Source organism: Numenius arquata, chromosome 24 (assembly GCF_964106895.1).
Source record: "Numenius arquata chromosome 24, bNumArq3.hap1.1, whole genome shotgun sequence".
NCBI classification, from domain to species: domain Eukaryota; kingdom Metazoa; phylum Chordata; class Aves; order Charadriiformes; family Scolopacidae; genus Numenius; species Numenius arquata.
The window spans coordinates 978,021-1,096,697 of record NC_133599.1 but is presented as its reverse complement, the minus strand read 5'-3'; the positions used below and the strand labels follow the sequence as shown (position 1 = coordinate 1,096,697).

Below are 118,677 nucleotides of genomic sequence, written 5' to 3'. Positions count from 1 at the left end.
TAACCCTGCGCTGTCCCTGGCAGCACTTCCGACCTTGTTGTGGAGTGGTGGGTTTTAACTCTCCACGGTGCGGTTCAGACCCTTCACTGGGCCGGGGAACCGAGGGGCTGATTCCGCTCCTGAGGGCAGAGGTTGAGGAAGCCGGGTCTGTGTTTCCCTGCGGCTGGGACAATGGGGGCCTCTAGTGGGTGTCAGCCCTTACTGCGAGAGAGATGAGTGTCCTGTGAGTGCTTCTCTTCAGCAGTTACTTGGTGGTGTCAGAGGTCACCTCATAAGTAATTTTAATTTCTGCTTAAAGAATTTTGAGGATTTTAAATACTGCTGCTAAGTGGCACTTTGGGATATGGTTAAAAAGCGATCAGCTCTACTTGTTTGGTGGCTGAAACAAGCTGACCCTGTCTGCAATACAGAACACAAGACTTCAGCCTAAATGGAATTGCTAAGATGAGATTGCCTTTTAAAAGAAAGGCATAAGATGTGCTCTTCAATATAATAAATACCTCTTAGAAGTGTTTTTCTTCCTGTACTTTTTTTTTCCCTGCCTTGTTCCCTTTGTGTCACAACAAGTCGCCCCAGGGAGGGGCCTCTCCTAGATTTTCTCTGCATGGTTTGAAAAGGCCAAGATGATATGATTTTGTTTCCAAGATGAATTTTATTGCAACTCGTAATGTTCACAAGGAGAGTACCCCAAGAGATATGCTTGGGTATCTGCGCTATTGCTCTCCTGTAACACCTCAGTCATCTTGCTGCTCTCGTTAATGGTTGCTTAAGTAAGAGTTACTAGTATTTAAATGCAACTCGAGTGGCTTAAGCAAACACCCAAAGTTCTCCAAAAGAACCTCCCAGAATTTTTTTAGAAGAAATCTACAGCATCATCTTGGTATTTGTGGCACATACTCTGTTTAATCCAGATTGGATACATCAGGTACAGCAGTGGCACAAGACTCAATACTGTAAATGATATACAAGTTTCAACATATGCACTACAATTCCAAAAGAAGACAACAGGAAACTTGGTTCTTCTAGAAAGTTCTCAAATGAAGCTACCTGCAGTTGTATACAGTACAGTTTGTATCTGTCCTCTGATGTTCATAAGCAAAGCCCATTTATAGTACGAAAATAGAAAATAATAAGGTTGAGAGCTTCTTATAACATAAAACTTCTAAAGAAAACACCATTGCATCGGAATGCCTTACTGATTTATCAAAAATATACCATCACACGCGTTTCCTAAGATGCTTCATTGGTCCGAGGAGCCCGCGGGAGCTCCCAGTCGTGGTTGCAACAGAACGGAGAAGAGCATTCCACGGGGTTGGTAACGTCTCGCCCAGCCAGCTGTGGGACTGCTGGGACTAGCGCTACTGAAATCAAAGTGAAAAGGAACACGTGCACACGAATACACACAAACTAACAGATCATCAACTGAGAACAAAACTCAGGAAGGAGTTTTCACAAGCTCTTTGTCACCTGGTCTATTTGACTGTTCCACCTGAATTTTTTGCGTTCGGAGCATAAGTAGCAGTTCTCCCATACGCTTTTCTCAAGAGTTCTCTGGGGTGTTTTGTAGGTGTTCACGAATTGAGCTTCACTGATTGAAAGAGGAGGTATTAAACCCTACACAGCTCGTCTAATTGGCAAAGAGAGGTGAAATGACTTCTTCGAGGTCACTTAGTGATTCATCAAGACAATCAGGAGTAGAACACAGGTTCCTGACGCTAAGCCTCCCGGCTCTAACGGTGTGCGCCCTGCCCTGCCTTCTCTCTGCTCTTCGAGTTTTAGAGAGATAAAACCGTTATGAAGAGTGTTTGTGGCGTTGTTAGATGTGAAGCCTAAAAACTTGAGCTCTGAAATCACGTATCTAGTGCAGTGGCTTAAAGTGTTGGAGAAAAATAAGTGATATTTTAAAAAGAAAATATCCAGATATATTTGATTGGTAAATTATGTGGAAAAGGTATGTTATTCACCTAATTTAAAAAGCAGAATAAAGTTTTCAGTCAAAAGCTGCTGATGTTCACAAGCCGTCCGTGAATGCTGACTTTGTAACTGCCACAGTCCGACATAGGGAAACTATTACAGGATCCAAGGGACCCGTAAATTAAATGTGGTTTTTAGTTTACTGAATTTGCTTTATAATACATGTAAGATACAACATGTTTGCAACCTCTTTACTTAAAAAAGCAAAATGTTTGAAGAAAGATTGCTTTCTTTAGCTGCTACTAATCTGATTTTCACGTGCACGCCTTACACTGTCTAACTTGGAATGATAATGCTCATTTGCAGTAGAAGTATATTATTAACGTTCAGTTAAACAAGTAGCATTGACTCAAATTTAGTATTTCTGGCCCACTGTGGAGAAGGATGTATTTTGAATTACCTATTAACTTTATTCAACACTAAAGCCGTGTATGCTACTTAGTTTACTTTTTCCTCAGTTCGCCTTTAACAATGATAATTATTTGACAGACAAAAGTAGTCACTGGGGTAAGAATTTGCTGTAGAAAGTTTTATATTCCTCTGATGCTGGAAGGCAGCGAACTTACTACGTGGAAAGGAGAATAATTTAACATGGTGCGAAGGAGAATAATGGCAGCAAGAGAGGAAAAAAATAAGGAAAGAATTATGGCTGAACAGCAGGGGAAAAATCCCTGATGTTGAGATCTGTTAGTCTGGAAGGAGCTCTCCAGGGAAGCGGTGGGAGCCCTTCCCTTGGAGAATTCTAATTCTAATCCAGAGAAAGCAACGCAGTGAAGGAACTTGTGCTAGCCAAGGATGGATTACATTTTTTAATTCTTTAATTTTTATGTGCCAAGATGTGTTATCTGTGGCCTCTTTATGGGTGCCCTTAAGATTTTTAAGGAAAAGGAAAGGAAAAGGTGGATTTTAGGAAGAGTAGATAGAAGTCAAAGCCTAGATGTGAAAGGTATTTCTCATCAGTCTTTGCCAATTAGGGGTGATTCCTTCTATTAGCAGCCCAATGCCAGGTGAGAAGAGAGCAAATCTATTAATAGAATATGCTGAAAATCTGTGAAAATATTTTTCCCTCAGAAAAGGCTTTGGAAAGGAAACAAAAAGCTCAGAAAAAAGCGTTGCTCCTTTGATATTTTTAATATTGCTTTATGAAAGGCTGAAAAAATAATCCCCTTCCACTTGCTTTTTGTGCAAACAATCTGTTTTCATCTCTTTTTAGTGAACTTATCTAAAACTATAAAAAGTCGCAAGGAATTAGGGGGAAGGGGAAGGCTTTTGAGATGAACTGCCCACATGCTGCTGACCTTTTGCTGAGCAGTTTTGCTAATCAGGCTGTTTTGTCCCACCTGCCTTTCAGAGAGGTGTCAGGACTAGAACCTGCCTATGGTTCTGGATGCTTCTCCTCCCAGAGGGACCCCCCACCCAAGGAAGCCCCTTCCACGTGCACCAGGAATGACCAGGATTGCAGGGGTATGTGCTGGTTTCTGTGTCCGTGTTGATGGATGCGTGTGGCCCTGGGGAGAGGGATGCTGGTAAGACAGGGCGGTACTGGGGACCGCTGGGGAGAATAGTCCGAATCCTTCAGTTAAAGCCCAGGAATTTTCAGGAGTGACTTGGCCTTATCTCAGCAATGGTTTAGAAGTTGCTATTTAAAGATTAGAAAGAGCCTTGCAGTTTAGTGAAGCTAATTGCCTCCCTTTATTGTAGGAAGAAGTGGCTGTAGTGCAGTTCCCGTGCTTTTCTGTGCAAATGCTTTCCCTTCTCCCCCGTGTTTTGTTTGAAGGATTACGTTGTGCCCCACCAGCCACCGATAGGATGGCGATAGATTCTGTTTCGGGGACTGCGCAGTGCACTCATGAGGAGGATGTAGCTGTGTTGGGCAATCCAGGGAGGTTTTGTACAAGCGTATTTTCAAGTGCTTTAGGAAGCATTACTCGGTCTGCTTCAAATCGGTGTATAAAGGGAGCTAATGCCTCCATTAAAAATATTTTTAGCCCTGTTCCTCTAGGCTCAGACTTCCTCAGTTTTGTCTGTCTTTATCCTCTGGAAGCCTGAGCTGATGTACTGACTGCATGGGGCAGCACCTGCTACGTTAATGGTAGCAGAGACAAGCCTCCTGTTTGTGAGCAGGGATAACAATGATTATTCCTCATGCGTGGAAGAGAACAAAGGCCGTGGCTGTCTTGAGGATCTGAGCCCGAGCAGCCAGCCAGAAACCCCAGGGACTGGCTTTCCTCCTTACTTTTTTTTTCTCTTAAAAATATTAATTTTTTTTTTTCCAAAAAGCATTTTGATTGATAGCAATTAAATGCCCCAATAGTGCTTCAGAAAAGGGGTGCCATGATTGCTATTTACAGATAAAGAAATGGGCGCAGAGAGATGAAGTGGCTTGTTTACCACTCCACGGTAAATCAGGAATAAGAAAGGCAGCACCGAGAATCCGTGCAGAGTCCCTGACTCTAATCGTTTCCTCCTGCGCGTGGGAAGGAACACTGTACCCTGTCAGCATTTAACCCTCGTTCTGTGCCGGGGTAAATGAGGGTGCAGGGTGGTAAGTGGTGGAGAACAAGGCCTCTGATCTACAAGGGTGATGGGGAGCAGATGATGACAAATAATGAAATTAAAGTGAAGGAAAGATTAAATTAAAACATCAAGAAAAACTCAATAATGGTAAGATTAACTGCAGTATAACCTCCTACCGGAAGCAGCAAAGGCAGAGCGTTTTAATCATTTAAAACAGGACTAAACATAGTTCTGAGTAACGTATCATAGCGCTGGAATAAATGACTAGAAGCTGGTGCAGCTACTGAAGGCTTAGCCATAGCCCTAATTTTCCTAGAATGTTGTAGGTTCCTAAGGAGTTATATGCATCAGCCTCTGAGTCCACTTACAGACTAACAGGAGCGCTAACACAGCGGGTTGCTAGCTCGTATGTTTAAGTCAGCATGTAGGTCTATTTCTCTATCTATACATGTATATGTCTGTATTTATTTATATGTGTATGTGTATATGTGTATATAAATATTACATCAGGAAAGATTATGACAGATGTAAAAAAAAAGTCATCCCTTTGTGGAATCAGCCTCAAACATGCTCTTGTAACTCTAATGTTGGTAAAATCACTGTTCAGAAACAGGATGTTGAAATGTTTCCTTATTTTCTACAAGCCGTTGGGAGCTGGGCGCATCGCCACCCCTGGGTGTCTACAGGGCCTTGGAGGGGCGTTTCTGCATGACCACAATAATTAGCCAAACGGTGTATGAAAGTGAAAAGGTGGGTGATGTTCCTCACTCTGCCCTTCATGGATCACGCCTATTATGAAAAGGGGACTTGAGAAAGGCAGAACAGAAGAAAAAAGTTATTCTGCTTAGGGGGGGAAATGGGTTATGTTTCGGGACCGTGTATTTCCTTAGAATAAATCATTCCTAGAAAGATCTCAGGAAGAGGTGCTAGGACTGACCACAGCTTAGTTAGAAGTCTGAGCTTCCTGGCAGTACCACACAGTGTTATTTCAGTTTTTGGTTGACTAGAATTGTGTGACTTTTCCCAAATTAAGTGTAGAACTGCAAAAAGAAAATGCTATCCGTACCACACTTTATCTAATGTTTTCCACGCTCCAGTACTGCTCCCCCTTCTCAACTGGATTCCTGCTGTAGATCCTGTGCTGGGGCTGGAGAACTAAAATTGCTAACCCAGTCTACCCCCAAAATCAGCACGCCCCAGCAGCAGTTGGTGAGACAACTGGAGCCCTAAGACTGTGAAAAAGCCAAATACCTCTCTGTCCATGCAAGGTATTTGGCTCTGGGGTTAGTTATTGTCAAGTATAGATCCAGACGTTATTTGGCTACTATTTACAATGGGTTGTACGTCCAGTGCTAGCAAAGAAATTTATATAGAAAACAAAAATAAAAAAGCATGGGCATACATTACAAGAAACCTCTGTTAGACTTATGAATGCTTGATGCAGTTGAGTTCAGTGCTTTCTCATTCTTTGCCATTTGTGTGTACAGTATTAAAAAAAGAATCCTATCTTTTTTTTTTTTCTTTTTAAAAATACAGAACTGGTAGTCTAGTCACACTCTTACAAGTAAGTGATAACAAAAATAGAAAGCAGATACCCATGTGGGACTAAAACTCTACTAAAGCCTGTCTTTTTTTTTTTTGTTTTTGTCCACAAATATGTTTTCACAGACAATAATTAGCAGACAAACACACCGTTTGCAATTGCACTGTATTGACTTAAAAGGCGGATACAAAATTGTCTAAATCAAGAATGCCATCCAGGGTGAAACAGCTGTGTGTGTGTGCGCACGTGTGCACATGTGTGTGCTGCCACATGCTTGGGTTTCCCTAGTGTGCACCCAATCACGGACACGTGCTCTGCTCTTTGCAATTCAGTGTTGCTCGGATGGGGTTCTGCCGCACACTCGCACGCACACACACAGGGGAATGGAAAGAGATTTCTGTGACAGGTGGCTTCTTTGTCTAAATCTTTTCCTATAAAAGAAAAAAAAATGTGAAATTTTGGTTGGTTTAAAGGTTCTACTCCATGAAGAAAAAAAATTCACAAAATCCATTGTTTTTCACCTTTTCAGTCATTTCCTCATGAATAAATATTATCCATTAAAAACCTTTAAAAAGGTGCTGCGATACACAGTGTTATATTTCCATTTTCTGTATTGACTCTCCTGTTGCCATGATGATTCTTTCCCTCCAGCCTCCGCGGGTGATTTTTGCCCTGTACCATGGCACAACGCGCTCTCCAAGCAGGTTTTCCCTTCAACCAGCCTCTTCCTCCATCTCCTAATCCTTCCTCAGGCCACAGCACGAACGCCAGTCTGAAGAAAGCTGCCTCGTTAGGTCTCCATTGCTAATTCGGTGACAAAATGTCAGGTTGGTCCATCCAGGCACAATTTGCAGCAAGAAAGGAAGATGGAGGTGTGGAGGGAGAGGGGCACTGGTCTTCCAGCCTCCTTCTGTGCATGAGACGTCTTACAAGGCAGAGACCTTGACGATGTTGGTGGTGGCGGTGGTGGGAATGTTCGTGGAGTGGCTGGGGCTGCTGGGTGGAGGCCGACTCTCGCCCTCGGGTGTGAGCGCGGGCGGCGTGGGGATGCTGATGATGGCTGTCGTGATCTGGGCAGTTTTGCAGTTCGGTCTCAGCCCATCATCTGATTTCATGTTGAGACTGGAACGACTAGAAAACAAATTTAGTGTTTGGCTTTTTGGCTTTTTTTTATTTTTTATTTTTAAAAATCAGACAGCAGGACTGGGGATGGTAGTTGTTCTTAATCACTATCTTACTCCTCTGAACTAAGGGCATCGAAATATTCAGAAGACTCCTTTATATGTTCCCCCCAGTTCCTGCAAGGCATCATTAATTTCTACCCAGGTTACACTAAGCTTTTTTATTATCCCCCCTGGTTTAGGATACAGCTTTTCACAGGGCAAATCATTCTATGTTTCCCTATGTTTCCATTTCATTCTTGCATAATTCTAGTTTAATTAAGAGGACATCTAAATACACTGTCCTGTGTGCTGTATCTTTTCAGAGCACAGGTAGTTCTTTCTAAGAAAGAGACATTGTCTTCCTTGCATTTCAAAATGCCTCTTCAAATCCACTGTCCCTCGATCTTTTCTGTTTTTTCATCTCTCTGCAGCAGTTTCAAGGATCTGGCAGCTGGGAGCATTCTTATTAGATCTGCATCAATTGCATCCTATAATTAATTACAGAGGGAAAATGATAGGTTGATCTCTGTGCATCTGCACAGCTGCCGGAGTCTGCTATTACCAGCCCAACACCGTCATTTCAAACACAAGGCCTGTCCTCCTCAAACGTACGGCTCCCCGTGGGAAAGCTGTCGCTGCTGTTATCTCGGGGTGACTCACCAGGAGGATGGTTCCCGATCGCTCGAGCATCCCGAGAACACGCCAGAGCCCTTTCTGCTCCCCGGCTGCCTCAGTCACAAGCTGAGAGTGGGGCAGTCATAGGGACTGCGTGGTTCTGCCAGTGGTAACCAGTACGCCCAGTTAGTTGCATTCCACATGAAAAACAACTTAAAGGCTTTTTTTCTCTCTCCGTTCTTACAAAGTTTGGTAAGCAAGTGAAACAACAGACAGTGTTGACATTTAAAATATCACTGGCACCTGATTCAGCACCCACTGAAATAGGCAGAGGAGTTGACGTTCCCCTGACTTACTGGTTTAGGTGCTGGTTTAAGCTGTTGTCATCTTGAAACTGCAGGAGCCAGAGACTTGTTTTGTGCTTATTCATTCATAATTCGCTCTCTGAAATGCCCTCTGACTTCACCCTGGCACAGAGCAATCGCTGGCTGCCCCAGAGGCAGCTTTGTTTCAGTTTCTCTGTCCCTTTGATAGGAGTGGGGAGGAGGAGGATGGTAAGTTCACAAACAGCCTGGTGCACAAGCAGCTTAACGGGCTGAGGGAGATTTCAAGAGTAATTTAATATTTGCAAGAAAGATAAGGTGAAGAAATTATATTTTCAGCGAGTTATGTATAAAATGACAGTTTCTGTCGAAGCATTTCTTCACCTGTGTCACTAATGGCTTTTTAGGTGAGAGCTACTGAGACACCGTCGGGTGTCTGTTTCCCAGAGATGCTTACGGCTGTGGTTTAGACTTTTGGACAATGGAAATCAGCAAAGCGGGTGTCCCTGGTGGACCATGTCGGTGTGTACAGCTCTCTAACAGCTCCTGCTGACAGACACCGGTTTGCTGTGGTCTTTGCCTGCTCCCAGTAAAGGCTTGGAAGTACTGGGCTGTCTGGGAGGTGGGCTGTGAAGTGGTCCCGGGCCAGCTTTGGTGAGTGGCTCACAGCTGGGAACTGCTGGCTCCTGCCCGTGTGATTAGCACTCCATTGGCAGGTTCCAGCTGGAATTCATTCTCCTGTGTCCCGTCTGGCCAGAGAAGAGCTGCACTAGAGTCCAGCTTTGACCCGGTTCTTCCTGGCACAGCCAGGAGCTGCTGCCCTTGGGCTGTGACTAGAAGGAGGGAAACACAGATGCTCCCAGCACTGGTCCCCTCTCCCTGGCCGGAGAAGAGCCCTGCGAGAACGTTCCATTGGATAACGCACTTCAGAGACTTGCATGCAGGATTTAGCGGCAGGAGCCTACTTACTGTACCTTGTAGTGAGCGAGGGCTGCTCGCTGCACTGGATGTGGATGGTGCTGAGCTCCTGCATGCTCCGGAGGCGAGTGGCCGGCACGCTGGAGTTGGGAAGGTGAGTGGTCTTCTTGTTACGGCGAGAACAGCAGGAGGTGGTCAGTCCATGGTGGCTTGACAAGGAGGGGCTCCGAGAAGAAGGATAGTTTTGCATCGAGCTCTCCATGCAGTTCTGCTCGAACAGCTGCTCGTCTATGAACTCGTGGTTCTGGCGGGGAGAAGAATAGTGTCGTTACTCTCTGGTGACACCACCAGCTTTGGCCCAACAGCGGTTTGTTTTCAAGGGCACCTCTGGCTATGCTGGTGGGACGGGTCAGCCCTGTCTGTGTAGGATGCTCTCTGCCTCTGTGCCTGAAAATACTTGCACTGGGCAGATCTTTAAAAGAGATGACTCTGCCCTTCCACTCACTGCAGCCAAGAGAAGGTTTTGCTCCGCTGCAGCAGTAGGGGAATAAGGGAAGCTGCTGCAGTGACCAAAGCGTGATAGTCCCTCCCGCTGTCTTGCTTAGGTGGCCTGAGATGGTTCATATGTTTTGAATTTCCTTTTGGTTTTGTATCTGTTTTCCAGAAGTGGCTTCATAAAGTCTGCAATGCCACATGGTTATGAAACCCAAGAGGAGATATAGGCTCCTTTTTCTTTGTCCCTGGGGACAGGATTGTATTGTATTTGGGTGACCATCTTGACATACAGCTTAATTGCAGGATGTTGCTTGTTTTGGCTGTTGGGCGCAAAGCAGACCTGCAGCTCACTGGGCGCTATTAGCTGCAGGGAAATGAATGTGGCAGGTGAGTGGGAAGTGTATAGGGGAAGGAAATTCAGAAAACTGAATCTGTAAAGAGTTTTTGTGCTAAGGAACAAGAAATCCTGAAAGAAAGAATTCTAATGTGCGCATATCAACAGCCAAGTGGTTCTAGTAAACATACTTTATCCAGTCCCTGTCAGCACCAGAAAGGATGGGAAACAAAAACAACCATGGAGAAGGCAGCCATCGGTTTTCATCAGAACAATTAACAACTCTGACAGGAGACAAGAGCACTGATTGCCAAAAGGAGCCACGTGCACAAACTCCCAAAGACAAGACCGGGAACAAGAAAGGAACCAAACACTCTCCAGACACATCACAGAGACCATAGAGAAAACAGATTGAATTTAAAAGGAAATACCTTGATGGTGGAAGTTCGTACAGATAACAGGGGATCATCCACAAGATAGGACAATCCCTATGGGACAACATGCCAACAAAAGATAAAAACACAATTGATTGTCCATTCTGGCACTCAGCAGTTTAGTCCCAGCATTGCGTCTATCGCTTCAGCATTCCAGGCGGCTTGCTCAAGTTTGAATGGGCAACCAGACCTTCTCTGCACCAAACCTTGCCTGAATCAGACCCCTTTGTTCCTTCCTTCTCACGCTTGAGCTTTTCAATGTGACATTCTTGGAAACAGAACAAAACTGGTAACAACTTTGTTAGTTTGAACTTTTGAGAGCCAAAGGCAAAGGAAAGCAAAATTCCAGCTGCTGATTCACGAGGAAGGGATTGGAATTGCATTGCCATTGGGCCACCAATGGATGTGGGGTTTGATCATGGTCTGGAAACACACGGAAAGGTTTGGGTTGAAGGATCGGATTCGATACACTCAGCATTTGGAGAAAACATTGCATGTGAATGTCCATCCTCAATCTGGGAGTTGGGAAGGAGTCGAAAACCACTCCTTTTGTTTGAACAAACTCCATTTGTCGTGTTAATATGACAAAGTAACCTGTGTTATGGCAGCCAGAAGTACTTTATGGTCACTTTGTCATCTGACATGCCACATTTGTGAGCCATTCGCAGCCAGTGGGTTGTAAGGCTCTGTGCTAGCGACACCACAGATAGCAGGACAATAAATAATGTACTTATAGAATCCTTCTGCCTAGTTTAAGGAAAGGTGAGTTGCCCATTGAAACAAGTTTGCAACCATGGTACATTCCTCATTCCATTCCTGCAACTTGGTCGCAAAATGACTCTTCAGTGTTTAAAAATTATTTTACTACAATTTAAATTTCTGCGAGGAGAACTGTTGCATAGTATTCCAATGGATTATGTGAACTAAAGAATTTCCACACAAGGTGATTGGACTATTTTGATTGATAATTCCAGACCAGAATCCAAACTTGCTACATGATTTGCTGCAACATCATGGTAATAACTGCCTGAAAAACATGGGGGGGGAAACACATTAAATATTGTGCAGATTCTCCCTCTCGGTTTTAATAAAAGTTCAAAGTATCACTGTTATTGCCATTTTTTGCTAAGCAACATTTGGAACGTTTTCAGCCCCTGAGACTCACTGTGTGGTAGGGTTGTGTGCTGGAGCAGTCGTCCTGCTTTGCCCGGGGACTGATATCCCCAATGCGCTTTGGCTGGTCACTGGACCCGCTCGTTAGTCGGGGGGGGGCAACTCAGGCAGCCCCTGGGATGTCCCCCCGCCCTCCACAGGGGTGAGAATCTCCAGAAGCCTTTACAAAGTCAGGGCCTTACGAGGGCAGACCCTGGAGGGAGGGCTGTTGGCTTTTGTTTGCTTCAGCCAATTTGTTAAATGTTTCCAAATGAAAGTTTTTTTGAGAAATATGGGTCATAGCAGTGAAGCTTTTAAGCATAAAGTAATAAACTGAAGAGTCAGATTGTGAAATACCTGCTTGTTATGTAACATCTAAAATTGCTAAAAGTAAAGGCCAGATGAGTCTGATAAAATGAACTCCATAGTCATTGATACAGGAAGAATGGGTTCACTGTCCCTGGAGCGGTGACCTTTGGAGCTCATTGGGAGGAACCGGCCGTACTCAGCAGGTCCCTGTAATTCCCAGTCATCTTCTTCCAGTGTATCGCTGAAGCCTAAATGATGTTATTCCAGCATAAGCCAAACTATGGAAGTGAAGGTGATTTATCTAAAAGAAAGCTCTTGCAAGTCAGAAATCAAAAGTATATTTGATGATGGATGCGGATAGAGAAAGGCATGAATATTTCAAGTGTTAACCTCTCTTCATTCTTTCTAGAATGAATCATGGTATAGATAATGTGTTCCTTTACTGCAGAACCTTTTATATATACCTGGAAGTAAAACATATGTATCAAATAAATATCTGAAATGTTCCAAGAGCCTTCTGCATACGGAATCACTTCATAATGAAAACTAAAATTCTCACCCCAACACCTTGCATGAGGCGAACAGAAAAGTCATTGTTACAGAATCTGCCTGAGTGGCTCTGAGATAAATTACTGCTCTTGTAACCAGAACTGAAGTGAGAAAAATACGTGCAGCCTTTAAACCCATTAAGAGAGTTCATCTGCTCTCTGCCATATAAAGGGCTAAAAATTCTGTTTTTCCAGCCTGTTGGCACTGGAGACCAGGCTATGGTTAGCAGAACTGTCCTTTCTTAATAATTAGCACAAGTGACAAGTATATATGATGTGTGACTGACAGCGTAAGACGAATGCCGTTCAGGTCTCTTTCAGAAGCACTGAAGAAATTAAACTTAATGTACATCTAACCCCACGCTGAAAAGTTCTCTGGGTTCAGGTAAACTTCACCTGAGCAACCTGCTCCTGACTTTGTGCTGGTGTAGATGACTCTGGAGTAGCAGACAATCACATCTTTATCCCTTTGCACAGCAATTACTTTCATGTAATGAAGACCATGAAATAAAGTGCATTTATCCCATTGCAGACTATTCTTGGGAGCTCGAGTGCCAGCCCCCTCTGGCAGAGTTTCCAGGTCTAACTGAGACCCAGTTCAGAGCACACTTTCCATGGGCAGCCTGGGCCAGGCAAAGCCCTGGGAGGGTGGAGAAGGGTGGAAGAGGATTGTGTTGCTACTTACGGTTGTTTTTTCCAGGCAGTGCAGCAGGTGGTGATGTTGGCTTTCAATTAAAGAGGTGCCTTTAGTCATATGCTGTTCATCCTCAGTGGATCCCTGAATAACCAGAAAAAGGGGAGGGGAAAGAACCAAAACCCAAACCAGCTGTAAAACCATGAAAACAAACAGACCTACCAGCATTAGCTTTCACAGGGATAAAGATAACAATGTCACTGTGGCAGCAGTTCCCTAGGAGAAGGAAGGTCCCATCTTCGTTAGTTCCTTACGGATTGTGGCTTTCACTCAACAGGATGGCTTACTGGGATTTATGTTCTAGTAACCCAGTGGCCAGGAACCCCCTGTGCATCACTTAGCACAAAACCAGAACAAACCAAGCCTGTTCCAAAGACCTCAGAATCCAGATACTTGACTACAGCAACATCTGTACAATTAGGGACCAGCTTTCCCCTATTTCCCCTGTGTACCCAAACTGCTGAGATGTGGCTAACAAATTTGTAAGCTAATTCAGAGAGGAGGGTGTGCTTAGAGTCAGGCAGGCAGCCTGTGCTGTCTGGGAAGGGATTGGGTACAGCTGAGAGTATTTAGGGCAAAAAAACTATTAAAGGGAGTGGTCCCTCCTTGGAGGACAAAGGAAGGGGTGAGGTGTTTGTGGTGTGGCTGCTCAAGGAGTCTGCCTTGGAAAAACATTGGGGTACTTCCGCTGGTCTCTTCTTGGCTTCTCCAGCAGGTACGTGTGCGTGTCGTGATTTGGGGAAGAGACTGCTCGGACTGCAGTGTTATTAGTGGTTGGGATGAGCTACAGATCTCAGACCAATCCCTGTGCTTTTTGTTAAGCTGAGGGGCTTGATCTGCTTGAAGGAGAAATAGATAAGAGGTTTGGAGCTGGAGTTCAGCATGTTTGTATTGTTTAGCTCCTGCAGAAATCTTGGCATGAAGCATTCATCAATGCAGTAGGCCAATTTAGTCAACTTTGTGGGGGGAGAAATCCAGGACTCTGGTTTTTTTTGTTTCTCTGCTGTATCAGTGAATTGGTGTGTCGCTTATCCTGTGATCTGATGATCAGATACGCCTCAGAAATGGGAGGAAAAGAAGCAATTGTTGTTGCTTAGAGTTTCTGTGCTATTTGAGACCCAGGATTATTTTTCTCATTTTCTCTGTTCTGTGGTGGCAGATTTAAGATCTGCGTTGTTAAGGATGCTCTCTTACTCCTACTACTACAGCTCCTGATGTTGGAATTCGCTGTGATTTCATGACACGTTAATCTGTGTGTGTTTTTGATGAGTAGTATCTTCAAAGACAGTCACATGTAAAATAGCAATTAGGTGTTGTAAAAGGTTTCCCTGTGCTCCATGAGCAAGGGGTGCCTGGTGTCTGCTGTAAGGCCCAAATCTCAAAGTTAAGAATCGATGTGCATGGCTTGAATCTCCACTTAGATACTGCCATTTCGTGTCTAACTGTTCGGGAGAGGAAATGGGTGGGATGGGAGACACGGCAGAACATCTTGGCAGAAGTGCCAAGACATTGTCTGTTGCTCTCAAGGGGGTGAAATTCTGCTGTGCTTAAAGGATGGCTCATAAATACAGCCCTGTGTCCCAGTGACTCACGGCAAACGCGTGTTCTGGATGCCTTTTCCAGGATGGTTCTATGATCCTTAAGTGAAGGAATAGCTCTGTCTCTGAGAACTGTTCAGCTGAGTAGCTGAACGGGTACATTAAGGGAGCTGACTTACTGTACACGGAATTAATAGATTCCAATGGGAATGTGTCTTAGGCAGGTTATGGATGTTTTTGTTGCTGTTGTTTTGGAAGATGGAGCATTCCCAGAAGTATTTTTAGAAGTGGCCTAAAAAAAAACCAGTTCCATTTTTCTTATTATCCATCCTCCTGGTGAGCGAGCACATCGAGCAGGTCCTGTTTGTACCCTGCTGAGATGACTGATCTGCTGAAGTCTGTGTGGGAATATTTCCCATGGAGGTCCTTGTGAGCCCTAAGGCACATATGATACTGCACTAGAACACTGGAAAAGGAGAGAGAAAGAGCACGTATTGCAAACAGTATCTTTTTACGAGGGTTTGCTTGAGAGGAGATCTAAATGGAATCTGAAAGCAAAGACAGAGCTTCTATTGCTCTGGGAATTGTTAAATTTTGGCATCACAACTTTCTCTCTCCCTCTGCCTTCCATCCCGAGGCCGGGCTTGCTGCTGATGGAAACGCATTCAGGGATGGCAGTGACCAGGAACAGAGCATAGCATCAGTGACTATGGCTCACACCTTATCTTCCTTTTGCTTTTTTGTCAGTCAGCTCAGTGTTCTTGGAAACAAAGCGTATGCAACCACCGAGAACATCCTCGCATGCAAATTAAGAATGGGAACTGCAGAAACTGCTGCCCGAGGAGGGTGGGAGTGCCAACATCACACAAACACTTGGTATTTTGATAGTACTGTTGAGGAATATATACCTATAGAGATTGCATCAGCGTGCCTGCAGTAACGTAGGTACAACAAAGGCTGTGTCTTCATTAGAAGAGTCTGGCTGTAATGAAAAAGCAGGCGGGGAGGAGAGGGGATGGTTTGCTTTTGGAGCTGGGATGCCAGTTTTGCAAGGATCTGATGCCAGCCACCATTCAGTTTGTTCTTGGAAGACATTCACTGAGCTGCTGATTGCTTGGAGGGAGGCTGAAACACACTGTAGTGTCAGTTTTGAAATCCAAAATACTTCCACTTTTACCTTTTCTACTTAGTGGTTCAGCAGGTAAAATTGGACCCTGGTGAACTGAGATGAACTGATTTGTGGATAGACCGCCCCTTCCCACGAGAATGGCTGTAATGCTTATCTATGGCTAAGCAGATTCTGCTCGTGAAAAGGCACAAGACCCCACAACTTACTGTTCCTGGGATCTACACCTCCGAGCATTTTAGCTAAAAGGGAGTTTCAGCTGGCTGTACAAGGAGATTAACACTAAGAGGATATGTAGGCTGCTGCCATGGGAAGAAGCTCACCATCCCTTGAGCACTTCTGACATAAAGCCCACTAAAAATCTCTCTAAATGAGAAGAAAACGGTCTGAGTACTTTGTGTCTAGATGGCAAATGCAAAATGCCACAAATCCACATGTTTCTGAAGGCAGTCTGTATTCCTGCGAGGAGCAGAACTCCGTCCTGCTGCTGCCTTGGATAAATCCTTGTCTTCGCTTTTTCTTTGCTTTGATAGAAGGCTACAGGCTGAAGACATGCTGTTCCCTTGAAAGATGGTGTCAGTATATTCATTCTGGTGCTAATGAAAGGACATTCTGGCACATGTTCCGGAATCTTGAACAGTCCTTATTTCCCAGTTTATTAATTTGACTGCAGAGCCACAGCCGGGGTGCCTTTGGGGCAGTTGTTTTCCTTGGGTAAACCCTGGAGGTGTCAGAGCGCAGGGCAATCTGCTGGGCACTTGTAAAACAATTATACATTGATCACGGTGCCGCGTGATTGCTAATGATGAAAGTGATAACATCTAGTGATGGCCGTGGAGTAATTGTGGTTGGAATTACTGCTGGGTAACAAACCAGCCCTGTGGCAATCTGGCCGTGTGAAGTCCATTAAAGTTAGCGTGAGTCCCGGGCAAGGTATCAAACCGGGATGTGTACCTGAGCGGGGAAGCAGTTTGATGTTAATTTGACCGACAGATATGCACAGTATGGAGGTAATATTTTGGCCCCTAATATAGCAGCTACAGAAGTCGTATTCCTTCCTATTTATACAGCTTAAAAAATCTGGCTGGTGAGACTATGCTGTCATTCACATTTTGTACTCTCAAGAATAGTTCGTTCTCCTGCCATAAAACGAAGGGACATAAAATCTTGCCTTGTGGAGTTAGAAGGGTCATGTATACCTTTACAGCAAAGGATGCTCTGTGGTTCTGTAATTAATTAATGCCACTGTGGGTGATGAGACATGTCTTGGCTCCTGATCCAGGTATGAGGCGAGTTCCCGGGTGGGCAAAGATCATTTCCTGGTGGGCGTGCGGATGCCGGGCAAGGCTTTGGCAAGTTCCTTGGTTTAGTAAATTACGCTCCCGTATGTCACAGGCGGGTGGTAATTCTTACTGCCCTGTGCCTTGGCCTCTGGTTATTTCGACAGGACGTTCCTTAGGGTGGGGTTATTTTCTTGCAAAGTATTAATACAAATGTATACAGCGTTCAGAGCTTTTCAAAGCTGGATTTGTGAATCTTGTGGGGTGGGGGGAAGAGGAGGGTCATGTTAGCATTTAGAGCTATAAAGCCCAGCAGAATGCAAGTTGTACCCAGAAAAGTTTGGGAATACCTGCTCTAGGTGCTACTATATATCTAATTATTAATGGGTAAAAAAATCCTCTAGAACCTCTTTAGAAATGTTTTTGTTTTCCTTCCTGTGACTACAGTAGTTTTGTAGCCAACAAAATGACCCTTCTTCCACTCATTTTTGGGCAAATGCCATGAAATAAACCCATTCAGCCAAATATTTCCCTCAACCTCTTGCATTTTGGACTTAAGCACTGGTGCGTCAGCTGCTCTTCCCTAAGTGGTCTTGGCAGGGAGTTTGGGTTGACAAGAGAAGTGAGGAGATTCTTGTTGAGATGACAGGCTGGAAGATCAAGTGCAAACTGAGTGTCCCTGCTAAGCTCTTCTGGCATTTTTAAGGACTAGAAATCTAAAGCTCAGAAGGAAGTTTTAAATTTGTATTCAGATTTTTGCTTGTTCCTGGGTAATGAAATATTGGAATCTCAGCTGAGCTGCCATCCCAGTCCCGAGCCCTTCTTTTGTGGGGAGAAGGCTCAGGACCAGGTGTGACCAGTCTCCCCGGTCTCATATTCTCGATAAAGAAACTTTTCTTGAACTGCTCAACAGCAACATATGGTTCAAGAAACAGATTTTTTGAGTGTCGCTGGCACTGGCAGAGCAGGAGACAACATTAGCTGTGTAGTCAGACGGATCAAACTTGTTTTGGAGGGGAGAACAGAAACTGATCTGGGCATCCCACCTCCCAAATCTGTGCTTCGTGTGAAGTGCTTTTTTAGAGTCAGTTTAAAAACTACTGCAGTTGTAGAGGGGCATGTTCCTCTGTCTCGGTCTGCGCTGAGCAGCCTCCCGTGTGCGAAATCAGGTGCTGCACAATCCCCTCTGCTGTGCCCGCTGACCCGGGGCAGGAGTGGGCTCGGGTCCCGGTGAGCAGCTTTCACCGTGAGCTGAAAAGGTTTTTCAGCTTTGATTTTACAAATACAAGGATGTGTGGCAGGGAAAATAGCAGTCGTTTGAGGGATTATGCCCCAAGTAAGGATGCACGAACAAGCACTTGGCGGCTCGGGTGGCGCAATTAAGCGTTCTTCATCTCGCTCTTTGCTCCCCACACACGAAAGGCTGATTTATTTGAAATGAAATCCATGAAATGTGCTAATACCTGCTCTGGTGTTGATCAGGCTTAATGTAATAACCTCCTCTCGTTTTAGCTGATTCTGCTGAGCGACCTGACGCACTTCAAACTTTTCTTCTCGTGAATAGCTAGTGTTAGCCTCCAGAGGCCTTTCTGTTAAAAATAAACCCACCACCAAACTGTCTGAAACGGGAGCTGGGGAATATTCCCCTGTCCTGCTGGGCATGATTAGATAGAATCATAGGATCGTTTTGGTTGGAAAAGACCTTTAAGATCATCAAGTCCAACCATTAAGCCGGCACTGCCAAGTCCTCCACTAACCCATGTCCCTCAGCACCGCGTCTGCCCGGCTTTTAAATACCTCCAGGTCTCCCCTGTTAGTGGGAGACTCTTGAAAATAAGTAACTGCGTGTTGAAAGAGTGGATGCTCATAGTACAGGCAGACCCTGTGGTGTAAATCAGTGCAGCTGATCAACATTAAGGGAATGTTGAACCCGGTCATTGCCGGAAGGCCAGATCCTTTCCTAGCTCGAGGAGGAGCCCAAGGAAGCTTTTTCCTCTCATCCCATCTTGCGGCTGGATTCCCGCTGTCCTTCCCCACGGCACATCCAGTACACGAGAGCGTAATTATAACGTTGCCGGTGCGAGGCTGCCACGCTGGATAATGAGCAGTTAGGTGGCAATGGGGAGAGGAGGAGTGGGGCCAGGGAGCTGCTCAGGCTCCGTGGGAGGAGAGGCTGTCTCTGCACTCACCGTCAGCTCCAGGGCTTCGTTCAGGAGGCCGTTGCGCTTGCTGTGAAGGTAAGCGTTGGAGCTGCCTGTTTTGGCCACTCGGATCCTCGCGAGCCGGGCTTTCTGTGAAGGCAAACAAGCTGAAGTTAGAGCTCAGCATGCTGAGGGACCGGTCCTGTGCTGGCAATGCCAGGAAGGTTCTTGCTCTGCCTGAGAGAGCCTGGGGTGACACAAAGGGGTGTGCAGGGGAGAAGGTGCCGGTGAGAACAGCCGGCACAGGTCTGGCCCCTGGAGATGTCTGTGTGTCTGAAGCACATAATCTGCCACCGAGTGTTAATGGCCTTTCCAGAGATCAGAAGTGGGGTACTGCAGATTTGCTTATCCTTTCAAAAGTTAATAGTGATATTTTTGGGGTGAGATGCATAACAAGTAGAGAGACTTGTCTTGGACGTGCTCCTGCATGGAATGGCTGTGTGCGATCCAGCTGTGCAGGATCCAGCTGTGCACATGCTCTGCACACACCTTGCTTCCATGGCTCACCTTCTCTCTGACGTGCCTGGTTGTTTAATCCTCTCTCTTTCAGCTCTGACATCTGTGTTGTCACTTGCTCTGCTTGTACCGCAGCTCACGCGGTGACAGCAGACTGTCCTCTGCAGTGGCAGTTTATTAACTTTGGTATCTGATAATACAAGACTCTGTCTAAAATACGCATCTCTTGACAAACTGACAGAAGTCTCTACAACAACACAGACGTTCAACTCTTCTCACTTCTATTTATCCCTGACCTTCTTGACCTCCAGAGGGACAAGCTGGATGATAAAAAAGCAGTCCAGAATAAAGGAAACAAGAGAAACTAATCGGGCTCCCTTCCTTTTTGATCACACAGTTTGTAGCTTTGCAGTTTTTTGTTTCAGTTGTTGCCTACTTCTCTGTCAAGTGCTGATTTGCCTTTTTCTTTTCTACTGTTAATTTATGACTCAAACACCATTAAAAGTAAATACATGAAATAGCGGTGGCTATTAAAAAATAATTACATTGTGCTGTAGTTTAAAATGCTGCATAATCTTTTAAATAACATGGAACTCGTGATTTTCCTTTCTAATTAGAGGTGCTAATGGGGATACACTGTAGGAAGAGTAAAGCCAAGAGGCAAATATCTGCAGTGGGTCCAGGGAGTATAATAATTCCAGGAGCTCTATTACTGTACATGCGTGAGTGGCTCTGGCCCTCAATATTTGAAAGATTTGTTTAACCTTAAGAGCTTCTGCTAAAGCAGACGATTTCTCCAGCAAAGACACATACAGGATACCAGTCTGCTGCTTTAATTGGGTGACACAGACTACGACCAGTCTGAAAAATAGGTCTTCTTTTGAGACCCCAAAATGAGGACATCCAAAATTGACTTTCTTTTCTATACTTCACCTAGATTTCATTGTCCCATTTTAGCGTTAAGGCTCCAGGTCGGTATATGAGAGAGAAATCACTGATGGAACTTACTGTGTTCTGGGGTCGAGGGGTCTCACAGGACCCTCTGGGCACCCTGTGGAGGGGCATGAGTTGTATTTGCAGGGTGTAGACTGGGGGTACAACAGGAAAATGAAACTGGATCTTCAGTTTTTCTGAAGACTTTCCTAAACTGCTGTGTTGCTCCAGGCCCTGAATAGGATTGGCCCGAGGCTGTAATCCGGAACAAACCCCGCAGAGACTTCTACTATTGAATATGAGTTTGGGGGAGAGAGCAGGGGGTGAGGGATTGAAGGATATTCCGTCTCCCAGTTACGTGGCATTGGCTTTCTGTTCCTGTTAATTACATTCTCATTAAATTATTTCTTCTATTGGCAAGTATATGCCCTTGTGTCTCTGTTCTTTACTTTTTGCAACCATCTTATCTCTTCCGTAATCAGGGCTGGATATTGGATCCAGGGATGGTTTTTACAGTGAGGCTCTGACGGCAGCCATGGAAAACTTCCACTTCTTTCTGTGCCTGGCAAAACACCAGCTCCTTTGCTGAAGGAATTGCCAGAATCCCCCAACTCACTCGCCTCACCTGCAGCAGGAGAGGTTTCATCCTCAACTTCGGTTCAGTCAATCGCTAAAGTGGATTCAGTCTTAGGCTCTTGTAATGAACATTATTCCCTTTGCCTCCAGGCTAGCAGGGGATCAAATATTAATAGCTGTACTCCACGTGGACTGGAGATGGCTCATTTCTGAGGTCTGTTCTCTTTTTTCTTTGAAACAGGGCCACTAGCTAGCTAAATAATTAAGCCCCATAGCTTTTGTAGTTTAGAACAAGACATTGTTATTTTAAAAAATGTCAGTGGGGCAGGACAGAAGTTAATCCTATTCTCCTTACACAAAAGATTGTCTAGGATAGTCACATCGCCTAACTTTGTGCCCCCATCGTGATTAAATTTGGGAGATATCTTGATTAACTCAGCTAGAGAAGTTAATTAAAATTGGTGGCTAAAATTGGTTTGGCCCTCCAGACAGTTTCCCGGATTGAACTAGAAACAACTCTAAAACCATAGCTTGTGATATTTTTTTTTATGTGAAAGTCTCTGTGTAAATGTGCATTATCTGGAAAGCTTATCTGTCTGCTTATCCTGCAGAGCCCAGGGCTTCTGGTCCGTGGGACAGGAGACAGGCAAGTGGAGGACCATGTTTTTCTGGCCCTCTGCTGCAAATGTCTTCTGAGGGGCGGGGGGATGGCTGTCTTCTGCATCTTGCCCCACAAACGTGGCAGACTAAAGGTCATTAGGGCCAGGCCTGAGATCACTGTTACTGAATATAACCCCTGTGCAGGGAGTCTAAAAAAGGAAAAGCAAACGGCACACTGTGTCTGCGTGTGGAGCGGTAAGAGGAGTTGCTAGGAAACCACAGGATCTCAAAATGCATATGACCTAATCTGGAAGATAATTTATATGATGAAAATAATAATACTAATGACAGCCACTTACAGGTTAGAATGATTAATTTGGTTATCTTGGAGCCCACGTGTTCCTGAGAGTAGGATGGAAGGCAGGGATCAATAACTTCTGCCTCCTTACTGCTTTTTAAGAAACTGGAGACTCGGAATCAGCAGGGGCCAGTGAAGCCCTGTACACGTGGGGTGCTGAGGTGTGATGATGAGGATTGCCATCATCCTGGGTACCTACATTTCCCAAAGGGACTGACAAAGAAGAAGGAATAGCCTGTCTTCGTCTTCTAGATCCTTTGGAGAAGTGCAAGGAGCAGGAGTTGCTGGCTGGGAAAAAAGCTTACCAGATGGCAGGCCCAGGAAACAGCTAATTATTACTTATTGATGATTTTCATCTAGTTCTTATGGAGATAATGTTCACTCTTGATTTATGTGGTATAATAAACTATTAAGTTACAACCTATGATGTAATTTCATGTTTGCCAGACATCTCCAGCTTTGCAGATCTTCTGCTCTTGAGCAAGGAGGTGACTGGAGCACACGTATCTCAGGTACTACGTGTTCAGGTCCTGTGTCCGCCCTGGCTCCCTCTTTGGACTGGAGCTGTTACTAGTATTATCCTTCACAGAATGGTTGAGGCTGGAAGGGGCTCCAGAGCTCTTTTGGTCCAAACCGTGGCTCAACCAGGGCAGCCTGGCCCAGGACTGTGTCTGGGTGGCTTTTGAATAGCTCCAAGGATGGAAACTTCACAACCTCCCTGGGCAACCTCTGCCAGTGCTCGGTCACCCTCACACTGAAAGTGTTTCCTGATGTTCAGATGAAGCCTCCTGTGTTTCAGTCTGTGCCCATCACCTCTGGTCCTGTCACTGGGCACCACTGAGGACAGCCCAGCTCCATCCCCTTTGCACCATGTCTCCAGGTATTTTTAAATATATATATAGATCCCTCCGAGCCTTCTCTTCCTTAGGCTAAAGAGTCCCAGCTCTCTCAGCCTTCCCTCGTACACGAGATGCTCTGGTCCACATCCTTTCTAACTTTATCTGCTAAAACCACACTAAGAGCACTCCTGGCAGCAAATGCAGCTACAGGAGATAATTAACAGTGCTTCCCATTTTTTCCCTAAACAATTAGTAGTTTGAGTATGAGTAGAGCTGTTGCCGACTGCTGCAGTGAGTCCAGTGGTGCAGTAGGTGCACACCACTTGTCTTTTGAGGCTGAAATGAAGCTGTTCTCAAAAGTAATCAACAGAATATTTTGATCTGATCTTTACTTCCAAGGTTCAGTATCACAGCCATTCAGTAAGTGCTTGATTTTTCTTGTGTTTTTCTGTATCTGGTGCTGGTTTGTATTGGGACTTTAATTCTAGATGGAAAGAATGTGGTTGACGTTAGGCTGTGGAAAAGATAACAGGCAGGTTGTACGTTTAAACAGGAGCTTCTGTGGACTTAACAACAGGGCTTGGAGTATGGAATGACAAAAAAGTATTTTTTTAGTTATGTTCTCACCTTCCTAACATCATCTCGCTTGTGGTACCTTTCACTAATTTTAGCATAAAATTCCAAAAGGAATTCAGCTTCAGCAAGACTTCAATTTGTCCTTCTGAGTGGGAACTGGGTGCATGTATGTAACTTGGAAAGGGAATAGATGTAACCTTCATCTGGCGGAGAATAGCTTGGCTCCCCAGCCTGTTGTGGTGGTTTTTCCTTGTCAAGCAGAAAATAGAAAATTCTTCGTTTTTAAAAAGCATTCAAAAATGATAGTGGGCAAAAAATTCAATGAATCTACTGTCTGTGGAGTGCTTTCCTCAATATAATCAGGCAACACCGATCATCCATCCTACTTACGGCTGTGGGAAGCTGATGGGCCACCTTTAACAAAGCCTGGAAACAGGCTGGGCTGCCAAACTAGGGCTCGGGGTTATTCCACGTGTTTGAACGCCGAGTGAAATCATGGCTGTTTAAAGAGCGAATGGCCCATGTACGAACTACTGGTTGTTACTCTGCTGGCCATGGGTCCGTCTGGCTACCGCAATAGGCAGCGGTGGAGTTACAGCACTATTAGAAAAGTTAGTTTCTGCAGATCATCTTCCTGTCACTTTTAACCTTTTTTTCCTTAAGAATCAAAGTATGCACATTTGGACTTTCCTTCGTCTCAAATCTTTATGTTAAACAGCTTTTGAGCCAAGTTTAAGTATTCTGTCATCTTTGCTTTGGGGAGATGTTGTAGAGCCGCGTATGGAAATTAGATGGTGTAGAACTCATTATTTTCCTATATAATTTGATAGAACCACTTACAGTCAGACCTTGATCTTATTTTGGGCCTCTTCATTACTTTCCAGAGATGAAAGATTCCCCTCCCCTCCTCTGTGCCTCTCCTTTTAATCCTACCTTACCCTTGGCACCATTAAAGCAACAGAACATCATTTCAAATGCACTCTATCGTTTAATCTTTTCCAACACTGAAGAACATGATGTTCGATCTATTTATAGAACAATGTACAGAATATGGAGTTTAATGGATCTCGGCTTCTCTACCAGTCACAGATCTCCTGCCTGATTAAACACACAACTTTGAAAAAGGTGTTGTAATATGCAAAATTTGTGGAGAGAAATGCAGGGGGGTCAGGAAGCCCCGGGGGCACCGAGACTGGTCCCCTCCTATTGCAAACTGCCCTTTGTACCTTTTCATCTTGAACTTAACAAGCTCTGGCTTAAACTCAGTGAAGCTCTTGCTCCTACTGGGTATTTATTTGAGAACTTCATTCTTCTATTTAGAAGATTTCTCCTGATTTCCAGCCTGCATGTATTTGTTGCCAGTTTTACTCAGTTGCCATTGTATTGATGTCGTCTTTTCACATAGACCATTCCCTTTCTGGTGTTTGCTGCATTCTTCAGGAAACAATAGAATAAACTTCACTTCCTGTACAGTCTGACAATTCTCACTGTAGTCCTTTGCTTGACATTTAAGTATAAGCTTTTTTGGAGGCTATTTTGTATTTTTATCCTCCGTAGATGCCCTACTTGTTTCTAGTGCCTTTCTTTTAGTTATCCGTCTACCCATCCACCCAGTAAAGGTTACAGCCAGACTTTGATCTCTATAAGAACTGACCTTACGGACAGTTTTCCCTTGATTGGAGTATGTTATACACCGTTACTACCTCTTGCTGAAATTCAAAGCTTCCTCTATGCTGAGGTTCCCACACTACGGGTCCAGCTGCCTGACAGCGCTCGCTCTCGGCACTTCTTCGCTTTGTCTCTTGAAATAATAAAAGAAATCCCTACATACGCGCGCTTTTTTTTGTATTCTTAGTGCTAGAACAGATTTTTTAGAGCTTGGGACAAAACCACTCCAGGAACATGTGGTCAAAGAGGTGCCACACCAATTGTAGTGGGAATCTGGTATAGTTTGTTAGAGTTAGAAGTGAAGTATTATGAGGTGTAAATTAGGGTGTCAGAATTTGTCTATAAATGTATTACTTATTAAGCATCTTCTGAAGACAAGAGCCTCATGTTTTACTGCATTATTAATAGAGAAGTTGCTGTTCTCCGTTATTATAAAATACAGTTCTGTGTTTCACTGGAAGGGAAGTGTGATGAGCATCTGTCTGCCTGTGATTTATCTGTCTGTCTGTGCTTCCAGATCTCACTTTTATAACATCTTTCACACAGCTCACACCCCTAATTAATAGCTATAAAGTATTCAGGGGATGGAGAAATTAACAGAATTTGATCTAGTGTCACATGCCAACTTACCAGACCTGATATATGAACACTAATTAATGGTGCGGAGGCCTGTGGCTAGTACAGAAAAGGAAGGTAATTGCTTCACATCGTGCTGCTCGCACCTTCCCCAGGAAGATGGTGAAAACATGGGGGGCACAGGAATGGGGATGATGACCACAAAACTTCTGAATGAAACTCAAGGAAAAAAATAAGCAAATTCGTAAAACTCTTGCCATTAATTCTTCCCTGTGGAATGAAGCCCAAGGGGAAGAGATGACGGTGGGGCTGTTTCCCAGCTCCCTGGCAGTTGGAGCAGGTTGCCTCAGAGGGGCAGGGACCCAGAAGGAATGGGGTTAAGCGCGAGTGTGGGGGCTGTGCTCCATCCCACCTCTCTGTGCTAAGAGCTTTCAGCAGTAACTGAGAGAGGTGTTGCTGGCAAACAAAAATTGCTCAGAAGTCATTGGATGCCAATAGAGTTGCTGTGCAGTGCAATTAGCTTTCTTACTGAACCTTCTCCTAGTTGTTCCTCTTCCTCCTGGGATCTCTGTGGATGAATCTCATGCATTAGGCTTCTGGGGAAAAAATCCACCCCGAGCCCATCCCCTGGTCCTATTTGATAAGCAAAGACTCTTAGCAGAGTGTGTGTTGTGGCTCACGTCCTCGGGCTGGCATCCTCACCGGGCTGGCTGCCCCTGGCAGATATGGAGGAGCAGCCTGTGTGTGCCCTCCTGGGGCTGGAGCATCCCTCTCCATCCCCAGAACCCTGCCCAGTCGCCATGGCTACGCGCTGCTCCGGCCCTGCTTCGGCATCCCAGCATCGCTGCATGTCCTGCTAGAATGGCTCCTAATTGTCCTGACTCAGTTGCTAATGAAGCTGGTGCTTTGTGTGTGCACAGAAATGCACTGGTGCCCGGGGACTGAGCTCAGGGACAATGTGTGGAATTGTTCTCCGTTATTCTGTTTGTGTGGAGCTGATGCTGAGTTGGGTCTCACTGCCCGCTCTGCCACCGGGAGCTGGTGGCTGGAATTACCCTCTGTGTGGCAAACAGGAGAGGCACAAAGGGGAGGAATGAGCAACCATTTCCTTTGGAGCAATTTCTCTGGTGGATTGAACTGCTTTTTCTTCCTGCACAGCACTCCCAGGCAGACTGCGATTTGCCCATACAGATATTTTGTTAGAAAATTATCTGTATGTTTTATGCACGCTCTTGATTCCCTTGCCTGCTCGTGACCCGTTCTCTGCCAGCGTTTCCCGTTCTCCACTGGTCGGGGAGGAAACGCTGTCGTTTCTGCTGCCTCGGCTGGTGAGTCAGCAGGAACTGCTCCTGCAAAGCTCAGACAGGTGCGTTTAAAATTCTGGGTTTGAATGCTGTTAACATAACATGGTTTCACTTTATAACCTCGTATATGTACACGAACTAACTCCACAAGAATCCACCGAACCAGAAAAGGAAGTGGATTTATCCCAGTTTTATGCATGAAAAACCCACAGAGAGGGAAGTATGGAAGGGTGGTGATGCTGCAGCCTGGGAGTTTGTCAAAACAGTGAGACTGGCTGCAGTGGGGAGGCAAAAAGGACAGCAGGCTCCTGCTCGTGTGCGGAGAGGGCCTGCCTCGTGCTGGTTTAGCACCTGATGCGATGCTGAAGTTATCAGCAGTTACTGTTTGATGGGATTTTCATGACCTTCAAACAACAAAGGCTTGTTCTGAGTCAGACTTTGCAGACCAGTGCTGCTGGGTGGAGTGGGAGGAGTGGAGTAATGAGATTCTAGGGCTCCTCGAGCTGGGCTGTGAGACATCTGGCAGTGTGTAAGCAGGGGATTCTGCAGTGGCCCCCAGAGATGTGCCACTGGACTGCAGAGCGCTCCCATCCCTCTGACAAGGGGTCGGAGGGCTCGGGGACCTCTATTGCCATCCTGCCATGTCTGTCAGCAACAGATGATGTTGTTTGTCTGCTTGTCACTGTCAGGGTACAAATTAGTAGCTGCAATAAGCTTTACTACCATTTACACCCACTTCTAGTTATCTTTTTCCTGGCCCAGTGGATATATCCATTTCCGCTAATCTAGACATTGCCGTTTATTGCAGCTGGCGCAGGGCTCTTGGAGCTGTATTTGGTACGTGGGCTGGGAGCTGAACTGCACCCGGTCCGCTTGATCCTGCAGTAATGGTAAAATAACTACTCAATAAAGGCTGCAGCAAAGAATCTGATCCCTAGGACCCAGTTCTGAAGTAGGACAGGACTTCCCGATGGTTTTTGGCTGAACGTTTTGCTTGCAGGTCTCCTTGACCAGGCGATTGCAGCTTGCATTTATTTAGACATCTGGGATGAAGCGGGCAACATCAGCCATTGCAAACCCTCCCAACCACGCTACATCATGGAACCATCCGGCCAGAGGCGGCCACACGCAGCCCGGGCTCCCAGGGGTGGGGAAGGGGGACTGGCTCTCACGGCGATGGCCAAGGAGAGACCCCAAGGATGGATCAGTCAGGTTCTTACGCGCTGCAGGCTGGTCTCTGGTTACGACTGAGACATGACGTGACAGGGCCTCAAGGCATGAAACAAACATAGAGTGGCTTCTGGATACGTGTGGAAATTCTTGCATCTGGGCATTGGGCCACTATTGACAACGGGCTTGGTATCCAGATGTAAGGGCTTGCTTTGGAGGCTGGACCTGTAAGCTCTCACTCACTGATTCTGATCCTTCCTTCCTGGGGAGACATCTAGTTGTCTTAGGAGATTTGGGAACCAGGGAGCTGGAACTAGCTGAACTGATGGGAAATGCCATTTTGCTTTCCTGGACAATAGGAAAGAAAAGAGGAAGGATTCCTGGTTGGTTTATTTGTTTGGGTCCCCCTCCCCCCCCCGCCCCGAGCTCTATAAGGGAAAGTGAGAAACGCCAAACAGGAGACAGAGAAAGAAGTTACCTACCCTAGCAAAAATGAAATCTTTTGAAAAAAACCCTAAAAACCCCTGTCAAAAACTGTTAAATATCAACAACAACAAAAACATATTCCACACAGATTCAGTGTGTTTGAAAAAAACATGTTTTCTAAATGTCAGCCAGCTCCAGTTTTAACCTTATTGTTTCTCTCTCTCCTTAAGTTCCCAACCCCATCCCCTGCTGGGAACTGAGTCATGTTCTGTCGCTGAGCGCTCCTCAGACAGCTCACAGCTTTGCTCCGCTCGCTTTTTCTGGCCGTTCTGTTCCACGCGCTGAAGTTCACTAACCCACCTCCAAAATTTAGGGTGTCAGCTGAAAAACAGAACATTTCAAAGCTGACTCCCCTGCTCTGTAGCAAATCAATTATTATAATGGCCTCGTTATTGACAGGTGTGTGGGCAGTCTTTCTCATGGGTGCGATGATGATGTAAATCTAGTATTAAGCATTCTTTTCATCACCATCTCCCCTCTCCATCCGCCCTGCTGACTGCAGCCCTGTTTTCCCTGCCTCTGGGAGTGACGGCTGGGTCTGGAACAGGCTGTTTCTAACATGCCTCTTACGGAACAATCAGGAAGACGTTTGTGTCCTTACTCTTCCTTCCTTTTGGCTTAAGCCCCCTCTAAGCATCTCCATAGTTACCTCTCCCTCAGCCTGCGGAGTCATCGCTGCCTGTGTGCAGCCATCTCTCGAGCAGCTCTCGCTCTCTGCAATAACCTTCCTCCATCCACTTCCTCTCATCCACTTCCATCTGAAAAGACACAACGTCTCCCGTGTCCCTTCTTTCCTTTCTTCTGCCGATGCTGGCTCGGTGCTTTAATTCATCCACCAGGCAATGTGTCAGCTCCTCTGCTTCACCTTATTTATACCATCGAAGCTTTGGAAGCCTGCGTTAGTTTTCAGCTCAATATTATAGTTTTACCTGAGAGTGGTTCTGCAAAATGACTTTTTTATTTATTTATTTTGTCCTGGATAGTCCTTTCCCTGCCTAAATCTGGTTGTTTGTCTCTTTCCTGGAAGCTTATGGCCTAGAGGATGAAATGAGAAGTGCATTTCAAGGCTTTTGCAGGACATTGCTTGTTCTCAGAGTGTCAGGGGCTACCAGATCATAAATGAAATTAATTGCATGGCCTAAGAAGCTGTAGTCCTCAAAAGCATATTTACTGCAGCCCTGAAACCAGGCACTGTGATTACTGAAGTTTTGTGTTTGTGGGTGACAGCTTCAGTTTAGCCCCTGTGAAATGCACCACTAAAACCATCCTAATCCCTCTGGGATTATCAGCCACTTCAGTATCCTGGCTCATTTAGCAAATCTAACCATTAAATGAGAAATGCACTTTAAACAGGGTTTTTTCACAACATCTGAGCATTTACAGTTCTTCCTCTATTGTGCGAACGTGAGGAGACACCTCATTGTGGGAGAGGCCCCTTTCTGAACAGTTGTTTTCTCCCAAACTGAGCAGATCTACAACAACTCAATTGGTGAAACTATAGCCCAGAGGGGGCTGGTCTAGAGACCAGTTTGCTTTAGGCTGGTCTTGCTATTTCCAAACTTTTCAGCTGCCGCTCTACTTCCATGCGCCTTCTGAGGCTGGCCAAAACTGCTTTAAATGTGCCTTTGAGGACTTTAGCATGTTCATCTGCACGTGTGTTGGGGTGTGCAGGGAGCTGGGGTAACAACCACATAGGCTTACTCTGTGATGCTGCATTACCCTTGTTCCAGTATATTTTTCTGTTTTAATCATTTTTTCTTACTGAAAAGCTGTTAGTGCACGTCGCTATTCGTCAGTCACTGGCCCACCTAAGCAAACTCCCATTTCTGAGAGCTCCTGTGCAGTTTATTGCCAGCTCCCATTTCCCAAGGGAACGGGACACTGGAGACAATGGGGTCGTGCTGCTGTAATTAGCTGGACTGTATTGGAGCAGTTTGGGGAGATATCAAAGGCATCTCTAGCTGTCCTTTCTGAAGCATCGTTCCAGGAACAAAAATAACAACAGATTAAGGTAACTTTGCTGCACAATCTTTCCAGCTGAGGGGCCCGAGTTGGTTATTTTGAAGCTGGACAAAACCAAGTGTCATTGGTGGGAGACTGGGAGACTAAGGACCAGCAAAGGCTCCCCTAATCTTTGAAAAACACCTTTCTAGAAGTATCTTTACAAAGAGATGTAGTGTTTTTGTCTCCTCCTTCCTTCCATTTTTTGTTCCTGCTTGTGCAAAGAGAGGGCCTGTGATTTAGTGTTGGTTCTCTGCTGAAAGGCGTGGGGATTAGCTGCTGGCAGACGAGGTTGAGTTGACACATGAAGGCTCATTCTTGCAGGACTTCTGACTAGTCTGAGTCCAGAGGGGGCTGCAGCGTGCCTGTGAGCCCTGGAGAGCAATCGGCACATCTGGGATCTCTGAAAGGCCACAGCTCTTCTCTTCACCACCGTGTTCTCTGGCAGCCTTTCAGCCGAGTGTTTCTCTCCTGCCCTGTGGCTGGGGCTGGACTCGCACAGTCTCTAACTTCTAAACACTGAATTGTTCTACTTTTTCTACTGCTGCTAAGGGAGCAGCACTTCAGTAGCTGCCTCTGCTTTCTCTTTCCAGGGTTGGGAAGTGGGAGGTGTGGTCCTCAAACCAGCACCAGATCCCTTCACTCCGCATCTCCGCTGCCAACCGAACACAGCGAGAGGGAGGCCCCAGCGTTACCTGAATTACAAAGTCATTCTATTGTCAAGCTTTTTAATTGTCAAATTCTCTTTTAAAACCAAAGGCTGTGACATTCACTAAAGAACAGCATCATTTCAAAGTCAGGAAGGTCTATTCTTAGCACATCAGTCAAAAAAGAGGGGAAAAAAAAGTCTTTGGAAAAAAACCCAACAATTTTACCAAAATGAACCTTGTCAGAAATGATCAATTCATCTTCCATTCGGATTGACCTGGTCCTTGCTGCATGCCAGAGGACAAAATCTGGTGACACAGCACAATAAATTAAGATTGCCAGATCTCTGTGTAATTAATTCTCTTGCAGTGCAGGTTTGGCAAAGAATAATTTGTCTTCAAGGTGATTAAATCACTGGTGGTTTGGGTTTGGCGTTTATTCTTTCCTTTTTAAGGAACATTTCTCTTCAGTTAGTTGAAGAATAGATGCTGATGAGTAACAGCCACCTCCCAGTATTTTATTCTTGCTATTTAAATACCTCTTCCCGCTAGACCAGTGCTGCCTCAGCAGCCAAGAGACAAAGATGGAGCGCATCGTGGCCCAGAGGGACATCGGGGCTGTGCTGTTTTCCTGTTTTCTGGAATGCAGCCCCTCGGAAACCCCCACTGCACCAGAGAGCCCAGATCTGCTCACACCCCGACCTTCAAATCTGTGAATGTCACGTGCAGCCAATTTGACTTTTGCCTTTGTTATTTCTCATTGGAGAACTTCACTCTGAGTTCAGAAAGAAACGAATATGGTCTATAATCTAATCTTGAAACCTATTTGTACATTTTAAAAGTTATGCTTCTTGAACTAAAGAGAACTTCTAAAGCATTTCTACTAATACATACCCTACAAATTATTTACTTTTCAATTAAAAGAGAAAAAGAATTAATTTAGCACATTAGAACTTCAGGAAAGACGTCTGTGTTAGTTCTTCAAAGCTGTGTCTTCTAAACTCTGCTTCTAAGGACCTTCTCCTGGTGGGCTCTTCATGTTCAAGGGCTGAGAGAATGCAAAGAGCTTTTTCCAACCATCTTGCAAAAGCCATGGGAATGTGTTTGTATCTTTAGCTGGGGACAGTTTTAGCTGTTACTAAAACTCTCCTGTTTCAGAAGCAGGAATTCAGTTCGCTGGGGGATGATGCTGGAACAAGTGTGATACCAAAGCAGGTTCCCAACGTCCCTGTGTTCGTCCTGACCATCTCCGGAGAGACTGTCATTAACGTGCTTCTCTCTCTTTCGCTCTCGTTAGTATTCATGCGGTGATGATCATGTGAGAATTACTCACACTTCTGACTTGAGAAAACTTTCTTAGCCCAGAAATTCATCCAATATCAAGGGAATTAGAAATTCAAATGGGGGGGAATTATACACCCTGTGTGTCAATACAGCAAACCTTATAAAAGCTGCAATCAATCACCTCGGCATCGAAGGTGGTGGTACGTTTCCTTGTCACCAAGTGGATCCTGGTCCACCAAATAAAGGAAAAGGTGAATCGGGATGAACCTTCAGCGTGTGCTGCTGGAGAGGACAGTCTCCTCCGACAGCACAGACCCGCCGTCGGTTCTGGAGCTCCTTTATGTTGTGATCCTTGTGTTGTGATGGTTGTGCACAAATCCTGTTTGTTTGTCTTGCCGTTTGTTTGCTGCCCGGGCCCTGCCATGAAGCAGGATCTGTCTCTCACCGTGTTTATGTGCCCTTTCAGTAGAACAAGTGCTTTCTCTCAAACTCTGCCATTATTTAAATGGGCTGTTGCTCACTGTCCCCTTAAACCTCTCCGTGGGTCTCCAGCCCTTCCCTGCGCTGACACCCGGCATGTTCCTGCTCCCGGGTGAAGCTGGATTCCTCATCCCTGGGTGCAGCCTCGTGTTAGGCAACTCGCTTTACAAATCATTTACATTGATTAAATGAATGTAATGGTCCGTACTGGTTTCCCAGTGTCGGGTTGCTGACTGACCAGTGTGTGGTACTGAGTGGACTTCTGTTATGGTATCTCTAGATTATTTTTTTTAATCTATATTATGTTGTATGACTAATCCGATAACTCCCCTAAAAACACCTCCCAAAATTACTGCAGTTTGTTTCACACGTACAATGCCAGAGCTAATGCAGGTGTGTGTAAAACCCGGCAGTCGCTTACGGAGGCTGCAGCTCATCCCCGCGCGACTCTCTCTGCTACTCGCCTCATGTGTTTTGGCTGCCAAATTTTGTGGTTTTGTAGGTCTTGTATCTCAGCGCTCTGCTGTCAGCTCCCTGAGATGCAAGAAGGAGGCACGGCCCAGATGCTCGCCTGAAGCAGAAATAGCACATCTTGCTACTACTGTTTCCCATCAGGTCCCCCGAGTCTTGAATTTCTGGCAGACAGCGTTCCGTAGGGAGAAAAAAACCTCAGACCTTTAGTTTGCCGTTGTCGTAAAAACCTGATTCTGATTTTAGTGTAATTTAGCAGACTGAAATGGAGATAGAAATGTGTTGTACTTTCCCCATGAATCAGTAAGTTATGCTGGCAAAAACCGTTCAGATTTTGGAATATTCAGTAGTCCCCTGACATTTCCAGGGGTTTTTGCGTATTCCCAGAGTTTTGTCTGTGTTACAGTCTGCAATTTGAGGGGGTATGTGTTCTGATGAGTACAGGTTTCTGGATGGGTGTTTTCAAAACTCTAGAGAGACAACAGGAACCAGGCAGCCAGGGAGATAAACGGCTCCTGTTAACGATTTAAGGGTTTCCGAGTCTATGTGTGTATTTATTTCAGACTGGTCTGTAGCAAAGGCGAGCAATAAGAGCCCTGTTGCTTCTGGTCTTTAGGATACCTCGTACCATGGTGTGTGCGGTGAAGGAGCCGTGTCCCTGCGGGGGTGGGTGGTTCTGGCTGTGTGTGATGGGGAGCCCCCGTGTGTGTGCAGGGAGATGGGGGGGTGCATGGCAGAGGGCAATGCTCAGAATTGTCACCGGTGTCTCTCGAGCCCCGTGGTGACAAAAGGGCTACGGTTTTGGTGGCGGTGCGGGGCGGCTTACCTTCTGTGCTCTCCGCTTGTCGGCTCGCTGGTTCTGGTGGTAAATCCGGCTGAAGTTGGAAACAATGACTGGAACCGGCAGAGCAATGACCAGCACCCCGCTCAGGGAGCAGATGGAGCCAAATATCTTCCCAGCAATTGTCTTGGGCACCATGTCACCATAACTGGAGGGAGAAAGGGGGGAAAAAAAAAAAGGGAAGCCCTTGTTTCAGACAAGTGCAACGGCACCAAAAGCCTTTCCAGGCTCCTGCAGCAGCATGAGTGTCCAGGTCAGACACTGCAGCTTGGAAACCCACCCCGAGAGCAACGATTCACGTGGTGCTGACACCCTGGAGATGAGCATTCACACTATGCTTTGGTAATGAATTAAGCTAAACCAAAGAGAAGTGCTTTTGTTGCAGAATAGATGTGCCGGTTCAGGCAGCTGCTGAGTAGGTTAAACTCGGACCCTGGCTGGGTCGGTACCCACCTCTCCTCTCCGTGTAGCTGAGCTCTAACAATCCCAAAACTCTCCATCTGCTTGTGAGCAGGTTCATGGATGTTCATTCCCTTGTATCAGATGCAAATGAGCACGGATTTACACTTCCGTTTCAAAACCCACAGCAGTTTCCTTCCCATTTCTATACCCCAGAAATTTGGTGTTTGTTCAAAGCCTGGATTCAGTAAATTCTCAGGAATATGGGGACCAGCTGAAACATATTCAGACAAACCTCTGTGCTGGGTGTATTTCTTTGGTATTTTCAGGTTTTTGGGTTGATTTTCTTTTTTTGGTATAAATGCTTCAAGCTTCACTAACTAAGGCTTCATTATCCCAAGCAGAGTCCTTCTCCTGCCTTCACCTGCATTAAAGCCCCTCAGAATACCTCAAATCAATAAAATGCTATTTATGTCTATTAACTTCTTAGCTGCTGCTTTATGCAAAGATAGTTTAAAAGCTCTTGCTAAGTGACAAGGTCTTCTGCTTCATTTAACAATGTTCTGAAAAAAAAAAAATAAATCTTTCTTACTTTTCTCCTGCCGCCCCTTAACACAATAAGGCTGGAAATTAATCTTATGCCTCAAACATGATCTCGGTGACCCAGCGCACTGAGAGAAAGCCCCTCTCTGCATTTGTAGAAGGTGTAATAATAAGTGTCTGGTGCTCAGTCTGTCTTGTAGAGTTTTGTTCTTACACGCAGACTGAGAGTTACCTCATTACTTGGGACTTCAGAGAAGGTGCTTTAAAATGCCATCAGGACAGCTCGGAGTGTCCTGGAGCCCGGAGGGTTCTGCTGGGGAGATGGAGAGCTTCATTTGCAAAGCTACGATAAGAGATACTGCCACGAGAGAGATTTTGCACTGGCTGGAGCAGGCTGCAGGAAGACAACCTAAAACTTGTACTTAACGCTGACTCCTGGATCTACCACAGTTAATCCAGGTGGAGAGATTAACTCTGTGGAGTTAATCCCACAGAGATTGGGAGAGAACGCAGTGGATTCGTCCCTCTGGGTTCGCAGGGCATGTTGTGTGCCTGTGGCCGTGTTCTCTGTGTTCAGTGATACTCATGGTCAGAAATGTCTTAGCTCTTTGATCGGTGTGTAAAACCCAGCTGTGCTTCAGCAGAGCTTGAGCTAGATCCCCTTGCCCTTAATGAGAAGCCTCCCTTTGGTTTTGACTGTGATGGGGTTTGGAATGAACCTATAAAGTTGCAATTCTTCAACTCCTCTATTGACATCTGCAGCTAATGCAATATTAATTGCTGGAGTGAGTATTTTTTTTGTCCTGATGGTACCACAAGATACTAATGGCCACATGGCATATTTATAACAGATACAGTGCCAAAAAATCTCCAATATTGGATTTCAGTTAGTACTAATTGGGCATTTTAAACCCAAATCTTCTTTTCCCCAGACTGGAATGAGAGAACTCAACTTTCCCATTAATTTGTTTAGTAAAAAGCAACTTGTCCCCTAAAAATTTCTTCTACAGAAAGTGCGTTTTAAGTAATTCATCAATAATCTCATTAGAGCAGCAAGAAGATAGAAGAGGTAGGTAATGATTAACATTCAGAGGGTCTAGTGGGATGTTTGAGCCTGTAATAAAACAACGGGAGGCTGAAAATTCGGTAGACTTTAAATGTGACCTCTAGTAAATAATTTCAGCTTTCTGTACCTCAGTTCCCCGGGTATGAAATGGCATTTGGTTAATGACTCTCTGCCTCCTGGGTTAAGCAGGTGCCGGGCTCTTCAGAGGAGGAGCTGCCCCATGTTCTGACTGTACCCAACACCCAGCAGTGACCCCAAGAGCTACCACATTACAAACATTAATAATGCTGGTGGTTGTACAGAAATCCGGAGTAAACGCAGCCCGTGCGGGGCTCCCGGCTTGTTTGGGGGGAAGTGTTTTGCGTTGGGTAGGTTAGGTGTGGAACATGCCCAGGGAGAAACAGATTTTCTGTTTATTTTGCCAGGAATCCAGTTAAATGGCAGCAGATTCAGCCAGTTTTTGGCTGCTGAATTCCTTGCTCTGCTTCCCGGCCGTGCCGGTGGGACACGCTGCTGCCGAGCACTGGGGCAGGGGAAGGTGTGCGAGCTCTGGAGGAGCTGCCCCAGTCCCTCCCGTGCTCTGGGCACCCATAGCCCTGCTGGAGCCTCTGCACCTCTGTCCCATGGGTCAAATGATGTAGCTTCGGTTTGTCCCCTTTTCTTCTCCCGGTGTCCCCCCAAAGGCCCATTTCCTGCCAACACTGACCAGAGACTCCTGCTCGCTCTACACATAATGTCACCTTCGAGTAAAGCCTTAAACAGACAAACCAGGAAAAAAACAAAATAGGAAATTACTTTTAAGTGGTCACCCTCCAGACTGGAAAAGACTCTGAATGCACAATTTCAACACTTTTTTTTTTTTTTTTTTGTCCTCTGTGTTCTTTGGCTATAAAAGGGGGGGTCATATGTCACTCACCCTAATTAGCAGCTATTAGCCCTGACAGCATAATGCGCTGTTGTTTTTCTCTCTGTCAGTACAGAAAATGTTATCAACTAGAGGTCAGTGCTTCTGAGTTCTGGTTTTAGCGGCAGAGGTGTCTGGACGCTGCTTTGCTCCCCAGCTGGAGACAGCAATAAATAAGGTGCTGAACAGCTCATCAAGTGACTCGCTCTAAAAATAGACTCTCAGCAGCATCTCTGATGATCCCGTCTCTCCGTGCAACACTCACAGCCCTACAAAAGGGGAATTGTACTCAAAAAGCTGGAAGGCCCTATGGTGTAGGGACATCAGAAGGTGCCACAGCAATAACACCTCTGTGGGGACGGTGGAACAGCTTTCCGGAGGATGCTCTTTTCCAGCAGCCTCTTTATGTGCCAACCTTCCAGCCGCTGTAAGGGATGCCCCTGGGGAGGGGTTTATGGTTCATGAATTATTGTTTTTGTGTAGCCGTTGCCTCTCTAGACGCGGAGGAGATGAGTGCAGCTGAAAACTGATAAACCTGTATCCTGACGCCTTCCTGCTTACCAGTAAAAGACCTGTCTTTGGGCAGAGCGTGAGGTCCATCACTGCTCCTCTGGGCTGGCAGAGGGAGGGCAGGGAGCCGAGCGGCGCGTCCCGGGGCGCGCTCCTGTGCCCCCGGGTGACACAGTTCAGGTGGCAGAGCCAAGGCGAGACCGCGGGGAGAGCTGACCCCGGGATCGAGCGGTCGGAGAAGCACTGTCACCACCTTTAAGTGGTGAAGGGACATTTCCTGCCTGGTGGTACAAAACCGTGTGGTTTTCACACACAGCCCGTGAGAGCTGAAATATCTTACAGGATGGAGAGAGAAACAGTGCTGCTTCCAGTGATTTAGTATTTCTGCCTCGCTGGCATTAACAGCTCTGAGAGCTGCTTTATCTCTCTAACCTTTTGCCCAGCACAGTAGAGTCAAAAGAAGATTTCACTCCAGCCTGTAAGCTTCTGCTCTTAGGACAATAAGGACAGAATAATAACATTATGTACTGTACAATAGAATATGATTTTGAAAGCCTTTTGCATGAAAGAGACAGAATAAAGTATGGAATTAGCATGTAGCTTTCCAGGTGCAAGAGATCCTTCTCTATAGAGTGAGTAAATCACTGTGCAATGTTCTGATTTGCATAAAGGAGAAAAAAAACTGTCTAAAATCCAGCTAGAATGTTTCAGCTGCATTGCGAGGCTGAGTATGTTGCATTTGACAGCTCAGAGGAGCTCATGTCCCCCCGTTTAATAGGTACAAGTCCAATGTAATCATGCTAATGCTGCTCTGAACCCCCAGTGAAATAATGATTGTGTCACTTCCAATGATACAAGGAAAACAAAAGCAAATATTACTCATTCCTTTCTTGGTTTTGCACATGACAAATGAAGAGAGAATTAACAGCTCTGGTACGGGGGCTGGGGGTAGTTAGATCTTTTGTTTAGGGTTTAATTCCCGGTTCCTCTGGCACGTCAGCTGTTCCACCCCCGCCTTGCTGGAATTACCCACCAACACCCGCAGCTCTGGGAGCCCGGGCTTCGTCCTGTCACAAATTCATACCCCCGGGTCGGCAAAGGTGCTGCTGCCCTGTTCAGCAGAGGCACACGGACCGTCACACATGATGTATTAAATCCCTGTGTGCAGGGGTGGCGGGAGGGGGCTCTGGGGGCAGAAGTACCCTCTGATGGACTGAGATGTGACACAGAACCTGTGATGGAGCGAGCGCTCCTCGGGTCTGAAAGCTCCTCGGGTCTGAAAGCTGCCTTGGGCTTGTTTTATGTTTCAGAAAACTTCTCTCATATTTTCAAAAGTGTTTTGCAGACACAGACTCAGTAATCCGTGTCCCCAAGGACAGCCTGCTAGGTTATGTCAGCTTCCTGAATCCTAGCAGGAATGGGGCGCACTGATGAGCGCCTGAGGAACCTGGCACGTGAGGGGGCTCGTGGTGCCTCCGGAAAGAGTGCGCCGCCAACAGAGCCATAGTGGCTTTGAAGCAAGAAGCTCTATAAACAGGCTGTCAAATGAGAGACTTGAACAGCAAATCAGCTGTGTCCGGGGAAGAACAGAGCCTATTTCATGCTAGGGTTCTTTTACATTAAATATACTTATTTTCTGCCTTGTTTTGAGCTGGGCAGCTCCCCAGCTGGGTATTCAACTTCTGCAGTACCTGGCTTGGTTTTACACTACTGTTTTGTCTTTCCCTGGCATATTTTATTTGTTAATGTTTTTGTGGATGCTTTCGTCCTCACTAGATGTTCTGCTGAAATTACATCCTCAGCCGAGCTGCGAGGGCTGATGCTGTAGATGCACATCAGTGTGAGCAGCAGCACCTGATCCTCAGCGCTCAGATTCGGTTTGAGTTCTGGTAAAGCTGTGGTCAGCAGTTACTTAGTAGGGATTTTCCAGGTAATGTTGCCTTTTGATTTTGTTCTGGTTTATAAATTCCTATTTGTTACTGAGTTTTGTGTAATGAAAAGACCAAGAGGTGTGTCTGCAATCCTGAGGAAAGCTCTGATGCTGTTGGGTCCTTCCTCCTACTGACAAGCGAATGTGCGATGAAATGGGAAGGTGGGACGCTTAAAACTGAGGGGGATTTGTGTGCAGTGCAAGAAGCTACCTCGATGGAACTCACTGTTTTCAGATACTGTGGGGAAGTTGCTAGAGGTTCATGAGAGGACTGGTCAGCTGTCGTCTTATCTCCTGGGATGAAAAAGGATCCCTGAGGAGATACAAGTTCTGTGGCTTCTCTAACAGTGAGAATTAGAGAGAGGCGGGTTATTCCCTAAGGACTTGCTCGAGGGATGCTTCTGGGTACCCCGTACTCACCCTCACCAAAGCCAAATTAAGGGATTAGATGGACTTGGGGTCAGTTGTAGCTCGCTCCTGTACTTGGACAAGAAAGGTGACCTAGCAGAAGGTCTCAGAGCAACTGGCAGCATAAATGTTCTTTACAACAACAGCAGGCACTGCCCAAAGGAACGGGAATGTTTGTGTAGACTCGGGAATAAACTGAGCAGGTTATTTAATACACCGAGGGTTGAGAATACTTAATATATGCACACACTGGTTCCATTTATTCTTCCTGGCTTGGATCAACTTCTCAGCCCGTAGGCAGTTAAAACAGATGGTCTGAATTTGGGTAACATTCAGACCTTGAGTTGAAGCTAAAAATGGAATTTCGTTGGCAAAGAAAGTAGGTCAGAAAGCTAAAGCCCCTAGTCCTAAAATGATGAAAGGCTTCTAATCAAGTGTTCTCTATTACCATTCATTAAAAGGAGCAGGGGAAGAAATATTATTAGAGACCTTTGAGAAAGGGATTACAAAGGGAGTGCGAACACCTTCCTTCCCGCGAGGAGCCTTGCGCGTTCGCAGACCTGTCTTGGTGTGAGAGATGGGGCGAGCAGGAGCATCGCTTCCCGGTCCCGGGGGCTGGACGGAGCCACCGCAGGATGGGAACGGTTTTCTTCAGGGGAACATGAGCAACTTTATCTCCTGCTTCAGTCAGAGGAGTGAGAGAGAGCGCGAGCCTCTCTGCACATCCTCTATTAATACCTTTCACACTAATCATCCTTTCCCCACTGACGCTCTCACCCACCTGCCTCAGCTTCTGTCACTTCATCGCCTCTGCTAATTGTGACTCGCGCCATCGCTGAGACCTCCAGTCACTCATTTCTCTGCTCTTCATCGTTTCTAGGTGTGTGTCACCTGCTAGAAACCTTTCTTCCTTGTAGCCGACAGGGATTATTCAAAGCAAATGGGGAACCTGTACCAGTTAACCCAGTGGTCCCAGTTCAGCATGCTGTTTCAGCCCTTGTTAATATTAAGCATATACTTAATTGCTGTTCACTGAAAAGGTGATAACATGCTTGTTCAAATGTTGTTTTTTTTTTTGAACTGGTGCTAAGATGAATGTTTGTTCTCTGCTTTTGACCAGCCCAAGCTGATTCACTGTCGTTGCTCCTCTCCTTGTCCCCTCAAACTACTGCTAGAAATTACATTTCTCTGGATGGAGAATTGCATCTCGGCTCTGCCAGCAAATGCGTTTTTAGAGATAGCACTGGAGACCTGTTTGCTCTCCCTCACTGGGGGATGGGGACAGTCTGCCCTGGTCCTCGGCGGTCACTGTCGCAGCAGCAGGAGACAGAAGTAGGGATGGGAATTCAGAACATCCCGTTGGTCTGTACAACTCGGAAATGACGTGTGGGGTAATTATCCACTGCTTAACAGAAATAGCAGTTTACTATGTCATACGCATCTCACTAAAGAAAAATAGCTGCTTTCTTTTCTTTATGATATCTCAGGTTTCTCCATGACCACGTTATAAAGCATTAAGTAGTTTTTCACAAAAAAGGAAAACTTAAACTGTTGATTTAAGAGTTATTCGGAGAAAAAGAAGAATTGACTTCAGTGTAGAATCAATCTAAGAAAAGCTGAATTTCACTTTGCAGAAAATACCTCTAGTCTTAACCTCCACACCTTACTGTGTTTCATTCCTAATGTTTATTCATTCAGCTTTTCAGAGGAATCTCTATTCATTTTAGTTCTTGCAAAGCTGATATATCCAGCAAAAAGCGATCTCGGTTTTCTCCTGCTTCATGCCTCACCAGGCAGCTCTGCTGTCAGCTGAGTTTTTCATCCTCAAATCTCAGTTTCGGTAGTGATAGATGTAGCAGAAAAAGCTTTCTTAGATTTTTTTTTTTTTTTCTTTTTTCAGTTAGCCTGCTGAACTTCACAGCATTTCTGGTTAGATCTTTCTCCAATTGACAGAGTTGCTTTTGATTTGAAATTTATTGAGAAGACTTGGCAGGAAACAACAAAAATGATATCTGGGCTATTTTTCTGAGCAGAAGATGACTGGGAAGAGGAAACCTTTCAAGGGACTCCAGGAGCAGCGGGGGGATGGTGGTAACTTCATGCCACGCTGAAGTTCTCTGCACTGGGGAAACTCAAGTGAAGAGCAGCGGCTCCGTGGCCGTGCCCCTCCAGCGATGGCACGTGGGGTCTGGGCCGGGCAAGCTGCAGGATAATGGAGAGTCCAACGAGAAAAGAGTCAGAATCCGTTTCCTACACTCATGTTTGGAAAATTGTAAAGGTCCTTCGTTCCCTGAACCAGGAAAGTTCTTTTTTCTTATTTTCTATTCAAAGCTGCAGATTCATAGGCTCCTGGTAACAGCAGCCTCAGCAACCCTGTGCAGGTCTTGAAGCGGGTCTGTTGTCAATAGGATTGAAAAATGCGTGTATGCTCACAAGTTACTGTTTGGCCCTCCAGTGTTACTGGTTGAGGAAAAGCTCACTGGTTTGCCACAGCAGTGGGGATTTATTGTTGTGGATGAACAGAAAAAAATCCATTTGATTCTTTCTCTTCTGACAGCAAGCCCACCCCTTGCTGTGTATCTCCATATCGTGGGGTTTTTCCCCATGAAGGTGAAAGTATGATGTTATTTTTAAGAACTCCTGCTTCCTTGGTAATTGAAGCTTTTCACCCTGAACCTGACAGCAAGTTCTTCCTCGGTCAATATTGAATTTAATTTAAATTCTAATGTGGACACTAAGACTCAAATCCATTTATAAGAATTAGCCCTTGCGTTGGTGCGGGGCAGTCGCCACCTGTGGGTTCTCTTTGGCCCCGAAGCCAGAGCTGTGGCACGTGTCCCAGCGGTAACGAGGCACCTTGCTTGGCTCTTCTTACTTATTTATTTATTTTATTTCAATTAACCACAGCTGCACGGCTGCTCCCTGCATGTGCTGTGTCGGTGCTGATGCTCAGAGGTGTCTCCTCTCACAGCTTGTCACAGCTTAAAGAAGTTACTGTACACACTTACTAATTAGTTTATGATTTAGTATTGTTATCATTTCACTAGTGATGTCAGTCATTACAATTTACAGAATGACCAGAGGTGTGTTTTATCCAATAAAGGGCACATCCAACTGAAATAAGGCCAATTAAAGTGGAACTGCAGTTCTGCAGCAACGCTGCCGAGCGAGGACTGCGTCTGGGGGTTTCTCATTGTCACCCAAAGCAAGATTTCTAACCTTCATGTTTTCTAGCATCAGTAACACTCAGGAAATACTAGGAAAATGTCCTGAGTATTATTGTCCATCTGACCATCATCTGATACAGGCATCTGGCGTGTTAGCAACCGAGTGTTCCTCTCAATAACGCACACTTTTTAAAAGTGTTTGTTTTAATGGAAAAGAAAATGTCCCAGATTAAGGCATTATTTATTTCTGGCTGCATACACTAAAGGCCTTTTAAATTACTTCATTCATTATTAATTCAAGAAGAATCCTCATGTTACTTCGAGTGAAAACCTTATACAATTGTCTGATAGTAGAATCTTTTTTTTTTTTTTAAGTACCTTAAAGCTCTCTGTAAAAGAAATCTTTCTGGAAAATGTACAGGCTGGAGAGGGCAGTCAGTGCACTGAGCAATTAGACTTTTCACCTAATAGCAGGGTTGAAGGCTCCCTGCCCTGTCTCAAATTCTTAACTGTGGTGTCAGCTTAAAGGAAATGCTGGGGTTTTGCTTTCATTTTATTCTCATCTTTTTCTTTTCTGTCTTTTTAAGCAGCTTGAGCGTCCATGCTGAGCCATGTCACATTCAAAATGCTACACATACTGTGCATTTTAATGAGCTGCTAACACTGATTATACAAAAAGCAATCTCAGAAATATTTACCAAGTCAAAAAAAAAAAAAGCCTATGGGGAAATAATTAGTTTTTTAAGAATTGGCTTTTTGAAAGCCTCAGATTCTGGAAAAGTTGAACTTGGAATTGGAAGCGGTTTCAAAGGAGTTGAAGTGAGCGGAAGGAAAAAGGAGTAGGTTGTAATGGAGCGTTACACATCCCAGGCTTCTCTGTCCCGGGCAGAAGATGCACTGGAAGCTCTGTGTGTGGAACGGGTCCATTTCAACAGTTCTGTTTCCACAGTCCAACAATTATGATCAAACAGTGAAGTGCGTAAAGTGTGTCAGGTTTATTGGCATGAGAGACGTGGCACAAGTGAAAGGTTTCTCTCATGTCTAAAAAACGCTGGGAGCTGTACACTTCTCTCTACATCCCATTGTCTCTATCCAGAAAATACAAACCCCGGTAAACACAATTGCACAAATACATATTTTTTTTAAATAGCGATGTCAGAAACTCAGGAGGCTGAGGGGAGACCTTCTCGCTCTCTCCAACTCCCTGAAAGGAGGGTGTAGCCAGGGGGGGTCGGTCTCTTTTCCAAGTCACAGGCGATGGGACAAGAGGAAACGGCCTCAAGTTGCGCCAGGGGAGGTTCAGATTGGATATTAGGAACAATTTTTACACGGAAAGGGTTATTGAGCCTTGGAATGGGCTGCGCAGGGAAGTGGTTGAGGCCCCATCCCTGGAGGGATTCAAGAGACGGGTTGACATAGCGCTTAGAGACATGGGTTAGTGATGGTTTTCATCAGAGTTGGGTTGATGGTTGGAGTAGATCATCTTAAAGGTCCCTTCCAACCTAGACAATACTATGATTCAAGGCAATGGAAAGGTGCATACAAATTCCAGTTAGTTTTAGACCTATCTGACTAATGCTTCCTTTTCCTGCAAATGCAAAATGCTGCCCAAGGCCTGGGGTGTTTCCTAACTCTGTTCCTTCTGAGGAAAAGTGATCTGATAACGTGGCGTTTGTCACCAAATAGTGACATATGAAAGGAATTAAGAATTTACTTGGCTCGGGCATACATTGTAAATGAAAGCTGTCTTTCGGCGATAGGAAGAATTACACGAGCACCGAAGTGATCGCGTTGCAGCGATGGGTTCTGCAGAAGCTGTTTCCTGACGGCGGAAGGGACAAATCCTGTAATAAGGGGCTGGGAGCCGATCTGGAAATTCAGGCGTGGAGCCGGACCGTGAAGGATGACTCGGTGTGTACAGGATATTACTGAGATCAGAAAGATTTGAAAGGAGTTTTCTATATTGCTCCTCAGTAAAATCACAAATAATATTGCAAGTGCCGCAGGAGGGTGTCGGGGGGTGGGAAGGCAGCAGGGGTTTCTGCTCTCGCTCCCAGAGCCTGTGAGCTCCGATGCTGCGGACGCGGGAGGAGGGTATTTGCAGCACAGACGGTCTCAGCCGAGCAGAGCTGGGGGGAATCGGAGACCTGCAGGTAGATATTCCGATGCCCTCATGCGCAGGAAGCGTGTGGTGACGAGTGTGTCCCCTCAGCCTGGCATCGCTGGCTGGTGGTGGCTCTGTTCTCACCCACAGCCTCACCTGACTGTGCTCACAATCAGAACTGGCATAGGGTGAGATTTCCAGAGTTAATTGGGCTCATCAGAGGGATGACTGAAGCACTGGTGCGGGCCTAATGCTATTTGCATCTTTACACACCTAAATAACTTTGCAAATCTGGCCATACAACGCTGAAATCTGCTCTGATTTTAGATCCCATCAGGCAGCCCGGCCACAGGAGCCGTTCCCGCTCCAGCAGAGGCTTGGTCTGGAGGTTCTCCACCACGGCAAACTGGGGGAACTGGGACTGGGCTGTCTCCTCCGCAGTGCAGGAGGCTCTGGTTTGGTGTGGGCGTGCTTTGTTCTACCTTTAGTTAGATACTTAATGATTTCTTCTCCACCCCTCCTGCTTTTTAATGGTCTTGTTTAAATAAATATTAATGCCTCGTCTTTGAGCAGGTGCAAACCTGTGCTCCAGAAAGACTGTATTCTGGTTGCAGAACCATTACCGTGTCCCTATCAATCATACTCTCATTTGCTCCCGGGATGTGAGGAGCACCTGTGGCTACTTAGCTAGAGACTTTACTACAAGCTCCATGACTTCAGCATTCCTTGCTCATAACTATGTTCCTTCCTTCTGCTTTCTTTTCTATGAATAAATTTTGATTTTTTTGGAGCCTTGAAATAACTTCCCCCCCCCCCCATAATTTCTTGACTCTATATGGCAGAAAATAAAAATAATAATAATCTTCATTTGGGCTACCAGGAGCTCAGGCTCTAGGATCCATCTTTATCTGTATTTTAGAATATCTTATCCATTTGTTCCTCTAAGCATGTGTTAATATTAATAACACATAGATAATTTTTCTGAGTAAGAAATCAAATTCACCTACATGCTGCCAGATCTACGCCTCCAGGGAAGTGTTCTGAGTCTAGAGCTGGTTGAATAATTCTATTCTATTTCAGACTCCTCTTTCTTCAAAGACAGACTAAAGGAGCCTGCTCACCAATAATCAGTTTCTCTTGAAATGTTTTGGACTTTTGTTAGGAAAAAAAAATAATCCAAATGGTAAACTTTTAAGTGAAAGCAACAAAAGCCAACTGAAAACAGGTTGGTTTGTGCGTAGTTCAATTTCCCTTGTCTGTATTTGGTTAAAAATGCTGAAGATTTAACATGATTTTTTTTCTAAATAGAAAGAAAAACAAAAAGAGAAATAGCCCTGCATGAAACTCCCTTTATTTTCTTCACCAGTGGAGTATTTTATCATTCTGAGCAAAAATTAACTGGAGTTGTCGAAGTTTGCCAGTGATTGATAGTGTCACCTTAAATGTTACTAGTCAAAACTTGTTTTCTCCTTTCTCACTCCCCCAGCCCTCAGGTAGACAGTTTGCCAACATGTAAAATTCCCTTTTTGTGCAACTTGAAGAGTCAGCAGCGCCAGCCCCGCTGTCGCTCCGAGCATCACCTCGGATTAGGAAAGAGGGACGAGTGTCCCAGCCCGGGAAGGGCTGTGTCTGAAGGCGACCTACAAGAAAGCTGGAAAGAGACTTTTTACAAGGGCGTGTAGTGACAGGATGAGGGGGAAGGGTTTGACACTGAAAGAGGGGAGATTGAGAGGAGATGTGGGGCAGAAATCCTTTGCTGTGAGGGTGGTGAGAGCCTGGCCCAGGTTGCCCAGAGAAGCTGTGGCTGCCCCATCCCTGGAGGGGTTCAAGGCCAGGCTGGATGGGGCTTGGAGCAACCTGGTCTGGTGGGAGGTGTCCCTGCCCAGGGCAGGGGGTGGCACTGGAGGGGCTTTAAGGCCCTTTAGAACCTAAACTGTTCTGTAATTCTATGATTCTACATAGCGAGGTTTGGGATGGGTGTCTGTGTGCGTGTGTTTTATGTACGGCCCGAATTGTCTCAGCTGGTTTAGCTTTGATCTTCAGCATTGTGCTCTAAGGTATTTGTTTCATAGTTTTAGTTTTATATGATATGCTTCTTCTCTAGTAATGCTTGGAAAGTTGATTTTGAACTTTTGGCCTTATAAATATGTTACTCCCGGATGAGAAAGCAGACAGCTTGTGATGAAAATTAATTTGCTAATAAAAATAATTAGTACACAAAGGCACAATCACCAAAATCAAACCCTGCTTTGTTTCCCTAAGTGTGTTGGAGTATTGCGTGAATAGAAACAGATTATAAGAATAAATCATTTGTGGTCGTCACCTTGGGATGATGCTGAATGATGATTCTTGTCTCTGTAGATACCTCGGGTCCTTTTCCTTAAATTTTATGCATCTGAGCAGCCAGATCTTTATCCACATTCATAAGTATTTCAGGAAAAACAAAAGACTGAGTTTTCTGGCATCACTATTACACAGTGAAATTACCATTTTGCGGTTTCCACCAGCAAATCTTTTGTCTAGTCCTAAATCCTCTATCTAGTCCTTCCCGTCACTGCTCGCAGAGTTGGTAAATTCACAGCTGCCCTCTCAGCAGATTTTATTTTCTAATTTCCTTTCTGTCTTAGAAGATTTTTCTCCATTATTTGCACAATCTGAGATTCAACCCATCATCTGTTACTTTATTCCCACGTCTGCTGTGAAGAAGCCTCTTTCCTTTCCAGATTAGTACAGGTAGTTTGGGCACACTGTGTTTTCCCCTCAGCCTTTATTTTCTCTGAGGTATTACAGGGAGATGTCTGGAGAATAGTAAGATTTTTCAGAATTTGCTACTAGTGACATCTTTTTTCTTCCTGTTCCTACATACACACCTTGAAAAGCTGAGCTTTTCCCTGTAGCTATGACGCTTCGAATGCTGAGTCTGAGTTGATGCCTTCATAAAAACACTTGACTATGAATCCATTCTCTTGCAATTACTGGTTTGCCCTCCTTTCTCCAGGTACAAACCACCACAGATAACGTTATTTGAATTTATCTCTGGGAGAGATATGCAGCAGGCTTGTTTCCCAAGGTGATTTTTTTTGAATAAACAAGCAAACAGAACCAAGTCAAAACAAAACACACAAACCCTAAAACAAACACCTGGGAGCCCAGATCTGCCGCATGCGTTTTCATTCCTGCCTTTCCCCTAGAAAAAGGAGAGATGTCGGAATCCAAACGTCTGGCAGTATGTTCTGCAGCAGCCGTTTGTGTCTGTCAACACCCTCTGTTGTGCCTGGGGAGGAAGATGCTGTCCCTGTTCCCCCAGATCAGTCCCACCACGGTAAGAGCCACCCAAAGTGACACAACCTACACATGGTTCTTATCAGCTTGGCCAGGGAATGGGCAGAGGGGAACTGCGGGCCGCGGGCTCGTTTCTTTGGTAGAAACTGCATAAACGGGAAACAAACCAGTTTGAGTTTAAAAAAAACTCATCCTGATTTAGGAAAATCTGTGGCTGACCTTTAATCCGGGACCTGGATTTCATTTGGCTTCTGCACAGTTTAAGCTGTGTTCTGCTCCTTTTGTGTTCACGGGGCAGTTAAGCCCCTGCAAATCTAAACAAGCCGGAGCGAGATTTCAGCCCTCTTCTATCCAGTGTGGGATCAAAGCTGTCTTCTAAAAATATCTCACATTTGAACACTTCTTAGGGGGTACAAGCCTTTGCTTTCTGCTGAGGGAGGCAGGCGGGAGGGCTGGGACCCTTCCCCAGGCTGCTGGGCGGCTGCGGGTCGGAACAGCAGGAAATGGGGGATTTAGCATTAGTTTGACACCAGTGCCGCGAAGTGAAAAGCAACACGGTTAAAGTCGGGCTGTACGAGCGTGGCTGAGTGGAGATGTGGGTATGATAAGCCTAATAAGTAGTAAATCTGGGTATAAATCTGAACGAAACAGTGTTTTAAGTTTTGTGTTCGTTCGCTGTGCGCAGCTGCAGACCCTTTCACCGCAGTGCAAACACACTCTAATTCCTTCAATCTGCAGCCCTTCTCTTGGCATCCGAAAGGGACTTCAGCTGCGGAGCTCCCCTTGGAGAGAGCTTCCCCGGATCAGCTGCTGGTGGGTTTGGTTGCCGGCCACGGTGGCCACCTCTGTCCCTGGCTCTGGCTGCTGCGGGTCCCCAGCCGGGACACCCCCTGACCGCCACGGCTTGCCGTCCTCTTGGGAGGGAGCTTTTCTCGCTGCTTTTGTTTTTAAAATGAAATCGTTTCACTGTTGAAACGAACAAGCGGTTTCAGATTTTGGTGGAGCGAGGATTTTCCCAGTAAAATGAGCCTGATTGCCATCATTGCACTTCATAATTGTACCTCGCAGAGTAAGGTTGGCCCCTGAAAACAGCGGTGAAACTGCCCTGCCCCTCAACACCGGTGTGAGAGGTTTCATCTTAGCTCAGGAAGATGATGTTAAAGCTCTAAATGACCTCACAGACGTCCTTACAGGGACGAGGCTGCTCAGTTCAGAACCTCCAGCCTGTTTGGAGCTGTGGGTATGAGCTGCTAAGGTTTTGTGGTACTAATTTTATTTATCGGGTATAATTGTTGTGCTTTGAACAGGAAAACATCCTGGTCCTTGTGTCTTCTCTGTCCTGTCTCAGTCACATCTGTAATGTCAGAACAGCCAAAGTTCCTTGCCTTCCTAATGAAACAGGCTGCTTAAGCACTAAGCCCCCGTAATCCAGTTTATGTTTTCATAACAGTAAATATAATATGAAGATACGCACAGCTTGTGCTTGATGTAAGCAGTGAGATCATTACAGTGTACCAAAATCCTTTTATTTTAAGATTTATTTAGTTGATAAACTTGACGTGTTTGCCCTTCATTTGTCATTTCCAGCAGGGGCTGTGCCCAGAGCCAGCTCCCACACCTTCTCCTGCTCCGGTTCCAGCTTCCTTGTGCCTGGAGATCGTTGCTCCAGGAGACACAGAGATCCCATCTAGAGGGTGGTAAAGCTATGGCCTCTAAGGGATGTGGCTTTTGGCTCTTTCTGTGACCTTGGACAGCCCAAGCCAGCTCTTTTCTCCTCAGTTACCCTTGCCTAAAAGTGAGGAGCTATTATTTCCTTCCCTCTCGTCCCTAGTGTTTCTCTTGCTCTTTATATAAGGGACTTTGCTCTTTGCACTGACGCGGTGTCCAGTATGTATTTTCGTCACCATTATTTACACTTTGATTAAGCACTCATATTATTCTGTAGATGACATTAATAATATCAAAATGCCATTTTATGCAATATTTAAGATCAGAATTTCCTACTGGAAATCAATGCGAGCATCTTCCTAAAAATCGATGACCTGAATGTCCCCTCTTATATAAGAGGTATCTATATTTATCAATGCTGATAGAAGGTGCTGCAGTTATCTGCCTGTCCATGGCCTACACAGAATTCTGTGATGCTTTTCTCAGAGGTGACCAGTTACCCACCAGGAGTGGGTGACTTTTAGTCTGCACCAGCAGGGCTTAGATTTAAAGCAGGAGCCTGGAGACGAGAGGCTCCATCTGCCCTGAGCAGAGCTCTCCTGTGGATCCCTTTGTCACCAGACGCCAGCCCTTGGGCACGACGCTCCGTTAACCAGAGAGGGTTGTTCCTTCTCAAGTCCTACATGGCTCAAGGTGACTGAGCAATTCCCTGCTGGAATAGAGCTCTGTCTGTCAGCGCTGGGGCAGGGACAGAGCCTGGTTCTGCTCCTTGTCCTGCCGTGACTGACCCCCCTGGAATCTGCACCCCCCTCCATCCCAGGAGGATTCAGAGACAGAGCTGTCGGGGGACCAGCGCCAGGGAACACAAAGGGCTGCTGCATCTCTTTGTTCTGTAATAAAACTGTATACGTTGCATATGATACATAACATTTGCACTTTCAAATTGCAGAGGGATTAGGGCTCTGTTTGATGAGTTGAAAATTTTGTGTTTATCTTGAAGTTTTTATACATACATGCATATATATATATATATATATATCCTGTATCTAATTTAGCCTGGGCTGTAATCAGTAAAAAATTGCAGGGTAACCTCATCACCTGTAAGCATTCTAGTGGGAGAATATGCAGCACCAGCAGGAATTCAGATTAAAGATGTTAAAAAAATATATCCTTTCATCAGTGCTTTCTTCCTCATTAAATGCGGAGTTTGCTCATAAGTATTCACCAAATAAAAAGGGAGAAATTGGTAAAAGTTAATATTATACAATTAAGTTCCCTTGAATTTTCCCCGAAGGTTCACCTTAGCTTAATTTAATATCCCCTCAGTTCTCCCAGGCCATCTGTTTGGCTGAGATGCAAAACAAATGTGTACAGTTAGATGTATTTATCATGCAAGCCTTGGAGGTGACAAGAGCTCATAGGAGACAGGTTTGCTCGCTGACCCCGCAGGGCAGGTGTTTCTTCACAAAGTCCTTCAGCACACAACGAAAGGCTGCGATTACTGCTCCTGGAGGGTGCTCTGAATAATCCAGCAAGGCAGGTAAAGCCCGTGTTAAATGATGAGCGTGTTGAGAGTCTCACTGGGCTGGGAGGCTGTGGAAGCCAGAGGAGAGACTGACCTCAACACCCACCTGGATGGGACTTGGGGTCTAGGGAATCATGGAATGGTTTGGGTTGGAAGGGACCTTAAAGCCACCTAGTGCCACCCCCTGACCTGGGCAGGGACACCTCCCACCACACCAGGTTGCTCAAAGACCCGTCCAGCCTGGTCTGAGCCACATCTCAAGCACAAAGTGTTTCCTCTGGAGTTAAAGGCAGCGGATGTGAGCAGGAGAGCCAGGTGGAGTAGGAGCACGGTGATGAAGGAGGAAAGCTTCCCAAGCCCTGTGGTGATAACCTTCTCAATAACCTTATTAGCAGAGCTCTGCCTCCCGGGGAGCGGACACCAGCCGTCGGAGCTGCTGCTGCCTGGTGTGTGCCTGCGAGCAGCAGGACAGGGATTCTGGGGATGGGCCAAAGTTAAACTTTATCGCTCTCTACAACTCCCCGAAAGGAGGGTGTACCCGGGGAGGGGGGGTCGGTCTCTTCTCCCAAGTCACAGGTGATGGGACAAGAGGAAACGGCCTCAAGTTGCGCCAGGGGAGGTTCAGATTGGATATTAGGAAGAATGTTTACACTGGAAGGGTTATTAAGCCTTGGAATGGGCTGCGCAGGGAAGTGGTTGAGGCCCCATCCCTGGAGGGATTCAAGAGACGGGTTGACATAGCGCTTAGAGACATGAGTTAGTGATGGGTTTTATCAGAGTTGGGTTGATGGTTGGAGTAGCTGGTCTTGAAGGTCCCTTCCAACCCAGACAATTCTATGATTCTATGATATTGGTTATAAAAATGCTGGTCTCTGTCCCAAGTCTGATGCAGGGTTTAATGTTTGCGAAGGTGTGGGAGCTTTGGCGTGACACGTGCAGTGACAACAGCACTGTGGAAATGGGATGGTGTCGGACCAGGCAGGGGCAAGGACACAACATTGCTCTTGTGCTCGCTCCTCTCCCGCACTCGGGGGGGGTGGGATTCCTGCAGTGCCCCCACCTCACAGCAGTTGTGTTTGTGCAGCTTGAGTTTCAGATGGAGCGCGGGCTGGGAGGAGCGTGATGTTCCTGCTGTGGGCTCCACTGAAGAGCGGGTGCAGTGGGATCTTAAATGAAGCTCAAATCTCCATGACATTTCTGTAGGAACCCAGATGTCTGGGTTCTTGCACACAGTGTGGTGTTCTCTGCCTTTGGACTCGCTGGTGTTGCAACATCAGGTGCGGCTTAACAAAGATCAGGCTTTTGTCTAAGCAAAATATGAAAAAAAATTCATTCTTTGGAGACTGATGTTTCACTTCTCCAATTTACACCAGGGACAGAGTATGTTGTTTGGGGAGTTCATCACTATCCAGAAGGTGTTAGTTCTCAGCTGTCTCAGATCAGGGTTCCCATAAGGTCCTCTGAGTAAGTGAATGGGCTACTTTGACTGTCAGTGATTTTTCATACACAACAGCCCCCCATAGATAAGTAAAGGTTGGCCTTAGCTGGGTAATTTTAAAAAGTGCATTTTTATTCATGCATTATCTGACAGTGACTATTTCAAAACCTTAGGACAGTGTTTATATTTAAAAAAAAGAGAGCACAGACCTGGAGCTCTGCTCAGATTCTTGGCCTCAGTGTTCTTATAAGTCATATTTCTATGATTTTAAGATGTTTTGTACCGAGATGCTATTTGTCAGATTGTTTGGCCTGGCTGGGAACACACCGGACCCCCCCTCAGCTGCTTTCTCTTGGCACTGGCCACGGTCTGGGTACCTGGGCGTTATCTGGGCATCGAAGTGGGAGCTAAACCCTTCCGGAACTCTCATTATGTGACAGCAAAGAACAAAGATTTTTTAAATAAAGGAGCTGTAAAATCTGTTCTTTCAGCTGCTGTGCTGCAGATTTGTTATATCTAAGGGAATCTTTGAATTCTGGAGTTGTGAAAAAAGTTATACCCAAGTCCTAGTTTTTTAGCTGATTACGCTCGAGTTCTTGTTTTAAAGAACTTGATTGTTCTTTAAAGCCGTCTGCGAAGAGTTCCGTGCTCACTGTGGACCAACAAGTACTTTTTGAAATGCAAAAGTAGAAAGAATCATAATCCATCGCCAGAGATTTTGCAACTGTAATACACGCACATCTTGAGGCTGAAAGCGTTTTACATTGCTATTTTTGAATCTTTGACTTACTTGAAAAGAACTTGATGCTTGTGTCATTTTATGTAAATTGGGCTCCGTCTGTCACAGCCTATTGTATCTAAAGGGTTTTAGGCTTTTTTTTTTTTTTTTTTTTTTTTAGAAATGCACAAAACTATTTCTACTGAAATAATCAGTGTACACACAGCCATGACATAATATTTTTCCATAATCATGGAAAAAGGCATAGACCAGGCTGGATGGGGCTTGGAGCAACCTGGTCTGGTGGGAGGTGTCCCTGCCCATGGCAGTGGGGTTGGAACTCGATGATCTTTAAGGTCCCTTCCAACTCTAACCATTCTATGGCACAATTAACCAGGGGTAGATACTGGAGGAAGATTCTTACAGCTGTCCCAAAGATACCATGGAATAGTTTATATTTTAAAGGCAGAACCCTTTTTCAGTTTTGAAGTATTTAACTGGGTGTAGAATATTGACTTGGGAAGAGGCACGCCTGGGCAGCCAGTGACCTGGCTGTGGTGGCAAATGCCCAGCAGAACTCGGTGGCCCTTGGCTTGGCTGCAGCGCTGCTTTCCCGGTCAGGCTTACACCATCCTCTGAGGGACAGGACCCTGAGAACGGGGTTTCAAGGCATAAAGACACGCAGAGGTCAGGCAGAGAACAAACAGAAGGACTATGCAAAGGGACAGAGCTAGACATGGAGAAGCTTTTTATAAAAAGTATTTTTTCCTTTTCCTGTTTTTAAGGGGTTAGTAAACTATAATAGTGTATCATACAAAATGTTTTTCTTGTCTAGAAAAGGCACGTCATCGGAAGGTGCTGTAGGTGATTACAAATAGCGATTACACGTAACCTATTGCTCTGCTACACCCGGCAACATCGGATTCACCATCAGTCCGCGGCCCGTTAATCAATATACACGTGGAACGAGAAAGAATGCACTACCAGATATAATTGCACCTCTCCAATCTATATGTACAAGTCTAAAGGTTCTGGTAAAGTCAGTCTGATAAAGTTAGAACTGTTACCCGCTGGACTGGGCTTGGTTGTGAACTAAGGATTTAAAATCCTGGCAGAGGAGCCATTTTCCTACTTCATTGTGGTTTTCAAATTGTTATTAATAAAACATAACGCTGTCTAAGTCTTGATGCAGAGAGACCTTAGTCTTAGTACATGCCCTTCCCATTTATTATTTATACAGGCATTTAACAGCTCTGACATATTTTAACTGAAACGCCAGGCAGTTGTTTGCAAACCAGAATTAGCAACAAATAATATTTGATACTTCAAGAGATTTCCAAAGGGTTTTTTTTACGGATGTATAATCTAATGTGAATAATACCTGGGCCCTGTGGGTCGTGGAGAAACGATGGTGCATGTGTTGTCCTTTGCTTAACTTCAACAATTTCACCTCTTGCCTTTTATTTCCAAGTTAGAAGTGCCATTTAAATCAGAGGGTATTTTATATATGTCTGTGTATATATACGGCTGCTAATTTAATTTATATATGCGGCAGGGGTTGAGTAAGAGGTGAAGAGATTAATTGCGCCTTCTTATTAGCATCTTGGCAAAGCTGATTGCCTTTCCCTGCCTGTTCTCGTTTCCTGATGGATGAACGCTCCCGTGAATGTTGAGGATTCTGCTCTTTCCGGGGAGGATTACCCAGGCTGCTCCGGCAAGTCCCGGGGCCAGTTCAGGCAGGTTTAAGAGCAGATCTCCAAAGCCAGGAGAAAACCAACAGCGAGGGGCACAGGCCCTCCTGAGAAATGTCCGAGCAAAGATGTGAGCAAGCCAGGAAGGCTGACTGGAGAAGGTCACGCCTCCCGGGAACACGATTTAACACCAAGGAGAAAGGCTCACAGCTTCAGGAAGTCAGAGACATGGAGATTTTGACTTAAATCTCTGGTACCCTTGAAATCAATGACAAATCTCATGTTTTGTCTCTGTAATGAGTAAAAATAAACAGTGAGACCCCAAGTTCCAAGAATAAAGAGAGGAAGCTCTATCAAGCATTTAAAGAAAGAAGCAGTGATCCTGCACTGTTAAGTGAAGGGAATTTTACGGTTGACTTTGAGGGAAGCAAAAACAAGTCTTTGAACTAGATTACTTCTAATTTTCATAGCACTGTGAAAAATGTCTCCTGCTCATATGAAAATAAGTCAGTATTATCTCCACGCGCAGGGAGCTGAAGTTTGGAGAGTGTGCGCCTTTCTGAAAGTCTAACAGGAAATTGGTGATGGAGTTGGGGACCAGACCTAAACTTCCCAGACTTCGGACCAGTGAGAGGACCCACACGTTGTAGAGGCAAAGTGACTTTTTGTTGCCTTTTTCAGAGATAAGAATTCATATGATGAGTCTGAACCTCCTTTTCCAACTTCTTTCTGGTGGTGTAGGTTAAAAACTTGGAAGTAGGTTACAGAGGACTCGAGTGCTGAAGAACAAATATTCCTCTGGTGACTTGCTTGGTGGCCTAGTTCTTGGGCAGCAAAGTCATAGGAGACAGAACATTTCAAATCACACTAAACAAATGCTGGAGGCACTTTTAGGAGAGGTCCAGGGAGATATGCAAAGAAAAGTGAAAAGCTACTCTTAGTTCTTTAGGAACTGCTGGTTCTGAACTGCTTATCGGGTCCCCTGGAGGAGCAGAGCTGGGGGCGGTGGGGTCAGGACTCACCGGGCAGGTTCAGTTGGGCTGGAGGTGGCAGCGAGAGCTCGCTCCAGGTCCTGCACAAGCCGGTGCTTTCCTGAGACCAGCCCGTTGCACTTGAAACAGCCTCAAGTGCCTTTTCTCTCCATCACCTTCTACTCTGAAACATGGTGTTGCGCGTGGCCCTGGGTTAGTCCAGTTCCTTGAGTTCGTTATGTAGTTTGATGAATACTTGATTAGAAAGTGCATTTAATTCTCAATGGAATGAAAAGGAAGAAAACAACCCTCAGCTGTTAAATGCTGTCTCTGGTCACTAGAAAGAGATTTCAAGTGTTTTTTAAGGTGCAAAGCCTGACTGCCCTTGAAAAGCCCTTTCTTGGGTTGCTCGGCTCTATTAGGTTACAGCCACGGAAGCCTACTTCGTATAGGGAGAGAGAATGCATGATCTTGTATTTAAAGGTTTTATGGGACATGAAATAATTTTGCTGGTTAAAAGCTAAACTTTATAGTGTTTCTATTTTTAATTAAATATTAATTGCAGAAGATGGCTCTGGAAATGACTGCTCAGATCATTTAATCCATATAGATGACCTTTACGTTGAATTTATTCTCTCGTGCTTACACTGCCCTTCAACCCCATCTGGGGACTGACCTCATCTGGCAGGCTGTTCCACTCTTAATTAGAAAGATGCCTAGCTTACGCTCCTCTTTAATGTTTATTAATGTTCCTTTGCTGAGGATACTGTAGGCTGGAGAGCTGGTGATTACTGTGCTATAAAGTTTCCCTGTCAGTTCTTTATGTACAAACAGCCCGGTTATCCTCACGCGGCTTTTGGGAGTTGGATGTACTTCAAAGGGATGAGAAAAGGGGGAACAGTTTCTCCCGAAGTTGAAAAGCAAACCCACCTTACACGCTTTCGGTGGAACATATGCATTACTTGAAAAATCTTTACTTTTTTCTCTCCCAACCATCTTAATTCATTTCTTTTGATGCTGATAAGCAGCTTTGTGCAGCATGAAATTTTCTACCATGATTCTGAGTTGCCTGAGAATTCAGGTATAAAAATGAACCATCAGCCAGCGAGAAAATGTGTTCATGTGCTGAAAGTCTTAAAAGGATTTTCATTGGCAGAATACTGTTTTCTACTAAAAGATGTGATTTTGCTTCTCCTGTTAACGCACAATGTCACAAGCACTGCTTTTGTTGAAGATTATAATGTTAATTAAATGGAAAGTTAAGTGGGGGAAAGGCAAGAGTAACTCGGTCTGTTCTAGCTGCTTGTCCGCAGGACACTCGAGAGCAGCGGCTGTACCAAAGGGGAGGCTCTAGCTTTGCACTTGAAATTCCTTGAGTTGCTTTGGCACACAGTGCTCCGGGTCTGCTGCTGATCTGTCACCGACACGTGCTGAAGGATGTGGCCTTTGGTGAAAACAAAAAAAAAAAAGCCCCCAAAACTGCCCAGGAGCAGGATGCTGAGTGGGAGGGAGCTGCTTAGGCCCGGGGGGGATGCTCTCCTGGGGGCAGAGGGGGGAGGCTCTCATTGGCAGTGCCGAGTTTGGATTTTTGTGCCTCTGCCCGTGGCCGAGGAAGGTGCTGGTCCCGTGGTCCCAGCAGGTCCTTTGTGGTGCCACCGCTCGCCTTGTCAGCAGAGCAGCGGTGGCTCCGGTGCTGCGGCTGGTGGCGTTACGGGGAGCAGAGGGGGCACGAGGGACATTGAAAGTTATTCTTAGAAAGTCTGGTTTTTTTCCCCGCTGGGGTGAGAGTAACCACCTTCCGTGCTGTTTGGGATGACTTCGCTGCAGCTGGGGCCTGTCAGTCTGTTGCTTCAGTTTGGGGATTTGACACGTGGATCAAGTCCCTAAGCCTGCTCCGCAGGATTTGGAGATTTTTGTAAAGCTCAAATGCACGAAGCAGCCTCTGAGCTGTGGCTGCTGGATGGATCAATGAAACTGCATTTAACTTCTCAGCCAAATCTGCCATGTTCCTTCTCTTGCACCCTCTCCTGGAATTTCTATTTAATATTTGATATTACTGTTGTTGCTCTTGCTGTTGTTTTCAAACAACAGTCTCCCTAAAGTGGGCAAAAATCCCTAAGGAAAAAAAAAAAGCAACGAGCTGTTTAAACATATTTCCTAGGCCTCTCCCTATCTCTGCCCTCCAGTTATAGCAAGTCTATTGTAATTCAAATCTAAACATAAAACAGCCAAAATTCTTCAGCTGGAAAGTTAGACATTTCTATGCTAATCAGCCACAGAAGGGCTGTGGAAGCGGCCGACTCAAAGTGACCCACTAATTCCCCCCAGCTCCTAGATTTACAGCTCTGATAACTTTTGTGCCAAAGTATCATCGTGCCCTCAAGTGGTATCTGAGTTTGCTCCCCCCAGATGACTGTTCTTGCTTTAAACAACCCCCAAAGGAATGTCACGGTGCCCGTGCTGTAGCTGCCCCCCCCCCCCCCCCCCCCCCACTGGACCCTGGGGTGTCCCCATGTCCCCCCCAGCAGGCACAGGCTGGGCAAGAAGCGTCGGGCCAGGGTCTGTCCTCTCTGAGCAGAGAAATATGCTGCATGTTACTGGTCTGGTTTGGGTACTGTCTAGACACTTAACACCTCCCCTTTGGGGACCTGCTGTAACATTTGGAGACTCAACATCTTGTCCTTTTTTGATCAGTGCAGTGGCATCCAGCTCGGTGCATGAGAAAGCTGGAAACAGTCATTTTCTGCTGCCTCTTCTTTGTTGGGGAAACAATGCACTGGCAAATAGCAGAAAAGCTGCATTTTAGAGCAGACACCACAAATCATGCCATTAAAATGCCTGGTACCTTACCGCCTGGGCCCCAGCTCCTTTATTCTACTCCTGCCGGGGCAGGCTGGGTGGGCAGTACCGCTCGCCTTCCCCCAGGACCCAGCCGAGGGCGTGGGAAACGGCTCCTGTTCTGTGCATACACAGCTCCTCACACATGGAATGGTTTATGAGTTACCTTTTCTGTGTGCAAAAACTGTATCGACCAGGTCCAGAGTACTCTTGGACTCCAAAAGTAAGAGACCTAAAAATCCAGTTTGCTTGAAAGAGTAACTCCAGGCTGGTGGACTTCATTGGGAAACTTCTCTTGCAAGGTCTTTCACATCAGTGCCTTTTGCCAAAACATTAGTCACCCTGGGGAGGCCCCATCTGGAGCACGGTGTCCAGTTCTGGGCTCCCCAGTTCCAGAAGGACAGGGAACTGCTGGAGAGGGGACAGCAGAGGGCTACAAAGATGATGAGGGGCCTGGACATGTCTCTTACAAGGAAAGGCTGAGGGACTTGGGTCTTTTTAGTCTGGAGAAGAGAAGACTGAGGGGGGATCTGATCAACGCCTATAAATACTTAAAGGGTGGGTGTCAGGAGGATGGGGCCAGTCTTTTTTCAGTGGTGCCCAGTGACAGGACAAGAGGAAATGGGCCCAAACTTGAACGTGAGAAGTTCCACCTAAACATGAGGAAGAACTTCTTCACTTTGAGGGTGGCAGAGCCCTGGAAGAGGCTGCCCAGAGAGGTGGTGGAGTCTCCGTCTCTGGAGACATTCAAACCCCACCTGGACACGTTCCTGTGCAACCTGCTCTGGGTGGACCTGCTCTGGCAGGGGGTTGGACTAGATGATCTCCAGAGGTCCCTTCCAACCCCATATCATTCTATGATTCTGTGCCAGTTTCCAGCTGATACCTGGTCACCAGCCTGTCCGAAGTGACTGTCAGTCTCCGCTCTGCTCCCAGCAGGCAGCAGCCACCGCCTGGCGCGGGGTGAGGGACACCCTCTGGAGACGTACAGTGGGTCAGGGGGTGTAGCATGAGAGCAGCCCCAGTGGCCGGGCTCTGCCCTTTGTGCTCCCCGGGTCATTGGAGTCTTCACTTTACTACGTGCAGCTCTTAACCGGCTTATAAAATTATATCGATGACTTTTAAGAATGGATAAGAAAAGCAACTCGATTATTTCTCAGCCGTGCCTTGCTGTCTGTAATGGCTTAGATTTGGTCTTTAATTAGTCAGATTACTTCCTCGGCTCAGAGCTGGACAAGACAGTTCACATAAAATGCTAAACGTCCCCTTCTTATCGACCCCAAACCACAGCCCTGGGAACTCGTATTCCAGACTCATGAAAGGTATTTGAGGTTGGAATTAGAGCCTGGATCTAAAGGTTGCCATTAGGTCACATTTAATTCCTGTGTTTGCGTTCTGGATTTGTTCTGTTCCTGCGGGCTCGGTGTGTTTCTGTGTGAGCCGGGTTTGTGCAGCAGGAAAAAAGTTCCTGGACGAGCGGTTGAGTGAAATGCGTATGAGAAATTTGCACCCTTACTCAGGCTTCTACACCCGTAACGATTTGCACAGGCACATGAATTTTTGAACCACATAAGCTTCATAAACTGATACTAACGACCAATGAGCGTGTCGTACAAATCGAATTTTAAAATTAAATTTCCAGCGCCTAGAGAAAAAGATTGCAGGAAGCTAAAAAAAGATTTGAATCTGATGCTGAATGTGAATATACCAGCAAGTCACACTTCAATAATCTTCATATCTTAAGAACCAGTGCCTGGAAAAAGTGCTCAGCAGGCTCTGTTTTAACCTCTGTCTGCACGGCTGATGCTCTGACTGCAGGAATGTCAGCCGCTGACGTACTCACACTATTCAGTTTGTAGCTGAATAATATTCCTTGTGCACGGTAATGCTGGGCTGCTTGACTGAGTGCTCCCAACCATCTAAATCTTGGGGTAATTATTTTAATAAATATGAATTGTGGGACTCCTGCCTCGATGTGTAATAGAAATCTAATCTATAATACAGATGGAAAGCAGTGCAGCTGCACTGTGTTAATTAAGTATACACCAAACATATGGCAATACACCTCCAGACCAACAGGCACAGAACTCTCTTGGATGCAATTAGCTTTTGTGCATGCATAAAGAATCAGCCCTGAACTCAAAAAATGCATAAGTCATAACCTCTGACTGATGAAATTACTAGTGCTAAACTACTTCACTCACGCTGCAGCAATGTTTATCTGGTCATTGGAATGCTGGGGAGGTTTGCTTGCTAACAAGAAAAAAAAATGTCTTATTTTCTCCTGTTTCTGGTCGTCTTTGCTATGCAATTCCCACATTAGGGCTTTGCCTCTGAGGAACCAGAGGAGTGACTCGGGGAAATACAGCCCCAGAGGGAGCGATATTCCAGTGCCCTGCAACTTGTGCAGTTATTTATACAGCTCTAAAATAGATGAAAAATTGATGTAAAATATTACTTTCTGATACAGTCTCACTCACATTCTTGATGTGAATTTGCATCAAAATGCATAATGTTCACAACAGCAAAGTTTTGACCCAATCAGTAAACAATACAGCCAAATAATAACTGCGACTGGGACACATAATAGGACGTGATTTGCTGCTGTTTGTGCGAGAGTCGTCTCGGGTGCCTGGTGCTGGTGTGATGGACACTCTCCAAAATCACACGTGATGAGGAGCTGCCCCTGTTGATGTAAGTGACAAATCACCCCTGACTTTGATGGCACCTGGATTTCACTCATAACAAAGCTATAAAAGCTGCCACAAAGACTTTACAAGTACAAGGCAAGAGGCAACAGGTGAGTATGAAGGAAGAAGCAAGGACCAAAACTACGAGGTTGTGATTAAAGGATGGCTTAAGAGCAGCCTGAGCCAGTTTCCCACAAATGGCTCGTCACAATTGCCAATAAAATCCCTCTGGCCCTTTCCTGAGCATGGAGCAGCAACGGGCACTGCTCTCCCCCCTTGCTGATAACTATTCTAAAGTTAAATTCTAAAATCTCAAAGCTTTGCATTAATATCCTCTTTGCTTCGTGTTGCTTAGAGAGCGGGGGAACTTCACCACTTCTTGCATTGTAAATGGGAGAGGTTTGGTTATTTTTCAGGTCAGACACATCAGACTGGCTGACTTTCACTTGCACGGATTTGGGAGAATATCGGTCCTTTCCAAAGCCACCACGTGTGGTCCTCACTGATTTGAAAAAAACAGACATCCCCCCTGTGTTTTCTCAATGAAAGTCATTGCCCTTGAAGTCATTCTTGGTTTTTCTACTGGTTTCCCAGAGGTGCAGGGCAGCCCCGGTTCCCAGCAGCGCCTCTGGCCGGAGCCAGCTGCAGAACCTCACTCCCCGGAAAGGGAGGCTTTGGGAAGAGTGAGGCTTCTCTGAGTGCGGTCACTCTGAGCAGTGGTCACCGGGAGATGCACAGTGAGATTCAGGTCAACTGCTTAAGATACAAACGGGTTCAGCGATGCCTTGTTCTTCTCCCAGTAAAGATAGATATCACCTCTTGGAGCAGACACTTAACACTGGCTTTTCTTATTCCCAGCCTGATGCAGAGCCTATAATTACTTTTCACACCTTGGCTATGTTTAACTCCCCTCTGTCTCATCTGTTAATCTGCTAACAAGCAGCAAATGCATTTTAGAGTCAGATCCAAATGGGAGGCCAAGACCTAACGGTTCACCTTCTGAGGGAGCTGTTCAGAGGTCACAAGTCTTAAATAACTTTCAAATATCTTTAATTCATGTGTTTTTTACAGTCTGGACAAAAGTGAGAGCGTATATCTTAATATTAATGCAGAAAGTTGTAAATGGACTAAGAGCTGATTGCATAAAATAACCTTTAATCTCCTTTTGGTGCTCGTGAAAGGATTTAGTGTCAGTGAAAGGTGTGAGTTTTACAGCTTGAAAGCATCTTCCATGTGGCTGCCCCAAACAAGACCCCCCCAGCTCTGGCTTGGATGTAGCTGTTGTTGTAGAAGGCATTTTCTGTTCTACCAATTTTGTGGCACTTTAGGGTGTGTGTTTGTATGTTCCAAAAGAGACCAGGTAGTGGGTATGTTGGGATTGGGGGAGAACAGTGAAAATGGATCTTCTTCCAACGGAATTTGGATTGATATATCCAGTGGATATACCACACACAGAGAAGCCCTGCTGGTGGTTGGGGGTAGGGGGGGATCTTTTTCTAAGCTTCCTGTGCTGTATTGAACCAGTGACGTTTTGATGAAAACATGGGTTTGATTCTGACTCATTATATTCAAATGATGAATATCCTGGGACAGCCAAGCTGACTGAAACACAGATTGTTCATTTTTGACTTTCATGTGTCTTTTCTTCTGAATCAACGTTTGAAAACAATAAAATGCATGAGCTTGGAAAAGCGTTAGCTAGCTTCTCCAGCGCTTCCCGTTCTTGGCCGTTTCTCGTGGTGGCTCTGAGGGGGTGAAGGTGCGGGGCTCTTGCAAAATGAAAAGTCTTGTGTGTTTTCAGGAGCCCGAGGGCAGAATGTTTTTGACTCAGGAACTGGGTTGAGTTGAATACAAAGTGCAGCAGTGGATGGAGGACGACAGGACACTCTCATTCTCCTTTGGAAAAGGAAAAACATGATGTTTTGGTGAAAATGGAATTGTGCCAATTACGTTGTTTTTTTTTCTGGTGAAAATTCATAAGTGGGGAAGAAGTGGGCAGCCAGGTGTGTAAAACACAAGTTTAGGAGATGGGAGACTGAATATGGACATTGGATTTCAGTCCCCCTCTCGGTGACTCTGGAGTGGAGGTGGACTTCTGCCTCCAGCTCCTTCTCAGCCACTGCCTCCAGAGCAGGAGGTGTGGTGGGAATCTCCTCCCACTCTCAAAATCTTCCCAAACAAAAAGCATAGGGACCACTGCAAATCCAAACTGCTTTTGCTTCACTGAAGGCAATACCCAAATTAAAGAAATATAAAGTATATTGTTTAATGTAGTGCATAAAACCACTATGGACCCTTTTGCTGCAGGAGTTGAGGATCCACAAACTTGTAAATGTGTATTTAAAGAAAAAACAAACCTGTAAACATCTGTTGTAGGTCAGTGCTGGAGCCCAGACAGATGTTTAGGTGGACTCCTGTGCAGCAAGTGTGGGTTTAGATGACGTTGCCCGGGTCTAGCAGAATCAGCCACCGCCTGCTTATTCATCTCACTCATAGATTTTGACTTCATAGGTCAGATTTCTTTGTCTGGACATAAATGAAGAGCAGTGCTCTCTTTTTGCATTTGTGCTCACTGTTACAGCAGTCACTGCTTCCTTGTTGCTATGCCTGGAATATGAAATCGGGAGTTGATCCCGAGCCAGCAGAAGCAGGAGGATAACCTCCGCCTGGCGCGTTCCTCTTCATACCCACTGTCATTCACAAACTCACACCCTGTGATGCTCATCTCAATGAGAAATAGTTCCTTTGCGTCAGTGGGTGAGCCTGATTTTTATTCATTTGTTCGTTTATTTATCTATCCATCATTCCCTCAAATTGTTTGCATAAGAATGGAGATTAAAACTTCTGCAATAATAGCTGGAGCCGAAATTGGATTCTAAGCTTCCCGGGCCATGGGATGATTAGAGTTGTCAGAGCATGTTCCCGGAGACTCTCTCCTCGTTAGCGGCTCTCATGTCCTGTGCCCAGCCCTGCTTCCCCTGCAGATTAAAGGAAGATTGTTCTTTCATTTTCATATTCTGCGTCTCTCATTTGCTGAAGTAAATAAATTGAAGCCGCTTGTGCCATTTGTCCTAAGTCTCTTTTCCAAAGAGCTGCCACTGATTATCGACCTTTTTTATTTTCCATTGTTAATCCTCCCTCCTTCCTTCAGTGGTCTGTTCATTTACTAATCCCATCTGTCGTGTACGTAGATGTTAAGAGATGGAAATCTAATCTCAATGCGGTTTTCATTCTCTGTCTAATGTATTTATATAGATTCACAGGATATAAGCTTTTTTGTATGGGGTTCTTAGTGAAGCGGGATGCCTAAATGACCATCGCTACCTGCCCTCACAAAGTGAATCCAGACATACATGGATTTGGCATGGCTTTATTCAAATGCAGGCCGGGGTTTTTTTATAGTTATAAATTGCACTCTTATCCTTCCTGATAATTTCACTGAGGCAGAAGTGGTCTGTTAAGAGGTTTGGAACCTTTCCCAACCAACAAACTTCTTTAAATAGGATACAGGCGGAACTGGAGCCAGAGCTCCTCTACGAAGATGGAGGCAGAGCAGGGCCTGGTGCTGTCACGTACCCATCACCCGGTGGGATGGCTGGTGCTGAGACATACGGGATTCAGGGTTCTAATTCCCAGGGAGGAATCCATAGGCTTGTGGCTCTCAAATTCCTTAGAGAAGGAAGGCCAGGTTGCCACCCCCAGCTCTGCTGTCTCTCTTGGATGCTCCCACCAGCTTCTGTGACACCAGGAGAGTCATTCACAATCCCAGATCCAGATCAGGAGGGAGAAGGGTCTAATGGCAACTTGTTCAGGGCAGAAGGTTTTTTGAGATCATTGGAACTTCCCCCCAAAAGGAGCTTAATTTAACTTGGGTGTCTTCCATTGCCCTGGCCAAGCTATGTCCTGCCCCCCAATGTTCAATATCCAGAGGAAGACGCAGAATTTCCTAAAGGCTTAACCAAATGTGCAATTAGTGAGGGCAGTTTATGCCTGTGCTGAAGTTGTTCAGCTCCTTGTATAGCTTTTTCTTTTTTTAGCTTGCTTGTCTCATTCTTTAAGAGCTGCAAATGGACTACTCACACGCTGGTATCTCTGCTTTTGCGTTGCAGCTTTAGCCTGTCCCTCTGTGAATAATCTGCCGTCTCCCTTAGATTGTTCCTCCCCTTCCTGCTGCCGTGTGCTCCTGTGGTCTGGGGTTATTCCCCTCAGTGCCACAGCTGTGTGTGTCATCCCAGTGCCCCACCAGTTCAGGCCAGTTTCAGATGGTTTCTTCTCTAGCTTTGGCCACGTTGGAGGCATTTGCACGTGTTTGTTCCTACCTGGGTGACCGATAAATGCTGGGGTGCTGCTGGACATCCACCCAGTGCTTCCTGCAGCACCAGTCCCCTCCCCGCAACCCCAGTGGGACACTTGATGTCACACAGATGGAGAGGTGGGGTGAAATCCAGTTGACGGCTGGTCACCAGTGGTGTCCCTCAGGGCTCAGTTTTGGGGCCAGTCTTGTTTAATATCTTTATTAGTGATCTGGATAAGGGGTTTGAGTGCACCCTCAGTAAGTTTGCAGATGACACCAAACTAGGTGGGACTGTTGATCTGCTTGAGGGTTGGAAGGCTCTACAGAGGGACCTGGACAGGTTGGATCAATGGGCAAAGGCCAATGGGATGAGGTTTAATAAGGCCAAGTGCCGGGTCCTGTATTTCGGTCGCAACAACCCCAGGCAACGCTACAGGCTTGGGGAAGAGTGGCTGGAAAGCTGCCCAGCAGAAAAGGACCTGGGGGTGTTGGTGGACAGCCGGCTTAACATGAGCCAGCAGTGTGCCCAGGTGGCCAAGAAGGCCAACAGTATCCTGGCCTGTATCAGGAACAGCGTGGCCAGCAGGAGTAGGGCAGTGATGGTGCCCCTGTACTGGGCACTGGTGAGGCCTCACCTCGAGGGCTGTGTTCAGTTCTGGGCCCCTCACTACAGGAAGGACATTGAGCTGCTGGAGCGTGTCCAGAGGAGAGCCACCAAGCTGGTGAGGGGTCTGGAGAACAAGTCATATGAGGAGAGGCTGAGGGAACTGGGCATGTTTAGTTTGGAGAAGAGGAGGCTGAGGGGGGACCTCATTGCCCTCTACAACTCCCTGAAAGGAGGGTGTAGAGAGGTGGGGGTTGGCCTCTTCTCCCAAGGGAATAATGGCAGGACCAGAGGAAACGGTCTGAAGTTGGGGCAGGGGAGGTTTAGATTAGATATTAGGAAGAATGACTTTACTGAGAGGGTGGTCAGGCACTGGAACAGCCTGCCCAGGGAGGAGGTGGAGTCGCCATCCCTGGAGGTATTTAAGAAACGTGTAGACGTGGCACTTCAGGGCATGCTCTAGTGCCCGAGACTGTTGGGTTGTGTCTGTTTGTGGGTGGGGTGGGGTGTGGTTGTGGGCGTTTAGTTTGGTTTGGTTTTGGTGTTTGGTGTTCTGGGATTTTGGGGGTTTTTTTGTTGTTGTTGTTTTGGTGGTGTTGGTTTTTTTGTTTGGTTGATTTGGTTTTTTTTGTTGGTTGGACTTGATGATCTTAAAGGTCCCATCCAACCAAAAATATTCTGTGAACCACCAAAATGACCCATCCCCAGCCCGGCCAACTGCCCGCCTGGTTAACTTGGGATGGCTGGATGGAGCTTTGCAGATGAGGGATGCCTCGTGCGTATTTATAAACCCTCAACGGCTTGGATTTTTGTTTCTGAGGATGCCGTCAGCTTGTAACCCTGAGAACTTTGGTCCCTGGCTGCTGGTGTCGCTTCTCAAGCGTTGACTCCCAGCAGCAGGACCCGAAGCTGGGGAGATGCGGCATTTCCCAAGGGACTGCGGTGCGGGCCTTGAGAAGCTGGCACCGGCGTGTCACAGAGCAGAGGCTCTGCGAGGTGGGGAGGGTTGACAAGTTTAACGTCACAAGCGTGTTTCCAAATGAATCTGTTTTGATAGGTATTAGTCATAAGTACAAACTGCAGGGAGATTTGCTTTTTATTCTCTTTATCCTACTTCAATCCTGAACAGCCCCTTCTGCCCACCCCATTTTGGCATATTTAAGGGGATTTGCTGCATTTTTAGTAATTAAAGGTCCTGGAGAACAGTGAGCTCATTTGGATGGAGCGATACTTGTGGAGTTGAATGCTCACACACGCCAATGGGGATGTACCCCACACGGGATGTGCTCGTAGGGGTGGCACTGGTGCGGTGCTGGGTGAATCACAGGGAGCCAGTCTGGTCACCAGGGGGTTTGCACCCACGCCTCTTGTGACACCACATTTCTGCCTTTCTGGGTTTTCTTGTCTCCCCTCTAGATTTCCTGGGGGTTCTCAGCTCCTGGCTGAGCCCCAGCCGAGGGCGAGGGGGGCACGTTTGGGAGCTGCTTGTGCGCCTCAAACACAGCCTGACTCACATACTAATAGTCTGGATTTATCTGGTATCTGTCATAGGCAGGTCTCGTCGCGTTTTATGACCTTTAATTAATTAAGCTTCATAAAATCCTAATCATGCAGGAATTATTAATCCTGTTTTAAATTAACTGGCCAAAGAGAGGTGAAACTTCTTACCAGCCTGCGGATACCTGATTTGAACCCTGACGTCCTGCCAGCTCCAGCCTTGCTGGAACCCAGCAGGAAGATGTGCTTCCTGCAGGACTTCAGGTGAAGCCTCCAGATACAGAGCACCTGTGCTGAACTCCCCCCGGTTGCAAATGGATGCAGCTCCTTTGACCCTAATCAAATCTTGCTTATCTTATACTAGGACCAAACCACAGCTCATTCTTTTGAAACCAAGATTCTCAGTAAAAGCAGGAGTGAGAATTCCCTCTCCTCCTGGTTGCTGTGCCAAAAACTTTCACAGGAGTCCTTCATTCCTCTCGTGCAAATGCAGAAGGCAGTCCTATTTTATCAATCTTAGCCTGGGATTTCTTGGCATTAACTGTCTTGTGATTTTCTTTGGAAGGAAAGTTTGTAAGTGGATATTTAAAGCTCCGTTGCACCTCCCTTGCGAGGTGTACCATATCTCTGTCCTTCCCAGGAAGGAAGTAATTCTGATGAGAGTGTGTGTTGTGGCTACGTTTCACTGAGTCCGTAGCCATGCAGGAGTGTGGGAGAACTGCCGGATGTTGTAAACACTGTATTTTGTGTGTGTTCATAGTCTTCTAATCTTTATGATCTTTGCAATTTGATTTTTGCCTTGAAGGGCACAGAGGGGCAGCAGTACCTGTGACCACAGGGGTGGTTGTAGACAAACTGTTTCTCAGCCAGAGCTGATCTGCAGATTATATATAAAAATAATCTCACATAATATTCATCGTTTAATTAAAAAACCCTTGAACTTCTAAGTGAAAGTCTGCGCTTATTGCATCCTTCCGTGAAGAGTGCTAGATGTGAAGAAATGAAATGTATTTTGCTCAGTGAGGAAGGAGAGCTGACAGCTTAGTGTGACATTATTTTTAAGGAGCAGTTTCACAGGGACTGGAGATCCCTCTCGCTCTGGAACAGCCCATTCTAATACCATTTTTGCCAAAGACTGCAGTAACCGAGACACGGTGTGTGTTGTGATGCTGCTTCGATGGGTCACGATGCCATCAAGTGCTTCTTGCAAGAGGGGGCCCTGACGGTGACTGGGAAGTGAGATTGGTTCCTGCGTTTCTTGCATTTTATTTGAAGCTCTAATTACTTGTTGCCTGACCTTGGGCAAGTCCGTATCTTCCCTCTCCCACAGAGGAGACTTTCCTGTGTTCACTGGCTGCCTTCATATTGACCGGGTGGAGCTGGTCACCCCTCCAGCCTGTGTGACACCCTGTGTTCTGGCTGTAGCTGGGGGAAGGAGAGGTCTTCACTGAATTTCACTGAATTTTTTTAGACTTGGAAGGGACCGTATAGATCATCTAGTCCAACTCCCCTGCTGAAGCAGGATTGCTTAGAGAATGCTACTCAGGACTGCATCCAGGCGGGTCTTGAAAATCTCCAAAGAAGGGGACTCCACAACCTCCCTGGGCAGCCTGTTCCAGGGCTCTGGCACCCTCACCGTGAAGAAATTCTTTCTCATATTCGAGTGGAACCTCTTATGTTCCAACTTGTGCCCGTTAACTTGTGCCTCCGTTTCCAAGCAGGAGGGTTGGCTCAGGGAGGAAAGAGCCTCCGGAGCCCAGCAGAGTGCAGCCAAGACAGTATATGTGTGTGGGGGGTGCCTTCTCGCTTGTGGCAACTTCTCATCCCAGCCAGAGGAGTTATTTCCCTGTGTCACGTCCCAGTGCCGACCCTGATGGGTGCCATCCTGGTTTCATCACTGTCTTTGAACTCTTAATGTGGTTCAGGCTCTTGCCTTGGTCGGGCTCTGTAGAGACTTGTTCCATTGGCTTCTCTAGTGTTTGCTGTGAGCTCTCGTGTACCCTTCCCTAGGAAGACATGAAGAGCTGTCGAGTGTCCTAGACAAGCGATATGTAGCCCTCTCCTGCTGGTTATGAGCTGATGCTGAAAGGCTAAACCCCCCCAAAGACAAGAGCAGTATAATATCTTATGTTCTCTGTGCGGTGGTTCGGTTTCATGCTTATTATAATCCACATGAGTCTATGGAATTAATCATAGTGCCAGCGCTCCCATCCAGCTGCCTCAAAGCTCTTTTCAGACATTAGTCACATTAGTCTCCCAGCCGCTGTCTGAGGTGAGAAAATGCTGGCTGTTACCGGCATCACGTGGCTGAGAAAGCTGCTGGTCGGAGGGGAATACATAAAATCACCCCGGTGCCCTGTGCAAGGGCTGGGAGTCGAGTCTCCGCTTCCCACTCCTTGCCTGGGGCTGGGGCTGGGGCCAGCAAAGGGCAGTGGCCGAATCCCACCCGCTCCAGGAGAGGTTCCGATTTGCCTCTGGAGGCGGGGGTCAGAGATGGGAAATCTTCTCTTGGGTTTTCTTCAATCCCCTCCTTCCTAAATTTGTTGTCTGTGCTCTGTCACACCAGAACAGAACACGTGGCACAAATCTTGGTTGGGTTCTGGACCATTGTCCTCCTGTCGTGGTTCAACCCAGGCTGAAACCAGGCCACCTCCTCAGCCCTGCCACGTGCCACCATCACCAGTGTCACACAGCCACCAGTTCAGAGAAAACCATCTCCACGGTTCTGCCATAAGTACAGTTTTCCTTGCCTTTTCTGCACTGAGCAGTATTTATGTGCTCAGGGTGAGTCTCCGGCTCTCAGTATGTGCTGACAAATATTTCTGTGGGGTCGTGTCACCTTGAGAAATATGCTTTGCTGCACGGAGCCGCTCGCCCAGCATCGCTCTCCCGGGGAGCTGGGCCCCAGACATTAATCTTAGGGCTCTGCCGAGATCTGTATCTGCTGAACACTGTTTATAAGATTAAAGGGATATTATGAGTAACAAGTTCTGTTTAGCTCTTTGATGCTATTTCTGTGCCAAAACATAAGAAGTGGAGCGAAACGGGTCGTAAACGGCTCCAGAAGCCAAATATGTAGCCAGGGTTTTGTATCTGTTGAAGTGAGTTGATGGAGCCGGCGCAGGCTGTTCTGGGGGGGGCTCACCCGGCAGAGACGGGAGATGCTGATGGTGCCGCGTGGGAACGGGGGACGTGTGGGGCAGGGGCTGGGGACGGTGCCGGTATTTTCTGTCTCGTGCCCTCAGCGTAGGATGGGAAAATGTCTGCAGTTTGGAAAACCAGCGTGTTTCCCGTTTCTCTCTATCCCACCTTGTGCCATGGCAGAGATGATCTCCTCTCCATCCCACCCCGTCCTACCCCATTCGGCAGAGCTGGCACTGGGGAGCTCAGGGAAGATGAAACATTTTGGTGTTTATTTCCCCGTGGTGATCCCTGTACACTCCAGTCATGAGATTTGATTACTTTTACATTAGCATGTTAATAACTCATCAAATTATCAGACTCTTAAATCCAGATATACAGGACATTGTCAGTAAAAATATTCATCTGTACTGGTTTCTGGCCATTGGTCTGTTTTAAACATTTTCACTTTTCTTACTGCTTTGGGCAAACTCAGGAGAACTTTTCGTTCTCTCTCCTGTATCTACAGTGTCAGGAACTAGAGCTGGGAATGTTTTCCATTGCATTTTTCTTTAGCTTCCATACAAGTAACCATGAGTATATTCATATACACACAACTCTATATATCTGTATGTTACCTAGGCTATTTTTAACCACCCACAAATTTAGTTTTTTATTAAGTCAAAAAGCTGCACAGAGTGGAAATGGGTGGCTCCGAGTTAAATTATGCCAATAATTTTTGATCACAGTGAACCCAGGGACTCACAAAATGGGAATTTTATAATTAGAAATCCTGTTTTGAATTTTTTTTTGAGAAGCTGCTAGATCATACTGATAACCTTGGATTTTATTTGAAAAAGGAAGATTAACATCCTGATCAGGAGGAGTAATTGTTACAATATTTCACATTGCACTGAAGCTTATTGCTAAAACCCTCTGTTTGACACTGGTGAATATTCTGCTATTTCATCATGCGCTGACTTGCACGGGAAATGTAGAATTCTGTCAGGAGTGAAAAGTAACGGGGGTTTTCGTTTGAAATAAATAAATAAATACAGCGGCCATTACTCAAGCCACCTTGAGGCTCCGCTGTGACGAGGTTTTCATTGTGCCTTTGAGTGCGGCGGAAAGGACCCGTCAGCGGGTCAGTCACCAGCGCGTCAGAAAAACCTCCTTACTTTCCCTATAAACTCTATAACCTTCATCAAGATTAAGACTTATCTAGTACTTGATAAAAAATGTCCCAAATTCTACGGTAAAAAGAAAAAATAACTGTGTTAAAGTTAAGGAAGTTGCTGACAAAGTGGGTCATTAATAAAATTCTGAGGCCTTTGTAGGGAAGTGGTTGGGGATAAATTGTCAGGCAGAAGTTTGCAATTTCCTGGGTTTTGTCATATTAATGCAGATTCTTAACCTCAAGGATTTTGTTTGTGAAACATTCGGTTGGGTTTAATTGCCTGCTTTTCTTTTATCAATCTTGATCTGATAATGGAAGTTTTAGAGGCAAATTCATTTTGTTGAAATAGATTTTTTTTTTTCTCTATCTTTCCATTGTATTATGAATCCAAAAGGAAGGTGATGCAGCTGAAGTCACACTGAAATATTCTGTTCCTCTCTGATGTTGGGCACAGGGCAAGTTCCTGAACAGGAAAACCTTGGCAGCTTCCCCCATGCGCTCTTCAAGTCCTTCTCTAATTGCTGCAATGAGCACAGCTAATTAAGAACCGCCCCCCCCCCCCCCCCCAGGCAGTGCACCCAGCCATCTCCCCAAACTCTATGCGGTGCATTTACATGTGCATCGGCTTCCAATAAAAGGAAAAACCGGAGCAATATTCTCATATTAAGCCACTGAGCATCACCGCTCCCCAAAGGGACGGCGCTGGAGCAGAGGAACCGAGGGAGTGCTCCGAGGGAGCCTGGGACACGCGGTTTGGATGCAATCACCCTCCATGGATGCACGCAGCCCGGATCTGGGGTTTGACAATGCAGGCAAAAAATGGATCTAAGTTTGTCTCCTTGACAGAATTGGTTAAAAATAGCTTTTCTTTCTCAGCCATGATAATGCTTTTTTTTCCCTTTATTTATCATGTTGCCTTGATAAGGACCCAGTGAGTTTGTAAGGAAAAAGTTATACAGGAAAATAAATGAGGTTTCTCTTCTTCCCCTCCCCTCAGTATCCATGCTGCCACATCAATGCATAAGTATCCATTAATTTAACACCTGTTTTCTTTGAACCATTATTTTACTCTTCTCCTAACGTTTTCCTGTCCCCCCCGGGGCAATGATTCTCATTCCTGGAGAGCTGAGAGGTCACAGAGAGCTCCCGAGTGTGCCTGGGATGCCCGAGCCTCTGGTTACTCCCCTTCCCAGCCTCGTCTCTCCCTCTCTGCTTGGACTGTTTCTGCATAAGCTTTAGCAGCATCTAAACATTTTGAATAGTGTATCCGTGCTATTTGCATGGTTGTAATTCTAATTATCTCCAGAGTGTTTTCTGCCAGGTGGATATGTTAACGAGTTGCCCCATCCTCCAGCAGTTACTACTGCAGGACACGGCTCTCCTAATACCTGGAGTGAGGCTCAAAATTGGTCTAACGTAAGATGTCTTTCAATTATGACTTTCAGTCTTTATTATAACACTCCAATTTCTTAATTACCAAACAATAACCACAGTGTTACCAATGAGAATGGTGGTCAGTCCCCACATGTCAGCGTTTCAGAGCTATGAAGAAGGGCAAAGAGGCGTCACCCGTCGGCACCCTGTCCTGACGGCGGTGACACCCAGGGCTTCATCTCCCATTTGCTCTTCCACGTGGCACGTGGTTAAACAGAAGGTGTTTACAAAGTGGAGCGAGTCTGTATGGAAGCCTGGAAGCTGTTAACGTCCTCAGTGCTCGGTGCGTGGAAGGCAGCCTGGCAGAGGAGCGCTGGGTTCAGCCCTGAGCTCTCACCCTGGTTCTCGGGCTGAAGCTGAAGGTTTTCCTGTCCCTGTGTCCCCAGCCCCTGCCAGACGCACCCTGGGAAGCAGGGAATCAGCTCGTGGAGGGGTTTGGTGCTTCCCCGGCCAAGTGAAACCCCCCGGAGCCAGTGCAGGTGGTTTTACTTCGCTGTCGGTAGATGTGCCCCATGGGGTGGTGGGACCTGCGAGAACGTTGTGGGTTTGTGTAAAGGAAGGGGATGAGACGTGCCCTGAGTCTGTGTATGTGGAAGCCCTAAACAGACTTTCAGTAAACACCCCTCGCCTTCTCTCCTGAGAAGAAAAGGAACAGCAAACTCCCTGCTTCTTCCATTCTGACAACTGGTGATTTTCTGTTCAGCTCTTTCCCAAGATGTTGTAAATCCCACCTCCTGCTTTTTCAAATAAAATCCCATTTTTACCTCCAAGGAAAGCCATTTGAAACGTACTTAGCAACCGTCAGAGTCTATTTTTAGCTTCTATCAGGGTGTAATGTACAAAATGTAATAATCTCATGCTTGAAGCTTTTTCCCCTTCTTCCCAGAGATGTGAAATTGCTGCAGTTGAACAGGAGTGAGAGAAACTGTGTGTCTCAGCTTCTCCCAGAACTCATTCTCTCTGGCTGTGTCTCAATATCTCAAGTTGTTCATGTTCACCTTTAGCAGAATGGTTATTTATGGGCAAACCCAGGCACTGTGAATGTGCTGAACAAGGTAAACTGAGTGTACGTTTTCAGATTCCTCTCTGACCATGGAGCTTGTTGTCAAGGATATTTGTAGGACAGTAGGGCAGGGAACAAAGGGAGTCTGGAAAGAGGATGAATAAACACCTCCATGACTTCAAGAAAGGTGGGGGAATAAAGGGGCTGTTGGGCAAACGAAGGGTGACCTCAGCCTCTCCTCAGCTCCTGGACCTGCAAAACCAGACTGTGATATGAACCTTGGTCTTAAGCCATGATGTCAATTTTCTATGAACGCACGGTGCTCCCCCAGACCCTGGGAACAGGGCACTTGCTGGAGGTGCCAGCTCTGCAGAAGCTCTCGGGGGGTGTGGGGAAGATGTGGCTTCCATTAATCTGTCCGTGTTCTCTGGAGCAAAGTAGGAAGGATGATCGTACGATGGCAGAACTGGGTTGGGACGTGAGCGCTCCCAAATTGCTGCTGCGGTCTGTGTGAGACCTTGGCGAAGTCACTAAAGTCATTAACCTTCATGTGATTTAGTTCATCACTTTCAGCTCATATTTCTATCCTTTTTTCCAACTCTTAGACAAGGCTGTAATAAAGACAAAGTTGGTCTGTCACGATGTTCGTGCGCTTCAGGGCAGCAGTCTGGCGGGGAGGTTCCTGAGGCTGCTTGGTTGGATGGAATCCAGCCTTCCTCCTCCTACCGGTGTTGTCTTACTGACATGAGCCAAGTCAGGTTGTTATGGTTTAATGCTGTCATTTGCTAAGTCTGAAAGGCCTCATCCAGTTTGATGCTATTTCTTTGTGAAGTCGTAACTAAGCCACCACCACAGCCTTGGTCCTCACGTATGGACGCATATGGAAGTGTCAGTGTTTGCCACGGTTCAGAGTGTGAACTCCCAGGGTTACAGATGAGGCAGAAATATTAGAAAGCGGGGAAGGCTGCTCCGGTCAGAGAGTCCTTTCCCCGCAGCCTTGGGATGGTGGTTCTGTGCCGTGTATTTCCTATCGCTTTGTTCATTTGAGTTTTGAATGGCAGAAGTGATGGGGCTCCCATTGCTCCCTTCTGGAGATCAAGTGACCTCCTGTGCCAGATCAGAAATAGACTTTAAATAATTCATTGAATAAAGTCTAGGATTTTTGTAAATGTCTGTCTGATTCTCCTTGTGCTCTCTTATTCCTGGCTTTCCTACCAACCCATAGTGCGGCTCTCCTGTCGTCACATCTACATTGCCTCCTTTCACTCACAGATCATCACGTTTCTTTGAGCATTAGTTGAATTTTTCCTTTTTCTCTTGAATCAGGGAATTATTTTGCCTAATAATAAGGTTTTGATTTCCCCATTCGAGCGTGCTTTGCTCTGATCTGAAAGAGGACATAGACGTTAACTTCCTCCGCGTGGAACTCGCCTTACATCAGAAGGCAGCGTGCTAAAGCAAATTGCACGGTCCTGTAAACAGCCAGAATCAAGCTCTGTTCTCATTTGTATCCGTGCAATCACGCTGAGTAGAACTCAGCCTGTAGAGCTTAAAGACGTGCGCTTTTAATCCTATGCATTTTGTAAGACTAATAACCCGCTCGGAGGCTTGAGGGCACACAGCCTGATTGGGCAGGGTACGCCAGGCAGAGTTCTGAAACATAATTCTGGATGGGAGAGGAATATGGGGAATTTGTTAATATTCCTTAATTCCAAGCACTCTTGCAATCGTGTCCGCATTACCCAAAGGGATGAATTTGTTTATGCTGTTTAGCTTCAGGCTGGAAGGGAACATAATATACGTTTCCTTGCAAAGATACATTCCTATTTTATTTGATGGTCTGAAATCAAATCAGAAGGGAGGTTATTTAATCAGTGAGAAAAGAAAGAAAGAAGGAATAAACAGACATCCAATAAATTCGTGGCTGTCACTATGTGACATCTGAGGTCCCCTGGGAGGTTGGGAACCATGTGGGGAGCATTGGGCTCCTGTTCTCCTCCCGCGTGGTGCAGGTTTCAACACCTGAGACAGGATTCCTGAATGGCCTCGCACGTACGCTCCCCGCCGCAGGGAGAGGATAAATTGGAACGCTTTCTTCTTTTTTTTTTAAATTGATACAAACTTGAAATTATTTATTTCTATCACAGTTCTATTGTCTCAGAGAGTTCTACTGTCTCACTTGTGGTGAAGTCAGGCCAGAGATTTCTACCAGGCTAAGCAGGAATAAAATGGACCTTCCCTTAAGCATCCACAAACCCTTGTGTGAGCTGTAGTTTTCTCCGCTGGATGAAGCAGTTACTTGAGGATGCTGTGGGGAATTTGCCAGCCATTAGTTAACTTGCAAGCTATTTTACCTTTTCTCTTTATTGTAGAGATTAAAACCAAAGAGGTACACGCACTGAGAACCAGTGGAGCCCTGCTGGTGGTACCTGCCAGAATGTTTCTTGTTCTGTGGCTCCAACAGACTTGTGTTTCCTTTTGACAATGACTTTTTTTTTTGGTAATATAACCTTCCTGGTTTGTGTGGATTCTAGTGTTCCTGGTGCGTGTGTGTATACAGGAGAAAAAGAAGCTGGAGTCAAACCCAGAGCCCTTTAAGTAACAAAACAAAAATACAGAAGTAGAATTGCATTGTAGCTCATTTAAGCCTCTCTGCAATTTCCATTGCGCAGGCATTGAAATGTTGTAGTTACTGTGGCACATCTCATTTTACTTTATTCCCTGGTGGATGTTTCCCTGAGAATTTGGTACAGATGCTGAACAATAAAGCCTATTGCAAATTGCTTTCCAACTGCTAGGTAATTACAGCAGATTTTATGCTAAATGTAAAGAATGTACTGCTATTTTTTAATAAAGGGAACATCTTTTCTTATCTGATGCTTTAATACTGTCTCATTTGTCTTACTTTCCAGCTGAAGGATAACTTGCAGTTGTTCCCGCCCAGGCGGAGCTGCCGGCATCCCTGCCTTCCCGTGTTCCCCGGAATCTGCATGTTCCCATCATCAGCTGGAAGCTCAGACCCTGTGTGTGCTCAGTGAGTAACTTTAAATATTTAATATGACTGTACTGAGGCCACGGAGCATGTTTCTCTCTGTACTTGTTACCAAATCAGACAGAATATTTGGTTTCAGCAGGCTTCGAGGATTAACTCCCCCTTTTGTCACATTTGCCAGTGTTTACAAACGTGACCAGTGACATTATAATCCCTCACACACCGGGCAGAGTAAACACGAAGCTCCTCATCCCTCCTGAGAGGGAGGTTTCTCTCCTCGCCTCTGTACACAAAGGAGCATCCTGTGCTGCAGGAGGAGCATCGGGGGCTCCTCTGCGCCACAAAGCGGGTGGGATTTGTTCCGTGGGGAGACACCACCAGCAGAGCGGGGTACAGGGGACCCCGCTTCTCGGGGTGGGGAGAAATTCGGTATCAAGCCTTCACCGTGCTGTATAGTGTGGGACAGGCACTGCGGGCACCCGGAGCCGGTGTTAAACGTCCTCCCACCCTGTCCCAGCAGAGCTCACTGACCCTGGTGTCACACTCGAGGTCCGTGAGCTGGGTCAGAGCAACAGGGGGACGCGGGGGCTGGGGAGGGGGCAGGATGCGGACCTGAGCCCGGCCCTCGCGTGGCAAATGGCGAGGGTTTGGGGCTGGGAGCATCAGCACTTGCAGGTTTGCACCTGGGATCTATTGTAAGCTGCAGCTGAAATGTATTTTAAAAATGTGTCAGTCATTAGAATCTAAAAATTGATCTGAGCCCACACAGGGAGCGAGTGCATAAGAGTGAATCAGAGTAACGTGTTGATTAAAGGTAGTATCTGAGAGAGAGAATTACTGCATTTTAGACCATTATAACCCCTGAACTGATGGAAAAAAGTAGGATACGAAATCAATCCTAACATCTAGGAATCTGCACTTGTGAACTGCATGGGAATCAAGAAAACCTGATTTAAAGATGTCTTCCAAGAGAAGGTGCAAGTGTGGAAAAAAATATTTAACATTTCTGTGAAGGAGGGAAATAGTCATGGAGAGGCCATCGAGACTGTTGTATAAAATGATGTTTACTGTTCTCTTGGGGGAAAAAAAAGAAAGCAAATTTAAGCAAATTAGCCTAGCTAGTAAACCAGAATTTGGTGTTTAATTCTGTGCAATTACTTTGACATCTAGTGTGATAATGGAGAAAGATTATAAGAATATGAAAAAGTAAAGGTAGTCAAGGGGAAAATTAGTAGCGCGTTCATGCATTTCTGTGTGCAGAAGTGGTGAAACCTGAGGCTGTAGCTCTGGAAAATGGAACCTTGATAAAAGTCTGTAAGTGCCCTCAACACTGGTCACTGGGAGGGCTCGGAGGAGCTGGAAAAGCCCTGGGAAACTGCCCTGTTTTTAACTGAGTCTACTCTGTTGCTGTTTATGACCTTCTTTATCTATTTCCCATTAACTTTTATACGACTGATTGATGGGAATGTGGAAACACAGAGGTGCAAACACCACAGTGTGGTTAGTGCCGAGGTTTCCAGCTCCTGTTTAACTTTCTGCCCAGAGAGAGGAGCCACCACCGGATGACTCCTCTGGGCGGCTCTCCCTGGAGGTCCCTGGGTGTCCTCGGACCTTCCAGAGCCCAGGAATGCCAAGGCCCATCGGCAGCCACCGATGTGACAAGCAGCTCTGGTCGGCAGCCAGAGCTCCGACCCGCTCCCCTGCCCGCTGCTGGCAGAGGCGGCAGATAAGATTCAATAAGACAAGAAGAGATGAGATAAGATGAGGTGAGACGGGATGAGACCAGGGAGAGCTCTCCTGCGCTCCCACCAGGTGACATTGTGTTCAAAGCAAATACCCACGCGGCTCGGGAGGCAGCAGAAACCCTGTCCAGATACTTTCTGACTTCCAGTAACGCTGCCGAGTAGTTGAAATGTGCAATTTAACATATGGCTAATAAACTGCTAATTAAAACAAATAGGAAACAGTCAACTAATCAAATCTCCTTGTTGCCATATGGCAAAAATCCCTGGCAGCCTCCGAGAGAGGAGTCACCCAGCCCGGGGTACGAAGAGGGACCCAGTGACTCAGCGAGGGATTAGGGTGAAGCAGGGAACTCATCTGGTTGTCAAACACAAAAATCTCCTTTTCTCTATTCCTTTGGTTGCCGCGAAGCTTTATCACCTCCCGTCACTTCCCTGGATGGGTCTGGCTCGTGCCCAGCCTCGTGGCATCCCTAGCCCCTGCTCCCAGTGCCCGGGCAGCGGGAGGAGTGGGAGCACTGGGTGGGCTGCAGGGGCTGCTGAGATGTTCTCCTCCACCGCAGCATCTTTCGAGGTGCTTTCACTTGTGTCCGGGCTACTGAGGGGAGTCTCTGAGAAAAGGCTTGTAAATGCTCGTGGGGGCAGTCAGTTGGGGAGCAAGTGGATGGTCGGGGTCCCGGCAAGCGGAGCCGTTCCCCTGTGGCTGGGGGTGTCTCACCGGAGTCCCGGGCTTACAGACGAGAGGGATGTTACTGGGGAAGAGCTTCACAGCGACCCACAGGCAGGGATTTGCCCGCTTCGTGGGTTGGTTGAAAGCGCTGTGTGCTAACGCGTGTGGCAGGAGAACAGCCGGGCTGGGGGTGATTTACAGGCAGGAAAACGGGCTCTGAATGATTCAGCGAGAATTAGCTCTGCTCCACGCACCGTCTCGACACCGTGTATGAGCGAGAAAGACATCAGCTCCGCAGCCGGGAGGGTATTTAAGTCTCTCTGGCCCATTACATCTTTGGCATTTCTATCTGGAAGGCTGGCAGTGGGTTCGGTTGTTGTGGTGACATTGCGATGGGCTTTTTAGTATAAAGAAGGGTATGTAATGACACTGTGCAGTGTTTTACATATGGTAAGTGATTATAGGCAGACTGTCCTATAGGGAGAGAAGGCTGGTTAATTAAGCTACATCTAAGTCCATGATACGAATTAAGAACAAAACAGGATGTTTGCCCTGTCTCTCTTATTAACTTACTTGGTCTGTGGAACGGCAGCAGCTGGATGACTCACAGCCTTCACCGAGGCACAGACATTCTGTGGTCACGTAGGCTCCAGAGCAGAAGAGCACCTGGAACCCCCACAGCCAAACCCCCACTTCAGCCCAGTGGATCATTTTCTGCATGTTTGTACCCCAGAAATTTGATTTGAAACCATTGGCAACAGATGAGCTTTAAAGTGGCGTGATAAGAGACAATATAGATAGTAAATCCTCCCATGACTCATGAAAGCTGTGTGTCCCTTTCTAAATTTATGCGTTCCTATAGAAGGTATCTTTTATCCTCCCTTGAATAGTGCTTTCTAGTTCTTAAATGGAATCATCATTTATAAAGAAGCTATAACTGGATTTTTTAACACCTTTTACCCTTGTCTTGGTTCAGATGTAAGTCATGTCACCGGGGGATATGAATGCGATGGAAACTCGGTGTTAACAGACCCCAGCCCTGAGATGTAGGAAAGGTCATTTTCTATGGGGATGGAAGGTCAGAGGTGACTAAAACGTGGATGGTGAGAAAGGTTTCTGCAGTGAGAACTCATTATGGAGTTTTATTTGACTTCCTTTCGCAGATGGCTAGTAGGAGACCAAGCTTGATAATTCTTCATTAAGTGACAGAATTATAGCAAAACATAACAGAAGTGACTTAACTGCCACAGGGAAATGCTGGGCCGAATCCATCAAGACCCTCAGTGTGTCCCAGTCATCATCCAGCAAAGCACTTAAGCACCTGCTTTACTGTAAGCACCGTTTAAATCAATGCTGATTTGCTTTGCTGAATCAGGAACAGCTTTGGGTTTAGTTCAGGAGTCAGTCTGTGTGCCTCTATTTTTCATCTGCACAGTGGGTGCCCTTCACTTTCAAATCCTTTTCTCTTGAGCTGTGAGACCTCTGGAGCAGAGAATCTCTCTTGGCAGCTATTGGAAACATCCTCAGCAGCCTGGTACTGGAGAAAAAGAGTAAACCAAGTCACCTAATAAGTAATGTCAGTAAAAATGGTGGCTGAACTTGATAGAAAACACTACTGTTTTCAAAACTAAGCAGATTAGTCGTGAGCCCTTTCCAGTTATGGTGGATCTACACAGAGACGGGAGGTTTGCCTTTTGCTGCTCAACAGCCAGCACCGAGGTTATCCCAATGTTCCCTTTTTCCCTTAACAGTTGTTAATGAATCCCTGATCTGCTGTGGTCCAGCTTGGTATCAATTTACTAGTGCATTCTGCCTTGCTTCTCCCACTGGGTATTTAGGTGCCCCGAGTCTGGCAAGACTTCTGAAATTAATAACTCTTATATACAGCTGTAAATAACACTGCTGGTCTGTGAGTGATGGGGTATATGGGAAAGGGATACCCCCCCACTGATCGGTTGCATAGGCTTGATGAAAACGCTGTGCAATCATATATATATATATACAGAGAGAGATCTGTAGATAAGTGACACACACAATATTCTTCAATGCATGTGAAACTGGAAGGATAATTTAGTCACATTAAATAAGTCTTATCACCCAGGAACGGACTTCCCATGGCTGGAACTTGAGCTTCCCCTGGCATCCAAAACTTAGCTGCTGTCTCTTCTTCCCAAGCTAGAGCCGAAGCCAAATGCTTAAACCCAGGCCATATGCTCTCTTTTAGATGTTGCTTTTGGACAGAAGTCAGGTCCCTAGCGATTGCCTTCTGAGTGGGCCAGACGAGAGTGGAGACGAGAGGATGCCCTCGTAGGCAGGGCTGCCCCCCCGAAGGAGCCGCAGGAGATTGAATTTTCCTCCCAAGGGTGCTCCTCAGCCCTGGGAGGGACGAGACAGGCTCGTTTGTCACCGGGAGCAGGGCTAGCACCAGGCACGCTACCTGGGGCCAGCACTGGCTTCGGAGGAGTCACCCAGCAGGAGATGCATCTATTTGACAGCAGCTCCCGGCTCTGCTCCCCAGCCGTAGGAGCCTTGGGAATCCTCGGCAACCACCTCGCTCCCTGCTCCCCGTGGTCTGAACCCCAAGCAGGGCTGAGCCATGAGCTCCTGAGCTCTCGGAGCTGCCTCTCCTGCCCGACTCTGGGGGGCAGAGCGGACCCTGCGCCGCTGCCACCCCCCCGGCCCGGAGGCAATCGCTGTGTTGGCCTCGAATGAGCCCAGCTTCTCTGCTCGTACTCCCCAGGGAGTGTCTGCAAGGAAAATAGCACGACACAGAATCACAGAATCTTCATGGTTGGAAAGGACCTCTGAGATCACAGAGTCCAACCATACACACACGCAAAAGACCCCCACAATCTCGGGCGCTAGAGCATGCCCCGAAGTGCCACGTCTACACATTTCTTAAATACCTCCAGGGATGGCGACTCCACCACCTCCCTGGGCAGGCTGTGCCAGTGCCTGACCACCCTCTCAGTAAAGTCATTCTTCCTAATATCTAATCTAAACCTCCCCTGCCCCAACTTCAGACCGTTTCCTCTGGTCCTGCCATTATTCCCTTGGGAGAAGAGGCCAACACCCACCTCTCTACACCCTCCTTTCAGGGAGTTGTAGAGGACAATGAGGTCCCCCCTCAGCCTCCTCTTCTCCAAACTAAATATGCCCAGTTCCCTCAGCCTCTCCTCATATGACTTGTTCTCCAGACCCCTCACCAGCTTGGTGGCTCTCCTCTGGACACGCTCCAGCAGCTCAATGTCCTTCCTGCAGTGAGGGGACTCAGGCTGATCGGAAGCTGAAAATGTGCACAGGTATTCGGTTTGTGACAGATCTGTGCTGGAAACAGCACAATCCCTCGCGAGTTGCCCTGGGAGACCCTGCCTGAGCTGTGTATAACCACAATTTTGTGTCTCTGCCCCTCCCCAGTGCTCCGTGCCCAGCTTCAGGCCATACCTTCTGTTTTACGGTTTTGTTTTCTCCTACCCTACTTTTTAAGGGACCCTGCACACATTAGTTTCTCATCCGGGTTCAGGGTGCTTGTGATCAGCCCTCTCAGACCAACTAGTGACCAGTGAAGATTCAGTCATTTTATTTCCATCATTTCCAAGGCATTGCTGAGGGTCCTTGGCTGGGGTCTAAACGCTTCTCACTCGGTCCTGCCCTGAAGGACTGGTCTGATGGGGAATGTCCATGGCATGTCCATGGTGCTTGACGTGGCTTAGCTCCCAGGGTTTGTAGGAAAGGCTCTGGAATTATCACAACTGGTCCTAAAACCATTTGGCTTGTTGTTCTCTGTGCAAGTCACTTCAGAAAGAGCCTGGGTGAGTGTTCAGGGCTCTGCCAACACATTCGTTATGCATTTCAACCATAAAAAAAAAAAGATAGTTGGGAGTGAAAAAATGCTGGTGAATGTGAAAACATGTGGCCACAGGACTCCAGGCTCATCTAGTTCTTTTGCAAGCATCACTGCGCTCTGAGGCTTGAAGGGAAGATTTGAAGAATGACAATGAGGTCATTTTTTCAGATATTCACAGACTGCTCTTCAATGTTTGATGAGCAGCATGGGGCTCTTGATGAAAATGACTATGGAGTTTTACAGGGTTTTTTTTAGTTTTCTGTAATTTTTATTTATTTGAGACTCATAAGGTGTTTGGAAAGCTGATTTTGGCTTTCTGAATGCCTGTCTCTACACAACCAAGACTCTATGATACAAGTCTGTCCTTGCCTTCCTCTTCCTGGCGGTATCTGAAGGGATGTGCCATGAGCGAGAGCACCCAGTGCTCCCAGTACAGCTGCAAACCTTCAGCAACAGCGATGGGATGCCTTTAGCATCTCCAGTGGGGAGTTTGCCTCCCGCCTTGTCCGTGATTCAGTAAAAACACCCTCGCATAAAATATTTATGAAATACAAATGGTGATTTAGGCCATCGAATATCGGGCTGCCTAACGATGCATTTATGGGCACTGTGGAGCTGTGCTGGGAATGGGTTTGTAAGAGGCACAGGAGGCTGCTGGAGGCCGAGCAGCTCTGGCAAAGGGCCCTGGGCAGCCACGAGCCCAGCTCTCGCCTTCCCGTCACTGCTCCCCCGTGGCAAACTGGCCCATTTGACATCTCCAGACACTTCCTTCTTGGTTCCTGCCATCAGGAGAGTGGCTGTGACCAGAGCAGGGCTCGGTCCCTGCGGTGACACCAGCTGGGGGGCAATGGGTGAGATGCTACCTTCTTGTAACCCAAGTGAGCGTGGGTTTGTGACCCCCCCACCCCCCGTCTCTTCCAGCCCACCCTCTTTTCCCACAGACCTAGCTGGGGGTTTCTGCTACCTTTATCCTCCTCCATCTTGGGCTCTTTCCCCCTCCCAGTGCTGGGGCACCAGTAGCGGTGTTCCTGGGTGCCGTGAACATCCCACGGACCCCCTGCCCTGGGTGGGAGGTTCCAGCCCGCTGAGCCCGGGCTGTGAACGTGCAGGAAACTCTGGTGCTGTACAGCGGGGGCAAACTCCGCTGCCTGTTGTTTGAAGTTCTCCAGGTTTCTTTCATTATACCTGTGTTTTATTCCGGTTGGCAAACACTGGTTTTGCACAAAGTGGCATTCATTCCAGAGTCTTAACCTGCTCCCTGCTGGGCTCAAAATTGACAAAACTCTACCTGACTATTAGCAAGGTACATAATACAGCAGCTAAATATAGAACTGGCAAAGCTCTCCCTGAAATAGCACCAGCATGGGGATAAAATCAATGTCATTTCTTACACGGTTCCTTGACAGGCATTTGCTAGAAGAACCTTATCTGCACCTGTCAGTGACTCTCAGATACTTCTCGACTCCTGTTAGAAAGCGCGGAGCCATCGGTGCCCGATGCAGAGAACAGCCCAGTCCCAGGCCTGACCCCTCCGTGGGAAAAAGCCTTCTCCCTCCCATCAGGGTCTGAGCGTGTTCTCCCACGGGAGGTCGCGGTATTGAGATTTGCAGTGGTGCAGCTCCAGGTCGTATTTTTTCTTAAATTATATTGTTTCCTTGTGTACTTTTCAGTAAAGGTATTTGCTTCTCTCTGGTAAGGCGCTCTATCCTTTTGGCATTTCAGAAGAGGTGGGCAGGATGAATTATTCATTTTAAAAGTGTGTGACATTATGATGGAGCTTCAGCAAAGTACATTTAAACATTACAAAATAGGATGAATCAGTTTAAACTCATCTGAGCTTATCATATATCAGATAAAATGACTGATATAAAGGCTAAAAAGGAAGAAAAAAGCTCTTCTCAAGCCATTTCTAAATCAGACTCCAAAACCACACCAAATATGAAAGAGGGTTTATTTTCAGATCTTTTAATGCCAAGAGGTTTAGGGGAAAATGATGCAAATACAGGGTTAAACCCCTCTTTGCTAGAAAGCGATATGACTGTCGGAACTGGGCTGATGTACATCCCTGAAAGTAGCGGAGGGGATGGTGGGGACGGAGCTCTGGGACTGATGGGTCACTGAGGAGCTGGGTTCCTCAGGAGAACTCAGGTACAGAAGAAAAGAAAAGGCTCTGGTCAAAGCCTGGAGAACAGGGTGGTAAAAGAGAGAGTGGGATTCTCACCACTCAGGAGGTGCTTCAGGAGTCTCCTCAGACTTGCGTCTGCTCAGTCTCCCTTGTTCTAAAGTGGTGGCTTTTTCCTGAAAACACAAATATTAGTGTTTTTCTAAATCCTTCTCCAAAGTCTTTCTCTACGTGTGTCAAATAAGATGGATCCCTTCCTCTGTAAAATGGATGTCTCAAAGTATAAAGCATTGGGAATAGGATGTTTAGACTCAGAATTTATTACAGCTCTTGTTATTTTGATGAAAATCCTGTGTCTTAAAGTCAAATTGGTGAGGGGAAGTTCCCTCTAAGTAGTCCTTTATTTCCACTTATTATTCCAGAATTTCCATTTTTCCTGATGCTTTAAATATTGCTGTTTTTCTAGTCATTGTTGTGCTTCCCTCCTGGGCATCGAGGTGCCCCAAGGCTGCTCCTGGGCCCATTCCCAGCTGGAGCGAGCGCAGCAGGAGTTCCATTGCCCAGGCTCCTGCTTGGACCTGGCTGCTCCGTATCGCAGTTCCTCCCTGGTCATGATGCACTGGACCCTTCCTGCACAAGTTTTCATCTTCATTTCCCGTAACTAGAACAGCAGGGCTCTCGGCTCCATCCCCCGGCTGCACTCTCAGCTGGTTCACACTCTATCCAGGTAGCTATGCCGTGCCCACTTTCTCACTATCCAAACAACTAAGGTCTTTCTAGCCCCAAACTGAACTTAAAATCCCCTTCCCAGCAGTAGCTTTGCTGCAGGAATAACACAGATGCAGTAGCAAGCGCTGGAACGTGTGCTTTCTCTTCCCTACACAATTAACGGAGCAGTTCTGCGTCACCAGAATCCCCTGAACGACTCTCCTCAAGCTCCATGACGGTATGATGTGAACCCAAGGTCGCGAGGAGGAGGGAACCCTGCTGTGAGCGGCGGCTCCAGCATCTGTGCGGCTCAGCATCCTCTCATTCCCAGTGACAAACACAAACTGCTCCTAAACAGAGACCCTGAGCGGGCAGCGAGGGGAAAACCAACCACCGAGGGCGTTTCCCTGGGCCTTCAGAAGAATTATAACCTTTTCTAAATTCACACTGTATATTTTTGACATCAGTTCCTGTTTGTGATAGAGATGTTCGTTCTTGCTGAACTCTTGCTCCCGGTGATGTGTTGCGGCATTGAATCTCCCAGGTTAATTATGTGAAGAAGTACCCATTGATCTGTTTGTTGAATTTGTCTCTTTAGTTCGAAACCTTTCAGCCCCCACCCCTCTTGTGTCTTTAAGACCAATGGGAGTGACGTGTTCCTCATCTATTGCTCTTTACCACTTATTACAGATGCACTTTTTAAGAATACAGAAATATTGCAATCCAATCAGATTTAAACTTCGGTAATTGCATTCTGCCAAGCTAAATTTCCTTGCAATTTCAATTGGACGCAGTGTTATTCATTAGGTGAGGTCCTCATCTGCTGTACCCTGTTGCTGTGCAACAACTGCTCCAATTAATCCCCTGGGTCAGGAAACTGATACAGTCTCCTGTATATTTGTAATTTGTAAAGTGGTAATGGTTCTTTTTCAAGGAATATTACTTAATATTTAATAACAGCAGTGCTAATGGACTCTGCATTTTCTGCAATTAAATACTTGGAAGAGTGGATTGTAAACTCTGCATTCAGCTATTGAAGTACGGCAATTTTTGAGAGACTTTGTACTTCAGGACATGAATAGAAAAGTAGGGTAATACGATTCCTGTGCAATTATGCATTGCGTCCACATACTGCAGCTGCTAAAAACATTTATCATAATTAACGTAACCACACTGATTATCAAAGGATGTTTGTATAATGATTGATTTGTCACTTGTTGTAAAGCCGTGCAGGACATCAGAGCACATATTACCCCCATTTACTGTAACAGTATATGGCTTTAAGTGAAGCCATTCCTTAGAGGGGAATATGGGGCTCTGCTGCTCATTCCTTCCTCTCTGGGTCCCTCAGAATCATTTCTATGTGATAAAATAGATTTAGAAGAATTACCGTTAATAGTAGGCTTGAATGAAGGGACAGCACTCCCAGAGATGCTTCACATCTTACAAGAAAACAAAAACCTTTCTTTCCCCTCATCGGAGTGAAAGAGAAACAGCAAATTGTGTTCTGGCTGTAACGAGACCTCCAGAAGGGTGTGACGCCCCCCGGCAGCTTTCCACCATCACCTCCCGTTATTGCCTTTCCTATTTTTAGTTGAATTTCCAGGTTTTCCCAAGCCAGTTCTTTTCAGCCATTCAACATTTCTCCCATGTCAGAGGGAAGGATGGCTTTACACGGCGTTGCCATGGAAACACCTGCGGGATGCAGGATGGAGATGGGCGAAAGAAGGAACCAGCGAGAGACTGAAAGGCGAAGGCGCAGGAGCCCCACCAGGTTTCCTTCCTTTGCAGGGCAGCTTGCGGCACTGAACATGGTTTTTCCTGGATTTATTTGCACAGTTCAGAACTTTGTGTCAGAACGAGGGAATTCGGCATGGCGCCGCGCAGGCAGTAAGGGAGAAAAGACAAATGTTATCCCTGGTAGTTCCCTACACCCCCTCCAAAGCCAGCGTCTGATTTTTCCGTGGAAATCTGCTCCCGACCTGCTCGACCCCTTGCCCCTTTTTCGGGGCTACCTATACCCTCCCCGGCCCCACGGCTCCTTCCTCCCAGGTTGTCTTGGCAACACCCGAGGCGCAGATTGCATCGGGAGGCAGCAGCAGCGATGAGCAGAGATGGCCTGGAGGGGCACTTTGTTCCTAGACCATTGCTAAAAGGTGTTTTTTTGTAGGGGGGGGAGTAAATGGGGGGAGCATTAACATAAGTTATCGCGGTGAGTGCACAGGAGGCATATTTTTAATTTTGAGTGTGCAGATTTTACGTTTCTGACCGTAGAACTGATGCTCAGCCCCTCCATCTGACAGCCTGATCCAGGGCTTACTTGAGTCAACAGGAGCCTTTCTGTTTTCCTCAGCGATCTTTGGCTCAAGCGTTACCATAAAAGCTTTTGGATCAAAGCACACGTCGTGCAGAAAGTCAGACAGGTATAAAGAGCATCTGTTGTGTTGAGTCATTTGAGTTTGTGCCATGCTTTAGACCACTTGTGGATAAGCTCTCCGCTTTCTGCTGGGTACATACCAGTTTAAACCAAGCTTCATGTCTGCCCCTCTAATTTTAAGCAGAGGGAAAAATATTACCCGCATTTATGCCAGCACCGTGGGCTTCACAGAGGCTGTGGGAGTGTAAGTGCTGAGCGCAGGGCGGGGAGTTTGAGGAGAGCTCTGAGATGACAAACTCCCCATTCAGTGCTTCGAGAGCCCTGGCAGGACACCCTGAGGGTCAGTAAAGAGACCCAGAGCCACTGGCTGGTTGTGAGGGGCATGTCCATGGATGGGGAGATGGCTGGTTCCATGGATGACTTCAAACAATGACAAGTCTCAGATGTCTTGAGACCTGGTACCCTCTTAAAAATATCTAAGATCATGTCTGTGTGTTTTCAGAGTTTTCTCTCTTTTCTTGTCATATTCAGACATTTAAAGTCGCACTTCTCGGGGAGAAGAACTGACCTGCCATTAGGGAACGGCCAGAGTAGGATGAAGACCTGTAAAGTCTCCCTGGGGATGCCCCAGGTTCTTTGCTGACCGCCTCTGGAGCCAAAGCAGCCCTTTCCTCCAGAGCTTGGCCCAGTTGTGTCACCCAAACTAACGAGACCTGGGTAGCTCTGGAATGCAGTTATCCACTAGAAGTAAAATTCTCTGGGGCCTGGCTTTAAAAACTGCCTCCCTGTCACCGCTACAAACCAGCTGGGAGGTGTTCAGAGAAGAACTGCGGGAAGTTGAGCAGTGAGTCTACGTTTCATGACTTTTCCCTGCATTTTCTGGTCATGCGTTATCCTGCTTTGATCCCTTCTGGTGTTACATTTTCCCCATCACTAGGTTTGCCTCTCTGCTGGGAACCTGAAATTGTGTGCTCAGCTATAGGGTTCAATTTGCCTTTTATGCCTCCTGCAAATCTTATTAAGTCCTGTTGTATTAAATGGGAGAAGCATGCAGTTAAGTCTGTGGTTTTCAAAATGCATTAGACTTCTTTTCAAGTATGCAAAGTGTAAATGGATTTTGTGCTTTGGGAATGTAGCAGTGTGTTTACAATTTTGGTTAGATAAAAGGATGCTGAGATGGCCTTTAACATTGATTTGGTGTTACATTTTTCTCGGCTTTAATATAGCCTTAGAGATTCTTTTAGCATTTTGATTTACAGAATAAATCAGAAAATGAGTTTTATTTTATTTATCAGTCGGTAATGTGCTTTTCTCTCTGTTCTTCCTCAGTGCAGTTAGCCCTGAAAATAGTAGCCTGGGTAATCTCATTAGGTCAGGCTTTCTTCTTGCAAGATTCCCAACGTAGGATGGTTTCAAACACTGAGAAACCCACTTCCTGCAATGTTTTGGTATTTTTCTTGTGAATCCGACTCAAACCAAGCAGTTTAGTGAGCCATGACAAGTATACATTAAACCTAAGCCTTTTCGAACCTGGAAAGGCTTTCTGAGTAGTGTAGGTTAAGTACCAGGAGAACCTGAGCTCCCTCTGGGTTGGTCATGTCATCCTGGTCCACACCTGGGCAGCAAACTTCGTCGTCCCCTGCTGCAGCATCCTCAGCTGTAAAAGCAGAGCCTGATGGTACTTATTCATCTTGCAGGGGCAGTTATAAGGTTATGTTTGTTACAAGAGCTCATAAATAAACCCAAATTTTACAGTGAAAGTTGCCATGAAAGTGCTGTGTTTAACCATATGGTGGTTTGTCCAGGGAGGTGGCCAAAAAAATGATGGCAAAAATTAAGAAACTCTCTTGGGTGAATGGGCAATATCTGTATATTATGGATCCTTTGAGGTGACTATAGAGTGATGAGGTTGCTCTTGCAGGAAAGAGGGGCCACGGAAACAGGCCTGGAGTTTTGACTTTTTCAAGCGCCTTCATTATTGAAATCTAAATTTAATTCCAGTTATGATTACTTTGAGAGTGATGCCAAGTCTTACATTACTTGACCTACTTCAAAACTGTATGGAGAAATGTATCCACCACATTGACCTTCCTTTTGTCATTTCACATCTCAGACGCCACTGTAGGAAACTCGGCATTAATTTTTCAAGAGGGAGAGAGAAATTGGGGTAGACACGGAAACTTGCAGGTAACGGGATGCGGATTGTCACCGATGAACAAAAGGATGTGTTGTGCCTGAGAGATGGGGAATCTCGTTTGTTCTCTCAACCTATTTGTCCACTGATCTGGTGTAGAAAGTCCTTGACAAGCTGCTGTTTTTAGGCTGGTGTAACTCTATAGCATGAGGATGGCACAAAACTGGAATAATGCAGTATGTGTCAGATCTGCTGCTTCCTAACAAATGTGTGACTCTGAGAAGGAGGGGCAAGAAATGGGGATTTCAACAGGAAACAAATGAAAACTCTCCTTGTCTGAACCTGGAGAGGGTGAAATACCTGGGCCATTCCCGTGTGGTTGGGCACAGCCCAGAGCTCTGGTGCAATTAGTATTTGGAAAAGATGTGGACATGCCTTCTGTTTTAAATTCCATTTACAGTTACAGATAAGAAAAAATTCCCAAGGAATGTGTTGTGCTCAGTTGACAAGGAAGGGTATCCTTTGACTTCAGGGGGAAGAAAAACTGGAGAAAAGGATCCTATCTGCAGAAGAAGAAAATTTCCTCAAGTTTTACCATTTTTTCCATAATATTGATAGACTAGTGCCATTATGTCACAGCAAATGACATATTGACCTACTGTTTGTAATGTATTCTCTTAGGTCAAGTCTCAAATCCTTTTTTTCTGTGTCTGAAGTAACAGGCTCGGCTGCCGAGTCCAATCAGAGAGAAAAACGTTAAATCTAAAGCAGCTCTTAGCTTCTCAAGCCAGGAAAATATCCATGTTTTATTCATAGAAGGATCCTAGTCAACATCCTCCGGTTCCCTGGATACAACCGTGAGTCTATAAATAGCTGCGCAGTGACACAGCAGCCTGGTGTGGGGACAGCAGGCGGTGGCACAGGGGCAGGCAGGACCTGGGGGTCTGCTCCCCCCCGGATCCTCGCTGGAAGACGAGCACGGAGCCGGCTCCGGCACCCAGGGAGGGCTGCAGTGCCGGCTCTGCAGGACCCCCACCCCTGGGGTGGCTGTTTTCCCCCTCCCCGGAGCATGGCGAGGTGCTGAGCCCCTGCCACGTCCTGCTCCCCGGCTGCTGCCCCCGGCGTCGGTTCAGGGCCACCCTGTGAGATGGAGAAGTTCATCTGGAGGGTTTTTCTTGCACACCCAAAGCGTGTGTGTGTGTGTGTTTAGGAGAAGAGAGCTTGCAGGGGTGGATAGACTTGGGCCAATATAGAGCTGGGAAATAGAAAATAAGCCTGTGCCTGATACCTAATGAAGTTCTGCCTGATGCATGCTCAGTAATAATTCTCTCTGTAGCTAAAACTGGCTAGATCCTAATTTAATGTAAACTTAGGTGAGTACAGCTATAATAATTTACTCCAGACAGGGACGAAGGCCTGGGAGACCAGCCTGGAGTTTCCCACATGTGCCTCAATCATATTTGAGCATTGCTTTAACAGTTCAACTGGCGTAGCTGGCATAACAAATTCATCATGCACCTACATGATTTATACTACGGTGTTGATGTATGTCCTCGCTCTCCTTATTTTCCAATGCATTTATCATTCTCACATGGTCATTTCTTTCCACTCTGCAATTCTTACTGGCTTTCCGTTTTTTGGCTGCTTCTGAGAATTCCTCGGGAGCGTTATGTGGAACAGAAGAGCATTGATGCTCGGTCCTGCCATCGTGCACAGCAGAGGGTCCAGCTGCGGAGTTCTACAGACCCATACACGGAAGGTTTCATGAAGCACTATTAATGCATTGTTTGATTTCGGCACAAACACAAAGATAGCTCTGTTTTGTATTTACACTCTTGGGACTTTTAATAAGCTTTTCCCCTGACTTTAATATTTATTGGACCAGAATAACATAAGATTTAGGATTCTCTGGTAATTCAGTTAGGCGGGAGCTGAGCTCCAATGCACAGCTAGGCTGCTTTTAGCTCCAGACATGAACAGCTCTTTCAAATCTTACCCGTGCTGGCAGTGAGCGAACGCCACGGGCAGGAGGACCACCAGGTCCCCCCAGTAGAGCTGGACACGTGCAGCAGCCCCCTCGCTGCCCCAGGGCTCATCGGACCTGGGTGATGGTGGGATTTGGGGGGATGCCCGCTCTGGGGACCCAGCTGGGGCAAGGGGGGATCTGGGCTGCGGCTCCCCCAGCACCCCCGGGTTTGGGGTGCAGCGAGGGTCGGGGCTGTCGTGGGAGGCTCTTACCCCCCTCACTGCGGGGTTCTGTGCCCAAAGGCTAAATAAAGCTCCTGTGGAGGAAGGGGGTGAGGTGCGAGCTCTCTGGTGCCGCAGCGGGGTACCTGCCTCTCCTGTAATTGCTGTGATGCACACCGAGTACTAGAAAGTTGTACAGGTTATTTTTAAATTGTGGAGGAAGTTATGTAAGGTGGATCATGCTAAGGGTTTATTTTATTTTTAATGACTATATTTAAAAATCCATGCAGAAACATAGAGGGACTTTTAATTACTAAATTTAAACCTTCAGGTGACACTTAAGTAAAGAAAAAAAGTATTTTTCATTAATTTTCTTTTATGTCCTCCTTTTCTTTGCAAAGCAAACGTAGGAGCAGGCTGGGAAGTTGTCCTGACATAAGACAGAGCTTCGGCTTGGGCATGAACTGCAAAAGCACAGCCCTTTTACACAATATCTTATACTTCACTGGTAATGCAAGCATCTTTCATTCTCCATTGCAGAAACGAGCTCCAACATGACCACTTTCATTTCCTCGGGGAGTGCCCCATATTGCTTTCTGCAGCTTTCCCTGTCTGGCTCCCACAAGAGGCGGTGGTGCTGGCCCGGGCAGGAGCCAGGGTACGGCAGAGCTGGTGCTAAAACCAGTTGGGAACTGGTTCAGGAACTGGGCAGGATTGTGCTTTGCTTCAGGTGGAGGGTTTGAACACCAACACCTGCCTAAATGACATAAATCTGTGCTGATGTGCTTTGTTGATCCACATGGAGTGTGGGACCGGGGCGGGGGGTGTTCTCATGAGGGGAGCAATTGGAGCCTTCGCAAATACGTGTCTCACTCGAAAAGAACAATTCTCCCACCTCCCCAAAGAGAGATTTTAGGGCTAATGAAGAAACACACCTGAAAGTGTCACCTGGCTTTAGTTTAACAGGATGATCTGACGTAGGTGTTAGGCTTTTTGATCAGAGGTGGAAATGAAGAGAAAAATAATCTTTTCTTAGGGGAAACTTTTAGGCAATGGAATAAGCTCGGAGCCGGTAAGATGTTCAGAGGTTTGGTGGAGTTCTTAGCGTCAGCCACAGCTCAGAGACGAGAGGAAGTTCATAGCTATGGCCTTAAATCAGCAGAGACTTTCTGTTCAATGTAGAATTTCAAACCAGTCTGAACTCATATCTGTGCTTCAAATGAAATGTACGTTGGAGGTCTGGCTAAATAGGAGTGGATTATGTAAAAAACCATTAATGTATTGTAGGTTTTTGAGGCATACCCATTTTTCTGCACTCCTTCCAGAGACAGGATTACAAATCTTTTAATGAGGATCCGCTTTAAATCCTCTGGCCATTTTGAAATGTTTAGGAAGAAACATGTTTCTCTTCTTCCATGCCAAAAGCGACACCAGAGGAACACGTATTTATACAGAAATAAACACACCAGCAGCTCAGTCTTTGTGTTTGCCATCTAGTGCTGTAAAGCATCCTTGAGGATCCACAACGCTCAAAGCAGGTTCTTTGTATTCCAGAGGCCTATTGTTTATCTTATTGACTAGCAGAGAGAAGGGAAAGAAAAAGTGCGTTTTAATTAGTCGGGAGAACTTAATTCGTACTGGAGGTCAGACTTCAGCGTGGCTGGATTTTGCTTGTGGAGCGAATCCACCCTGCAAATGGCTCTGGGCTTTGGTCGGGGATGGGTTCAGGATATCATCCTGCTCTCCAGGGCTCCACGGGAAGCAGGACCAGCCTGGCCCGTAACACACGGGATCTCCTTCCTTCTGCCCATCTGACACGAGCAGAAGTGATGCCTTTTCCCAGCCCTTTCCCATCGTCTGCCTCAGTTTCTGTCCCAGCCCGGGGAGGGTGATGGCACCGACCTCCCCAGCACAGCCCTGAATGCAGGGATGACGTGTGGGGATAAAGTGTTCCTTCAGGGAGAAGCAGCCTAAATACACCCAGAATATTAGTTTCTCCTTTCTCCAGCTTGTGCCTTTGTTTTGTTCAAGTGACAGCCCTGAAGGGGGCACAGAGATTTTACAAGTCTTTGAGCTTGTATCGCCTAAAGGGAACAAAAAAAGATTCTCCCATCTAGTTTTATTGAATATAACCAATCAGGCACAATTGATTGCTCTGAAGTATTCCCAAACCTCACGCTGCCCTGAATGGGAGGCTTCAGACACGATAATTGAAGTAATTCAAATCCTCCGTAAGAAACAACCTTATTGTCTCCTGCTGTGGATGTCTTTGTAATTATGGAGATGGAGTTGGTTATCTTTCTGCCAGTGGACTCTAATGAAAGAGGTGGCTGTGTAGCTAAATGGGCCAAGAACCGACTTTCAACCCTCACAACATGATTCAGATAAATTCCTGCACTGGCAACAGAACGAATTCCAATTAGAGGCACGTGAAGATTTTTGTGGGGTTTTCTGAAGGCGGTGGAGACAACGGCATGGTTTCCCATCTACCGGCCTAATGAATGACAGTGAAAGCATTTGGAAGAGATCCCATCACAGATTTTCACCCCTTTCTTCTTGGATCTGGTATTGTCAGGTCTCCCATCCTTCCCGCTTTGCCTCTTTAGGTGCCAGTTGCACCGAGCAATTTAAGTTCTCTCCTAAGCTCAGGAGCCAGCCCGGAGCCGCTCCTGTTCCCAGGGGCTGAGACAGCCCCGTGGGTGCTGTAGCAGGAGGTCTCCTTGGTGGGGAGCATCTCCCGCTTCTGCACGGCTCGGATAACCCCCAAGGTTCAGCTTCTGAGCCTGAGACTTTAGGGGAAAATTCAGCATCTCCTGGGCTCTGGGGCAGAGGACGGAGCCGGGGTTCCCAGCCGGGCGACGGAGCCGGCAGAGCGCAGGGCAGGTTTGGGGAGAGGTGCAGAGGGTGCATTTCCCAGTGCCGTGCCCAGCGTCCCCCATCTCCTCTGGGTCCCCACAGTTTGGGTGGAGGAAGAAGAAAATCAGGTTCCCTGGAGCACAGGCGTTCGCCTGCGGTGGCCGAGCGGGGCAGAGGCTGCAGAAGTGGCTTTTCCTTCACACTTGCGGAGCATCAGTGCGGGGCAAAGCTGTTAATGGTTTGTGATTCATATCACTAGGAGCTTTGATGTGGTCTGTGAGAAAGGGAGCAGGTCATTGCTCCGCAAATGCACAAACAGGCCTTTTAACTACCCCAAATACATGCAAATCTTCTTAAAATATGGATTAGATGCAAGTTATGAAAATCCTCAGGAATTGTTTCCAGCCCTTATGTTTGCCCTGTTTAAACCGCACGAAAACTGCGAGATGAGTCCAAATGTGTCTTGTCTGACACATCTTACAAAATGATGAAGCTGAAGTATAAAGAAACCCAGTTTCTTCCACCTCTTTTTGCATAAAGTGCTCATTGTTAATTTAGTTCTGAACGATACTTGATGGATGGTACCAGGTAGGTTTCTCCATTATTCTTTCTAATCTGCTTGATATACAATTTAAGGGAGCTGAGGAAAAAATAAGGAGGCTGACGAAATTCAAATCACAATTCATTTATGCAGCAATTCCAGCATCCATTAAAAATAACCCATTAAATATTGTCCTCTGCTAAATTTAGAAGATGCTCAGGTGTGTCTGCTCTTGTGCTGCACAGAAAGTTTTAATACAGATTTAATCATACTGAGTGTTAGGGGAAAGAGCTAATTAGATCGACAAATTTAGAAGGCGGTAGTATATTATATGGGAAGAAATGGGTGATTAGATATTATTCACTGTGAAAGTGACTGGCCCTGGGGAATATCTTTAAGGATATTATATGACATAATACTAGTTTAAAAATTGAGAAAGTAGAAGTTCACATCATCCTCAAAATTCTTCCTTGTTTCAAAAGAAATTTTCCCTGTGGTAGTTTTGAGCACTTTTTTGGCAGCAGGAGCGTGGCACCGGGCTGGCAGAGGGATGGTCCCGCCGGCCAGTCCCTCTGCAAGTTGCTGTGATGCATTGCCATCCGGAACTCGGGTGATTTCTGCAAATAATGGCCTTCATATATTCCCATAAATTGTATTTTTACAGTATTCATAAAATTGTCGATCAGCCATACACAGCTGCACCCCTTCTCAGCATTTTTCAGTATTACGCTTCCCCTGGGAAAGCAGATTTAGAAGGGAAAAAGGGGGTTATTGCCTTTAAATAAGTAAAAAAGTCTATTTCTTAACGTGATACTGTGAGGAAGGTCTCTGTTAATGACTTTGCTGAGCTTTAATCACCACAGAAGATAAATGTAGCACATTGGGAGTTAAGGCCCATGGAAAGCAGGAGGAAGCTGTGTTTTTGGAGTAGCCATCCTCACTGCTGTATTTTCCAGCTCTGCTCACATCAGTTTGTGTTTTTCTCTCTAACGTGACCCCCCAAAGCTGGGGGCTGTGGTCCCCAGGCAGTGGCCCGTCCCTGCGTGCTCTTGGAGCCACCGTCCCCACGATTCCTCTGCCCCAGAGCGCCCGGGCTGGGATGTCCCTCTCCTTCCTTGTCCCATCGCGCCACTAAAAGAGATTCACGGCCGCCTTCAGCAACTTGTTCCATCTCCTAAGGTCATTTTATATTGTTCAAAGAAAGGTATAAAATATGTCAGGATATCTGCTTACTCCACAGACCCAGTACAGACGTGATTGATATAATATGTCACTGCTAAATTGGTCAAATAAAAAATGACTCATTTAAGTTCCCTTACACTTGTCCTTCCACTATCCAGTGTCGTGTTCCTGCAGACAGAAAACTGGGTGTTTACAGGAAGCATTTCAACTCTAGTTACAAACCGGGGGAAAGATTAGTTTAAATAGAAATACTACGACTGATTTAAAAAAGGTAATAATAATAGAGGCATGTGGTGTCCCGTTAGCGACTCTGCAGCCGTAGTGCAGGCACAGCGTTACGGCTGTTCCAGGCTGGCTGGATGCTTTGCACCAGGGACGTTACCTACGTCAGAAAAATTAATCGTGAGCTTGTTTTGTCCTAAAGCACACGTTATTTTTCTCTCTTCTAAAGCAAATTTCTGTTTCATCCTTCCGAAGGGGTTCATTTAATAGTGTGTGAAATGAAATGTCAACAAGAATTAGAACAAATGGCATGGTGATTCCCAAGAGACAACAAGTTTCTGCTGGGAAATGTTTCCAGGCAGCCCATTGCGGGGAGAGGGCTCAGGTGGTGCCGGCTCCTCCGGTGCAGCCGCTGCCAGAGCCCTTGGCCCCTGGAGCTGTGGTTCGGGGAGGATCCAGGGATGAGATCTTGGGAGAACCCTGGAGAGCCCTCGCCTTAAAATCACAGAATCAGAATGGCTGGAAGGGACCGGTGCCATCCCAGTGCTTTTGTGGGGACATCCCATCCCATCCTTTCCAGCTTCTGCCCTCCCTTCTCCCACCAAAGATGGGGTCTGTGTCTTTCAAGCCCCCAGTTCACACTCTGTGGCCTCGTCCCGCGGGTCCTGCACGTTGCAGGAGCTCTGGTGAGCTCCAGGCGTGGCTGGGGCCGTGCTGAGCATCCCTCGGGCAGGGTGGCACGGAGGGATGCAGGCAGACAGACTGCCTTCCTGCCACCCGAGCCACGAACCCTTTGGGATTATTACTTTTACAAGCCCTAAAATTCGTTGTTTATGGGAAGTTCAGAAATGACATGAAAACATAAATGTGGGGTATGCAAATAAATCTTCCTGACAATCTTGTTCACTAGACTCATTATTATGGAAATAAATTTAAAATGTGACTTTTCAGAGCTGCTGAAAGCCGTGGCTTCCTAGAGCTGTGTCTGCCTCTCGGGTGAGTGAATGCCAGCACTTGTGGTGTGTGGGGAATGCTTTTCAGATTGTTGTTGCTTGTTTTGAAAGTAATTCCAGTGAAACAAAGGCCACCGGATAATTAGGAAGTCTCTGTTTGCGGGATGAGTCCCTCAGCCCCCGGTGCCGCGCTCAGGTCTCTGCCCTCATTGTGGCCCATTTGCATTCTGCAGGGGCTGCAGAGCTGTTCCGGTGATGTTGCTCACTGCATAGAGCCCAATTAATGAAAGGTTAGGGTGCAATTAAAAATCGGAAAGTGTCCTTTATTTCAAAGTGAAGTTTATGCTGCAGTACGAGTTCCTGGAACACGCTACAAGATTGTTTCCGAAGACTAAGGCAGCTCCTGTCTCTTTGTGTATTTGTGTGGTTTTGACCCCTGTAGAATGTTGTGGGTTTCTCTAAAGGGACAGAAAAGAGGCGCCAGTCTCTGGACCATTTACAGCCCCTTAATGGATTTGTGCCGCTGCTTTTCCAAGGGCCGTGAATATGGGAGAACCAAACCGAGCTGGGATGCGGGGAGGATGGATAGGTATCGGAACTACCCGCCTTGTCAGCACAATTCCCTTCTGGGGTGACGTTACAGTGATCAGCAAGAGAACCACAGGTGGAAAAGTGCCGGGTTGACTCTGAACAAACGTCAGAAAATCTCAGTGCCACCCACTGTCTGTCTGCAGGAGGTGACCTGCTCTGGTCACCTTCTGTGGAAGTCAAGGTCTTTAAAGAAATGGAGTAATTTGCTCAAGGCTGCCCTGAGATCGCCGTGCTGTCCCCGTTCCGGTGCCGGGCTGAGGGACCGCACGGGTTCCACGGAGGAAGATGCGCTGCCGCCTCAGAAGGGGAGTGGGGAGTTCCTCATTGTGTGGTTTGTGTAGGAGAAGCTCAGTCTTTTGCTGACTTGGATGTTACATCTGTAAATTGGAGGTGTCAATGTGTGTTTAGAAAGGTGGTGAACTTTAATAAATATTTGTAGCTTATTCTAGCACTTATGGTGAAGCTGCAGAAATGTCACAAAAACTCACTGCTCTTCAGTTATTTATTTCTTTTGTTCCAGTGACCACCTGGGGAGGTTCCTTTGCTGCAAAAAGAAACCTGTTGCTATTATATTTGGGGCAAAAGGCAGTAGGAGCGTGCTGCAAGGCTCCAGTTGTCTGAGCAGGCTTAGATCTGCAAATGGCACGTATGTGTCTAACATCTGTAATTAAACTGATTGACCTTTCCATGTGCAGGCTGGAGGGGAGAAAAGAAAAGTACTAGAGAAGATGGATTGAGAAGTGAATGAGATGCCAAAGTAAATCTCATTTACCCGTCCCATGTGTCAATAGTGAGCTGGGAGAACATTAGTCTCTGAAATCATCTCCCGTCACCAAAATCATCTCAGGCACCGGCTGTTTGGAGCTCGGGGCCCTCGGGGGGCATGGGCTCGGCCGCATTTCGGCTGCCCCGAGGTGTGAGACAGCTTCACTTGGGGGGCACTGCCACGGCCAAGGCACAGACACTTCCCCTCTTTCTAAAACAGGGTGTTCAGGAAAACACTTTGGAAACGATGGGCTGGGCAGAGAGAGACCCGGGTTCTGCCACCTCTGTCCTCAGGGCTGCCTTTTCTGGAGCGGGTTTTGGTTTCTACCGCTCGGTACCGATGGGGTTTTTTGTGATAGAGAGATTATTTTCTACCATATCTGAATGGTAACACTTTAAAATCACTTTACATCAATGCCCAGTCATTCAGGCCTTCAGTCTTTTATTTTATGGTCATGTTTTATCATATATAGCGGCGTGATTGCTTTTCACATCTCACACATAATCCTCAAGAACCTTTTTCGTGCCCACTCCATCTGATTTACTCCCAGCTGGATGCGCGTAGGGCTGTGTCTAAGGATACATTCAGGGAACGGCAGAATGGCACGTGGCAGGTTTTGCCATGTCTCTTGAGGCCACTGCGTGCGCTGGGCTGTGGCCTCTGACTTCTGCTCTCTTGATTTCTTTTATTCCCCGTGCCCCCATAGAAAGGTCACGAACTGTACCCGTGTTGTGGCGGTGTCCCCAGCACAGGCCGGTGGGTTGTGTGTCCTGCACCTCGTGGCTGCGAGCGGACAGTCGCCTGCGGTGTTTTATCAGCCGGTGACAGAGTGGCACAAGGGAAGAATACGCAGTGACTAACGATTAGGCTGGGTGATTGTTTTTAAACTCGGAGGCTGGACTCTGCCCTCCGACCGAGGAGGTGATCTGTTGGACGCGTTGCTGCTGGCTCTGAGGAGCGCGGGCATCTGGCAGGGAAAGGCTTTGCCATCAGTTAGAGATTTGGGGCGTTTTTCCCCTTCTATTTACAGGTGGTTTCCCCTTCTATTGAGCAGAGCTGCACAGAGGTTCTTCAGAGGCCCTATTAATCCATATTTTTCACGTCTGTTCCCTGTTCTGCGGTTGGAAACATCACGCTGTGTGTGTGAGAACTGTCTGTTTTACAGCTGAGGGGGAGAAGGATGCTCTGTTTTATGAAAGATCACATTATTTAGGAAAACCAAGAAATGCTTCTGAAACGGATGAAAATGCAATTAAAAATGCTTAAAATGCCTATTCTGTGTTTGGAGATGTGGTTGCTCTTGGTGAAGGGACCTTTCTCTGTGAACAAGACGAATCTGGAACTGCAGCGTGTCGGGGTCTGGAGTCAGTGGGGCTCTGCCTCATTCCTTATCCCTTATCCCTTATCCCGCAGCCATGTAGATGAAGACAGCCAAAGACCTGCCTGTTTACGTGAAATCTGGAGTGGGTTTATCGCTTTTACAGCTGCTGACTAGGAGCGACCTTAGTCTTTTGCTACAAGATACAATATTACAATGCTATTTTTATTTTATTGATTTAACCTGGTCTTCAACAGAGAGGGGCAGAAAATTGCATTTGAAAGATAAGTGGAAAAAAAGATCTACAGGATGGATTGCATCTTAGACAGCAAACTGACTGCTGTGATTACATTTTGTTATGCTAAATATTTGGGCTATATGTTGTAGGCCAGGTTTTGCTTAAAATCTAATTTTACCATAGAACAGCGTATCCAAGAGTACTTTAAAATGATTATATAGTAAAAGCTCCAAAGCTTACATTATATCGTAACCGAAACGGACTGATTTTGTTCCTATTTAACATTTTACATAGAGTGTGGTGGTACTTGCCACAACGTACATATATTCCACTTTAGGAATAGATAGTACTATATTCCACTTTGATAGGCTGCTGGCTAAAGTTTTGCAGGATGCCCGGGTGCCTGGGACACGGACGTCCCGCTTTCAGTGTGGTGCACCGATGAGCTGGTTTTAGTTCTGGCACAATGCATAGCTATAATCTGCTAAAACTGATAAAACGAGGCAAATTTTAAGACGAGGCCGGGCCGGTGGCAGTGATACTTGCAGCGGAGGAGGGCGAGGGGGGTGCGGAACAGTCTCCGCCGGTTCCTGCGTCACCAGCACCAGGGGAAGAGCCTGTCGCGGCTGAGCTGAATGACACCCTCTTGGCATAGCCCGGCGAGATGTGTGTGTGTTTCTTTACATGCCTGCCTTCGTTTCTTGGCTACATGATTCTGCAGATTTGTTATTTATAGTATTTTAGTATTAAATAATAAATCAGCGTCTAGGAAAGAAGCAACTTCTGTTTGCATTTTGCTAAATCATTTTCGGTCTTTCCCTATAAGGCAGGAAAATATAGACCCGTAGCACATCTTTTATTCTATCATCTAAAATTCTGTGTGATTTTTTTTCACCATTCTCTCCTTTTATCTGTGAGAGGAGATAGAGTTCTTTGATATTTTATTTAGACAGCATTGCACATTTGGGAGTAAGCCGTTTGAGCTGATTACGGATGCCCCCATGGTGTGACCAGCGTTGGGTCACCTCCTCTCTCTGGCCCTCGTGGTGGGGACGGTGCCTGTCTTGCAGCAGAACTGATCTGGGGTGATCCAAGTGCGGGATGAGGGGTATCTGACTGTGCGCGTTCACCTGATTAAGTTGCAGATAGCTGGGGATTCAGTGTATCACAGCTTTTTCCATCTATAAAGTCCGTTGCCCCGTGGTTAGTGCACAGTGAAGTTTGGATCTCTGCCATTTCACAGCCAGAGGAGGAATCTAAGTCTCGCTTGAGTTTGAGAATCCCGGCACAGAGAGTCACACCGCTAACTGACAAATGGTCCTCCCCAAACGCCTGCCGGAGGTTGCTGTGGGAAGTGCAAAGTTACCATAATTTTGCCTTGCTCATGGGAAGCTTTTTGTCCCAGTGGGAGCTTGCACAGAAGAGAAGATGCTGTTGTGCTTCCATTTATATCTGACCCTGGTGATGGGACTGGAGGAGGGAAATGGTCGCGGCTGTCTAAAAACCCCTTCTCCTTGTCCTTGGCACTCAGAGCTGGCCTTCAGGAGCCCATTACATTAAGCCACTGTGACAGCTCGTGAGGGAGAAGCATTGTCCAGACGCACAGGACACAAGACATCCTACTTCTGCGACATGTTTTATGGTACCCTGTGTCAGACATGATGCTGGCCTTCTCAGCAACGAGGCTGAGAACGAGCTAAGAGTAATTAATTACACGGGACACGTCAAGGCAAAGGGGAGCTGCTTCTGCTCTTCTGCCTCTGCCCATTTCTGCTGGAGATTCTCAACCAGCGCTGCCAGAAAGCTCCTGCTCCTTTACTGGGGTGCACAGATACTGTCAGAATCCGTTGCGTTAAGCTGTCTGATACCGTAAAGCCCGTTCAGCAGAGGTGCTGTTGCTGCCTCGTGTCTGTGTGGTTGTGTGTCTGTCCCTGTGCTGCCGTGGCTGAGGGTTCATCTGTCTGTTTGCCAGCGCGTCCCCTGAAACCCCTGCTCCGAGCGCGGGGTGCATCAGCTGTGCTTATTTCCTACAAAATTCCGCATATCCTTGTCTGACTTGCTTTTAGCCACCAATCGCTTTCATCCTAAGTATTTCACGTTGCCGATAAAGCGTTCAATATGCACAGCCGTTCAGATAAATGTCCTTTCTCTCAGTTTGTGATGATTTAATGGGTGGATTTAATTTATTGTATAGTCAAGTGCTATAGGTAGTAGATGCGCTGTCTGCCCACTCTGTTTTGATATTGCCAGGGAAGCAGTTATTAATGGCACATAAATTCTATCCAACAGTTTTCTTAAGTGCCTTAACTATAGCGCATCTAATACTGCGGGCTGGGAGTCGCTGCTCTCCATGGGGTGTCCAAGGAAAGCCCTGGTAAAGATGAAAGATGAGCTGGGGCTCGGTGCAGGACCTGGCACCAGAAGGAATCTCCTGCCATAAGGACTTTCCCATAAAAGCCGTGCAAAACACCCCTCCCAAATTACACCCCGACCTATTCAAAGCCGCAGAGCCCGGTTTCGCTGTCAGTGACACGCGTTCCTCGCTGGTGTGAGTGACTCACTGGCCGGGATGAAGTTACTCCCGACACACTCTGTCACGGGAGTGGGCAGAACCATCAAAAATTACCGACACAGATGCCATGGGGCTGCCCGTGAGGCAGCGCTGGAAGGACGCCTGTCGCCCCAGCCTCGCCCCGGCGGGGGGGGGTTCTGTGCTGCAGCAGCAAACGAGCCCCCCCCGGCCACGGCTAACGAGGCAGCTACAGACGCCTCCTTGGTTTCTGACAAAAAATGAATCATAAGAGCTGCTGAAATTCATTTTCAGTTCACAGTCCATTTGGTGCCAGACTTTCGTGCTGCAGTCCTGTGAGTGTGCCCTGACGTGTACACGCGAGCTGGGTGCCTGTTTATTTGCCCTGTGATGTGCACGTGGGGGCATGCATGCATAGCTTTAAATATATATATTTTTAAAGACTGAGCACCTGCTTTCTCCTAAAAGTTTTTAGCTCCCCCCAAATTAGCACTTATTTTTTTTACTGCAAAGTTCAGACATTTTCCTTCCCTTTCCCTCTTCAAACGCATTTTTTAGCTCTGCTCAGACCGTAATGAAGGATGGACAGTGGCAGTGTCCGAGAGTGGCACAACTACAGGAGCTGAATAGTTTAAACAATACTTCAGCATCTGCTGAAAATCTAAGAAAAAAAATGGCAAAAATAAGTGCAAGTGTTACTATGCAGAAGACAAAATCAAGATTTAAAGACTTTTTCTTTCAACATGTGTAGATCTGTTCTCCTCTGTTGAAATCTCATTTTTTCCTTTCACTACCAAGCCAACAGAAATGAAAACTGTGCTAAACAGCACGTGGGGGTGTGATTCCTTACAGACCAGCTACTTCAAGACTCCCACCTTTCTGGGTAATAAATTGCCCGCAGGACAATGAGATGTGAGATTTCTTTTGGGCCGCTTGGCAAGACCTCTGAATTGGCATCTGATCTGACAGATCTTCCTGGGCCACAAAAGCAAGGTTGGGGTTTCGGATGGAGATCCACAGAGATGTGGCATTTCAGGAGCGTTTGCCCATTTAATCGTAGAATAATTTTGGTGGAAGGGACCTCTGGAGGTACCTAGTGCTGTTCTGGGGTGTCTTATGTGGGGGGTAGGACAGTTAACGCCGAAGTAAAGTTATTAGGACGTGTGTGTGTTAATGAGTCATTTGGTGTGCATCCTTTTTTGTATCAGAATTTGTAAAGAAATGTCAAAACTGGAAAAGAACAGCTACTGTCTATTGCTTTTCTGATCCCTCCTGACACCTGCACCTCCAGGGAAGAATCTGACAATGGCCGTGACTTTGCTCTTGAGCTACAGACACTTCTTCTGTGTGTGAACTGATGGAACTGTTTACCTATGCTTTATTCAGAAGGCTTTCCCTAGGCTGGAAATCAGGCTTGTTCAATAGAGCTCGTTAGGTAATGAGCTTATTCACTAAGCTCATTAGTGGTGGAATTCATCCTGCTCAGCCCTCTGCAGCCCAAAATCTTGTGTCCCTTCAGCCCAGCTTACTACTTGTGGTGACCCTTAGCAAGAGAGATGACTTTTACCTAATTTCAGCTGGTTTGCGTATTTTCATTCAGCAGCTGTCTTGCTGAATGAATGTTTCTATTATTTAACCTGGCCTGCTATTCCTCTGTAGCAGAAAAATATCTAAAAGGGCTGAAGTCTTTGCATCCAGCGTGCCAAGGCTGGGATCTCATGCCAGCTCATTTCATGAACCAAAGCGGTGTCTGACTCAGTAGGACTCATCCCGTACGTGATGGATGCTCCCTGGATTGAGAAGCAGACGGTTGGGCAGATGTAAGTAGGCAGGAAAACGAAAAGAGGCACCAAGTAAAAGTTGTGATTGCCTCCCGCGAGCTGACCGTGATTGCCCATCTGTACACGAGCTCGTGGTCCTGCAGGAAGGTTTAAAGACACACATGCACGGCAGAAGCTGGGGATTTCATATTTTGGCTGATTATGCAGAGATCGGAGAGTGGGCTTGATAAAAAGGATCTCTCGCAGGTGCAAGGCTGGGTGGGAGACGGCGTTTTAAATCTTCCTGAACCAACAGCACAACTGAAATGTGTGACAGTGAAGGATGTGTGTTGGCAATAATGCTTCATTGATTCATGTTCAAAGTGGTAAATTTAAGTCCTGTTTCTACTCATTTCAGACACTGATTACTAGAAAAAGGCTCTCATGCAGTGGAGTAACGGAGGAGTCTGTTAAATCGAAACAGCCTACTCCTGTCTTCCCTCTGGAGGGGCAGAAAGAAGCAACTGGAGCTTTTCTCAGTTTAATATTGATGACAGAAGGCCAAGATACTATGTGAACCTCAAAAGACACTAAAACAGGATTATAATTGAGAATGAGTTCTGAAATCAATAGCAGGGAAGGAATAAGATTATATCTGCATTAGCCGGCAGCACGGCTCAACTGAGCTGGGCAGGGGATGGAGCATCCCTCCTGCGCGCATCTCGGGGGGGATTCACTGTAGACTAGTTCTGCTCTGGTCCATGGGCCAAACGCCCGTGCTAAGAGCTCTTTAGCTGCATTCCTGGAGTGCACCTTCCAGCCGTGTTTCTCCCAGAAGGAACGCAGTTTGCACGCTGGGAAACCTCTCTGCACCGAGCCAAGCTGCAGCAGGGACGGGGTGATGGAGTTTGCTTTCAGAGAGCGCTCCTGAGCCAAAGGGAGACACTGATGGAGATGGGCTCTGGGAGAAAGCAGCTCAGAGCACCTTCCTCTCCCTTTAGCTCTCCTTTCAGACAGCTCCCTTCTGCCAAGCCTTAGGTTGCAAGAATAGCTGGCTTGCATTATCCTTCTCAATTGAAAAATAAAGTGCTATTTTTGGTTTTGCCATAGTGACTGTAATTAATATTTCAGGAGGATGGCTCCCTTGTGCTCCAGGTCATAGAAATACAGAGAAAGGTGCGTACTGTTGATGGTGTGTTGTCTCCAAATTACAGCCCAAAAGGGCACATAGAGCATACCGACATGGAAGTGAGGATTGTGGCAACCGGGTGAGAAAATAAGTAGAATTAAATAATAGTAAGAGGTGTTTTCCTTACGGCAGAGAAGAAATAAGGGCCTTTCTGGTTGTGGGGTGAGATCTGGTTGTCTCAAGGCTGTGCATTTAAATATTAAAGGCTGAAAGTGACTCAAGATTTTATCATCTGCTGTTTTCACATCTGATGTGAAACCCTGTGTCGACAGGCGAGATGAGAAAAACAGCAGCACTTCTTGTCTTTCAGATGGCAAAGGGGAGTCACGTGTGCAGAAAGAATAAAGCAATAAGTACATGAAAAATAATTACCCGTAATAAAAAGCGAAGGGTGCTTCACAGCGTTGAGGAGGTGGCGTTTGATTAACGGGAGCTCTTGACAGTGAACCCGATGGCTTTGGCTCCCGGGGGCAGTGAGGGCTGGGGGTGCCGGGCATCGGCCAAACCCCTCCCAGCTGCACCTTCAGCAGCAGCGGCTGCTCCCCCCCGTACGTGTAAGACTCGTTACTGGAATTATTTGCCCTTGTTATTAGGAGACTCCCCAGCACCGAGCCCTCTCCATCTCTCTGTTCAGGCTCAGGCTTCAGGGGCCCGCAGCCTGGTTCTGCAGGACCACGCTCTTCAGAAGCAAACAGCCCTTCTCAAGGGCTTTCTGGGGCTGTGCGGCAGCCAAATTTCACAAAGTCCTGAAGGCAAAAAGCTAGAGCTGATCTGTGTTTTAATTCTGCCGCAGATGGCAGGCCAAGATGAAAGCAGCAGGCTTCCCCGGGCGATCTGCGCGATGGCTCTCCCCAGCCCGCACAGCCAAGGGCTGCTCGGAAAATGGCTTTGAGTGGCTGCCCAGCCCGGGTGGCTGCTGTCGCAGATGCTTTTATAGGTGAGAGAGAATTGACACGCGGAGCGCCACGCTCCAGCGGCGGCGGTGACGATGCCATCGCGGCGCTCGTCCCCAGACCCAAAACCCCTCACGGCGCCGCGCGGAAAGTGAGGACAAGTCCTCAGTGTAGAGCCAGAACAAAAGAGTGAAATCGGGAAAGAATGAGGGAAAGAGCGAGCCAGATGCTCCAGCGTCATTTCTGAGGCTGCAAACCAGAACAAAAAGCCCGTAGACTTGCACCTTTTAAGGGAGTAATGAATTCTTTCCTCCTCTGACAGGCAGTGATTTGACTTGCCACATGCCTCCTAGTAATTTCCCAGCAGGTTTTAATGTTGGAACAATGGCATTCTGTTAGATATTGATTTTAAAATAACTCTTCCACACTTACTTGTAACTTTAAGAGGTGAGTTACAGCCCTTGAACGGGCTCCAATGTAGCAGCGGTAAATAGTTAAATAGGCACCAGCCGTATCTGCAGGCATCGCCCGGCCAGCGCTCGGCTGAACCCTGCCCGTCCTCCCGCTCCACGGGAGAAACACCCAGCGCTCTGCCTGCGCCGAAGGAAAATAGCCATAAATTCGGGGTGGATGTGCTGGAACTTGACAGAAAAATCTTTCTGTGCTGGATGTTGAAGCATCGAGAGAGGGAGGGCAGTGCCCCGTGCTAGATCCCTGCCAGGGGAGAGAGGAGAGGAGGATGCCATCCATGTGGAGACCTCGTCTCCAAGGGATGAGGACAAACCTCGGGGCAGGGGGGCCGCAGGGACACGGGGCGCTCAGGGGCTCCCTCTGGTCTCGTCCCCACTCCCCAAGTCACACCAAAAACTGGTTCGGACTGTGGGGCTGTAATCAGCTAAGGTTTGTAATTAGTTTGGGCTAACTTGTTGCAGGGCCTTTAACTTCACTTCCCCTTCCCCTTTCTCTGACTGACAGTGGCTACTCTGTCCCGTATTTTCAGCTGATCTCTGTAAACTAATTACTTTTACTGGGTCAGTGCTGTTATGAAATTATCATTTTATGAGACTAAAAATAGCTCGGATCCAGTCAGCAAAGCCAATCACTTCCCTTCATCTCCAATGAAAATACAACGTTATCTTTAATCTGTATTTCTCAGGCACTCACTGTGATGCAGGCTGGAGAGAAGGGGGGGAAAGAAAGAGGAGCTTAGAAAAAAATTGATAAATCAGTTGCTATAGATGCATCTCTGCCAAGGTTTCCATTGGTAAATTTAGCAGTCATGTTATAATTTTAGCCAGTACCATTACTTGGCTTTATTCAAAATAATCCACTTCTCGCACAATGAGTTTACCTTAAAGGAAAGTGATTTTGTCTTGCACATTGAAGACGGTTTTACGTGCAGTCATTACAAATATCCAGAGCCAGAAAAAGCCTAAAGACAGACAAATTTATATTTTTTAAGAGAGAGAAAAATCCGGTGAGTTCCACTTGCTCTGAGAATGAATGAAGGTATTTTAATACTTCTGGGGTTCTGGGGAATACAAACAGCTCAAAAATGAGATGCTTGCCTGAGATTTACATCAAGACAGTGAAAGGACAAGGATCCAGCTGTAGTTTCTGATACAAAGGCATTTTGCACATAATATCTGTGAGCCCATTAGGGTAAGAAAATTGATACACATTTGGTATAAGATGAAGCTGGAGTCAAGAGAACGAAAGCTCAAGAAAATGGCCTCTTTGTGGAGCTCCATCAATTCGCTGTTTGATTGGACTCTCTGCGTGTGAAATTCAAGCAGCTCTTTGGCCGGTGGATGGAGGAATTGTTGACTGTGTGGGAAATGGTGAGAGTGATGAAATTGTAGTGCCTTGCTTTACAAAGGAAATATCCCACATCTCATCCATCTTTCCCGTGCCGATGTTAAATATGCAAAGTAGTGTTTCTATTAAAGCAATTTTTCTGATTCAGTTTAATGGCAGTTACTGAAGTACTGACACGCACAATATGATTACTGGGCCAAACAGCAATCTTTCGGAGAGCCCGGGAATGGCAGCGCTCCAGAGACGATTTATTATTTTCCTTACTTTGCAAACTCCTCTTGGTTTGCATGAGGGAGGGAGGATGAAGGTTACTATCAGCTTGAGTGGTTTCAGCGCTTTGCGTTGGAGAAATAAGGGCGGAGAGGTCTCCTTTCCCACAGGAGCTGGCAGCAGTTGCAAGAAACGTGGTCAGTGCTCACTGAGCTCCTGCTAGTCCAGCTGTCACCAAGGCAGCAAGGATTTCACATCCTATTTCACTGCTTAAATTTCAGCCCCTTCCTTGCCCGTGACTGAACACCAATAAAAAAGAAAGCCCAAGAAATGAGCAAAACCCGGAATGATGTTTCTTTCAGGGGGGTTGACCAGGTGTCTGTTCTCTCCGTTCTCCCTGACCCACGTTTTGCACAACCACAGGGTACCAGCTTGGACCAAGACAGACCCCGACAGACCCCTGTGCCCACATCCCTGCTCTCTAAGCACTCCCCAAGAACAACTGTAAGACATTTTGGGTCTCGCTCCAGACCAGGCTGCTGACATAACCAGTGCGTCTGTTTTATTGACTTCCCAGCGTTAACCCGGCTCCTTCAATGAACGACACTGGTGGGACTGTGAGGGTGGTGAGGCACTGGAACAGGTTGCCCAGGGAAGTTGTGGATGCCCCATCCCTGGAAGCGTTTAAGGCCAGGCTGGATGAGCAACCTGCTCTAGTGGAGGTGTCCCTGCCCAGGGCAGGGGGGTTGGAACTCCATGATCTTTAAGGTCCCTTCCAACTCCAACCATTCTATGACTCTATGACTCTATGATTCTATGACTCTGCTGTCCAAGGGCACTGACGGGTATCGTTCCAACTCATTGACCACGGCAGCCGAATCTGAAAGAGGGGTTCTCGAAACCATTATGTTCTTGCAAATTGTAAGGGAGATGGTCAGAGAGAAGACAGATTCTCCCGGGACCACCCTGAGGGCGCTGAGCTGGGGGGCTCAGCCTTCGTCAGGCAACAGGAAACCCCACAGCGTATCCCGGAGCTCAAACCAGAACAAACCCCATCAGCAACCTCCGCTCCTTGGTCTGTGCTGCTGGGTTATTGACCCAAAGATCGCGGTGCTGATTCCCTCCAGGATACACTGCGGGTTTTCCCCCTCTTCTCTTCTCCAGTCTGTGGTGGGATGGGGGTGCTGCCCCCCCCGCTCGGCTCTGGCATCCCCCAGATGCTCTGCAGAGCCCTGGCGAACCCCCCAGCCCTGCGCCCCGGATGGCACAGGGAGACATGGCACTTAGGTTTTCTCAACTCCAGTTTGCTGCCAATGCTGCAGGTCGAGACAGAGAGTCGGAACGTTCTGCTGTTGTCAGGTGAAATGAAAACAGCTTTAAAAAGCTTAGAAAAATGCGTGCTCTGGGCAAACCCGATGTGGGGTTTAGTGGCGTGAGGGAGGCCTCGTCCCGCAGCCGTGGCTGGGATGATACTCATGGGCGGCGAAACGTGAGGCTGCCCTGACCGCAACCAGAGGCTATTTAAAAGTGAATATAAACCAATACTCCATTAACAAGGTGACAAAATTTATGATAATTAAACTGTCTCTATGTAGCTGTAAAACTGGTGGCTGTTGCATATCAAGTTAGCTACGATCCAAGCCAGGGACGTGAATTCTAATGAAGGGAAGCGCTCGGCAGCGCTTGCCTTGCTGAGGTGGGGTGAAAACCTCCCGCAGAGCAAAGAAAAGGTGCTGGCAAAGCTGATATTTATTGTATCGGTGTTTCAGACAAGGCCAAGAGAGAAGATGGGTGGTTGTTGGCCGCTTGAGAAAAATGTTTCTGCATGGATTGGATAGCTGATTCTGAATTAATTTTGAATAGTTGTTTCAGTAATTCAGATTGATTTAAGATGCACCCAAGAATAATGCTTTCATTATAAAACCTCCTGAGCAAAATTTACATCATGCTAAATTAAAAACAGCCTCTGTTAAAGCAGGGCTGATGAGCACAGCAGAGGGATCAGAGATGCAGGGTCAGTATAATTGAATTCCTTTGCTTTGTTTCCCATTCCAGAAGAACTGTGGTACCTGTCTCCTCGGGTTGTAACTACCTACAGAGCTTGCAAGTTGTCTTGGATTTCTCTAAACTGATTTGCACAGTAACCCCAGCAAAAGCAGCACTTACTCTATTCTGTGCAGTATTTCACCCTCAAGAAGAAATGCATTTTTATTGCTTCTCATTTATGGGTCAATTTGGAAATTCAGTTGTGTCCTAAAGGTACTGGGGGATTTGGAATAAGAGCAGCGGATGCACAGAGCAGCAGGAGAGTTACTGGTTTCCTAATGCTAGTCTTGTTTGTGTGTTGTAGCTAAACTTTCCCTTTTATATAAATGGAGCTAATCTTTTAATGTCTTAATAAGATGGGAAAAATTATCCTGCATGTTCCAAATCCCTTTTATAAAGCACCGTGTCACAAGCAATGGTGGAATTCCAGTGTCCGGGAAACATTCACTTATCTGGATTTATAGGTTTCAGTTACATGTTTATATCTTTCAAAACAAAAAATACACACGTATGCCTAGAGACTTAAGTTAAAAACCATTGTGCTTTACAATTTCTTGTTTTAAATGCTGGGTGAATTTCTAAAGTCAAATGGCAGAAAATGATTAAGATACTCCTGAAAGCTCTGAGCATTGCTGACACGCAAAGAGGGAACTGGCAAGGAGGGAGGAGGCAAAGCCCGAGGTATTAAGGAGCACGTGTTAGAGACTTGGGCTGCGTTTTTGGCAACGTCGGTGGGATAGGGATTGCCAGGACTGTCATTAGTAACAAGATCCTTCCAAACCTACTGAAATGATTTCTGAAGAGAGCTCTATGGGAAATACTGTATGGAAATGCCAGTTTGTCAAAACTGAGTGGATTTATGGGGAAATGAAGGGGCTCCAGGGACGTTAACCACCCACACACGTGGTGGGAGTCAGGAAGGTGGAAATGACCTGAGGCCCATAGTTTTGTTTCTGGAGGTGATGGGTTTGTGTTGCCACGATGCCGGCGGTGGTGAGAGCTGTCGCAGGAGCCACCGGCACCTTCCTCCCCCAGAGCTGGGACCCCCACCTCCTGACCAGCCCCCAGTGCCTCCCCGAGGGCTCTGGCCGGGCCCCGAGGAGCTGCCCTGGCAGGGATTAGGTTTCTATGGCTCACAGTAACAGCTTCTCTTCCTAGAACTGGTTTTGGGAAGCCCGTGGAGAGCGTTTGGATGGTGCTCGGAGAAGGGAGCGCTGGGTACCGGGGGGCTGTCAGAGCACAGGGGCTTTTGGGGTCTGCTCTTACCGAGGTTTCCAAGTTTCTCGTAAGTCTGTGTTATGACACCAAACCTAGCTGATAGACTATTTGCTAGAGACACCTATTTTAATTAAAATCCTGCAACAAAAATCCCAAATCAGTATTACTAGAAGTTTAAGCTTTAAGGCTTTGGCAGCATTTTATAGGTCTCTTTCCAATGAACTCTTACAAAGCCGTGTTTAACTGTATAATTTTTAAAATTCTTGTCAACTCATTAAAGGCACTCATTCGTCCATAATTTCTGTGATTACAACAGATTGAGAACACTTTAAAGTCCTCAGGAGCACTCTGGTCTGTCTATCCACGCGTTCAGAAGGAGAACAGGACTGAGCCGGGGAGGGGAACAGGGACGCGTCGCACGACGGCACGTCCTGCCTGGGTTCACAGGAAGGGTTTGTTCCCAAGCCACACTGAACATTCCCTTGACCCCAACTTCCCTGTCACAAAGGTACAACAATGTACTTGTGAAGGTGCATGAGCGTGTGTAGGTAGAAAGAGAGGTGTGATCATTGTCAAACAGAAACCAGAGCTGCATTTTCATGCATTTCCCCCTCGTGGAGGGGCCACGTGAACCACCCGGGACAGGTCTCCCTTGTCCTCTGGAGCTGCTCAGATGCAATGGTGGAGACAGGAGGGTGGGAACCGACCAGTATGGACCAGTCAGAGTATGGAAAGCTGAACCACAGGTCGGGAAAGTGCTGGGATCTAAAGCCCACCTTCGATTTCTAAGCCAGCCCTGACTTCTTTTCCAGGGTAAGGACCTTAGTTTCTGCCATACGAACCTGCAGACTGTGCTTAGATGTTAAAAAGGAGGAAAAAGAGATCTCTTGGTGACTATGACAAACATGTTCTACATTCTCACTTAATGAAGAAATTCAGACTTGCAGTTGTCATATGCTCAGATTCTGCGCCTTTCTGACAGCTGAATTATGATTTTAATAATTTAAATGTGCTACTGTGAGCCTGTTCGTGTATAATAGGCACAGAGAAGTGTTTAAAATCAAAAGCAGTTTAGAGAAAAAGTGGTCACCATATTACAAGAATGAGAATTGTCTACATCTGAATATTAAACTGTACGAACTCTCTGGTGGGAAAACTCTTTGCAAAGTAACTATAAACTTGGTATATTCTATAACTATATAACTATAAACTTGGTTCTGATATGTGGAAGTCAGAGACTTGTTCCATCATAACTTTGGGACTGCCTGAAGAAGCAGCCCGTGATTCCCACTTTCTTTTACATAACCCCGTCAGGGTGAGGGTTTGGTCAGTCTGCTTACAAAGGTTTTAGTTCAGAGCAACAGAAGCTCAAATCTATAATCTCAGTAGAAACATCTGTAAGACAGAAATGAAATATAAGGGAAAAAAGTGCCCTCCAGGCTACATTCCCCTTGCTTTGATATCATTATCTTTGTACCTGTCCATGGGACCATTTGAAATTCTGTTGCAAGTGCTACAGCATACTCATGTTATTTTTTAAGTTCACAACTAAACACAGACAAGAAGACCACATCCTGCTCAACTAAGTGAAAAACAGATCACGCCCTGGAGATCACTGAGCATTTTCCATATAGTGGCCCACAATACCATTTGAATTCAGCAAATCCACAGCTCCTGGCACATCAAGTGAAGAAACAATGACCGACATCACGAAAAGAGACATCATATACATCATATACATCAGCAACTTTGTGTAGAATCTGTGGCTTGAATGAATGTCTGAAAAAAACCGTAAGCTCTGCTTGCCAGCTCCCTTGCCCCCGTGTTAACTTTCCCCTCCTGCAGAAGGAGCGCGGAACAGGCCCCGCTACTCCCCAGCCTTGCTCCTCCTGCACTCATTTACCATTGTGCCAAGCATTTGTCAAGTGGGTGTAAGTGCTTTTTCTGTTTCATACAACTTCACATGAGCAGAAGTTGTACGGCAAAGAACAATCAAGCCCTGAACAGTTCCAGCCCCTTCTCGAACATGCACCCAGGAAAACGCTTAGGAGTAACTGAAGTCAAGCTCCCAGCACACGCTCGCCTGCTGCTCAGTAAAAGAAAAAGTAATACTCACCCCAGTGTTGTCATGGTTACAATAGTGTACCAAAAGGAAGCAGGAATACTGGTGAATTTGCTTGCCGAGGACCCTTTCTCTGCATAAAACATCACAGTTGCAAAGATGATGATTGCCATAGTGAGGGAAAAGAGGAGAAAGCCAAGCTCGGAGGCACAGCTCTTCAAAGTGTAGCCCAAGATTCTTAAGCCTTGGGAATGGCGAGAGAACTTGAAAATCCTGAAAACCCGAAAAACCCTTAGTGTCACAAAGGCTCCGCTCACATCCTCGTTGTTGGTCATCACCAAGCCAATGTAGTACGGCATGATGGCCACCACGTCAATGATGCTCATCACACTTCTAATGAATCGGTAGCGACTTGGGGCTGCAAAGAGTCTCAACAGATACTCAACCGTGAAAATCATCACACAAGCCGTGTCCAAGCAAAAGAAAGCCACAGCGTATCTTTCCCCACATGGAAGCTCCTTGTTCCCAGGCACCGTGCCACAAGGGACAGTTTCCACCACGTTAGTGATCACAGAGACAGCAATAAAGAAACCGGTGACATAGTAAAAGACTAAGGCTAAGGTGCTGGTGTGGGGGTTCTCGAAGGCTCGCCACATGGTCTGCCGGAAGCTCAGGGATGGCATGGACCCTTCTTGGTTGTTTTCTGAGTCATTGTCATCCATCAGCCGCTCCGCGTTTTCCCGCTTTCTGTCTTTGTACTCTTCGTAGCAGCAGTCCCCGATGATTTCAGGGAGGATCCCATAGAAGGCAAGCTCTTCGTCATAGGCAGAGATGCACTCATACCTGGGGTAGTGCAACTTGCCAGTTCTATAAAAATTTAAGATGCATCTAAAGACCTCAGGGTCCCGGTCAAAGAAGTACTCCTTAGTGTCTTCGTTGAAGAAGAACTCCTTCTCGGTGCTGCCCAGCAGAGTGTCCGGGTATCTCTCCAGTGTAGTCCTCCAGGTCTGGAAACGCCTGCCACTCACGTTGAGAATGATCAGCTCATCCTGCCTCTTGTTTTTCTCCGTTGGAGCCAGTGGCATGGGACAGTTGGCCACTGGCATCCATCCTATGGCAGCTGCCCTGGCAAAGGGCAACCACGCCGCTACTCCTGCTGCCATGATGACCCCAGGCCTTGTTACTGGAGAAGATGGTTGGACTGCTCCTGGGACCTGCTGGAAGTCAGATCAGTTCCATCTAAAACACAGAACAAAATGAAAACACAACACACAGTCAAGAGGGGTGTTTTGCCCCGTTGTGTTAAAGACTCGGGTGTCAGTTCGTACACAAGGATTTCAAACAACTGCCTTGTCCTCCTCTCCCATTTGACGAATGATGTTAAACAAGGCACGTGATAATCAGCTCAGCAGGGTTATGGCATTATTATAGATTGAAATTTTGAATAGCAAATGATTCCTCATTAAAAGCATTTTAAAAGTAGCATAAACACACTAATTTATATTTGCTTCCTTACAAACAAGACTAATCCATAATTCCCCAGGTGGAAGCCTCATGCTCATCAGTTTAACTACAGCTGTCAAGAAAGAGCTGGGAACTCCAGTACATCAGCTCGCAGTTCACCCAGTGAAACACCATGAAAAGCCACTCAGACTGGACTGAGCTGGGTTTCCAGTCTTTAAAAAGTTCCATATGTAGTGAATCTTGCACTAACATTTTCAGTTGAAAGAAACAGTAAATCTCAGGGTTTCATTAGTTTTCTTCCACCTTCAGTTAAAGACCTAGCCTCAGCAGCAGTTTTTTGCTGGTCTCTTTCATTTAGAGATGGGTTTTATTCCTGTGGAATATCGCATCTTCCACCAGAGCAGAGGAAAATTCTGACTTTCGGGGAAACATTGCTCAGAAAACCTGAGCAACAGTAAGCTTGGTCCCAGCTGTGAAAGCTGATGGATAAAGCTACTGATGGAGCACCAAGAACATCAGAATGAGGGAAGCCTCCAAAGCTGGACAACCTTCTTCCAGCAGGAAGATACCTTGATTATTTCCGAGCTAACTGAGGCAGAAGTCCTTCAGCCGAAGAACTGAGGGACTAAT

At 46.5% G+C, this 118,677-nt stretch overlaps 1 protein-coding gene across 2 annotated transcripts; it reads right to left on the bottom strand.

The window, feature by feature from the left end:
- Nucleotides 1-6,960: 6,960 nt before the first annotated feature.
- On the bottom strand, nt 6,961-117,746 carry KCND3 (potassium voltage-gated channel subfamily D member 3). 2 transcript variants are annotated; one of them, XM_074163265.1, is made up of 7 exons: nt 116,638-117,746; nt 34,416-34,578; nt 19,153-19,254; nt 13,011-13,103; nt 10,314-10,370; nt 9,110-9,357; nt 6,961-7,165 (listed from the first exon to the last, which is right to left on the bottom strand). In XM_074163265.1, exons 1-7 carry the CDS (start codon nt 117,744-117,746, stop codon nt 6,961-6,963), a joined length of 1,977 nt encoding a protein of 658 aa, XP_074019366.1. The 2 variants fall into 2 exon arrangements, with proteins under 2 accessions (XP_074019366.1, XP_074019367.1); XM_074163266.1 differs by lacking the exon at nt 10,314-10,370.
- Between the last annotated feature and the right edge of the window lie 931 nt (nt 117,747-118,677).

What these genes read in the sequence shown, in the direction of transcription:
- KCND3 (XM_074163265.1), bottom strand. Translation starts at nt 117,746, where the DNA reads ATGGCAGCAGGAGTAGCGGCGTGGTTGCCCTTTGCCAGGGCAGCTGCC. An exon ending in GTAACCATGACAACACTGGG is followed by an intron (nt 34,579 to 116,637) that starts GTGAGTATTACT and finishes TTCTCCCTCCAG; the next exon opens with TTATGGTGACATGGTGCCCA. An exon ending in TACGAACTTCCACCATCAAG is followed by an intron (nt 9,358 to 10,313) that starts GTATTTCCTTTT and finishes TCTCCCCGCCAG; the next exon opens with AACCACGAGTTCATAGACGA.